We start from the raw sequence: 144,179 nt of genomic DNA, 5'->3' as shown, positions 1-144,179 counted from the left end.
AGAGCCTGGAAGAACAGATAATAGAATACACCTCCCTCTTCTCAAAAGAGAAGAATGTGGAATGGTTGCTTGGTTTATTGATTTTGCTTAAACGGTTTTCTTTGTTATAAGGTAGCATTCAAGGGTGCTGAGTGGAGAGGATTGAAGGGAAAATATGAGTTGAAAATAAAAGCGTCCAATAGCACCTGAAAATATAAAACAATAAAATAAAAATAAACCTAACCTCCCTGAAGAATTAATTATTAAATTTTCTCCTTGAACTTCTGGCACCAGGAAGGAACCCTCTCAAGCCCCCCCCCGCCAAATTCCCCTCCAAATAACTAGAAAACTGCCTCAGAATTGATCTAGGAACAGGTGAGCAGATTAACAACCTGGCAGAAAAGATCTGTCTCACTGGGGTGGGAGGGGAGCCAGGTCCAAGAGCAGCCTCTAGCTTCACAGCAGGGGGCCTGCAGCAAAGCTCCAAGCCTGGGGCTGTGCACCAGCAAAGCCCTGCCTGACCTTCTACCAGCCCCCTAGGCAAGTGAGCAGTCTGTGCAGTGAAATAAGGACCCACCCCAGTGACCCCACCCCCATCACAAGCCCCCAGAGAGGCCTTGCCCAACCTTGCTGACCAGTATTGAAGCCCAGCCCCAGGGCTGGCCAACAGCAAGACCCTGCCCTTGGGGCCTGCCAGCAGAAAGGCCTTGTTTCCACAGCAACCCAGCAGCAGGACCCCATTCCTGGAGTAGGCCAGCAACAAGATCCCTCCTCCTGGGCCAGCCACCAGAAAGACTCTGTTACCATAGCAACCCAGCAGCAAAGCCCCACCCCTGGATCAGGCCTGCACCTAAGCCCTACACCCAGGGGGGCCCAACAGGAAGGCCCCACTCCCCAGTACAAGCCAGAAGGGAAGCCTCCAGGGAAAGCAAGCAGCTAAACCCTAAAGCCCAGTGACCAGAGGAGAGCCCTGAGATCATGGGTCTTGAGAGTTACTAAGATCTTGGAGAGCTGAAATGTAAGAATACCTGTTCTGCAATTAGGCAAAATGCTTTATGTTCTGATAAGGTTTAAGTCTCAGTATCCTGGAAGAAAATAATAGTAGTTATAAGTTAAATTGCTGAATCCTGTTTTAAGTCAATCCATCAATGAGAGTGTTTTATGTTCAGTAAATAAATACCTGTCCCATACCCGTATATTGAGTGCCATTCTACTCTCCCTTTAGGGGACCTTAGAAATGAACCAAAACCTAAAGTTAAACAATTTTCCCCTGGAGCACTGGGGAAAGGGAAAGGAAAGCTAGCTAATGAACTGAAGATTGTAAGAAAAAAAAAAAGAACTAACTCTCTCATTAGAGTCCAGGCTCCCCTATTACTGAACCTGATCACATCCATGAAATGGAAGGTAAAGGGCACAGTATTGTAGAAGTGGCTTCCATCGTCAAATGAGCAATCAGAGAATGCCAGTAGAACTAGAGTGTTTTCTGGAGAAAGAAATGCATCTTTCTACATTAAAATCACTTTCAGGATCCCTGAAGTAAAGACAAATATTTATGAAGTGCCCAGTATATACATAACATGCTGTCCAGGACACTGGAAGGTACTCAAAGATAAGACTTGGTCCCTGACCTTAAAAAATATATATATACATATATATATATATGTATATATATATATATATATATATATATATATATATATATATATATATATATATACATATATATATATATATATCAGGAGAGAGAAAATAAATAGCAGCAGTACAAATTAAAGTAAAATTGTAAAGGGGATTTATAAAATACTATGAGTTCAGATGAGACAGATCTCTTCTAACTGGGAGCCATGGAAGGCTTCATGGAGGAGATGGCATTTGAGCTAGACTTTGATTTTAATAAGCAAAGAGGAGGCAAGAAGATGCTTTCCAGATAGGGAAGGGAAACTATACTATGTGGGACTGTTTGATGAAACTGGGGACACCCCCAAGGAAATGTAACTTAGGGGAAAAAATATTGAGATGGTGATGAGGGGGGTTGGAAATACTATCTACTAGCCGTCTTTCAACAGCTGAAGAGTAGTCGCATGTACGAGAGATTAGACTTCTGCTTGACTTCAAAGGTCAAGGGTGGAAGCAATAGATAACAACTGTCAGAGAGGCAGATTTTTGACTTGATAACAAGAAGAATCTTCCTGGTAACTAAACATTTCCAAAAGTGGGTTGGAGTGCCTTGGGATAAACATCTGTCAGGGGTGTTCTAGAGATGCTCCCGTGCAGGTATTGCCCGAACAAGATGACCTTTGAAGTCCCTTTCAGATCTGAGATTCTGTGCTTCTGGAAATGGGGTGGCAAAGCTACAGAAATCGGGAGATTTGGGGTTAGATTTAGGAGATGGAAGGAGAAGAATTTGACTAGGGGATCAAGTAAACGAAAGGAATAGTCTATTATAAGTCTAGAAATGTGACTGGAAGTAAGTCCATAAAGGGTCTTAGGCAACCAGGCTGAAGAATTTAGGCCTTATGCTCTAGGCTAGTCAGAGCTGATCCCTTCCTTTGCATTGGCGATGTCAAGCTAGTCTTTTTTTTTTTTATTTCTTTAACGTTAGGGATCTATAAGGATGTAGAGGGCCACAGGCTGTTCAAGAGGTCTCACTGATGGGCGGAGGCCCCTCTCGGGTGCTGATCTTTGAGCAAAGGTCACCTGGTTCAAAGGTCGCCTGGTGAGGTGCTCCATTGTATGGATCTGTAACAATCTTTAATTCCCCTAGTTATTGTATGGTCATTAGCAGTCCATTCTGGGATTGGAGTCAGATAAGTGCACAGGATGTGCATGCACTGTCCTTGAGAACAGCATGGGCTATACGTCATTATAACTTGAGAAAGAGTTCCTGTTATTTTACTATATGAGTAAGTGCTTTGCTGAAAATAAAAGGAGTTGCTTCCATCTTGTCTCCCGCCTCATCAATGCACATTCGAGATAGAAGGTTAAGCTGGCCTTATCCCTTCAGAGTTAGGATCCTTGCTCTTGCGGTGAGCTGAATTAGTTGTGCACAACACTTTAACTTTCAAACAAAGCGATTTTCATCTGCTTCAGTCTATAAGGGTCCTAAATTCATTATTCTTGATATTTCTCCTGGCTGGTGGCCCCAGTGAGATTACAAATGCCCAGAGTAAAAATGAGTATTTGTTCTGTGGTTTGTGGAAAAGCCTGTTCTTCTGTCCGATTTCCAGAAGGAGAGAAAGGTGATGCCTCTCAAAACATTACCTTGAAGACCAGCATCTTGGGGATTTTCCCATTCTGCTGATGGGGGTCACAGCCCTTATCTGGGATGGGAGGGTGGATCTGAATGAATAATCGTCAATTACATTAGCATCATCCCAGTTCAATAAGAGGGGAGCTAGAGATGGGATGCCCTCACTCAATCTATTGCAGGCTTTCATTAAGACTTGTTATGGGGGCCAGCTAGGTGGCACAGTGGTAGATAGAACAGCGGCCCTGAAGTCGAGAGGACCTGAGTTCAGGTCTGGCCTCAGACACTTGACACTTAATAGCTACGTGACCCTTGGCAAGACACTTGAACCCAGCTGCCTCCAAAAAAAAAAAAGACTTATTACATGTCCTTTGGGGATCCACTTGAATTCATCATGACTCTTTCTTGAAAATGAAGTCAAGTTGCATTAAATGCCTTTTGCTTTAAGGGCCTTAGGCAGACATTGATCAGGGTCAAGCCTTAGTCAAGTCAAGTCAATAAGTGTTTCTTAAACACTACTATGTGCCAGGCACTATGCTAAGCACAGAGGATACAAAGAAAATTAAAGGAAAAAAAAGGAAAAAAAAAACAAAAACTAATCTCAAGGCTCTCACAGTTGAGTTAACATGGAAACAATCATGTACAAAGAAGATATATGCAGCATGTATTGGAGATAGTCTCAGAAAGAAGGCCTTATGATGAAGGAGTTTCGTGCAGAAGGAAGGACTTTAGCTGAAATTTGAGTGAAGTCAGGGTGACAGAAGGCCAATATGAGGAGGAAGTTCCAGGCATGAGAGATAGCCAGTGAAAAATGTTAAAAAAAAAAAAAAAAAGGGCAGTTAGGTGGTGCAGTGGATAGAGCACTGGCCTTGAAATCAGGAGGACCTGAGTTCAAATCCGGCCTCAGACCAAACACTTGACACTTAATTAGCTGTGTGACCCTGGGCAAGTCACTTAACCCCAATTGCCTAAAAATTAAAAAAAATTTAAAAAAAAAGAAAAATGCTAAAATGTTCCAAGAGATGGAGCAACAAGGAGGCCAGTTGTTCGCAGGGAGCGTAGAGGGGAGCAAGGCATAAAAAAGATGGAAAGGTAGAAAGAGGCTAAATCAAGATATCTTCTATTCGAGGCTTGATGTGATAGTAAGTCATTGGAATTTAATCAATAATGGGGTGGAGGGGGCGTGGTCAGACTTGCACTTTAGGAAGATCAATTTGACAGCTGAATGGAGCATGGAACTTGAGTCAGGAAGATGCTTTCAAAAAGAATAAGGAGTCTAAGTTGACCCCTAGGTTTTGAGTCCAAGTGACTGGAAAGATAGTGGTGCCCTCAACAACAATAGGGAAGTTAGGAAGAAGGGAGAATTTAGAGGGAAAGGTAGTAAGTTCAGTTTGGGACATGTCAGGTTTAAGATATTTGCAAGACATCCAGTTTGAGACGTCCAATGGGCGGTTGGAGATTCAAGACTGGAGGTCAGAAGAGACGTTAAGGTGGGACAAGGTCTGAGAACCATTTGCGTAGAGTTGATAATTAAATTCATGGGAGTTGATTAGATGACCAAGAGAAATAGTAGAGGGAGAAGAGAAGGGGGCCCCTGGGCAGTGCACTGGGAGACACCAAGGCATGATCTAGATCAGGGGTGGGGAACCTGCGGCCTTGAGGCCATGTAGCCCTCTAGGCCCTCGAGTGTGGCCCTTCGACTGAATTCAAACTTCACAGAACAAATCGGTTTGTTCTGCAGATGTAGATGGAAGTAGAAGAATTTGACTAAGGGATCAAGTAAACAAAAGGAATAGTCTATTATAAGTCCAGAAACATGACTGGAAGCAAGTCTATAAAGAGTCATAGGCAACCAGGCTAAGGAATTCAGGCCTGGTGCTCTAGGCAAGTCAGAGCTAATCCCTCCCTTTGCATTGGGGATGTCAAGCTAGTCTTTTTTTTTTCAATTTCTTTAATTTTTCAGACAAAATTATCTTCATCTACTTCAGTCTATAAAGGTCCTAAATTCATTATTCTTGTTGCTTCCCATGGCTGGTGGCCCCAATGATTACAGATGCCCAGAGTATAAATGATATTTGCTCTGTGGTTTGTGGAAAAGTCTGTTCTTCTGTCCCAGTTCCAGGAGGTGGAGAGAAAGGTGATGCCTCTCAAAACACTACCTTCAAGACCAGCAATTTGGGGATTTTCCCATCCCACTGAGGGAGATCATATAGCCATCTGGGATGGGGGGAGGGGTGTTCTGAATGAATAATCCATCAACAGAACAAATGGATTTGTCCTATGAAGTTTGGATTCAGTCAAAGGGCCACACTTGAGGACCTAGAGAGCCACGTGTGGCCTCAAGGCCGCAAATTCTCTACCCCTGATGAAGATCTGGCAAAGGAGACTGAGAAAGAGCATTCAGACTGGTAAGAGCAGAACCAGGGGAGAGCAGTGTCATGACAACCGATAGAGAAGAGAATATCAAGGAGAGGGTGATCAAGGTTGTAAGGTCTGGAAGGATAAGGACTGGAAAAAAAGGCCCTTAATTTTGACAATAAAGAGATTATTAGTAATTTTAGAGAGAGCCATTTCGGTTGAAGGACAAGGTTAGAAGCCAGACTGCAGAGAGTTAAGAAAAGGGCTAGAGGAAAGGAAATGGAGGTACCAGTTGTGAGAAAGACAACATGGGGCAGCGGAAAGATTTGGAGTCAGAAGACTTGGATTCAATCCTACCCCTGTCACTTACTCCCACTGTGACCTTAGGCAAATTATTTTTACCTACCTGGGCTGCAGCTTCCTCAACTGCAAAATGAGGGGGTTGGAATAGATAACCCCTGATGTCATATGTGAAGCTAACCTTATGACCCTATGACAAAGGCATTAAAAAATAAAACAATACAAAACTGGGAATTGGACATCCACTAGGGTTAGGTAGGTTGTCCCAGAGATTGTCCGGTTGCAGCCACCTCAATCCAGCCCTCACAATGCTTTATCAAGTTGGCTATTTGGATGCATCCCCAACTTCAGTCTTGTAGGTACATTCTATGCTCATGAAGATCATAACCCCTCAGGCCTTCCTACACTGTCTGGCACTTGGTCCCACTTTCCCCAGAATCCTCCAGAGAGGATCCATGGCCATCCTTTTGGAGATCATCCTGTGATACTTTTATTACCTTATGGGTACCAATGGACTGCTTGAGCTCTCCAACTATTGTCCCTTTCTAACTACATGGCCAAACCACTTCCTTTGTTTATCCTACATCCTTCAAACTTCTTATATGCAAGTCATTCTTGCTAGCCTTCTGCAGCCTGTGTCATGCTAACAACATGTCCCTCCATTGGCCTTTGAGTTAGTTGTCATTTCAATTCTTCTAAAATTGGGGCATCTCATGTGACCTTTTAGCACTGCCAGGAGAATAAATACTAATATTCTCCTAGGTTTATAAAATACACAAAAAAAATTAACCATTATTTTTATTAAGCAATTCTTTCCCGGACAATAACTTGATAAACAAGTAATTGTCATTTCTCATTATTGTGGTACTCTATAAAATCATCAGGATAATCAAAGTTTTTCTTTTACTCAGAATATAAATTCTTTTAATCATTTCCCATTTCAGTGTGGTTCTTAAAACAAATATTTTTCTTAGACAATACAAACATTTTATATCGTGAACCAAATGTTTTGAGTTTCAGAATTACGAGATCTCATGTCAAGAAGCATTTGTCAAACCTCTTTAAAAAAAAAAAGAACAAAAAGCTAGCCGAATGACATATAACAACCTTTGGAAAATTCCACAGAGCAGAGAATAACAATTAGGATACATTTATGCCCCTCCTCTTTCACTTAGACAAATCAGAAGAAGTAAATTCAAGATAAGTCCTTCCATGGCAACATTCAGATGGGAACAGCGGCTCACCTTTTCTTCTAATCACGAAGGTCAAGTTTCAGCACTTTTATTGTACCTGCAAAATCTTTGACACAATAATTTCTGAGTTAATGTTTGCAGAATTCCTATAGGGTAGGGAGCAAACAAGCACTAATTATTCCCATTTCACAAGTAAGGAAATGGAGTCATGAGATTTGTTTTGTACTGTATTTCTTATACAGTTTTGGCCCCAGACCGTTTTGGGATACAAACTCAGAAATGTTGCTTTGATGATTCTAAAAGCTTTAAATGCTCTTCAGACTCTTAAATGTCGCTTGAAAATGATCTGGGGACCTAAAATACCACCAGAAAGAAGAGGAAGTCCAGGAAATTTTAGATACAATAGAAGAAATTAAACCTGTTTTCATACTAGAAAAAATGCCAGACATATTAAGTATTTTGTTTAGAAATCACTCCTACTCCTGTGATTCCATTGGCATTGGGAACTCTCAAGTAAGGAGTTTCTTTCTATCAATGCAGATCAACACCATCTTTGCAACTTATAAATCTCAAAGAATAGCCTAAAGCACCAGGAAGTTGCATGGCTTGTCCGAGATCATGTAACCAGTATGCGTTAGAAGCTGGATGTGAACGTAGGTGTTACTGGTCTCAAGGTCAGCATTGCGTCTGTGATTCCATGCCACCTCTCTATTTTGAATATACATAAAATTTCAAATGTAATATTTTAGAAGGAAAGGTATTGCTAGCAGCCAGATTTTCCTCCAAAGTTTCTCTTCACAATTCATAGAACACCAGGGTCCCAAAGAACAAACTTTGGGAAATGCTAGCTAGTAAATGTGGTATATATAGTAAGTCAGCAGCTGAATCAGGATTTTAAATACTTGTAAACCCTCAGTGCTGACTTTTTTCCAACCTGAATGCTGGCAACACTTTGACATACTCAATACACAGCCCCTAAAATTTCCTTCATGAAATTAAAATTAGCAAGGAGATCAAAGAGCATCGAGCAGCTAGATGGTGCAGTGGATAGAGCATGGGGCTTGGAATCAGGAAGATTAATCTTCCTGAGTTCAAATCTGGCCTTAGACACTTGCTAGCTCTGTGACCCTGGGTAAGTCACTTAATTCTGTTTCCCTCAGTTTCTTCCTCTGTAAAATGATCTGGAGAAGGAAATGACAAACCATTCTAGTACCTTTGCCAAGTAAACCCCAAAATGGGGTCACAGAGATTCAGACACAATTGAAAATGACTGAACACCTGGAATTGGAGTATCAGAAAATTTTGGAGTTAAATCACCCTATATCAGGAGTGGTTAATTTTCTTTTTTTTTCTTTTTTTCGTATCATGGACCCTTTTGGTAAGTCTATTGAAGCCTGTGGATGCCTTCTTACAATAATGTTTGTTAAATGCATAAAATAAATAAAATTACAAAGAAAACCAAAGACTAGTGCAAATACAGATACTTTTTTTCTCCCTTTCAAATTCACAGGTTCCCTGAAATCTATCTACAGACCTTTGGAAGGTCTTTGGACCCCAGGTTAAAAACCCCTGAGCTAGATAATTCCTTTATTCTAGACAAGCAAAATGATATCTGGAAAGGTCACACAGTGGCAGAGACACTGATATCTCTATCAACATGTCTCTATTTTATACCCCCAAGTTCTCCCATTAAGAGGCACACGTTTTTGCATTCTGGCATATTTAATTAATTATACATTAGAGAGATTCCAGTAGAAGACTTCCCCTTCCAAACCATTCCTCTGCTCATTTTGTGGGCCTCCCTCAAATTCTGGGATGCTATTTGAAAGCAGAACCATGTTCTTAACTTTTCTTCTTTATTCCGTAAAATCTCTTCTTTCCTTCTTTCCCAGGAAGGATAGTTCCACTGAGATAGCTACCCTCCATTTAGGAATCTATGCAGAATCCTATCTCGGAGGTTAGGGACAGCTCCCCTTCCCTGAGCACTGAAACTGTACATAGTTTTCATTGTCCCAAACACCTACAAGCAAGCATCATTTACACTCAAATAAATAAAACCGGTTTAGAAAACATTTCTACACCCATGGAAGATTAGAGCCTTTCATCTGAGGGCTTAAAGGACTAGAGAATATAATAACATCATTGTCATTTTAGAAGTTTCTACGGTGAGGTTTTCAATGCTTCATGAGCCTTTCTTGTGTATTCTCATGCTATTACCAGAAGACAGTAATTATAGGCAATATTTTACACATGGGAAAACCTAGGTAAGGAGAAGTTAAATGATTTGAGACAGTTCACTTGCTTAAGAGAATCAATGACAAGTGACAGGTGAGAACAGACTGTCTTCCCCCTAATCATTAGCTCAGCATTTATCTGATCGTCTAGAGATCTACATAGTTCAGTTCTGATTTAGAATGTGTACCAACCCAGATAGGCTAGGTATGAAAATTAGTATCTTGGATCCAGTAATACGAAAATGCTGCTGTTAATATTTCTATAGATAACTACACTTTCGAATTGTGGTGCTGAATCCCTTTTGAGAATCCCTGGGACAGCAAGGAGATCAAATCAGTTAATGGTTAAAGAAATTAATTCCAGTTTCATTGGAAAGACAGATACTGAAGCTTAGATATTTTGGTCACGTAATGAGAAGGCAGGGCTCTTTGGAGAAGACCCTGATGTTGGGAAAGGTTGAAGGCAAAAGGAGAAGGGGACCGCAGAGGATGAGATGGGTAGATCATCATGGAAGCAATAAACATGAGCTGGGACAGACTTTAGGAGATAGCGGAGGATAGAAGGGCCTGGTGTGCTATGGTCCATGGGTCACAAAGCGTCAGACATGACTGAACAACTAAACAACAAACAGACAACAACAATAGTAATAGCTAGCCTTTATGCAGCACCTGCTATGTGCCAGGCACCTTATGAGCACTCACTTAATTCTCATGACAACCCTGGGAGGTAGGCACTATTATTTTGCCCATTTTACAGTTGAGGAAACTGAGGCAAATAATAGTAAAGTGATTTGCCTAAGGTCATACAGCTAGTAAGCATCTGTGGCTGGATTTGAACTCAAGTCTTCCTGACTCCAGGCCAAGACCTCTATCAATACACCGCCTAAGTGAATTGTAGATGTAACTTCTGCTTTGGGATTCTCTCCCCAAGTTCTACTCACCTTCACTGAGTTTGGGAGCCCAGAAGACAGCTACCACCTCAGGTTGGAGTCAACCCTCTTAACACTATAGCTCATGAGCCCCTCTGGTGGGCTTCTTGTGACCAGTCAGCCCATAGCCTTCATTAGCCCTTAGCAAAGCCATTTATTAAGATGATGTAGGAAGAAAAGAGTAGCTACAAAGTGTCCTCTCCTCCCCAAAAAAAATCCTAGGTTCACTCTTCCAAATATAGTGTCAATGAAAAGAGTGGGCACAAACAGAGTACAGGAGCCCATGTGCCAAGGTAATTCACAACTATGGAAATATAGGACCTGGAAATTCTGTCACTCCTCATGAGGCCCTCTTTGTGACTCATCAGACAAAGTGACAGGGCAAACTCTCAATTAAGTCTCTCAGTGGATCCATTCTCTGCTCCTAGCAGTATGGCGGAGGAAGTTTGTTTCCCCATCTCTGTATCCATATCTGCAAGAGGATGTGTCCCTCTGCCCCCTCAAGTGAGTCTCAGACTGATTCTCTAGATGCTGGATGGAGTATCTCCTTCTAGTCAAGCAAATCCCCTGATGGATGCCATGGAGGAATGGGTAGAGGGGTCAGGGAGGAAGAGGAAAGAGAGAGATTCTATCCTTCTCTCCTTCAAGGAATCCATTCCATAACTTCTCTGAGCTTTGACTGCCTCCTCTCAATTGTTGGATGGCCTATTTTAGTTTTTGGGTTTTTTTTAAAATATTTATAGTATATAGATCCAAAAGGCATGGCTAATTGTCTCAGGTGATCAGGAGAGGTCCCCTGTGTGGTGTCATTTGCCTTCATCCAATGGCAAAGGCCCTGTAACCCAGAGGTGTCAAAAATAGGTCTTATGGCCTGTAACACTTTCCCATCCACTCTTCAGGGTGGTCTGAACCAGAGTAAAGTATAATTGGGAAATATTAAACAAAATAAATAAAAATATAATAAAACATAAATAATGTTAATATGTGGTTTTCTAAGTCAATATTCAATCATCTAAGTGGTACAGTGGATAGGGCAGCGGGGCCTGTTGAGTCTAAATCCAGCATCAGACATTTACAAGCTGTGTGACCCTGGGCAAGTCACTTAACCCTTTTTGCCTCAGTTTCCTCCTCTGTAAAATGAGCTGGAGAAGAAAATGCCAAACCCCCTCTAGCATCTCTATCAAGAAAATTCCAAATAGGATCATGAAGAGTCAGATGCAACTGAAAAAAAGACAGAAAAATAACAAGAAGTCGATGAGCAGTGAAGTGATCCTTATGCATGGTCAGTGGCCCCCCTTTCTATCTGACTTTGATACTACTGCTGTAATCCTGTCAAGCTAATTAAGGAAAGTGTTCTCGCCTTGGTGGAAGAGCAGGGGAAGGGTTGGAGAAAAACTCCTCACCATCTCCACTCTTTATTCCCATCTTGTCAAGGAACAAAGACGTTAGATATAGAAAGGACCTTAGAGATAGACTTGAGCAGCTCCCTCATTTTGCAGATAAGAAAACTTACCCTAGATGCTAAGTAGCTTGTACAAGGTCATATGCCTAAGAGAAGAGGTGAGATTCACACAGACCCTCTGACCCCAAATCCAAAGCTCTTTCCACCTTACCACCCATTTATAAGGACAATCTGCACAATATGATTTTGCAAGTATGCCTTAAAAAAAGCATCTCATAATAGATATAATTTGAAAGCCTTTTTTGGGTTGATATGCATATTTCTCTCCCTCTTTCTTAGCACCAAGATGAAATCTAACTTCAGTCCCACCCAATCATTCCATATGGGGAGCTAGCACGGTGTTTAGTTTATTCACTGGCCCTATATTGTTGGATCAGCTTGCCTTTGGTACAACTCAAAATGTTCATTGTTCCTTCCTGTAAACAGCATCAGACATTGACCTTTGCTTTCAGGTGACTGAGGCTCTTCCCCTTAGACTCAAGCCTGCTTCCTATGCATCACCACATAGGTTCTATTTACTCAGGATCCAGAACCCAGATTAGTTTCATTCCATCCCTGAAAATACCTGTGTTGTCCAGTCTGATGATCATAAATAAGTAAATAAATAAATAAGTGTGTGTGTGTGTGTATGTATATGTGTGTACGTTTTCGTATACATATATATGTACATATATATATATACATATATATATATACACACACACACATACACACACACACACACAATATATATATATAAATAAATCACAGCAGCAAGGGGGCTGCTGTGGCTTGGGTGTTATTCTCTTTCAACTTGCAAAATCCTTGCTCTCTCCTGCCTCTAATATTACTGCCCTTTTAAAAATTTTGTTTGTTTCGTTCTGAACTTAAGAAATAAAACAAGCATTTCCATAATATAGTAGAATAGAAAAAAGATTATACATACAATTGCAAATCTATTATGTATAACTTGCTATTCCTTTTAAATACATAATAAAGTTGTCGCTTAACTTCCTTTTTTTTCCCTTTTTTTTCTTCCTTCCCTCCCTCCCCTCCACCCTAGAGATGGCTACCACTATCCCTCTTCATCTGTCTTCAAGTGCAATAAATCCTGGGCTACACAATGGGCAGATGAAACTAGGACAAAATGTCATTGTACTGTCAGGCTCTCGTGACTGCCTTGTGCGTGTTTTTTCTAGTGTTATGAGCCAGCAAAAGTCACAGTTCTGAATCAGCCTTTATGATTGCAAAATAATTCAACCCCTGGCAAAGCTTTACAGAGCGTCCTAGTAATAGGCAAGTATTACATTGCTGTGAACAAAACCGTCAAGAGTATGAAGTACATGTGTACATCAAAGCAACCTTCGCCTCGGGGGCAGTGGGGGGCCTGACCTAGACCAGACGTAGGACACAAGTACAAGAAAGAAGCAATTCCAGGAAGAGCAGTGCATTGGATTGGCATGTGCCCCATGGAATTTGCATGGGAATGAAGTTCAGTGGCCAGCCCACGGAGCAAGCACGGACTTGGGCCTGCGTTCTAGCTACTTCCAACAGCGCACGTGCTCTGGCCTCTTGCTGGAAGGGATGCATTACTACTGCAGGAAGTATTTCCCAACCCCTTGTGATTCCAGTGCCTCCTCTCCCTTCTCCTATTTATCCTGCATAGAGCTCCTTTACTCTATTTATTGATTCGCTCGCGGCCTCCCCTATCAGATTGCAAGATCCTTCAGAGGAGGGACTGTTTTTGCCTCTTTTTGTATCCCCCAGTGCCTGGCACATGGTAGGTGCTTTATAAATGCTTATTGACTAGCTGACTGACTGGTTGCTATCTTGGCCCCTGTGACAGGAAGCAGAAAAGGAGGGGCCGTGAATGGATTGAAGTTTTCTTAACGACATAGCTCAGGGTGAGGGGAGGGAGAGCTGACAGGAAGAGAGTGGGAAAAGGGAACTTGGGAGGTAAATTGGGGGACAGTGTAGCTCACTAGATAGAGTACTTGCCGGGGAGTAAGCTATAAGGCTAGAAAGGCAGGGAGTGACTAGATCATGAAGGACTTTTTAAAAGCCAAACAGAGGAGTGTGTATTTGATCCTGAAGGTAATTGGAAGCCACTGGGTTTATTGAATATGGTCAGATTTACCCTTTAGGAAGATCATTTTGATAGCTTGAGTGGAGAATGGAGAAGAGCAGGGAGAGACCCAAAAGGTGATGAAGACATTGGACATGATGGAGTGAGAGAGACTCAAGGATGACACCTAGGGGACCAGCTGTCAATGCTCCAGACACCTCCTCTGCTTTGTGTTTCTTTACCTGAGCATCAGTGATTCCACAGTGATCCTGAGAAATAGGTATTTCCAGCCTTAGCAGCCATATCATCAGAGGCCTGAAGTCATGGAGAGCTTTGGGTGCTGGCAGGAGGGAGTGCTGCTGGTATTTTCACCTCTTCTCAGAAAAAAAAAAAAAGACCATTAACTGGAAGATGAGTCCATGCGTGCCTAGTTGGCCAGAAAATGTGGACCTTGAGTGAATTGCTCAGATGGGGCCTATCTAAAGTGAAGGCGAAACACCTGTTCAGTAGTCCCACAAAGTGGTCTGTGTTCCCCTTTAAGCACCAACCTCCCAGGAGAACGTAATAGGACTGATGGATTACTGTACTGTTTCAGGTTTGAAGCATTTGTCAATCCACTTGTGAGGTGCTTGTGTTTTAAACCTTTCTTGTGTGGCAGAGGAAATGAATAGCTGCCCTATATCAGACCTACGTTGTACATTGAATAACTTTCTAGAAGGGACCCTGTTAATATTTTTTGAGGAGACCCTAGATGTGAGCCAAACCTAAGCTTTATTCAAAAGATTTTCTCTGGAATTCCCAGGGTGGGACAAAATGAACCATAGAGTTACAGCAGAGCTTGATTCCCTTGCTTTGGGGGGTCAAGCTCCCCCCGGGACATGAATCCAGGCTGCTTCTTATCCTGGAATTATTGGGATGGGTATCCATATGCTGAATCAAGAAACAGAAACTCTCTATTGAAAGCAAAAGTCATAGGCTTCAATGACTTTTCTTAACCGGCTCCTCTCAACTATTACAACTATACCACACCTCACCACACCACACACACACACACACATCAGTAACAAAGACATTTTGTCATTCTTTATAAACATCAGGTATGTGCCAAAAATTCCTATATCTGTGGTCATCACAGTTACCGTGATATAAAGTTGCCAACATAGTTGGTGACACTTTTTTTAAAATGTCCACCTGGTTTAGACTATCCCTCCAATGAACAGAGAATCATCCACTGACTTTTACTGCCAGAAAGCATTAAAACAGTATGCCTTAATAGAAAAGAATCCTAGACATGGAATCAAGAGAGCCCTGGAAACACTCAAATCCTGCCTTTGGCACTAGTCAAATGGACAAGACACTTAATCTCCCAAACCTCAGTCTCCCCAACTGTAAAATGAGGATAATAATACCTTTGTTAACCCAGCTCATTGGGTTGTTTTGAGGGTCAAATGAAATAAGTATGTAAACTGCTCTATAATTCTCAACTATTATTAAGGCAAAGGATATTTGCCCTAAATTACGTTTCTAATACTGGGCAAATTATTTTTTTGTTTTCATTGCCCCTTCTGATTTTCATAGTTGGCCAAGTAAGATTTCATTGAAGGAAGTAACAAATTCATGAAGGTCTAATATTCCAGAATCTCAAAGGGTCTGTGGTCTTCTTGAGGTAGATATCACCTCCAGTGATGGAGAATGCCACCTGGACTATCCCTGCTTACTTGTGTAACTCTCATTCTGCTCTTCTCTAAATTTGAGAATGCAGGAGACAGGAAAAGTCCATCAAACATACTAGGGAAATTCCTCAAGTTCTCTTGACCTTGTGTGGATAACCAGTAGAGTAGGTGGATTTTGCCTTAGTCTTTCTTCCTTCTAAATAACCAGGGTGCCCATCTTTTTGTTTTTCCAGCCGTACATTCCTTTGATGAGACCCTTTATGCTGCTGTTCCTGCATGATTCTTTGCCTGCAAAGAACTTCAGATTACTCACACCTTCCTGGCACCTCTCTGTACCCTTTGGATGATCCTCCCCTCCAATTCCCTGGCAAATTGTACGTCTAAATATTTAAGAAGTATAAAAATAAAACATTCTTGACTAAGGGAGTCAGGAAGTATGGCAATTATCAGGATAAATGTAGTGAGGTAGAAGGTGATTATGTTGGCAAGGAGGGTCTGTTTATGTTTTGGAGACATAAATTACTTTTGAAACTGTGCTTAAATTCATCTTTGTCATTCATTCAATCTCATTCACAATCTTCAGTGCTCGATAAATGTGTGATTATATTAAACATCTGCTACATAACATCCACTAGCCCACAGCTCAAAAACTCTGTAGCAGCCTAGACATCCATCCCCCAAACCAAGCATCAGTTAGAAACTAATATCCACTATGGAGCCCAACAGGAAACTCATACTTATTCTCCTTCTCCTCCCCAGCTTAATCTCCAGCAAATAGCAGTTGCCTGTGACAAGCTTGTATTTTGTCTTCATGAGCCCAGATGATTCCTGATGAATTTGGCATCAGGGAAAAACAAATGAAAGAGAATGCCAGGAAAGAGACCTGGCTCCCAAATTCTCCTTGGGAATATGGGCAACACACAACATGTCATTGAACAAACAGTGAGCACATTCAAGAAGGCGTGAAGCTAGATTTGTACGGGGAACCTCAAAACACAAGACGTTTTCATTCCGAGCAGTGCCATCGCAGTCCTGCAGCTGAGACATTTGGAAAGCAAATCAGAGACAAGAATTCATTTACAAGGCCAGTTAAACAGTGTATCAATTCTTCAGCAGTAAATTAAAATATAAAGTATTGAGCAATCCTGCCTACAGCCAACATTCCACACACCAAACATCTGGCAAACAACGCTAAAGAGGAAATAGATGGAGTCCAATTATCCCTGTGGAAGCCAGGGGTTACTTCATGTTTCAAGGTAGGAGAAGAAGGAAAGAGAAAAGTCTAAAACACAGCAAAGCATTTTAACAAAACTCTTACAGTTCTGAAGCTTAAAAAATAACTAAAAATGGACAACAGCAACTTCTCCTTTTCCCCTCAGTCTCGTTCTGCAGATGTTTGACCAAACTGGAAAATGATTGTGTTGGCTTCAACTAATGGTAGCACATGCAAATGTCACTATACAATACTAAGACAAGAAACAGGATTTAGCAGTTTGTTTCAAGACTAAAATCTTTAACAATGAAGGTCTTCTAATAAGTGTTATGTATTGCCATTTGTAATCTGGATATGATTTCAACCTGAAATGACATCTGATAAAATGATTGCCTGTTGGATGGCTCAAAGACAGAGTCAGCCTTCTGGAATTGTACTAGACTGTAGTATGTATGATTTTGATCCAGGATCTGGTCTATATTTTCCCAAAGGTATAAATTGCCTTTTAAAAACATAACACATTCCAAGTATCCTCATGTTTTTTATAGAGAATTCAGACCACCAATAATCCTTTTGTAGAAGCAGGAAACACCTCCAAGATTTAAAGGCATGTTTCTCAGGATGCTCTGTAAGGCCCAACATTGGTGAAACAGGTGAGGAAAATATGGTACACTGAATTTGGATGTCAAAATTCAATGGAGATTAGGACATTGTTGTCCTGGAATATAGACATCCTAAAATCCAGCATCATTTTGTCGTGAGAAGGATGGAATAACTGGTCAATTCCCAAAGGACTAGTCATATCTTTGACCAAACTGTAGCAGAGCCATGATAAACTTCCATTGGCCATTGCTAATTCCTTCTTTCATAATGTCCTCTTTTGCGATAGTGCAATTGTCACATTCTATCATGTGAATATGGGCTGCTGACAAATCAAAAGAAATGGGTTAATCCACTTTCATTTATTCTCTGTAAATTTTGTTGCTTAAAAATGACTATTGCAGAAACAAGTTTTTCCATTTGGAGGAAGTAGAACAGGCTAGATGTTCCCGAATGAACTGGTGGCATGAAGTGCACTTAACAGCAGGCCTTCTCAGAAGCCTCTGAAGCAAGATTTTCCCATCTGAAGTTTTGGTCAGTCATGAAGTTCAAGACAACACCAAATGTGCTCAGCTGAGGCCAAGCCTTAGATATATGTGTACCATGACTTTTACTACCACCCTGAAATGGAGGGGCTTTTAGAGGGGTAGGTAAAATAAGAAATAAGAGGGTAAGAGGAGAAGATCAGGTAACAGGGATAGGGTAAAAAGAGAGGCTGAGTAGGAAAATAGTGAGTAAAAATAAGATGGAGGGAAATTCACAAATACTGATTATAACTTTGAATGTGAATGGATGAACTCATCCATGAAATGGGAAAACAGATAGCAGAATGGATTAAAAACAAGAATCCAATATGTTGGTTACAGGAAACACATTTAAGAATGAGAGATACAAACAGTTAAAATGGAGGGTAGGAGTAGCTCTTTCTCATTTAAAATAGAAGGGTAGGGTTCCTGTGATTATACTAGTCCACTTAAAAGTTAGATAAGAATATTTCTTGTTGAATCAATCAATGAGGGCCAAGGGTACCCTTTTTGTACACTCCCTTAAATCAATCAAAGTCAGTGATGAGAGACTTTGTCACACATACACATCCTTATATATGATTAAAGAATTATGTCAGAACCAAGTAGAAATTCTGAAGGCCTAGAAGTCGTCGTTGTTTGTCCTTTGTTCTGAAAGAGGACCATGACTTCAGGAAGATGACGCCATTGACTTGCAAGTGAATTGGATTTAAGTGAGGGAGAGCTGTAAAAGGTCACCAGCCTCACTTTCTCCTCCAGAGTCATCTGGGATGATGATCAGGATGGCTGGAGATGGCCTCACAGAGTCTAGAAGTGGAGAGGAAGGGGTAGAGTCATATAAAGCTAAGCTGGAAAGAACCAAAAACCCAGGGGCAACCAACAAAAGGGAAAAAAGAGAACTGTGTCAGAAAAGAGAGATATCCAGGAGGGCCACCAGAGCAGAAGACTCAGGCTGATGCCACTGGATACACTCACCTGCTCAAGAACTGAAGGAAGCTCCAGGAAAAAGATCTGCTCTTTCCTCATCTTCCCCTCCTAGTGCTGTCTATCCAGTGACACTGTATTATAACCCAATGCTTCATTACCCCAAACATTTCTGGCAACCTCCATCTTGCCTCAACCACAAAGAGTCATAGACTAGAGATAGATGTGAAAGAAAATTAAGGCAGAGAGCCAAATTCTGGCTAAATGTTAAGAATACCCTATTTTGAGACAGTCAGAGTAATCGTACTTACAACTTTTCAAATAAAATCAACTCTGTAAAGCCATAAAAGAGAGAATTGCAGGACTTTCAGAGCTATCAGATTACCCCACACTTAAAACAAGATGATTGTAATAACAGGGAATTACAAAGGCAAAGAAGAGATAGCTTTTACTTTAGTGTCTGAAGGATAGGCTATTCCATTGGCATGAATGCTCCCTCTACACCTGCAAATGATGACCCCTTCGTGCCTCAGTTGACTGTCTTTACTGAGAAAAAAAAAAAGCAACACCCACTGGCCAATGTTATGGGATGAAATAAAAGAATGGACCAATATGCATTTATTAAGCACTTATTCCATGCCACGCATTGTGTTAAGTGACAGTGACATAAATACACCAGGTAAGACAATCTCTGCCTTCATGGAGTTCACATTCTTTTACCATTGGGAAAGATAGCACAGATAGGAGACGGGTGGCTAGGGAGGAGTGTTTTGGAGATGAAAATCAGAGGGAATGCTGGTTGGAGTCATAGGGTAATTGCTCAACAGAATCTATCAGAGAATTTCTAAATAAATTGTAGCACATTAATAAAATGAAATGTTACTGCACCGTAAGTAACAATGAAGATGAAGATTTCAGAGAGGCATGGGAAGATCTATTACTGAATATAGAGTGAAGTGGGCAGAACAAGGAAGATAATATGAATAAAGAATCTTATTGGGAACTCATGGGGAGTGACTGAAAAGTTATGATATTTAAGATCTACTGAAATTAATTGAAGTGCAAAAAGTTACTAAGTAAGTTTAGTTGGTTACATCGATAATCTGATTTTGTGTTTTTGTAATATTGTTTTTTAATAAAACATTTAACTTTTTTTTTTGCCTTTTTGATGAGGCAGTTGGGGTTAAGTGACTTGCCCAGGATCACACAGCTAGTGTCATATATCTGAGGCCAGATTTGAATTCAGGTCCTCCTGACTCCAAGGCTGGAGCTCTATCTACTGCGCCATCTAGCTGCTGCAACATTTAATTTTTTTTAGAGTTCAAAATATTCTGCAATTTACATTAACATTTTGGAAGTTCTAAACTCCAAGACAGGCTTGACTCCAACGAGCAACGAGGTGGAACGCCCCGAAAAAAAACTAGGAGTAGGAGGAAACCTCAAGACATTGCACAATGAAAAGCTGGAGAAGGAAGTGGAGAAGATTCACCTTAAGTAAGAACTCTCTGAAACAGTTTGGTGGCTTTCGTGTTGCTAATTAAGTTCATGAGCAGTCTAGATATCTTAGAAACACAATGGAGATTTCCCATTAACCAACCTATTTATACAATCTATCACAGCATCGGTCATTAAGATAGCATTTGTTTGCCATCAGATTGGAGATGTTCCTGACCTAGATGCCAGACAGACTGAGTCACTTCTGCAAACTATGGAGTTTCCAAGTTGAAACACAAATATAAAATGTGAATGCGTGGTTTGGGGTGGACGTTTAAATAATCTGGCTCTGGGGAATGGTACACACAACAGACGTGGAACGAAAAAAGAATCCAGCAAAATTTCTATGGTGACCACCTAACTAAGGAGCAAAAAAAAAAAACCCTAAAAACCCAGCTCATGACTCTGTGTAAGTCTGCTGTGCTTTGATTGTGAAGGACATGAAGGAATAACTATCTGGAAGAGGTCTTTAAGCCATTTATTCTGTTTGCCTCTTAGATATTTGGAGCAGGTAATCTTGTCCTAACTTGTCAGAATATGGCAACAATCTGCCATCTCAAAACTATTTTTTTCCCCTCAAAGAACTCTAACACACATAAGAAGGCTTCAGTTTTCTAATTGTGCACCGGCTGAAAATGGGAAATTGATTACAAATTAGCAAAGATGACAAGGTATGAGCTTTCTCTTGCTGTCCTGAGAATGATATATTATACTATATGTTTTAAAACTGCCCTGTTTATCATTTAGTGTTCCCCCACTAAAAATATCAGACCAATCACATTAACGTGTCGGGTAAAACTTCAGCATTTATACAATCACAAATTCCTAGGACTGCAAGAGACTTGGAAGGTCATCTGGTCCACTCTTCTGTCTCCACATTTTAGCTCTCTCTCCTTTTTTGTCAAATAATCATATGTGTGTGTGTGTGTGTGTGTGTACATACACATGTGTATATGCAGATATGTGTATACATACATACACACACACACACACACATATATATGTATATATATATATATATATTCCTGCCCCTTAAAATGCAAACTATTTGAGGATCATAATCAATTTTTGTTTTGTCTTTGTAAGTCCCATAACCTAGTATAGTGCCTTGCACATAGTATGCATTTAATACATACCTGTTTGTTTCATTGAATTGATTAAGCATGCATTAAGATACATTAATGTATTTTAGAAATATGGGCTTAGATTCTATATAATGTATATATATTTGCACTTGACGTAACTACAGAGGCAGCATGGTGCAAAGGAATCAAAAAGTCCAGTTAAATTTCCAATTCTGACAAATACTTAGAATGACTGTTGAAGTCGCTTAATCTTTCAGTGTCCCAGGAAAATTTCTAAGACTGTAAATTGCAAAGCAGTTGCTGATATGCATTAATAGAGGGAGTTTCCTCACAAAATCATAGGTTTATACAAAACAAAACAAAAAAAGATCACAGAACCACCCTGGTGTCTAAACATGTGAACTTAAGCATATAAGGCATGCACTGCAAATTGGGAAGAATATATGCCTTGTATTTCAGCTCTTTAGAGATTGATTGATGAGTCAGTTCTCTTTCCTCCCTTCCTCCCTCTCCGCCTTTGTCTCTCTCTTTGTGTCTCTGTCTCTTTGCCTCTTTTTTCTTTCTCTCTCCTTCCTTCTTTCTCTTTGTCTCTCTATTTGTCTCTGTCTGTCTGTCTCTACCTCTTTGTCTTTCTGTCTGTCTCTCCTCTCTCCTCCATATCTCTCTCTCTCTCTCTCTCTCTCTCTCTCTCTCTCTCTCTCTCTCTCTCTCTCTCTCTCTCTCTCTCTCGACTTCTTTAGGACTGTTTCCCTACTTAAAGACTTAGGAGCAAAAATTATATTCCTTTACCTCATAATGGGATTGTAAGGAATGATGACCAGATAATAAAATAGTTATGGACTCACTAGAGTGTAAGATTCCTCTCTTGCTTTTCAACAATTCTGACTTTTTTGTTTCTTTCATTTTGCTCGGCTTCTACAGAAAACAACCACTAGTAATAAGTGATGTGGATACAAACATTACCCTAAGGCTTAAAAAAGAGTATTAAGGGTTGCTTTTCAGTACTTTGTGAAGCCTCTCCTGAGGGAGGTTGGCGCTGATTCTGTAACTCTCCAAAAATCCCTTTCCCCTTATCTTGAAATACCATAAAACTTTTCCTTATCAATGTAAGACCAAAAGAATTACTTTTTTCTTCCTCATCCTGTGTCCCCCAAGCCTTATCTTGTCAACTATCTTCCTCATCCTGTGTCATAAGATTCTTCTTATCTTGTAAGCAATCTTCGTCCTGTTCATCCTTATCTTGTCCCTAACCTTCAACCTGCATAAAAACCCTAAAATTACATCATTCTGCAGCCCCTATATATGCCTGAGTCTCTCAAACGAGACCTTTCATTAGCTTCTTGCTAACAAGGACCCTGTAGCTTTCATGTAATAAAGTTCCCATGAGCTGCAGAGAATACCTAAGTGAATTCTTTCACACTTCAACCACTCTCCTGAATCTGACCTCAACAGTAAGGGAATGAAGCATGGTCTTATTAGAATCCTGGAGTCAGTTGTGAATTGTTGCTCTTACTATGTGCCAAGGGGCAGAAAGAGAAGAATACAAAAGTCCCTGACCTTAAGAAATTTATATCCTTTTCTTCAGAGTGGGGGAGGCAAATAGGGTTAAGTGACTTGCCTAGGGTCACACAGCTTGTATGTGTCTGAGGTCAGATTTGAACTCATGCCCTCCTGATTCCAGGGCTGGTGCTCTATCCACTGTGCCACCTAGTTGCCACATATTCTAACAGAAGGAGACCACATAGATAGGGGTGAGAGGGCTGGGTATGTTATCATGCTTTGGATGATTCAGGAAAACTTCAGTGAGTAGAACCATAAGGGAATAAATTAACATGCCCCTTCAAATAGTAATGTTAGTATTTGTTTGATTAAGGCTCCAGAACTGGAAAACAAAGGGGATAGGAAGCAATTAGAGGAGAAGGAAGACAATGGGGTATCAGATGAAAAGATGACTGGAGTCTGCTGAAAGTAATGGTTCTATGTGAGGCACTAACAATCTTACAAGCAGGGCCTCTGGGCAGAAGTTCCAGACTAGAAAGGGTTAAGTCTTTCAAAATTTGGTGCCTCATCCTGATGGCAGAGGGGTAGTCAAGAAGGGTATTTGCATGAATTATCACTAATTTTGAGGGTAGGTAGGTGGCATAGTGGATAGAGCTCAGGCTCTGAAGTCAAAATGACTTGAATTCAAATCTAGCCTCAGACACTTATTAGCTGTGTGATCCTTGGGCAAGTCACCTAACCCTGTATGCCTCAGTTTCCTCATCTGTAAAATGAGCTGGAAAAGGAAACAACAAACAATTCCAAAATCTTTGCCAAGAAAATCCCAAATAGGGTTACAGAAAGTCAGACATAGAGCACCGGCACTGGAGTCAGGAGGACCTGAGTTCAAATCTGGCCCCAGACACATAGTATTTCCTAGCTGTGTGACTCTGGGCAAGTCATTTAACCCCAATCACCTCACTAAAAAAAAAAAAAGTCAGACACAACTGGAAGGACACAATAAATCACTATTATTTATTTATTTTTTGGCAGATAGGTGGTGCAGTAGACAAAGCTCCAGTCCTGGACTCAAGAAGACCTGAATTCAAATTGGACCAAAGACACTTCCTAGCTGTGTGACCTTGGTCAAGTCACTTAACCTCTGTTTTGCCTCAGTTCCCTCTACTGTAAAATGAAGTTGATAATAGCACCTGTTCCTAGGGTCGCTATGAGGATCCATTCAATTCGATAAACATTTATTATGCATCTACTATGTGCCAGGCACTGTGCTAAGTGCCAATGATACAAAGAGGAAAAAGAAAGACAGTCCTTGCCTTTAAATAAGTTTCTAATCAAAGGATGAAGACATGTCTATGTTGAAAAGGGAGAAAGGTGTGATGTTCTATGGGGAACCAAGTGAGATAGTATTTGTAAAGCACTTTACCATAGCATCTGACACATAGTGGGTGCTATATAAATGCTCGGTATTATTGTTATTCGAACTGGAGCTGTGATTTGTTTGCTATTAGGAATTCTGGGGAATGAACCCCTTTTACCAATACAGGTTGGAACTCATTCTGCAATTCATAGTTTTTAAAATGTTAGTCTTAAAAAGTCACCTAGGTAAAAAATAAATGACTTGTCCAGTCTCCCACAGTCAGGGTCTGTAAAGGGTGGGACTTTAACCAAGATTTTACCAACTTCAGGCTAGCTGGCTACTCACTACATCATACTGTCTCTGCATTTCAGTAAGAAGAAAGATTTGTAGGCCCCAATCCTGAAGGTATCATTCTTCAGCACTGACATTTCGACTGGGGGCTTCATGATGGACAGTACTCTTCCTCATCTTCTTCTTCCTCCTTCCTTCTCATCTTTTTCTCATCATTGTTTACCTTTTATACAGTAACTTGATGTGAAAGATAAAATCTGAGTTACTTTCAAAAAGTAACTTTAAAATAAACACTTAATTAGGTTTTATTATGGTTACTAATAAATTAGCAACTCTTCTAGGACTATAATCCTAAGGATCTGAATCTTGGGGCAAAACAAAATGAGAGGGAAAAGGAAGGCAAGTAAGAAGAAAAAAGAGGTAAAGATAGAAGGGATAAAGAAAGAATTTTCAGTCTCAAAAAAAATAAAAGGCAATGGAGAGGATTCCCCCTGGGCTCCTAAAAGCTGTTCTAACACTTATTACAGTAAAAGGGAGTGGTGAGCTGGCTGAAAAAAAAAAAAGTTATTCCTCTATTGTGTGTCAGGGGACTGTCAACAGAGCCCTTGAGTCTGCAGAAAGCAGGAAGAAATTCTGAAATAGGAGGCTTAAGGCAGCCGAAGGCTCCTGAAGCCTGGGCTGGGCGTAACTAGTTGTCTGTGTAACAGTTGTTCCAGGTTTCTTCTTTTTTTAAGCAAGCTTTTGGGACTTTAGTAAAGACAGTAGCCAGGATAGCTGGACAGCTGCAGAGATTTAAAGGTCTTGAACTCTGGTTTTCCATTTTCTCCAACAAAAGAAGCTTTTGTTGTTGAGGGGTTCAAATTACAAGGAATATTGAAAAATGGTTTCATTATAGGCCATATCATTTTAAAAGATTAAAGACAATAACCAGGACTAGGTAACTCTGAATTTAATTTAATTATAAATGTTAGGTTCTACTATGAGATACAAGTACAACTCATTGAAATATCTAACAGGCACTTAAAGAAAACCTGCCTATCAAATCACTACAATTTAATCAAGGACCCAAACTCCCAATTAAAGTCAAGTAAAAGGACAAATTCAAGGCATATCTAAACCAGAAATAATGCCCCTGACCATTCAAGCAGGAAAAGGATTTGCACCTGTGATCATCCAAAAACTCTCTGGTTTTTTGGGGCCAAGCTCCTTTTGGACCTTTATTCTAAAATGTGCCTCTCCATTTCCCCTTCAGTGGAAACTTCTGTGCATCGGGATTCTAAAGCGATGGCTTCCCCTGGCCCGTCCTTTGTGCCTCTCTGCTTGGAACATCAGAGATGTGGAACCAATCAGATGTCTCAGAGCAAGGACTTGCCCACTCTTTACAAAACCCAAGACTCTTGACCTTATCATTCAGCTGACCTGGTACGAAGATATTGAAGAGTTCCCCTAGTGTGGAGAAGGGATCTCAGGTAGTTCCTACATCAACTAGAAGAATCAAAGGAGGTGTGATGAAGCTGTATGGGCCTTTGCTGGGGGCAGCTTCTCCCCCTTCTAGGCACTGACCTCCCTCTTCTTCTTACCAGAGCCTCAAGACCATGATGCCTGAGGTCCTACAACACCTGAATTGTTTCTTTATTTATTGCCTACATTACAGACCTTGGGTGAGCTATTTACAATAAAAAGCTATTATGCTGTAGTCTGCCCATTTCTTTTGTTAAGCCTCCTGTAGAGTGCTACAGCAGACTGGGTCAGCACCTAACATAATTTCAAAGCAATCCCAGACATTTTCAGAAAGACCTGGGAAGAATCACGTGAATCAACACAGAGTCAAGTGAGCAAAAGCAGGAAACAAAAATTGTGCCATAATTAACATTGTGAAAACAGAGAGATGCTGTGCTTGCCCACATTGGACATGTAAAGCAAACTATGAGTTATCTACCTCATGTCACAGCTATTTAAGGTCAACTGATGATTCAATGCTCCCTCCATCTGTACCAGCCCATGGAATATGTTCGTGTCACATCATCTTTCAATGGCTTCCTTAGTTTAATAACTCCCAGCCTGGGAGTGGATCTTTCAAATGACTGATTTGTCCACTCCACACCCAGCACAAATAAACTGCAGCTTGGCAAGAGGGTGGGAGGCAGGCAGGAAAAGAGTAGGGAAGAAAGTGGTTTCTCTGTGAAAGAGGAACACAACTCCAACAAAGGTGATTTTGTGGAGAAGGAAGCTGGAGGTCAATGTGCCCATCTCCTGATGCACAAAGATGTCTCAAATTTCAAGAATTTGATGATGTGGCCAGACAGGGCTCATCCTGTAGTCACAGGGGTCAGCAAACTATGGCCAATGGGCCAAACTGGGCCAACTGCCTCTTTTGTAAGACCTGTGAACTAAGAATAGTTTTTATATTTATAAAAAATATATTATTTTTTTAATGTAAAAAAAAAACATTCTTAGCTTGCAGGTCATACAAAAAGCAGGCTTCCAGGTGGGATTTGGCTCACTGGGCTTAGTTTGAAAACCCCTGGTACAAAGCTGGCATCTCAGAGTCAGGAAGACCTGGGTTTGTGTCCTGACTCGAGATTCAGCTTGTGTGGGCAAGGTACTTAATCTTTTAGTTTCCCCAGGCAGCATTCTGACACTGCAAATTATAGTTCAATTACTTTTCTTCATTGGTAGATGAACTTTCTTCACCTGGGAGTACCCCATACCAATGAAATCACTGGATCTGACCAAAAAAAAAAAACACAACCAGCTGAAGCCCATTAAAATACCATTCACCACCATATTTCAAGTACTGTAGGACAGTGCACTATGAGGCTGGGAACTCCTTTAGGGACAGGAATTGGATTTGTGATTTCATTGGTATGGGGAACACCTAGATGAGTAAGCTCCATCCCCAATGACTGTTGGTGCCTCCTCAGCAACCTTCAGGGTTACCTAGATCACTGAGAGAAGTCAACTAACTCACCCATGGGTCAGAGGTGGGATTTGAACCCAACTCTTTCTATTTAGGGTGGCTCTAATGTTGCCTGTTACTGAATTTCCATGATCTTCATATAAATATTCTTGAACAATGAACTCTGGTCCCCAAAGATTATTTCTCTGTTGCCACCTTTGGTCGATGGCAGGTAAAAGAGAATTGTGATGACCCATGCTGGTTTCCCATGAAAAAATACTCAGTAACAAGTGAGTAGGGCAAAGTCAATTTCTTGTTCTCATTCTGTAACCTGAGACCCACTCACATTCTTACTGCATTCAGATGCCTGGTCTGCTTAATTCCCACCCCCAAGTGCTATCTTTTCCCATGCAGAAACTACTGGGGGTCTTAGGATTGATCCTATAAGATGTCTCACATCTGCTAGGTTTTTGTCATCACTGTCTTCAAATGCTTCACTGAAATCAGCATTAAGAGCCAAGAGTCACTCCATTTTGTTGCCTGGACACTGGCTGGGGGAGCTGAGTGTTACCTCAATTCTCATACTCCCTCAATAGAGTTTCTCCTGAGGGGGAAATCCAGAACCTACAAGGACTGATGTCTTATGGCCTAAGACACAACTTCCAATTGCCCAGGGATCTACCTCCAGATGTACCTCCACTCACTTGTGATGGGGGAGGTTCTCTCAAACAATTTCTTTCAGCATCAACTTGATCCCTCAAACCAAACACTCTTTCTCCATCTTCCACACATTCAAATTCTACTCTTGTTTTAAAATTTATTTTATTTTCAATTCATGGAACAAAACAAGCATTTCCATAATACAGTACAATAAAAGGATGATTTTTTAAAGGTTTGTGTATTTAACACATGGATGATTGCACATGAAACTACAAATCTGTTATGTACAATTTGCTATTCCCTCCAAATACACAACAAAATTACATAAATTTCTTTTTTTTTCTTCCCTCCCTCCCCCCAAGAGATGGCTACCATTAGACACAAATAGGTATATAAATGTAAAATTATTTAATACATACTTTTATTTATCAGTTCTTTCTCTGGATGCAGATAGCATCTTTCTTCATATGTCCTTTACTTTTAATTTGTGTATTTATAATAGTCAAAATTACTTAGTATCTCGAAGTCATACTTAAAACAATACTGCTGTTAACTATATACAATGTTCTCTTGGTACTGCTCACTTTGCTCTTTATCATCTCATGAAAGTGTTTCCATGCCTTTCTAAAATCATTGAGCTCATCATTTCTTACAGCACAGTAGCATTCCGTCATAACCATACACCATGACTTGGTCTGCCATTTCCCAATTAATGGGGATCCCTGCAATTTCTTGTTCTTTACCATAACAAAGAGAGTATAATGATATCCCAGTCACATACAAAGTTATAATTTCTATTTATGAATATTCCTCTATCTTTATTTTTACCTACTATTTTCTTTCTCAGTCTCTCTTTTTACCCTATCCCTGTTACCTTAACTTCTCCCCTCCCCCTCTCACCCTCCACTTCACCCACCCCTCCACAAATCCTCCACCATTCCGTCTCCCACCTGGCAATCTCAATCCACACACCCCTCCTCTCCCCCTACCCTCCCAAATCCCAACCCACACACCCCTCTAAAAGTCCCTCCCCGACCTTGTCCCCCAGCTTTCTCACTTCTCTACATGTTCAGAAGACCTCTACACTCTTCCAGATGTACAAGTTTCCTCTTCAACCCAGATGAGAGTAAGTTTTCAACATTAGACAGCCCTCCACCCCCACCTGTTTCCTCTATATTAGTTTTTCCTTTCACACTCCATTTTTATAACATAACTGCTCTCTTTTACCTTTTCCTACCCAATTTTGTTTTTCAGAACCATCCCATCATACACAACTCAGCCCCAACCTTTCCTTCAAACTGCCTTAACAAGATGACAGTTTGGCATTCTGGGAAGATGGCGGAATGGGGCAGAAATTCCCAGACTTCCTCCACAAACAGACAGAAAATCACCACAAAACGAACATAGAGCAGCAAAAATAAAGGTGTAAAGCAGTTGCCCTCCTAGGATATCTTGAGAGGACCTCAGAGAAGACTTTATTTAGGGGCTGAGGTTTAGTCTGAGTGAAATGTAGACACTTCCAGGCCCACTCCATTGAATCAACAAACCGTTGACCCTGAGGGAAGCAGACTGGGTCTAGGAAAATTTCACCCCAACTTTCACATCATTTACCACCTCAAGAAATTTCCCCTCAGGCACTTTCAACTCACACACTTTTACTTCATGAACTTTCATCTAAGGAACAGCTGACCCTGAGTGAGGGAAGATTGAAGGACCCCCTGATGTTTTGGGAAGTCAGTTCTAGGGGTGCTGACCAGATGGGATCTCCACTGTAGCTGTGGGTGAGGAAGAGCAAACACACTGCCAGTGAGCACGGTGAACCATTTTTGGGACATCATTTCTGGGGCTTAGGTGAGGAAGAGAGGAATCTGGAAGGAGCCCCAGGATAGAATTCAGAAAACAACAGTCAGGAGGGCCTGAGGCCTAGGACAACATTACCCACATCAAGATTAAAACTTGATAATAATAACAATAATAAAGCTGCTAAAAATAAAATAAGATTAATTTAAAAATAAAAAGGAGTAAGCAAAGGAAAAAGAACCCGACCATTGATAGCTACTTTGATGTAAAAGAAGATCTGGGTGTATATTCAGAGGAAGATAATGAGGTTAAAAAAAAAAAAGCCATTCCTACCCTAAAGAGTAGTGTCAAGTCATCATAAGAAATCTTGGAAGAACTTTAAAAGAAATTCAAAAATCAAACAAGAGAGAATATGGAAAAATTAGGAAAAAAAACAATTCAAGAAATCATACAAAATCATAAGAAAATAAAAAGAAATTAAAAAATCAGTAAGAGGGAAAATTAGAAAAAAAAAGCAATCCAAGAAAATTATTAAAAGAAAGTTAACCAAACAGAAAAAGAGACACAAAATCTTAAGGAAGAAAATAAAAAGGAATTCAAAAATCAAATAAGAAAAATAAACAATGAAAATTAGAAAACGATAAAAGCAATTCAAGAAAACTATGAAAAGAAAGACAACCACCTAAAAAAAAGGATACAAAAGGAATTTAAAAAATCAAATAAAATAAACAAGGCAAAATTGAGGGAGAAAAAGCAATTCAAGAAAATTATTAAAAGAAAGTTAACCAATTAGAAAAAGAGGTACATGACCTTAAGGAAGAAAATAAAAAGGAATTCAAAAATCAAATAAGAGAGAAGGAGGAAAAGTTAGAAAAAAAAAATAAAAGCAACCCAAGAAAACTATCAAAAGAAAGTTAACCAATTAAAAAAGGAGATTCAAAATCTTAAGGAAGAAAATAACTTCTTGAAAACTATAATTGGGCAAGTGGAATCAAATAACATTATAAGACATCAAGATATAATAAAACTAGAAAAAATAGGAGAATCTGAAATGTCTCCTTCGAAAAACAATTTGTCTAGAGAATAGATTGAGGAGAGAGACAATATAAGAATTGTCAGACTACCCGAAAGTTATGATCAAAAAAATAATCTGGATGCAATATTAGAAGAAATCATTAAAGAAAATTGCCCTGAAGTTCTAAAACAGGAGGGTAAGGTAGAAATAGGAAAAAAAATCTAAAGTTCACCACTTCTAAAAGATTCCAGGAGGAAACCTTACAGGAATATCATTGCCAAATTTCAAAATTCCCAGATTAAGGAGAAAATATTGCAAACAACAAGAAAAAAAACAATTTAAAATACTGAGGAAATACAGTCTGAATTTCACAAGACCTAGCAGCTTCTCCTCTAAAAGACTGTATAGGTCTTGGAACTTTATGTTTCAAAGAGCAAAAGAGCTGGGGTTACTTCCAAGAATAACTTGTCCAGCAAAGTTGAATATAATTCTGGATGGGGAAAAAAATGGTCATTTGGTGAATTGAAAGACTTTCAGGTATTTGTAACAAAAAAAAAATAGAACTCAATGGAAAATTTGATATAAAAGATCGGGAAGAAATATAAGGAAAGCATTAATGGTTAAATATAAAGTATTCGTTAAGGTTAAACTCTTTACTTACATATATGAAAATGTTATCAGTATTATCAAACCCCACTCTCAGCATGCCACCCAAATATTTCTAACATACCTACTCCACTGATTGGGGTGTATGGGGTTGAAAACCTCCTTGAAAAGAATGATTGACACCTTTGGTATGGGGGCTTGCCAAGCCCTTTTTCAGGGGTGCTCATTTATTTTTGATACCTGCTGTCGTCCAGTTATAAGAAGCTCCAAGAAGCTTTTGCATGAATAACAGTTATACCCTGGTAAACTGTCTCAGCAGACAGGCTAAAACCACATTAAGGGTAACCGATAGTCCTCATCCCATCAGTGAATGAGAGAAATGATTATTAATAATCAATAATTTGGGGAGATTCAGATTTTTCCCCTTTTTTGTTTTTACCTGGAGATCTTCGTCACTGAAGGTTGAGCCAATCTTCTCTTCTATCCAACCCCATCCAATCTTACAAGAATCTCTAGTCTTAAGGTGAATTCCATTCAGTCAAGCTTGGGTTGAGAGGTCTAAATTGCCCAAGGCTGGGGGTGGTCCGGATATAGCGATAGTCTCTCTGTCCTAGGATGATGTGATGTCACTCTCATCCCCTCAGTGGAGTAAGCCTACCTCTCTTTGTGAAGTCTACCTCTCCTTAATTATTAGCCAGTCAGAGTTGATTGACATCCTTTTGAATGCTCTTCTTCCAAAAGAATATATAAGCCTTGAACTCACCATCTTGTTTGTATTTGGTCGGAGAGAGATGGCCAAATGACCATCCTTTTATTAAAATGCTGGCATTATTAGTAAAATGATTAAATTACCCAGAAATTATATCTCTCAAAACTTTTTAAATGCCACAGTTATGGCAACCATGAAAAGATCAGTGCCTTACATGCTAGATTCTTAACCAAAAACTCCCCTTGGCCCCATGTGGAGAGTTCTTCACATTGGGAATTCTTAGTTAGGACTCTGGCTGTGATCTGACTCTCCCTTTTTCCAGTAATTAATTATCTGGGTAAGTTTATATGTTCTGAGTCTATCTGTTTTTAATGCTGCAGTTCTCTAATTTTCGCTCTTACTGGCAGATTTGGGAAGGTCTATTGGCAAGATCCCATTAAGCCAGGCTAACTGGGGCACATTGAGGTGTGCACAAATTGTAGGAAGCCTGTACCAAAGAGGGCTTTGAGAGAAGCTCTATGGGGGGAGGGGGTAATCCAGCAGGGATGTAGCCTCCATGGGAGTCTAGAGTTCACTTTGGGGTCATGGCCTGGGTACCCCAATCTTATTTCTTAAATAGGCAGGACCTAGAAGCTTTTTGCAAGTACTGAGGACAGCTGCAAGGGTACCAACTCTTGTAAAAGCTACTAGCCCTGGGGCCAAACTAGAAACATAGCTTTTACATCTCAACTTTTATTTCTATATGTTTTCATCTCTGTTTTATCTTTGTTTCTAAGATATAGCCTGAATCAGGGAAGGAGTTTCTCTCTGAGCACTTCGTTAAGTAAAAAGCCTATTTTTTACCAAGGGATCCAGAGCTGTAGCCTACAAAGGCTGATGAGAGAAAGGCACCTTTGATTTTTTTAATGGGCAAGTGAAGTGAAATTCAAATTCATGTAGGTGAAATGAAATAGCCACAAAAGGGATTCTTTTTCTGGCATGAAGAAAAACTAAAGAAAAAGCCAGAGCCAGTGTGGGGCAAGTGAGTAATAACTTTAAATGCATTTGCCTCACTTAAAAAATATTTGGCCAGATAAGAGATGAGATTTTGGTTATTTTAGTCAGATGAGCATTTTAACCTTGATTTGCAGATTTAAAAAAGGCTGTGCTTGTTAGAGGGTCTTCAAATACATATTGCCTTCATTGTTTTAAGGGAAAAGATCCTTCCTTTCCTTTCACAGCCCTGGATTGTGATAAGGTTGGGGGGAGGAGTTGCATTAACATTCTTTAGAATTTGTTTTAAGGGACATTTAGAAAAACCTGTAAAGGAGATGAGGGGAGACCAACCAGCTGTGGAAGTTTGACTTCTCTGTAAGGAGTAAAAATGGGGGTGGGGGGAGCGGGAAGAGGCTCTCTCCTGTCCCTTTCTGACTGTGGCCAAAGTTGGAGAGGCAGACAAGAGGAGGACAGAGAAGAGAAATATTAGAAATGAGTAGAATAAGGTGTCATTTGGGATGTGGTTGGAAGTTTAGGGAAAATTTTTGTAACTTGATTTGAAAACCAATGCAGGAAACTGTATAAAGTTAGGAAAAAAATTATGAGAAAGGTGTTGCTATGTGATAATTAAAAAACTATTATATACTACCACTTTTTAAATCTTTTGCAGTATATTAGCTGGAAATAGTGACTCCATAATATAAAATGGTTGGAATAAATAGTCCTTGTATAACTGTTTTTATTTTCTCTTTAATTAGATGCAATTGCCTCATACTTGGTAACTTTATGTGGGTCTTTGGATGTTATCAGTATACAATGCCAATGGTGATGAGATGAATGATTTTCTGTGTAAGGTAATTTGAAAAAGAATTTGAAAAATTCATCTGGACTGAAGCTACCTGATTGGTAATGGGTTTTGTTTCAAAGTTTCAAATACATAATATTGCTTATGGCATTGTTATGTTTCTAATTTTTTTTATATTGTGCAATATGGTAAACTAGCATCAATTTCTCTTATAATCTAGATGTTGTTAGATTAAGAATTGCACTGTTAAAGAAAAAAAAAGAATGGTTAGGAAGCTGTTAGGTCATTTTTTTAGCTCTGCTGGCAACATGCTGTAATATTCCGAAGTACCATAACTAAGAACTTAAACTTCCAGTTTTTCCTATATTTAAGAGGAATTTTCACCTAAGACTATTTGGCTATCACTTATGAAATTATGAGATTGTTAACTAAGTTATTTGGAGTTATTGTTATAATGTTAAAATCTATAAAGTATTTACACAGGGACTGTAACTGATATTATTCTGAGTCTGACTCCAGGTATGACCATCAAGGAATGCTACTGAGCCAATGAATAGATGATGCCAGCAACTCTGTGGGGTTTACATCTATAAACTACTGGTAAAGTTGTCATGGAAAAGGCTGGGAGAATGACTCTTGCCATGGGCTAAGGTAGAATTATCCTGACTCAATTTCCCCAGTATAGAATATCCTCTTAAACAGAAAATATCCCACTTGGCTGACTTTAAGTCTGGCTCAATGCAATTGGCTATCAATATAACTTTTGCCCAGAATTGACGTGAAGTTAGGGAAGCATTACTCCCTTACTGTGTAACTATATCCATATTTTTCTTTCATGACAAGGTTCTATAATCATACCATGTGATCCATATGAACTGAGATCTTTATGTCTTAGGTCAATGCTGAACTATATCTGAGCTACTATAAGATGCAGGTATAAGATTAAAACTATTTGATCTAGAATTTTAGTCCTTTCTACATTCTGAACAACTAGGTGAACAAGTATCTAACCCTGTCATCTGCTGCTACTAGTTTTATATTCCTATGTAAGTTAAAGTCCTTTAATTTCCCTTAATGGTATGGGGAAAATTAAGCAAATGATGCAAAGACTTGTGAAACTGAGATACTATCCTGTTATTTAGTGAAGTTGTTAATATAACTGTCTCAACTCTGTGTTAATGAAAAGAATAGCAGCACAATTAGTTATCTAAAAAGAAGAATGGATTGTGGTCTATCTTGTAAATGACTTAATGAGAGATCTGCTTTTACTAGGGGTTATTCATTTGAATATGGCTAGAAGTTGAAAATGTTTTATTATAAATAACTTACTTGACATGCATTGTTTTGAAACTGACCACTCAATGTATTTATGCCATCCTGGAACCTTTTGTTACAATTTGAAGTTAATCTGGCAACTTTAAAATGAATTCATTTTTGTATTAGAGGACATTTTCTTAATTCCTTAGCAGTATCTCATCCTTCTAATGGGGGAATGAACAATGTCAAGTATAAAATGACCACATTTTATTAAAATGCTGGCATTATTAATAAAATGGATAAATTACCCATAAATTACGTCTTGAACCTTTTTCAACACCACAGTGAGTTGGGGGGGAGGGGGGGAAAGGGGAGAGTGTCTATCCCAACCATGTAAAGACTTCCCCTGGTGGAATGGGTGAATGAGAACAACTTGTTCCAACTGCCAGGAAGGTGGCTGAAGTAGGCTCTGTGGGATGATTAGACTTTGGTCAGACATCGAAGATACCAAGGTACCATCCAATGCATCCTGGGCCATCTCCAGTCATCTTGACTTTTCCTCTGCCACTGGACTTCAATGACTCTAGAAAAGAAGCAAGGCTGATGACTTTGTGCCACTCTGCCTCATCTAAATCCAATTCACTTGCAAGTCAAGACATCACCCTGTGATGTCATTGGTCCTCTTTGAAAATGAAGGATGAGCAACTCCACCTGAATCCAAAGAAAATCTTGGTGTTCTTTTATATATTGGCTAGGAGGTTGGGAGGAGGAAAGGAGAGGAAATAGATTTCTGTTCATTTAATTTTAATTTAAAAGATTTTTAATTTAATTTTAAAAAACAATTGTGGACAGCTGTTTGAACACTTTGTCTTCCCTCTGCAGCTATCAACCTCTCTCCAATTCCCTACCCCAATTCTCAATCCCAACATTCTACAATAATGTGCATACCAATAGGCAGTGCCCATATTCTACATTTGCTCAATATTGTTAATTCTACTTCCTTTGCTTCTTTTATAACCGTCTCCTTCTCTCTTCTCGTACCACGATCAATCTAGTTCAGACCCCTGTCTTTGTCTTTCCTCTTGTAATAACCAAATTGATCTCCCTGCATCAAATCTTCCCCCTTCTCCAATCTGCATGCCACACAGCTGCCAAGATTTTCTTCAAAGTATGAGTCTGACCCATGCCATTCCCCTTCTCCAGAAGCTTCACTGGCTCCCTATTGCTTCTAGCGTAAAATACAAATCCTCCATGTGGTCCTTCTTGTTGTTGTTTAGTTGTTCAGTTGTATCCATCTCCTCCTAACCCTGTGGACAAACACATGCCAATATTGGCCGTGCAGGTTTCTTGGCAAAGATACTGGCATGGTTTGACATTTCCTCCTTCAGTGGATTAAGGCAAACAGGGTTAAGTGACTTGCCCAGGGTCACACAGCTAGGAAGTGTCTGAGGCTGGATTTGAATTCAGGTCTTCCTGACTCCAGGCCCAACAGTCTATCCACTGAGCCACCTGGCTCCCTGTGTGGCCCTTAGCCCTTTGCAGTTGGATTCTAGGCTATTTTTCTAGGCTGATTATATATTTCAATTGTCATGCACTCTCCAGCCAATTTGTCCTATTCATTGTTTTCCATTTGCAACATCCCATCTCTCACTTTTGCGCATATTGCCCCCTGCGACTAAAATGGTCTCCCTCTTTACCTCCCTGTCTTGGAACCCTGCTTGCTTTTAAGGCTCACCTTAAGAGCTATGTCCTTCTGATTTCCCCAATTATAGTGCCCTTCTCTCTTCCAAAACAAAAACATTTTGTATTTATTTTTAATACCTCCAGGGGTGTGCTAGAGCCAACTGCAACTTGCTTAGAGAGCCCATTGTTAAAATTTTCAGTGTGAGCATTTACACCTTGGAAAGCAGCAATTGCTACAAATCAGAACTTGATTTATTGTTTTTTAGTGTCTAGACTTAAGAAAGTGTTAAAAATTCACATGAAACTTAAAAGTGTGCGCACATTTACCAGCACGTCCTTGTATTGTTCTATAGCCTGGGGTCAGGAAGACCTAAATTCAGATACAGTCTCAAACTAGCTGTATGACCTTGGCCAAGTCACTTAACTTCTGTCTTCATTCCCTCAGCTGTAAAATGGGGATTATTTGCGATAACTATTGTGAAGATCAAATGAAATATTTATAAAAATTTTAGCACAGTGCCTGGTACATAGCAGGTGCTTATTAAATGTTTATCCCATTCCCTTCTTTGAATACTGCTTGAGCTCAGCAGAAATGCAATAGAAGGCTCAAGAAATAAAATTATCACTGGACTAGAGACCTAGTGACTGTAGAATAATAAGAACATTAATAATTGGCACTTACATAGTGCTTTAATGTTTGCAAGGTGATTTACATCCATTATCTTATTTGAGCCTCACAACATCCCTGACTATCCTTTATCATAAGGGAGAAAATTTACCCCACCCTACTTCAGTTGATGTAGTCAAAGAAAGCCCAGAGTATAAACACACGATATTTAGTGAACTTACACTAACAATGCAGTGGCATCAATGTCCTGATCCCTTTATGAGATATAAGTACCTCTCTGAGTCAAAAAGGAATCAACCCAATTGGCTGAGTAAACAAATTAGCCATGCTTCTAGGGGCTTTAAATAGCTAAGCCCTAGATGAATTTTGGAGTCTAGGGTGAGAATGATGGAGAACACAGAGCTGGTTATGGAAGAGCCACCAAAAGGGGAGAGAAAAAATTTCCTCCTCCTCTCCCCTCCCCTCCATATTGGTCATGTAGCTTTGACTAGGTGCTTCTTGACCAATAGTAGACACTGTATCTATTGGGGAACAAATACACAAACTTCAGACATTAATGTATGGAGAGAGATAGTCATCTGAGAGAGGAAGCAGCTTTAGGGAGCATGGCACCTAGCATCAGAGGAGAGATGTGGATTGTAGATAGGAGCAGACCCTGGGAACCCAGCTACGCAGAAGAGATGCTCTAATCAAGGGGAGCTTTGTGAAGACTCTGTGAAGAGAGAAAGTACTATCAGGTCCTGTAGCCCCAGGAATTGTGAGCTGCCTTTGACACATGGGCATCCTACCCCTGTGCTTCACTATCTCTCTATTCTAAGTTCAAGCCCATGGATGCCGTGTATATCGTAGGAGAGTATGCCCACAGGTTTATGGGAGTGGGGGTGGTTTTGTTACTACTTTTCTTGCTATGCCCTTTGCTGAGAGCTAATTGTGCTTACTTGCTGATTGTTAATGGAAAGCACACTGATAGGGACTCATGAACTTACAGTTTTGAAAGGATAGACCAACAGGCAACTCACGGAACCTTAAGGTAGCAATCTCCCTCTTTGGGGAGTAGCCCAGAAGGAATCCAATACTATATTTTATTTGCCTGTGAACATAGTGTATCCCCCTAATAGTGGAAATCTTAATCTTTTTTGTGTCATAGACCCTTTCAGCAGTCTATGCTGAAAAATGTTTTTAAATGCATCAGTAAAACACAAAGGGTTACAAAGGAACCAATTATATGAAAATACAACATATGTGTATGTGTATACATATGTATCTATATACATACACATATATATATAGCCCATGAGGATAATATATGTTATTATATATTACATATGATTATATGTTTGTGTGGATACACACACACACACACACACACACACACACACACAAATGTGTACAATGTTACTGGTCCCCAGTTTAAGAAACCCTGCCCTACAACAATACAAGTCCTCTGAGGAGTACCTTTCTTTTGTGTTTATATCCCCAGCACCTAGCATACTTCCAGGCACATAGTAGGTGCTTTATAAAAGTTTGTTCATTAATTGATTAAGGAAAAGGATTGTGGGGACTACAAGCAGCCATATGGACCAATTTTTAAATTAATCCTACAAAAGTAAAGGAGTAAACAGCACTAAGTAGACTGTGTTTAATGGGCCAAAACCACGTCTTAGAACTGGTGTCAGTAATTCTAATCTCTAACTAGAATTTAACTTAATTGGGAGCCAAGCTCAGTGCTCCCAAAACAAAGTTTATTTTTTTTTATTTGTGGTTTCTTCACATAAGTAAAATTCTAAACAAAACTAACAGCAAAATCAGATCTACTAGGATATGGACAACAGTACCCAACAAGCTACAAGGTGGAAAGGTACACATGATGATATTTACCACCACCCTTGGCTCTGCCTTCTCCTTGCTCTCCCTCCACCATTCCAAAGAAAGCAGCTTGTTCTATGGTCTATCAATTACTCAGTCAAGGGAAGAAGTCCACCGTCCATCAAGTCTAGCCCCCAAAGGGTGGCCTGATCTCTCCTAGTTGCCCCAGCTTCAGTATCAGTCTACTTGGTATGGTCTGGAATACGACCTAAAATCTCTCTCTTTTATCATTTAGCGCAAGTCCCTATTTTTCTCTTGGGCTGCTTTCACCATCACCCCCCTCAGTCTCAGCCCCTTCAATTCATAGGATTCAATAAGTCACCGTTAGTAGCCACATGATTTATTAACACAGTCAGATAGCATAAGAATTTTTTTAAACCATTAAAATGCTTTTTAAAAGCAAGTTGTTTGCGTGTGTGTGTGTGTGTGTGTGTGTGTGTGTGTGTGTGTGTGTGTTTTGCCCCACTTCTTTTCTCCACTGGTCTGGGAGGAACAGAAAGAAAGAGAAGGGAGTAGATAGTTTAAAAAGTGATAAAGAATTTTTTCAGCTTGCTCTAAGGAAGCAAAGGAGGAAAGAAGCTCATAGTGAGAAGTCAACTCCATCTGGCAACATAAGCTTCTAGTTTTGCCCTGATCTGGCCCATCCTCTCAGACTTCAGGCCAATACCCAGTCTACATGGCAGGTGTTGCTGTGGCTCCATGATCAGTTCTGCAAAGAGGACTCAGTCTGTGCTCTTCTGCCCCCTACTCACAACCAGACAAGCAAATGCAAGCCTCTTCTTTCACCCTCTCTATTGCCAAAATAGTCTTGACGGAAAAGTAAAGGGAATGAGCACCTAAGAACCATGAAAACATATACCTACACCAACTTCCTCATTCAGCAAAGTCGCTATGATACCTTTTTACTCGGGGAGGTCTTTCTAGGGGATCTTGGACCTGGACTACACAGAATTGAGATGAAGTTCTTAGGATTATTTAACATACTTAAAAAAAAAACTTCACCAAAGCCGTTTTCTTTTTTAAACAACTTAAATACAAAATGAGAAAAGAAAAACCTTTCCATGTACAGAGCAGAACATAAGAGAGGATTCAATACAAAATAACAAATTTCCATTTCAAGAAAACCTATGCAATAAATACTACACATTGTTTTTAAAGTTGCCTAGCTTTTCTGCACTTGCTTCTAGGTTTTCTTTTGTTCTCTGTTGCGCATGTTCAATTTTATTTTTTCTCTTCTCTCCCATCCTTCTCCTTAGAGAAGGCTACAAATGAACTTGAATATATATACATTTACATATATAATTACAAACATAAACATATTTATACACACATATCAACACACACGTGTGTGTGTGTGTGTGTGTGTGTGTGTGTGTGTGTGTGTGTAACACCATACTATGCATAGTTCTATTCATCAGTTCTTTCTCTGGAGGTAGATAGCATCTTCCTTCATTTGTTTAAGTCTTTTCATGTTTTCCTAAATCAGTCAATTAATCAGGTTTTATATCACAGTGGTATTTCATCACAATCACATATACACAGCTTGTTTAGCCATTGTCCAATTGAAGGACATCTATCACTTTAGCCAGCCTGATAGGTGTAAGATGATATCTCAAGGTTGTTTTAATTTGCATTTCTCTAATTAATAATGATTTAGAGCTTTTTTGTATGATTATATAATATAGTTTTGATTTCTTCATAGAAAAACTGTTTGTATTCTTTGACCATTTATCAATTGAGGTATGACTCATATTCTTATAAATTTGACAATAAAACCATTTTCTTAAAAATTAGCACAACCTGTTTTTTTAAATGTTCCTGGGACAAGGTCCTATGCAGATGTTAGATATTATTAATTATTATTATAAATGCATTGCATAGGAATCACAAATTAAACAAACTTTCCATTTGGGATGGACATCATTTGTATATAAAAAGAGAGGGCATACATTCTGAGTCATTTTTCCCAGTAGGGGGAAGAGGTTAGAGAATGTGGCATGCATACAACCAGGCCTGGATTATGACTGAGTTTGCTTTTTGTCAAGTTAACTCGCCAAGCGTTGGGCCTCTCAACTCCAACAAGGGGAGGGGATAATGTTGAAAGAATCCAGAAGAAAGCAGCAAACATGATTAAAGGCCTGGAAAATGTAGCTGATGAAAGAAGGAACCAGGTCTGTTTACGCTGGATAAAAACAGGAAAAAAGTATTTAATCAAGGTCTACTCCAATAACAAGACTACAGAGTACTTCCATGCACTGAGCTATGAATAGGGTTTCCTTACTAATAGTTGTTTGAGGTAGCACATTTCACTCTGGCAAAAGCTATTTACTAATTCCTGGAGCCAAGTATAAGGAAAACAAGTGGGTGATGTCTCCTGAAAACAAAGTGACACTATGAGCGTTTCAGTAGCAACCATCATGCAGTGCATTGTGAATCAAGTCAAGGAGTATTAATTAAAGACTATGAATTAATGCTGGCATATTGGTTCTTCACAGATATGTTTACTATTCACCCACCCAGACGTATGGCATTACCGTGTGGGCTTTAACCAAGGTAAGATGCCAGCAGGAAGGAGTGTTACCCAAGAGATTATAAACCTGGGAGTCTCCCATGGCATCGCAGTTGGCATGTTGTTCCGGGTGCTTCTAAAGGGCACAAAGGTTTACTTCAAGGCTAGAGAAAGTTGTTCAGCGTAAATTTGCAGGGATGCTGGAGGAAAGATGGCCAAGTGGAATAAAAGTAAGCTTTAGGACATGTAGTCTGATATTTCTAAGCCTATTTCTGCCTTACTATACCCAAGGTTCTGGGACTCCCTCAGCACTGGGAAGTCCCAGCTTGGGAACTCCCTTCACTGAGACCAGTAGCAATCTATGACTAAAAAGATATGCCTTCAGCACAGGGGTTCTTAATCTGAAGGGCTATGAACTTTGAAAATATATATATATATATATAGCTACAATTCAATATAATTGGTTTTCTTTGTAGTCCTATATATTTCACACATTTAAAAAATGTAGGGGTTTATAGGCTTTACCAGACCACCAGTGGGAACCATGACATAAAAAAATGTTAAGAACTCCTACCCTATGGAGTTGTCTGAGGTACAACTAGCTTCAGTGACTTGCCAAGAGTCAAATGGCTAGTAATCAATCAGCCAATCAATCAATATACATTTATTGAGTGCTATAATGTAAGTGACAACATGTCACAAAGGTAGACAAGGTCTAGAAATAAAAGAATAAGCATTTATCAAGTGCCTGCTATGTGCCAGGCATTCTTAAGCCCTCTATAATTATTATCTCATTCAAGCCTTGCAAAACCCTGCAAGGCAGTCGCTATTACAATCTCCATTTTGCAGTTAAGGAAACTGAGGCAGACAGAGGTTGACTTACCCTAGGTCACACAGCTAGTAAATGTCTGAGGCCAGATCTGAACTCAAGTCTTCCTGACTCCAGGCCCAGCCCTCTATCTACTTGTGCCATCTAGCTGTCTCTAAAATTAATAATAAACTACTGTTGGAATTGAAAAAAGAAATGTCAACTCTATGCCAGACCATATACTAGGCACTGAAGATACCAAGATTAAAAAAGAAACCATGCCTGCTCTCAAGAAGCTTCATTGTATGTGCAAAACACCTAGGGCTTGGGACTGGATCTTTCTTTTCATTAATACTGAACTCCCAGATGAAATATTCCCTCCACCAATGCAGGTCTGCACCTTCTCTACAATGTGTAGTCTTTGCCTAGAGCCTTAAGAGACTGGGACTTTCCCAGGGTCAGACAGACAAAAAAGTATCCAAGAGGAGAAGGTGATAAATAATACAAAACACTGCAGAGAAGTCAAGAAGGGTAAGGATTGAGAAAAGGCCATCATACTTGGCAATTAAGAGGATCATTGGTAACATTAGTAAGTTTCAGCTGAGTGATGAGATCATTGCAAAGTGTTGAGTAGCAAGTGAGCGGAGAGAAAGCAGAGGCAATGAATGTGAACAGGTTTTCCTAAGAACCTAAGAATTTGACTGTAGAAGGTAGGAAAAATATGGAACAGTAGCTTAAGGGGATTGCAGGGCCTGATTAGGGTTTTTGTCTTTTTTTTTTTTTCAGAATGGGGACATTTGGGCATGTTTATAGGCAACACTAGCCATGTGATCTTGGGCAAGTTACTTTGCCTCAGTTTCCTCATCTGTAAATAGGGATAATAATAGCATCTACTCCCCAGTGTTGTTGTGAGAATAATAATTGTAAAGTATCTATTACAAAATAAGCATTATATAAACTTTAGCTATTGTTGTTATTAATCAAGAGAACTCTCTTTTCACCCATTGCCAAAACATAATCAGATTTTCGCATTCAAACACTTGCTTCAGTATATGATCATGAGACAAGCCTATCAACCATATTTGTTATGATGGAATGACACCAAAAGTGTCATATTTGTCCAAGGCACATAGGTTTCTTATCCATACATAGGTCTTTAAGACAAATCAAGAATCATTTCTGTAGTCTGGTCAAACAATTAAAGTCTTTACTTTCTCCTTTTTCATTTTCAGAGGAGGGAGTTTTTAAATTGGGAAACATATAAAAATATTATTTTGTAAATTTATTACTTGTAACTCTTAACTTTTTCATAAATGCAGTCACTTTATCTTTCTAGATCTCAGTTTGAATCTATTTTGAATGTGAGTTTCGCTTAATTTATTTTTTTTAATATTTCTTTTTAAAATATCCACTAAATGGGGCAGCTAGATGGTTCAGTGGATAGAGCACCAGCCCTGGAGTCAGGAGAACCTGAGTTCAAATCCAGCCACAGACGCATAACACTTACTGGCTGTGTGACCCTGGGCAAGTCACTTAACCCCATTGTCTGGCTAAAACAAAAACAAGTAAAGAAAGAAAATATATCCACTAAATACAGGAGTATGGCATAGTGAATAGAGAGCTGGTCTCAGAGTCACATAGACCTGGGTTCAAGTCCTGCCCCTGACACACATGGGCTATGTTTGCCTAGGCAACACTAGCAGAGAAGACGCAGACCTAAATTGGGAAAGGAAGTTCCCTCCGAGAGTATTTTTACACCCAATAAAATCACAGATCAGATTTTTTTTTAAATCCACCAAATATACTAGTTGCAGGAGGAAGTTTTTATTGTAAAGTGAATTTACTCCATCTTTATTATTACCACTTAGAAAAATGGCAATTTCTTCTTTTAGTTCAAATGCCCGTCAAAATCCTTTGGCATAAGAAAACCTGCATGTTTCACATGTTTCTAAACAAGACTCTTGTGCTCTGCCTCTTATTTCCACATAATTTGGCACAGAACCTCCTTCTTAGTGGTATTTTTTATAAAGTTGGTTACTCTTACTGGGGACAGTTGTATATACCTGTAGTCTCTGAAACCAGGGAGGCTGAGGCTGAGGCTGGTGGGTTTTCTTGAGTTCAGGAGTTCTGAGCCACAGTAAGGCTAAAGCTGTTAGGTTTTCTTCACTGTCACCAATATGATGTGCACTCAGGATTCAGGCAGGGATTGGGCAGCAGGCTGCCTCAGGAGAAGTAAACTAGCCTAGGATGGAAAATTCACTTCTTATCTCAGTTTCTCATGTGAACCTCTAAGCCACATCTTCCCTTATTCCTGCCTGCCAACTTTCCTCACGTGGTGAGAACTGTTGGCTCTTTTGGAGAACCGTGCATCATTTGAAATATGTCCCCTACATCCCACTCACTAAATACAACTAATAAAGTGAAGGAGAAATAAAATATGACAAGTTGTGTAGGGGCATGGTAAAGCAGATTAAAGTTTCCATGTTGATCAGGACTGGGATCAGGACTGTGAATGGCTGGTATGCTTCCCAACTGGGCAAGATAGAGAGACCAAGTCTCAAATAAAACAAAAAATAAATCAATCAAAAATTTAAAAATTTAAAAATTTAAAATCAAATCAAAGTCAAAATAAAATAAAGTTGATTCCTCTTGCAAAAACTTGAAAGACTACATGTGTGTGTGTTTGTATGTATGTATATATATATATATCTTCTATTATTTTTCTAGATACTAGACTATGAACCATGTAAGTTAATACTGTATTTAATAATTTAATGACCCTAGTGTGGAAACTACTGCCTTTCTGAATGAATGTCTGCCCTCCTATTCAATGATAGGATTTTTATTTAATAATAATTTAATAATTTCTGTGCTGCATTCACCGTCAGTTACAGCAAATTCCCATTAATTTTGGTTTTTCTTGACTCTGCTTTTAACTTTGTTTTCAGTGGAAAACATGAATTATTTATGCAAGAGTTGTACGCAAAAATATCCAATGATTTTGGCCATTGGCAATAATAGATATAATTAGACAACACTTCAGTGAGGTAAATGCAAATGCTTCAATATTTCCTCAACAAATACTCAGGTCTTGCTTTTTTCTTCCACTGCCTTCAGAAACTCTGCTCTGTTTGGGACTCTTTCCAGAGACTTGTGTGGCCCCATGCAACTTATTCAACCTTTAAACTGAGTTAATGGTACTCCCATCCTACATGGAGATGTGGTGGGGATTAGCTAATTAATTACCATGGGATTGTTGAGTTCTGACATCAAAGTGAAGGCCAATGGTGACTCTGAGTGAGATAACCTAAGTGCAGTTAGACATTTAATTGTGGGAAGCTGACTCATTTGATGATGCAAGCCCATTAGAGGCCATTCAGGAAAGAGGCAATGGAAAGAGAAGGGAATGAAATGAGTCCCAGCAGTCTGAAAAGGTCACAGCAATGGAAGGCCAAGAAGATATCAAAAAGAGAAGAAACATATGCGGATCTTGGAGGACAGAGGGAGAATGGGTGGCTGATGAGAGAGAGGTGATATTAGAAACCTATGAGTGAGAACTGAAAATTATAAATTTCCCCAACATGCTGAGGCTTTAAGACACTTAGCTCCACTCCTTCCTTCATATCTGATGATTATGCCTTAAGAAAACATAGTCCTTGAATAAGAAAAGCCCTTTCATTGTTATTTATGTGAGCTCTCTTTTTCCCGCACATCCATGTGAGTGAGTAAGAGTGACATAAGAACAACATAAAGGATTCACAGCAACTCTTCTGCAAGAGCATACATGTTTTTCAGACCCCTCTTTTCTTTCCTATATGATTTAGCAACATTTCCTTAGAATTTTTTTGACTCTCCCCTCACTCATTTAAATTGAATAAAATACCTCTTCTGACTACTATTTTCCATTTCAATTTGATATGGCATAAATTATAGAATGATGGAATGGACCGAAAGTTGGCCTTGGATTGAATTGGGTTCAAGTCCTGCCATTGACGTATCTTGTCTATATGACCCTAGCTTAGTCTCTCAACTTCTCAGTGTCCCCAGGCATCTCTCTAAGATTTCAAGTAACTGACTGGTTGGGAATATGCATTGGTGAAAGATGTTTCCTCACCAGGAGTGCCTCTTATGCTAGGTACTTAACAAATGTTTGTTGACTGACTTTTTGAAAAAGAATAACCAATGAATTTCCAGTTTTTAAAAACCATTTGACAAGAAAAATAACCAACTTTAGAATCAAATGAACAAGAAGTCTTTTTTTTTAAGCAACTGGGGTTAAGTGACTTTCCCAGGGTCACACAGCTAGTAAGCGTCAAGTGTCTGGTCTGAGGCCAGATTTGAACTCAGGTCCTCCTGACTTCAGGGCCAGTGCTCTATCCACTGACACTCTATCCTCTCTATCCACATAGCTGCCCCTCAAGAAGTCTTTTTAATATGGTTTAATTTACAACAAAATCTTCCATTTAAAATATCAGCCCTTTTGTTTAGGACCAAGGAAGTCAATAATCTTCAATTGAAACAGTAGATTTGCATAATTAATATATTCTTTCCATTAAAGAAATCAGATTTGAACCCAAAAAAATCATTTTAACTTTTATTGGGGAATTTTTCAGCCTGGGTTCCTGGAGAGTCCAGGGAGAATCTCACCTACCACCTAAATCCACTGACTAGGGATGAAATAACTTGAGTAATTGAACCGGAAAAAAAAAAAAAGATTTAGTAGCATGCTGAGGAAGACTGCTCAATTGTAGAAGGGTGCAGATTTGTTTTTTTGAAATTTTCCAGACCCACTTAGAGGACAGAGCCAATCAGCAGCATTCTCTAGCAGCTTAGGATAGGTAAATAAAGCATTTCATGGGGAAAAAAAAGAAGAAGAAAGGAAAGAATAGAAGAAAAAAGGAAAAAGAGAATTATAGCCAAGGAAAAGGGGGAAGGGTACTTCTGGGGGGATAATTTCATGTCACTGGTAGAATTTGTTAATGGAATGAGAAAACATTCCCTGTTCAAGGGCAAGAAAGAAGAGGAGGTAACAAAAACACTTCTACAATTGTTAAAGAAGCCCTTTTGATCGAAGACAGCAAGGTTGAGGTAACCATTTGGACAAAGCTTCAGGTGACTTTTATCTGAAGACAACAAATAATTTTTACAACAGTGGATTAAACTGTATGCTTTACTCTGTCCTTACACAGTTTGTTATATTTTATTTCTTCTTCACTTTATTAGTTTCATTTAGTGAGTAGGATTTGAGGGGTATATTTCAAATGGATATTAAGTTCTCCAAAAGAGCTAACATTTCCTACCACAAGAGAAAAATTGGCAGGGAGAAACAAGGGAAGGGAAGGGAGGCCTGGCTTAGTAGTTAACATGAAAAAAAATGGGATAAGAAATAAGATTTCTTTTCCTTCAGGGTAAAAATGAAAAGAGTAAGAGAGTGCCAGGCTGTCCTCAAAGATATTCAAGTCACTAGACTTGAATGAACAGGTAGCTTAATTGGCGCAGTGGATAGGGTGTAAGATATGTAGTCAGGAAGACCTCAGTTCAAATCTGGCCTCAGACATCTACTAGTTGTGTGAGCCTGGACAAGTCACTTTACCTCTGCCTGCCTCGGTTTCCTCATCTGCAAAATGGAGATGATGATAATAACTCCTACCTCCCAGGGTTGTTGTGAGGATAAAATGAAACGATATTTGAAAAATGCTTTGCAAACCTTAGGGTACTATATAAATGCAAGTTATTATCATCACATTCTAGGGAACTAAAGGAACTGAGGAATTCAATTTTGGGGTTTGCATCAATAAACTTTGAAAGATCATAGAGAATGAGAGAAATGCTTCAGGGGATTCTATCATCTGCATCCTAGATTAATTCTGCCATTAAGGGCAGGGACCATCTTTCTTTTTGCTTATATTTATATGTTCAGTACTGAAGGAAGGGTTAATGTATAAGATCTTCCCTACCCTCAGCCCAACCCAAGGGACAAGGAACTTCCCTAAAGTATTGTTCTGGGATTTGTTTCAACCCAGACCCACCTTGGGGAACTATTCCTTAAAAAAACAGATCTTGAGGTAAACATCCAGGGACCCAAGACATTTTTGACATAACAAAAATTGTTCTTGAGGTTGGAGAGTTTTGGTCAAAACTCTCAGATCCTTAGGATTAATAACCTGTTCCTTGGCTCCCTGTCTTCTTTGTGTAAGGATGATAAAAAGGGTCTTTCTTGGGAAAGTGACTTGGGAAAGACTTGGGAGTCTCCCTCGGAGAGGATGCTCTGCCATAGGGACTTTCCCAACCGAGACCCTGATGGCTGTGATACAGGACTCCCCCAGCCAGATGTTCAGGAATTGATGTTTCCTCGGAATGATGATGTATTTCTTCTTCTTTATCTATCTTTCTGTTAATAGTCTTGCTTTCCAAGATTGTATAATCATACGTAATCACATTTATGTGCACGTATGTTTATGATTATTATCATTATTAAATCATTTATAAGCTAGGAAAAGTGTGAACGTGTCTTTGTGGGTACAGATCCAAACCCATGAAACAAATTATAAGTGCTTCACAGCCTGTAACACCTGTTACAAGTACTTAGCGTGGGACTTGAGATGTAGGAGATGCTTAACAAATGTTGGTTGTTATTGACCAAATTTTTTTTTCTGACATGTTAGCTATCCTTTCTAGCCAGTAAGCTGTTGCTGGGGGGGGGACTATAATCTCTAAATATTTGAAAGTAGGAAAAGGTAGATCTACTACATGTAAACTAAAACTACTGAAGTTGGTGAAAAAGAAGTCTGAACTGCTGAGTTATTGTTGACAAAACTTGATTCTTGACAAAACTAGTCCTAAAAAGTATCATATTGGAACCAAATTAAGGTTAAAGAGCAAAATCTTTCCAATCTTTCCAAAAAGTGCTTTCCAATGAGAGTACATTCTTGGGGAGAGAAGCTCCATTCTTGGTCCAGGTTATTTGGGGACCTCACTTTTCCTGAGTGAAGAATCCCATCTGCAAATGTCTATTCCACAGTTGGCTAATTATAAGCACCATCAACCAACTACAACTATAATTAGCTGCTTGCCCCTCATTTTCAGGGTACAATTAGATAATTGCAGGTGTAATCATCTGTACACCCAATTTTGCAACAACAAACAATTGTGCTATTAAAAAAAGAACTAGCTGTATTAAAAGGGAGGGGTGATTGAGGCTCTCTTTAACAAGTTGGCCTTCAATTTTTAATAAAGCTAATAAATAATTTGATTAATGGAAAAATATTCAAGTTCTTTATTTTTTAGATAATTTCATAAGAGCTTCCTAATAGTTCTCTAATGTGCCTCGCTGTGGTGTCATTGTTGTGATGCTAGCATAATTAAATAGTGTATGTGAATTGCCTCTCCATAGACAAATAGTAATCCCATCCAAATTTTATAGAAGCTGTAAAGCAAATATAGAAGTGGAAAAAAAAAAACTCATGTAAAGCTACTCTAAAACAACTCCAACATTGTTAATGGGATAAGAGACTAAGGAATTTAAAGTTGGCTATGGTCCTCTCTCAGCATGGAAATAAAAAGATGCTATCCTTTAATTAAAGCTTCACTGTCCTTAAATTACGGAAGTTCAGAGTTAGAGGTCAACTATTCCAACCTCTCTCCCAATCTTGGGATCCATAAATAAAATCAAACAGAATCTTGGAGTTAGAAAGGACAAAAATTAAAGGATCTTAGAGTTAAAATATACCTCATCCTATTCATGTCTGAACAATAATTCTTTCTACAACATTCTGGACAAGCAATAAATCATTTTACTTTTCTTTGAAGACCTCCATGGAGAGAAAAACCATTACTTCACAAGGAAGCCTATGCCATTTTTGGATGGTTCCAATTTGAGGAAAGTTGATGTTGAGCCCAAATCTATTCAGTTGTAACTGCTGCCTGTTGCTACTAGTTTTGTTCCCTGGGGCCAAAGAGAACAGTTCTAATCCCCCTTCCACAGACCCTCTTTCCAATACTTGAAGACGACTATCATGTCCCCACTAAATCTTATCCCCAGGGTAAACGTCTCCATTTCTTTCAATTAATCCTCATGTGGCCCATTCTCCAGTACCAACAGCATTCTTATTATCCTCCTCTGGACATTTTCCAGCTTGCCAACTAAAAGACAGTGCCCGCAAACTGAACATAATCCTACAAATGTTGCCTAACCAGGGTAGAGAAGAATTGAACTATCCTCTTTTATGTTCTGTCTGGACATTTTTCCTACTAAATGCAGCCCAAAGTCATTACAGCTTTTTGTTGTTGTTGTTATACCTCCTTCACCCTTTATTTTTGAGGTTTATTTTTTGAACCTGAATGGGACTTTATGTTTATCCCAATTAACTTAAGTTTATTAAACTCAGCTCTGTGTTCTAGCTTAATTCTTCTATGGAACATGTAGCTTATGATTCCTAGTTTCATATCATCAATGAGATGATCAAATAAAATAATATTTATAGGTCACAATCCTTGACTTAAGGAAGCTCACATTCTAATGGGGGGACAACATTCCAATAACTATGTACATATACTACTTCTACATGTACATATACATGTATGTGTGTACTGTGTAAATATATACTTATGTGTATATATACATATACAGTCTAAAAGGATGAAAAGGCAGTAAAATAAGAAGTGCTTAATGAATGTATCTTCCCTTCCCCTTCCAACCTGCAAATCTGATAACCATGTCATCTCTGCCTTCATTCAAGTCATTGAGAAACATGTTAGATAGCACAGGACCAAGGACAGGTCCATTAGGCAAGCCACTAGAAACTTCTCTCAAGATTGATATCAACCCCATTAATAATTACTCTCTGTGTCTGGTCATTAACCAGTTTCAAATCCAACTAACATTGCTATCACTGTGTCTGTATCTTTCTATCTTGCTCAACATGGGAGATTTCATTAAAAATTCAGAGTTGCTATGTTTACAGCATTCTCCTAATCTACTAATCTAATTAATCCTGCCAAAGTAGGACATGAGGTAAGTCTAGCAAGAGTCCTTTTTGTTGTTGGCTTCTAAATTTTTCATTTTTCACTTTGAATGTAACAAACATCAACAAATACACACATATCATTAAACAAAGAACAAAGAAGAGGAGTGTAAATAAAACTATAAATTTGTTATTCTAGTTTTAGGCACATCATGTTTAATTTAATAATAGTGAAACTGTCCTGATGCTTACCTGTGTCCTCTTCTGAACTGTCATCTGTTATCTTCTGCTTACTTTAAAAATATTTAAGTATTTATTATATTTTAAAGTATTTCATTAATTCTCTCTTCTTTCTTTTCTCCAGTCACTATCCTTATAACCAATAAGTTATCAAACTTTTATATAATATTTTATATTATACAAAATATTATATTATATATAATAATCAAAATAAATCAAATAATCAATAAATCAAAAATCTTTCTGGACCTCTAGTGCAATATGTACATAAACAGGTACATATTGTATGCATGTATATATCTATATTTATATCTATGTACATATGTAAACCATACATATATTCATACTCACGCATGTATACACATACACACACACACTAGCATCTGAGGGTTAGAAACAGCCTCCTGAAGAATGTTGTGTGTGAGCTGAATCTTGAAGGGAGACAGATTCAAAGAGGTAGAGGTAAGGAAGGATATTATTCCAGGCATTGGGGACAGATGGTACAAAGGCACCAAAAAAAAAAAGGTAGAAACTATGAGAAATGGCAAGTAGGCCAATATGGCTGGACCACAGTGTGCATAGAGTAACACCCAAGGAGACTAGAAAGCTAGGAAAGGGCCAAAGTATAATGATATTTAAATGTGAAGCAAGAGTGTTTACATTTGAACACAGAGGTAATAGGGAGTCAGTGGAGTTTTTTTGGGTAGGGGAAGGGTTGACATAGACTCATACTTTAGGAAAATCTCTTTGGCGGCCATGTGGGAGATAGATTGGAGTCCATTGAAATATGGAGAACAATTAAAAGGCCACAGCAATTGAACAGGACAACTAGGAGTGTGCTGGTTAACTCTTGGGAAAAAATATATCTGTGACAAGCTTTTAAGTTTAATCTCTACTATTAACATTTTCTTCATCACTTTCTTAAGCCTAGAAAATCAACAAAAGAATAAATTAATCTCTGATTTATAGCATATGCTGATTGCTGAGGTGTAAATGTTAACACTGAGAATTTAACAATCAGATCTCTTGAGCTGGTACCAGAGGCCTCAGCATGGCTCCCTGACTGAGAGGTGATAAAGAGGATCTGAATTTAGATAATGGCTGTGTGAGGGGAAATAAGGGGATAGATGGGAGGGATGTTTGAAAATAGAAATGAAAGATTTACCTACTGATTGGATATGGGGGGAAGGGGATAAGAGAGAGTGAGGAGCTGATGACACTGAGGTTTGAGCCTGGGTGACTAGAAGGAGGGTGGTGGTTACTGTTCATCCTTCGTTTTCAAAGAGGATTTGTGATGTCTCAGGGTGATATCCTGACTTGCAAGTGAATGGGATTTAAGTGAGGCAAAGGTGCACAAAGTCATCAGACTCACTCTGTCTTCCAGAGTCATTAAAGTACAGTGGCAAGACAAAGTCAGGATGACTGGCAATGACCCGAGATGCAGTGGGTGACCTCAGCATCCTCAACGTCTAAGCAAGCTCGGAGCACTCCACAGCATCTGTTTCAGTCACCTTCATGGCTTTGGAACAAAATTTTCTCATCTGGCCATTGTACTGGGGGAAGTCTTCATCTGTTTGGGGTAGACATCCCCCTAAGTCATCAACAGGTTTGAGGTCTGTCGGTTAACCTCAACCCGGATCTGCCAAGATGGGTTTACTGGGGTATGGCTTCTGTACGTGCTACAGCTTCTTGGAGCCGCAAGTGAGAGCTGGGTAACAGGTAGATACCAAAGGTGGATGAGCAGTCTTGAAAAGGCCTGCTCAAGCCCTCATACCAGAGGTGCTAGTCCTCTTTGAACACCACATACACAGAAGGAGGGTGGTACTCCCAAAAGTAATGGAGAAATTCCAAAGAGAAGTAGATTTGAGGAAGAATAATGAGTCCTTTTTTAGACATGTTGAGTTTGAGAAGCCTGCAGGATATCCAGTTCAAAATGTCTAATAGCAATTCTGTGGTGCAAGACATGCTGAGGAGGATTATATCATATATAGATCTAAGTATCATCTGTACAAAGATGATCATTGGATCCATGGCAGCTGATGAGGACACCAGGTGGAAAGAGCATGGAGAGAAGAAAGAAGAGAGATCAGGGCAGAGATCTGGCATGTGCCCACAATTAGCAAGCATAATATGGATAATGAGTGGGCAAAGGAGACCGAGGAGGATTAACAAGATCAATAGATAAGGACCCAAAAAAAAGAGAGCAATGCCGGGAAAACTCAGAGAGAAACGAGTATCCAGGAGGACTGGTCAACAGGGTCACACGCTACAGGCAGGTCAAGAAGGATGAGGATTAAGAAGAAACTATTTGACAATAAAGACATCATGGCAACTTTTGAGAGAATAGTTTCAGTTGAATGACAAGATTAAAAATAAGACTGCCCAGGAATTAGAAGAAATAGAGAGAAGAGGAAGTGGAGACGATGAGTATAGATGGCTTTTTCAAGGACTATCAGAGAAGTGGAGGAAAGATATAGGATGATACTAGCAAGAAAGGATGTTGGAATCTACCGACTTTTTTTTTCCAATATAGAGAGAGACATGGGCATGGCTATAAGCAACAGAGAAGGAATTAACAGATGGGGGAGGGTAGCTAAACAATGCAGTAGATATAGCACCCAGCCTGGAGTAAGGAAGATTCATCTCCATGCGTTCAAATCTGGCCTCAGATAGTTCCTAGCTGTGTGACCCTGAGCAAGTCACTTAACCCCATTTGCCTCAGTTTCCTCATCTGTAAAATGAATTGGAGAAAGAAATGGCAAACCATACCAGTATCTTTGACAGGAAAATCCCAAAATGGAGTCATGGAGAATCAAACACAACTGAACAACAACAAAGAGATTGAATATGAGAGAGAGAGAGAGAGAGAGAGAGGAGAGAGAGAGAGAGAGAGAGAGAGAGAGAGAGAGAGAGAGAGAGAGAGAGAGAGAGAGAGATGGTAACAATAACGGGAACAATCTGCTGGAGAAGACGGAAGATTGGATCAAGTACATGTTTGGCCTTAGATAAGAAAAGGGCCACTTCATTATCAGAAATTAGAGTAAGGGAAACAATAGTGGAGGATGATATTATAAGGCTGCAAAATGAGACGTGAAGAAGAGTAAGCTTTCCTCAAATGGCCTCAATTTTATAGGACATTGGCTGAAAGGATGGGTAGAGGAGATGTTGTAACAAGCTTGAGGAAAGAAGTTTCCAACAACTACTTTGATGGAGGGGATAGAAAATGGATTAAAAAGAAGCAGAAAGATAGCGTTGCTGCAGTCATGGCCAAATTGAGATTAGATAACACAAATTTGTAGGGATCCCAGTTAGTATGGTTTCATGACTTCCGCTAGCTCTGTTCAACAACACATGAGCAGGAGCAGATCAGGTGGATTATGGGAGTAATCAAGGGTTAGGGCTTGATGAGGAGTGAAAAGAAAATCAAAAGTACTGAATAGTGAAGAGTTGAACTGGTTCACTAGGGATTCAGGATTGGGAAGGGAAGAGAGGATAATTTATATTTTCACTTTCAGCTTTCATGAAAAATGGTTGCGGGGAAAGGAGTGAGGGAAGAGAAAGACTTGAGTTAGATAAAGAAAAGGAATTTGGGGAGGTAATTCAGAAAGGTTTGGACTACGAAAGAAAGTCAGGGATTGAATCTGGAAAGGAGAATTTGGGCAAATTTGGCAAATTTGAAGAAAAACAATTTTGAGGCCCAGATAGTGATACAGATTTTCCTTCCAGGTTGAAGGAGGAACGGGATCCAGTATAATTAAGGCATATAGAAAGGATTAAGGAGTACAAAGAAGGATTACAGAGTAGACCATCAAGAAATACATTCATAATGGAAAAGGAGAAAGTTGGCAACACAGAAAAAGAAAGGGTTAGTAGAACAATTAGAAGGTAATGCAGATTTTTAGGTGGATTAGTAAATGAGGCAAATTGGTGAAACAGTTGGGGGGTTGGTGATACAAGGCTAAAAAGAGAAGAAATGTGGTCATAGAATTTTTTTTAGATGAAGGAAAGGAAGTGGTGTTGTTTAGTTTTTAAGACATTATATTTGGCTGAGAAGGTTTTAACCAGGTGCCTAAAGCTGAAGTGGAAATACCCACAAGTAGTTAAAAAAAAAAAAGGTTGATAAGCTCAATGATTATTAAGAGTAGGAAAAATTGTGTTATCTGTGTTCCAAATGTAGACTGTTCTCCAGCCCAGTGGTGGAAGTGAAGGGACATAGAGATCACCTCTCCATACTCAAGATTGTTAGGGGACAGCAAAGTGTTCCTAATGGAAACAGATGAAAGGCTTCAATGGGAGAAAGAGAACCTGAGATGGAGGAGAGAAGACTTAGCCGTCATCAGGATGTTGGAGGGTGGAAGATTATTACTGAGAGGAAAAAGTAAAGAAAAGGAATAGCTGTACATTTAGAGTTTACAAACAGATTTGAGATTCTTCCTCAGGATCAGAGAGCTGGATGCTCAGAGAAGGAAGAAGTTGCTCATTTACCTAAGAATAATAAGAATAAAACCATAGAAGCTGTCAGCTGAGAAATCATCTAAGAGAGGGAAGAGGACTAAGAGGAAAATGGTAATCGTTGGTGGATCCCTGCTTAGGAGTACTGAGGTAGCAATTTGTTGACCTGATAACAAGGAAGTTTTGTTTTCCTCCCTAGACATGTGTCCAAAACATAACAGAGAACCTTCCAAGACTTAGCCAAACAAATAACAACTATTCACTTCTGGTGAGTCACATGGGTATATATGACACTGACCAACTCTAAAAAAGTATTGCCAATAATTGTGACATCTTAGGTAAGACATTGAAGACCATAGGGGTATAGGCTGCATCCTTCACTGCTGCCCATTGAAAGCAAGGGGCTTTCGATGGAAATTAATTTGGAAAGTGAACAGCTGGTTAAGAAGATGGTGTTTAAGAAGCTGGGAGTTGGACTTCTAGATCATGAATTGAAACATAGGAATGACAGCTTCCTGACCAGAGATGGAGTGTACCTAATGATAGCTGATAAGGCAACATTTGTTGGGTGTCTTACAAATCTAATTAAAACTAATTTAAACTAAAAAGGATGGGACAGGGAGGACTTCCTATTAATATCCCCCAGGTTAGATACCATAAAGAATAAGTACTTACAAAAGGAAGAAGAATAGTAGCTAACATACCCATAAGTCCACAAGAGACAAAATCCAAACAAGAGCTAGCAGTAAAGAAGTAAAATGTCTATATACAGATGCCCAAAGTTTGGGTAACAAGAGAAAGTAGAGGTCCTTAATGCGAGGAGGAAAATTTGACCTCGTAGGTATCACTGAAACTTGGTAAGATGAAACCCACAAGAGGATCATGGCCTCTGAATGTGTCAATATTATTCAAAGGAAACTCGATAGGTAAAATGGAGGTGTAGTTGCATTGTATATTAAGAAGATGCACACATATGAGGAAGTCCAGGAACCAGATCGGGAAAACACATTGGAAAGCATTTGTGTGACTCTCAGTCTCCTTCTCTGGGGAAAGAAACAGAAGTGATTTTGTCTTTGGAATACACTATAGGTAACACAGACAGAAAGAACTAATGGATGGAGAGTTAGGGAAACATCACAAGTCTGGTACAGAGGCACCACCATGGGACATTTCAATTATCGAGACATCTGCTGGAATTCTCTCTCTGCCAAAAGCAGAGCAGCTAATAATTCTTCATTTGTCTAATTTCATCCTTCAGAAGGTGGAGGAACCAGCAGGGAAACTCTCACCAGGATCAGGTTCTCACAAGGAAGAACTCAATGCAGAGCTGGAGATGATGGGAGCTCTGAGTGGAACTGATCACTCCCTGCTAGAGTTGTGATGTGGTACAGTGGACAGAGTGCTAGGCCTGGAGACAGGAAGACTCATTGTTCTGAGCTCAGATCTGGCCTCAGACACTTACTAGCTGGGTGACCCTAGGCAAGTCACTTAACCCTGTTTGCCTCAGTTTTCTCATCTGTAAAATGAGCTAGAGAAGGAAATGGCAAACCACTCCAGTATCTTTGCCAAGAAAACCCCGAATAGGGTCTTGAAGAGTCAGACATGACTGAAAACAATTCAGCAACAACTCCTAGAGTTGGGGATAGGGAAGGAGAAGAAATCTGGGCACATAAGAGCATCCATCTTGAACTTGGGAAGCAGATTTCAAAGAGCTCAGAGGAAAGAGAGACAGGATCCCTTGTACTAAATATCCAGGAGGAAAGCGAGGTGCTGAAGAATGAAATCATGAAGACCTAAAAAGAAACAGTTTCCAGGAGAAAATGCTTAGCACAGTGCCTGGCACATACTAAGCACTTAATAAATGTGTATTGACTGACTAAGAAAGAAAAATGGAATTTGTTTAAAGAGACCAATATGAATAAATGGAAGGAACAACTACGTCAATGAAATCACAGATCCATCACAGCAAATAAGCAGGGGTATGTACGCTGGAGCCATTCTAATACCTAATGAGTTATTTCTGCTGTTCAGTCGTGCCTGACTCTTTTTTTTTTCTTGGCTAGGCAATGGGGTTAAGTGACTTGGCCAGGGTCACACAGCTAGTAAGTGTTATATATCTGAGGCCGCGTGTCTGACTCTTCATGGCGCCATTTGCAGAATGGGCCCCAGTAGCAGAAATACTACAGTGCTTTGCCATTTCCTTCTCAAGCTTATTTTACAGATGAAGAAACTGAGGCAAACAGGGTAAAGTGACTTGCCCAGAGTCACACAGCTAGTGAGTGTCTGAGGCCAGATTCGAACTCACAAAGATGAGTCTTCCTGACTCCAGGCCCAACACTCTCCACTGTGAGTTCATTGTTACATTTTTAACATGAACATTTACACCTCAGAAACTGGCAAACACTAAAAATTGGGCTTGATTTGTTGTTTCGTTGGTTTTCTAGACTAAAGAAAATATTAATAATTAAGATTAAACTAAAAATCATGTGTGCACATCTCCCCCTCACCCATCCCTGTCATTAAACATTTACCAGCACATCCCTGTATTGCTCTATAAACATTGCTTGAGCTCAGCAGTTTCCCAAACTCAGAAGGTTTGGGAAAGGATGTCATCACCAGAATGGAAGCCTGGGGACTGGAGACAAATAACAACAACAATAATAATAATAACGACTGGCATTTATACAGTGTGTTTTGGCTAGGCAGTAGGGTTAGAGTAACTTTCCCAGGATCACACAGCTAGTGAGTGTCATGCCTCTGAGGTCACATTTGAACTCAGGTCCTCCTGACTCCAGGGTCAGTGCTCTATACACTGCACCACCTAGCTGCCCCTATACAGATTTTAAGGCTTACAAAGTACATTACATTTGTTACTTTATGACACTCCTTCAGGTAGGCTCTGTTCCTCTGGTTTAGCATGGATCTACTTAGCAGACCCCCAGCAAGGGTTTAAAAACATAAATATCCGTGTTTTTCTTTTCACTCTTTTAAAAGAGTTTCCTCTTATTTGAGACAACTATTTCTCTTGATGCTTCTAATAAACAGCAGTAAAGCTTCTTAGTCAAGCAATGGGAAGGCTCCCTGGAGGGTGAATTTGAAGGACCTAGGCCAGGGGTGGGAAACCTGCGGCCTTAAGGCCACTTGTGGACACCTAGGTCCTTAAGTGTGGCCTTTTGACAGAATCCATTCGGACTGGATCCATTCCATCAAAAGGCTGCACTTAAGCACCTAGAAGGCCACATGTGGCCTTAAGGCCGGAGGTTCCCCTCCCCTCCTAAGTTTTACTGAAATACAAAAGGTGATTTTTTTTTTAACCTGAAAATGCCTAGAGACACCGTAGCCCTTATAACTGGCCTGATCTATGCCATATTCTTCCATGGTTAATTATCACAATTCCTACCAGCATTTAATTCCCTTATCTCTTAGAATCATTCATTTCCTTCAAAGTTTAGCTTGTATCCCCTTCTATATGAGGCTTTTCTTAATCCTTCTCCTCCAAAAATTATCCAGCATGGATGTATTCATTTTACATACACATGTGTATCTAGATCTAGTAAATGTATACCTTGTCTCCTACAATAGAATGTCAGTTCCCTGGGGACAGGACCTATTTCACTTTTATCATTGGGTTCCCCGTATCTAACGGCAGCTGGGTGGCTCAGTGGATAGAGCACCTGGCCTGGAATCAGGAAGACCTGATTTCAAATCTGGCCTCGTACACTTCCTAGCTGTGTGACCTTATGTAAGTCACTTAATCTTATCTACCTCAGTTTCCTCATCTGTAAAATGAGCTAGAGGAGGAAATGGCAAATCGCTCCAGTATCTCTGGCAAGAAAACACCAAATGGGATTACACAAAGTCTGACACAATTGAAAAACGTCTAAACAAAAACCCCAGGCTCTGGCATAGACTAGATGTCTAACAAATATTTTTGATTAATTAAATGATAGTTGACATGTTCTGTAATAGCAAAGATATACATGTATATGTATATGCATTTATGTAAGTATATATGTATATTATCCGGCAACTTAAAATATACATGGAGATACATTTTAATGTATGTATAAATTTATATCTGTAAATCTATATATGTATAGATAAATCTGCCTGTATATATGTATATATAAATATATATGAATATATTTTATATGTGTATATGTAGATACATGTTTTGGTTTCTATGTTAATATAAGTTTTATAAATGTATACACACATATGTGTGATGCGTATGCATATAAACACATATACGTATATGCATGCACACACACACACACACACACACACACACACACACACATATATTTCTATATATTTTAAGTTACCAGAGAAACAATTAAACAGGAAGGCCTCTGTGGCTGCTATTGAAAACTTACACACTTGGCAGATATTTCCTTGCCTAGAGGCCAGTATTGTTTGCAGAGACTGTTTTGATAAAACAAATTAAGGAAATAGTGGGCTGGTCAGAACTCAGACTAACAGGGATTAAGCCATCTCAAAAATTGGGTTCTGAAATGCCTAATTTGGCCTCAGCAATTGGTTGTATGGTGTTGTCCAGGCCTGTTCAAATATTTTCTTTGTTCAGCTTCTAAGTGCTTTCTTTTTTCTTTCTTTCTTTTTCTTTTTTTTTTTTTTAAATCACACTTTGTGGCTCCATCAGGATGAAGTTGAGTCACGTTGCCAGACAGGGTCTCCCGGGTTATATGAGATGCCTAAAATAGTCACTGAGGAAGCACAGACTGTGCTCTTAACACAAGAAGAACTTAAATTATCCAAGGAAATGGGTCCCAGATGGGTTTGTAATGTACAGAGATACGCTAGGGAATGTAGTGTGATTGGAGAGGGATGGTGGAGGGGGGTTAAGGACAGTAGGCTTGTAGAAACAGAAGCCACCTTTCAGAGAACTATGTTTCACAGAGAGCATTTGAGCTCAATGTAAACTTATTGACTCTTGTGCTTACATTTCTATCCAAAGAAACCTGAGCTGGTGGTAAAAGAAACAAGTAAAAATGTGTAACAGAGGTAAGAGCCCTCATGAGTGGCTTCTAGAGTCTTTGCTAGGAAACAAGGGACAGATGGACACATTCTCAATTCCCACTTGGAACAGCTGGGCTGGCCCTTCCTGGCAGCTGGCTTTAATGTCACAATCCCTCTTGATTTTTAATGGGGATCATTTCACAAGCTAAGTTGAATGATGCAGATTTGTCCCTAAGACCTGGCTACCATGAAAGCCCCTTCCAGGGACAAATAAATGATGGAGAGGTAGCCAGGAGGAGAAACCTTTGACTTTTTTTTATATGCAATACGGGTGTTCAGTGCGCTCCCCGACCCTGATCTACCCTGAAAGAGATCTGAGCTCATGTTCCCAAAAGTGGCCAGGGGTCAAAAAGGGAGGAAAGGAAAGGAATTGCTTTTTCAATCATTAATTTGCCCTTCCTAGCCACAGCTAAATCACTGCTCTGTTGTGTATATAACCCCACTCTCACATAAGTGAGAGAAAACAGTGTCATCAATGGGAATTTTCTCTTAACCTTCTCTAGGGTTCTCTAGCTGGCTCACTTAGCTTTATAGTGGATTGACTTTGGAAGTCACGGGAAAGAAAAGCTGGGGCCAACTTGCCCCTATTCTGAGGCCCTGAAGAGTCTCAAGTCCACTATTCAGAAGTTCACACTTGACTCTCTCTACTTCTTCCAGGAATCTCTCCTAATCAAAAACAAAACAAAACAAAAAGTCCTTCTCCATTTACACAGGTTCACAGCATTACAAGTTCCAAAGACTCTTGGCCAATCAGGAATCATGTCAGCATCCCCACTATGGAGTACAGAGTACCATATCACCCTAGGCTTAGACCAGTGTAGAGCTACATATATTTCTAGATAAAAGTTCTATTTAACATGTGGAAAAAAAAGAATTAGTCAGCATAGTAGATAGAGTCGTAGGCTTAGAAATGAGAAGACCCATGTTCAAATTCAAATTCTGCCTCAGATACTAGCTATGTGACTCTGGACAAGTCACTTAACCTGGCTAGACCTCAGTTTCCTCATCTCTGAAATGAGAGTGTGGGAATCAATGGCCTCTTTACCAGGTAGAATAGCCATCACTTAATCTGGAAGGAGGATGGTAGCCTCCTCTGGGTACAGGGGAAAGCGTGCTAAATTGGAAGTCACAGAACCTGAGTTTCTAACACTCTTCTGCGTCTTAGAAGAATCACTTACTAAGTTCTCCCACTTAATACCTCTCTGACTGTGGGCAAATTGTTTAACTTTTCTGGGTCTTAGTTCCCTCATTCATAAAACGAAGCAGTGGTTGTTGCTTGGCTATTTTTGGTTGTGTCCAACTCTTTGTGACCCCATTTGGAGTTTTCTTGCAGAGATACTGGAGCAGTTTGCCATTTCCTTCTCCAGCTCATTTTACAAATGAAGAAACTGAGGCAAATAAGGTTAAGTGACTTGCGCAGGGTCACATAGCTGATAAGTGTCTGAGGCCGGATTTGAACTCAGGAAGATGAGTCTTCCTGACTCCAGGCGCAGCATTCTAACCTCTGTGCCACCTAGCTGCCAGCAGAATCTAGTTTAGAATTGTACCATAAGGGGAAAAAAAAGTCTGGGACATGGGGAATTGTAATTCTGGGTCATCCAGCTCTGAAAACAGCAAGTGAAACTGAAAAAAATCCAAGCAGTTTTAACCGATGTAGTACTTTAAGGGATAAATGTTCACAATTAGACATTAAACACAGAGAGATTTTAACAAAGGGGAGATGAATTAAACCAGAAAATGCTGGTATTCCCATTCAGGTAGATAAGGGACCCAAATTAGATTCCCAGAGATAGATAAAAGAAAGAGGAGATGAGCGGAAACCACAGGTGCTTAGGTGCAAATGCAGATTCTGGGGTTCTGTAGGCCAGTAGGCAAAGTAATAAATAATACACATACTTAATTTGCGGCTCCTGTTTATCTTCATGACTTTGGGCAAATCATTTATTCATCTGTAAAATAGATGCATGGGTGACACTCATGTAATTCTTCAATCAATTACCCTACCCCACTTAAAGTAATAGATAAATAGCTATACTCTGATATGGTAAGAACACATCTCAATCTATCAGATGAATAAATCTAAACTAAATGTGAAAACTTCTGAACTGCATGGGGTTGCACAGAAAATGGATTCAGATTGTCTGAGGAAACCTGGTCACTCCTTGTAGGTCATCTACAAATTATTAAGCCAGTTCCAGATTGAAGAGATTTGGGCACATAGGGAGCCAGGAAAGAGCAGTTCTGGCCAAGCTGCTGAGGAGTCACTTGGAGAGAGGAGAAAGAGAACACCTGCTCATCTACCTTTGGTGTCCACTTGGTCCCCAACTCACTTGTGACTCCAAGAAGCTGTAGTATGGGAAACAGCCACACCTTGGTAAAAAACTATCTTGGCAGATGGACTACACCAGCTTGAGGGTAACTGACAGGTCTCAAACCTGTCCATGAGTTAGAGGAATGTCTAACTCCAAGACTTCCCCTAGCAGAATGAGTACATGAGAACAATTTGTTTCAACAGCCATGAAGACAGCTGAACTAAACACTGTGGAGCACTTAGAGCTTAGTACGACATTAAAGACACCAAGGTCACTGTATCCTCCAGGTCATTGTCAGTTTGTCTTGATTTTTATCTTGGCATTGGACTTTGATGAATCTGGGAGAATGAGGCTAATAAATTTACAAAACTCTGCCTCACTTAAATATGATTCACAAGCAAGTCAAGACATCACCATCATGACATCATTGATCCTCTTCAAAAACAAAGAACACTTGGTGTCAGCAAGACCTGAGTTCAAATCCAGCCTTAGACACTTACCACACTTCCTGTGTGACCCTGGGCAAGTCACTTAATTCCAATTGCCTCACCAAAAAAAAAAAAAGAACAAAAAGGAACAACAATCGATTTGCCACACGTGCTTTCTAAGCTTAAAACCACTTTCTCCTGGACTCTGTCATGGGAGTGTCTAACACTTTAAGGGTATGTTTTGGACCAACTAACCCACCCTAGGCAATACTCACTTCATATATATGGCTGTATAAATTATATCAACTGATAATCATAGGATAAGAGTACACTGATAGGGGCTCAACTTATCAGTCAGAATTGGAGTTGGGATAATCACTCCAGAGAACATGCTGCATACATAAATAATTAACCTATAGGTTTATTGTTATACAGATTTTTAAAAATTATAATACAGATATGGTTTGGGTCAATGTAAAGTATCCTATAAATAAGCCGTAGCAATTAACTTCAGTACACTGGGAAGCAGACTATTAAAGAATTTAAGAGGTTTAATTCCATAAGTCCCAGGAAGGAAGCATTTGCTACATGCAATTTGATTCAGGTACTAACAAAAGAGTGACATAGAATTAAAAGTTTGAGCCTAAAACCTGGTAACCAGGACATATTTAACTAACTGCAAGGTGCTTCATCTCTTGTGTCTGGGCATTCTCTCTGGCTGTCTCCCATGCCTAGAACACTCTCCCTCCTGCACTCCCAACTACTGATTTCCCTGGCTTCCTTTAAGTCCCAACAAAAATTCCATCTTTCCCCATCCCCTCTTAATTCCAATGCCCTCCCTCTGTTAATTATTTCTTGTGTATCCTGTAGATTTATACATTTGTTTGCATGTTGTCTCCCCCGTTAGATTGCAACCTTCTTGAGGGCAGGGTCTGGTTTTGCCTCTTTTTTGGTATCACCAGCACTTAGCATAGTGCCTGGCATATAGTAGGTGCTTAATAAATGTTTATTGATTGATTGATTGATTGTTGAGAAAGGTCTTTGTGGATGTGTTGGTAACTATTACTCTAAGAGAGGAGAGAGAGGGAGAGCTCTAAGGGAGACTTTCCAAGTTGCTGAAATAACTGGGAGCCGCCTTCTATGTTCAACTTTGTCATTTCCGCAGCCTTTCAATAATCCTCCTTTAGGAGTCCTGTTGGAATTCCCCTTTCCTCTTCTCACCTACATTCCCACCTATCATTACCCCCCACCCAGGATGATAATTTAACCAATCCTGGTACTTCTCACCAAAGAAACCCTAACATCTGTTTCTCAGTAGCCAATGAACCCAGTGAGATGTTGATCACATATTTAAACAAGAAAGTCAGTTGTTTTTTAGATGTGCCTAGCAGAAAAATATGTATCAATAACAGAGAATTTTCTGCCTTGGTAAGAAGCCAAAACTCAATATCAAATTCAGACTATGACCCAACGCCTGTGATATGTAGTGTGCTAATCCACAGGTATCTATCTAGTAAATGGCCAATCCTTCTATAGAGTGAGAGGATAGAATCCAAGAATGTATGAGATGGAATAGAAGAGAATTTAGTAAATATTTACTGAATATATAGAACTAGGCTAAATCTTGGAAATACAAATAAAAAAGCAAGGAAGCCGCTACTCTCACCACGCTGACATTCTAATGGAGAAAATAACATATATAGAAGAGTCTGGCCACACAGCCAATGGAAAAGCCCAGGAGTCCTTAGTGTAGGAGTAGAAGAATCATTATGGAATGCAAATCCTCTCTCAGCAATCCCTCTCAAACTGCTATTTGCCCAGGTGTAGCCCTTCACTTTTTCCTCTCCACCTCCAGTTTATTAGTGAGCCTCAGAACAAGAAAAATGGTCACTTGACCATTTATGCTGCAGAGATTTGTGTTCCAAGTATGGGTGGATAAGGATCTTCCAGAACCCTTCCAGCTCTCACATGATTCTCTCCAGAGCCTAAATTTGGATCATTTTCTATCAAAATTAATTAAGTCTGCCTGGGATTCAAATCTGTAATTTTCCTGGATTGTTGTGATTTGCCTGCCTCTTAAATAAACAAATTCATAGTTGAGGAAGCAAGCTGTTCCTAAGATCTTAAAATGTAGCTGCCAAGGTGATTTTTTTTCCCTTTCTTTTTTTTGAGTAAGGTGTTTTTTTTTCATTCTGAACTTAAACACCAAAGAAAAACATTTCCATAAACACACTAGAATGGAAAAAAGGATTCTATATGAAATTGTAAATCCCCATTTCACACTGTTTCCTTTTGAAAAATTACGTGTACAGTAAATTCTATATGGTACTTTCAAAAATGTCCTACTTGTCTGTGCTTCCTTCTGAACTTCTATGCATTTTTTAAAATGTTACAATATGGTGGCAAAGAACTGGAAATTGAGGTGATACCCATCAATTGGGGAATGTGGTATATGAATGTGATAGAATACTATTGTTCTATAAGAAATGATGAGCACGCAAATTTCAGAAAAACCTAAAAAGACTCACATGAACTGATGCTCAGTGAAGTAAGCAGAACCAGGAGAACATTGCACAGAGCAACAGCAACATTGAGCAATGATTAACTATGACAGACTTAGCTCTTCTCAGCAATACAATGGTCCAAGAAGACTCCAAAAAATTCATGGTGGAAAATGCTAACCACATTCAGAAAAAGAACTATGGAGTCCTGAATGCAGATCAAAGCATACTATTTTCATTTGGTTTTTGGTCTTTGTTTTTTCTTTCTTGTGATTTTTCCCTTTTGTCCTGATTTTTCTTTCACAGCATGACTAATGTGGAAATATGTTTAACATGATTGCACAAAAGAAGTGCTACTATATATTGTGATATACAGAGGGTCATTCTTTCTGTCTTTGATTTCCCTAGAGGGTATGCCCAAGAGTAGGATCCTTGGGTCAAAAGAGTATAAAAATATCTTTTCTCACGTCATTACAAATTGCTTTCCAGAATGTTTGGACCACTTCATAGCTCCACCAACAGTGCATTAGTATGCCAGTCTTCTCAAAGCACCTTACCAACAAAACTCCTTATAGTCAAAATTATGGTTTTTCCAGTAACAATATATGACTTTGAGAGTTGTACTATAAGGAAAGCTGAGTGCCACAAAATCAATGCTTTCAAATTGTGGTGCTGGAAAAGACTTTTGAGAGTCCCTTGAACAGCAAGGAGATCAAATTAGTCAATACTTGAAGAAATTAATTCAGGATATTACTAAAAGGTAAAACATTGAAGCTGAAACTTAAAATACTTTGGCAGCATAATGAGAAGATTGGGATCATTGGAAAAGACTCTGATGTTGGGAAAGATTGAAGGCAAAAGGAAAAGGGGATGGCAAAGAGTGAGATAAATAGCATCATGGAAACAATGAATATGCACTTGGACAGACTTCAAGAAATAGTGGAGAATAGAAAGGCCTGGCATGCTGTGGTCCATGGAGTCATAAAGAGTCAGACACACTGATGCTGAGTGAAATGAGCAGAACCTAGAGAACATTGTACACAATAACAGCCACATTGCGTGATGACTAATATTGGTAACTTTACCCTTCCCAGCAGTGCAAGGATCTAAGACATCTCCAGAGGCCTCGTGATGGAAAACACTATCCACATCCAAAGAGAGAACTATGGAAGTTGAATTGCCATTTTTTTCTCTTCTGTTGAGTTATGTTTCCTCTTTCTGATGGTTCCTCCTATTGGTTTTAATTTTTGCTTATAACACCACCAATGTGAAAATATGTTTAATAGGAATGTAAATGTATAGCCTGTATCAGATTGTGCACCGTCTTGAGGAGGGTGGTGGGGAGGAAGGGGGAAAAAATTTTAAACTCAAAAGCATATGAAGTGATTATTGATAAATCAAAATAAATTAATAAAATTTTTAAAAAATAAAAAAAATTTAAAAATTTTAAAAAAGAGTCAGACACAACTGAACAATTTCTCAAAGCCCCACAGACATTGGGTAGTTCCATCTTTTGTACTCGTTGCCAATTTGTTTGGTGTGAAATGAGACCTCAGAGATGTTTTAATTTTCATTTCTGTTATTATTAGTGATTTGGAGTAATCTCTTTTGGGTTATTGCTAGTTTGCAATTCTTTTGAGATCTGTTTCTTCAAATTTTTAACTACTTATCTATTAAAGAATGAATTCTTTTCTCTCCTGGTGAAAGGAATTCTATTTGGTAATCTGTTTCTGTGTCCAACAGTTCTAAATGTCATGTCTAATCTTAGCCTCTGCTACTATGAGTATACCGATTATCTCAGGGAATCTTACAGCATTTGTCACTAGCATATTCATGAAGCCTGCAGTAGAACAGGGAGATAAGACTTAAAGACAAATATTTATAATGTTCAAAATGTGAAAAGTGAATTAAAGAGAAAACTCAATTATATTATAGCCCTAGTCAAGTCATTTAACCTCTCCAAAGCTGTTTTCAGTATTTCCGTACTATTCTCATCTGTAAAATGCACACAATAATGCTTGCAGTGCTGTGAACTAAACCTAAACCTAAAAGTGTTAAATAAATTAGTGTTATTATTATCTCACTTATGGTAATAAGCACTGAACTATGATTCCACTATTGTATAGGATGACAACATTATTGGGACTGTATCTATGTAAGCATTACCTCATGGGTAGCTGGGTGGTGCAATGGATAGAGTACCGGGCCTGGAGTCAGGAAGACCCATCTTTGTGAGTTTGAATCTGGCCTCAGACACTTACTATCTGTGTGACCCTGGGCAAGTCACTTAACCCTGTTTGCCTCAGTTTCCTCATCTGTAAAATGAACTGGAGAAGGAAATGGCAAACCACTCCAGTATCCTTGCCAAGAAATACCCCAAATGGGGTCACCAAGATTTGGACACAACTAAAACAACAACAACTGGGAGAAGCCATCAAATCAGAAAATACATAGTTGTTTGCATGTTATCTCTCCATCAGATTGTGAGCTTCTTAAGGGGCAAGGAGAGTGTATTTGTCTTTTTTTGCATCCCTAGAACTTAGCATAGCACCTGGAATATAGTAAGTGCTTAATAAATGCTGTGATTGATGATGATGATGATGATGATGATAAGGGAGACCAACAGATTATTCCGATAGTCTAGGCAAGAGGTGATGAAGTCATAATCTGGAGCAGCAGCAACAGAAGAGGGAATAAATATGAGGGACATTTCAGATGCAGAATTTTAATAGCATAACACATTATAATCTACAAAGGACTTCCACCTATGCTACAATAGAAATTAGTTGAATTTGACTTACTAAATTAAAAATTGTGCCAGACCTCCAAGATAGAACTTCCAATACATCTAACATCCTTTCATCTTTCTCTCTCCATGTTGTCTGAAGGTTCAAAGTTGAACTGGTGAGAGCACAGACTATGTTTTATTAATTTTTGTATACCCTAAAGTTCTAAACATCTTGCTATGTAGATGCTAAATAAGTGTTTGCTGAATGAATGAATGAATGAATGAATGAATGAATGAATGAATGAAGCAGGGAAGGAACAGAATCATGAACAGGAGAAAATGGAGGTAGGGGTAGGATGGTCATTAATGGAGACCACAAAGAAGAAGACCTAGATGCTCATAAATGTAGATTATACCCAATCATCATTAATCTAGACATACAAGATCTACTGTAGTTGAGCTATATTCATTTAATGAACATTTTTTCTAATATTTATTACATTAATAGCACTGTCTTCCCACATATGAAAACTTTTGCTCATTTAGATTTTTTATAAAAAGATAAAGCAATAGTAAAGATTAATATATGTTAACAAAGATCATAGTATCTAAAGGAAGAAAGGGAAAAAGTTTAACTGTACAGAGAAGATAAGGACCATAGAAAGGATAATAATAACAATAAGAAGAAAAAGAAGAAAATAGCATCTATATAAGGCTTTAAGGTTTCCAAAGTGCTTTACTATATTACCTCATTTTATTCTCTTAACGACCCTGGGAGATATAGTGCTATTATTGTCTTCATTTTACAGACGAGAAAACTGAGGCACACAGAAATTAGTGACTTGCCCAGGGTCACACAATAAATATCTGAGGCAGAATTTGAACTTAAGTCTTCTTGACTCTAAGCCTAGCACCTAGCTGCCATAAGGATAAGAAGAAGGAAGAAAGGAAAAAGAGTGCTAGGAATGGACTCAGGGATGAAGAAACACAGCTGGGCCCACACATTGGAAGATCTGTCTACACCTTAGAAAGAGAGGAGACACTGAGTGAGGTCAATGCTGCAAGCAACATTGATGTATGAGCTGTCAAATCAGCCTATCTTTGATAACAATCCCTAGGTGTTATGTATGGGTAAGCATTGACTTGGTGTTCCTTTGCATCCTATTCTGTATCTATTCTGTGTGACCCTGGCCGCTGACTTTGCATTCTGGAAGGCAGGAGTACATGCTATTTTTCCTCAGATGAGGACACCTGGGCGCCCACCCGAGTCCTATTGCTGCTTCAAAGGTTAGACACAGAGTACATCAAATATGCTAGCTGAATTCAGATGATACATCTCACAGATCTAGCCTACGGTGGCAGATTAGATCCTCCATGATTAAGCCCAATCCTCAGTCTCTCGAGTAGGAGTGCCAAGCAGTGGGCATGGAGACACGACAGGTAGGAAGAACAGGGAAGCGAGTAGAAAGTGGAGGACAGGGGTGTAAAAAACAAGTTTCCTTGTCAATATAGCATCTGGTGCTGAGCCAACATAGTAAACTCATTTTCAACTTCTGCCAAAAGAATTGTGTAGCCAAGAGGAAATGTATCATTTACATGATTTCTCAACTACCCACCCCACTTCCCTTCTTTGAATGGTGAGGAATTCCATCAAGCACTTCATCATACTCTATTCTGTAGAGTTCTCAGAACACTACTTCACAGATTTGTTTGTCTTATCTCCTCAACTTGATCCCAAATGCCTTGATTCGTTTATGCAACTTTGTATTCCCTACAGTACACTCAATAAATATTTGTTTATTGATCAATTGATAAAGGGCATTTAACAAGCAATCATTAAATGATTGCTGAGAGGCGGTATGATGTAGTAGATAGAAAACCAGCTTTAGAGTCAGGAAAACCTGGGCTTAGGAGCTGCCCCTCCCCTTCCCACTCCAGTCCATCTTACACCACTAACTGTATGAACATGATCAAGTCACTTAACTTCTTAATCCCACAAGTTATTCTTTTAAGACCACATGAAAATTGAGTGGCCAATCAGCATAAATGAAGGGAATTTCTACCCTAGAAGTTCCCTGCACTGATGAAACTAACAACAAAGACTAACCCAAAACACGTTTTTTTAAATCATATTATAACTAAGAGATATGTCATATGCATAATTGAATAAAAATATCAATCATAAAGACATTTTGATCCAAATAAAATGCCTACTTGTCAATTAGATTCTACAACACTTTTTAATGAAAATATGCTTTTAAAAAAGAAGAAAAGAAAAGAAAAATGTATAAAATACAAAAAATCAAGAATGGTGATGAGTTAGAATAATAGAGTGTTAGAGCAGGAAGGAAACTTAAGAGGTTGTCTAGCTAAAGTTTAGGCGGACCGGAACTAATCTCTTCAAGGTATGGTGATGATCTCCTCCTAAGTGTGGCTCCCTCCATTAATCCATCATCTGGAGCCATAGCTTTCATTCTGGATCCCTTATACACTTTCCTAAAAGAGAGGGGGGTAGGGGCTTAAGAGAAAGGCAAAAGGTCTGAAATATTTATTTCTTAATATTTCAATCAAACTAAGAAAGATGTTCCTAATATGTTTACACACTAGGAATGTCAAATATTATTACTCTCATTTACAGATGAGAAAATTGAGGCCCCTGTAGGTCCTAAGCTAAATTTAGATAGACATAGCTAAGGCAGATCTTAAAAATGTTCTCCTTATTATTAATATTAGCATTAGCATTTATATAACACTTTAAAATTTGCAAAACATTTTATCTCTTTTTATCCTCACAATAACCCTAGGAGGTAGGTGCCATTGTCATCCCCATTTTACGGATGAGGAAACTGAGGTACAGAGAGGTTAAGCAACTTGCCCAAGGTCACATAGCTAGTGTCTGGGGCAAAATTTGAACTTAGGTCTTTCTGACCCCAAGTCCAACAGCATATTCTCTGTACTACCTATCTGCCCTATTAGTAATTCAGCAAGATTGGAATCATATACTTGGCAATGAAAAGTCTAATAAGAGTTGTGTCCAACCCTTCCAAAATATACCTCAGAACGTGCTTTGCAGTCTGCCTCATCCTTCCAAGGTTTGGTGATAATTTAGATAAGGTTTCTCTCCATAAATTCCATTAAGCCAATTGAGGTTAAAAAAAAAACCCAACAACAACAATCCAGTTCCATTGTCAGAAAAGATGTTGTCTGGAAAGTTATGCTTTGCACATAAGTGGTACAGTGTCCAGTGTTTCCATGGAGGTATGAGACGGAACTCTGATTGCTTTAAGCCATTTGAATGGCCAAGAAGTTCTCCCCCTAAATACCCCTGCAAAATTAGCGGCCACTATCTTCCAGCTAGGTGGCACAGAGGATAGAGTACTGGGCTTCAAATTAGGAAGACTCATGTTCATGAGTTCAAATCTAGCCTCAGATACTTATTAACTATGTGGACCATGGGCAAGTCATTTAACCTTGTTTGTCTCAGTTCCTCATCTGTAAAATGAGCTGAAGGAAATGGCAAATCACTCGAGTATCTTTGAAAATCCCGAATGGGGTCATGAAAAGTCAGATATGACTGAAATGACTCAGCAACCTCCAGGTATTATTGGTGGGCAGTGCCAAGTATATACCACACTCCACGATTTTCTTCAATATTAGAATCAGTTCCAAGCCACCAGGCAGAGCTGTTGGCCGGCGTTTTCAAGGGCACCAATTCTCATCGTGTCGTAGAATCACTGAATTTTGGAGTTGGAAGACCCAATTCAATAGCAATGTCCTTCATTGAGGTTTTGTTTATCTCCTCAGAAAGAAATGATTCCTTCCGTCTTTGAACTCTCATAGGACTTCACACTTCTCACAAGCTTTCACACTCTACTTTGTGTTACATTGAATTGTATATGTTTTGTATAATACTGAGCTAGGTATGTTTTGTTGCGACCTTACTAGATTGTAAGATCCAGCAAAGTCACTTACATGGAGTTGATGTTGTTGAATAAAATGAGTTGAGCCTTTTATGGTATGGCCAGGCAAAATGGTGACCACTTTTTTGAATACCAGTGTAATTTCTCTATTAAAAAGCATATTTTGTGGGCAAATAAGTCATGCTTGTGGTTTGTGAATGGTTTGAATTCTTCAGATGGGATCTCTGCTGTACATCCCTTCTACAACTAGTTCAAAACAATCTGGGAACCCATGCAGGTCTAACCTGCAGCTCAAAGCTCATTTGCATAAGCCTTTCTTCATTGGTTGAGATTGGTTATTCAATGCTCTGTTTCTGTGTGAGGGGCAGAGTTTTCAAGAGTGATCCTGGTCTTCTGGCTTCCAACTTTTGGAAAGAAGATAGATGATTCCAGACACTCTTAAGGTTCCTGGAGGGAAAGAAATTATGGGAAGCAGCTAGATATGTAGAAGACACAGCACCTTGATTATGTTTTGGTTATTATACTAGAGACTTTGAGGGGATTTCCCCTTGGATGACATCTGAGACTATCTCTTGGTAGAGCTGAGCTATCTCACTCCCAATGGGAGAACTCTTTCACTCTATATTGTCTGGTATGTTCTCATTTGTATAACTTCTCTGATTTCTGCTTGCTAAATTCTGTCGGCTTTGATAAAAAGGGTCTATTTGCTATTCACTGTGTGTGTTATTTGTAGAACTGACATTTTGTGAAAAGACAGTTAAATCTTGGATGTATCCTTGGGAAACTCTTTCCCCATTGAGAGACGGGGATCAGGCGATCAACTTGAGCCTAAAAATTATTTCCTCTAGATCAACAATATCGAAAGGAGGGGGGTTTCAGACACATATTATTCTAGCCTGGTCCTCCTTCTCCCTCTGAGTAGAGAAGAGTGATCAGCCTCTCGTGGCATCGACCTCTGCTTCTCCTTCTGGCAGGAATCAATGTTTCCCTTGGAGAACCGTGGGTGGAGGAGACTCTAGTCATATCTATCGATTCATGCCTCCCTATGAGCCACATTTAGATAGACCCAAGTGGTCACACTTACCCTATATGGGTAGCACAGCATACCACCCCCTTATCCATGTAATCATGAAATTTAGACAGCCTGAAGAAATGATTTCAAGAAAATAAATCTCACATAAAGATGATGTAGCATAATCTGGAAACACTCGTGGTAGATGACCCAAAGGCACACCATTCAAATTATAGTTCTCCTATGCATATAGGTAAGCATGCATTTGCTTATAAAAAGTTGCAAGGATGTGGGTCAACCTGCTAAAGAAAACCTCTAAGTCATCCTGTCAAAGTAAGGTCTATGGTAATGGCCAAAAGCCGCTTTTCCCTCCTGGCAGTTGGAGTTTGAATGAATACCAACTAGCTGCTAATTTCCCCAGGGGTCATTTGGAGATGAATCAGCACTAGCCTCCAGGTATAGGATCCTCACTCTCTCCTCTCCCCACCTCCCACATGCCAGGTTCTACTCAAGGCAGATAAAAATCCTATAAAAACCCATTGGATTCAGCGTGTCCAGTTCCACCCTGGGCTCCCAGAACACCTCTATCCATTCTCCCTTCTTTATTGTGAGTATATCTTCACAATAAATCTGGCTTGCGTTATTTTCTCCTTTTGGTGGGTTTCACTGTGCCATACCTAGGGATCGTACCTTACTCAGTGTATCTTAAAAAAGGAGTGAACAAGAACTCCAATATCGCATGGATAGTGCATTCAACACTCCATCTCCTGGACCCAGACATTTTTACTAGCTGTTTCCCATGCCTGGAACTCTCCCTTCTCACTGCCTTGACTTTCTACAAGCTTCAGCCAAAGTCCCCTCTTCTACACAAAGGGAAAAGAAAGGGGAATTGAGCAAGCATCTATTAAGCACTTCCTATGTGCCAGGCACTGTGCTAAGCTCTTTACAGATATTATTTCATCTGATCCTGTGAGGTGGGTGCTATTTTGATCCCTCTTTGACAGTTGAGAAAACTGAGGCAGATAGTAGTTATGTGATTCACCCAGAGCCATATAGCTGATTAGGTGTCTAAGGCCAGTTTTGAACTGAGGTCTTAATTACAGGCCCAGAACTCTATGCATTGTACCACCAAAGTTGCTTACTTCTTCAAGAAGCCTTTCCCAGTCCTCCTTAAATCTTAGTGCCTTCCCTCTGAAACAGACCCCAATTTCTCCTCTATATATCTTATTCATATATAGTTATTCCTAAGTTATCTTCCCCCACTAGAATTTTAGCTCCTTAAGGGCAGAGATCTGTTTCTGGTTTTTTGTTCCATTTTTGGGGGGCGGTTTTTTGCCTTTGTATCACCAGCCCTTAACACAATCCCTGGCACATAGAGGGTACTTAATAAATGCTAATTGACTGACTGGCAGACTGAAGGCTTAGCTTTAGAAAAAAGTCACACAGAAGGCAAGAGCGATCATTGCAAATTGTAAAAGCCCAGCCAAAGAGGCTTAAGTGTTGGGCTCATCATGAATCCCGTATCCTATTTTGATCATCTAAGAAATACCTCTAACTGTAATATTAAGACAGATAGCTCGCCTATATACTATATCCTAAAACTTGAATGTGGCTTATAATTATCCTCTTAGCACTACAAGTAAATTAAGCCTCACTGGTCCCCACAGCACAGCAACAGCTTTCCCAGCAACCTACATAGAGGTTGGAGAAGCCTGGGCTGGTTGGCCCTACTGAGAGTGCTAAAATCCATCAATTAATCGACAAGCATTTATTAAGCATCTACTATGACTATACCAGGTATTGAGGTCACAATCATAAAGAATAAAACAATTCCTACTCTCAAGAAGCTCACTTTTTTTTGACTGAGGCAATCAGAGTTAAATGACTTGCCCAAGGTCACACAGCTAATAAGTATCAAGTGTCTGAGGCCAGATTTGAACGCAGGTCCTCCTGACTCCAAAGTCAGAGCTTTATCCACTGCACTGCCTAGCTGTCCCAAGCAAAGCATACATCTGTAAATATGTACAGAATACAAGTGTGTATGAAATAAATGTTGATATTATTGCTCAGTCATTTCAATCATGTCCGCCCCTTCACAACCCTATTTGGGGTTTTCTTGGCAAAGAGACTGGAATGTTTTGCAATTTCCTTCTCCAGCTCATTTTACAGATGAGGAAACTGAGGCAAACAGGGTTAAGTAACTTGCCCAGGGTCACACAGCTAGTAAGTAAGGACACACTTGAACTCAGGTTTTCCTGACTCCAGGCCTGGTGCTCTACCCACCACACAGCATAGCTGCCATACAATAAATACAAAGTTGTTAAAAAAAAAAAAGATAGGGAAGAGTCATTATTCCCCTTTCTCCTAGTAGCAACACTTCCCAACCTAGTCTGTCATTCTCTCTCCCTCATTCCCTCCCTCTTTCTTTCCTTTTCTTCTCCCTCATTCTTCCTTTCCCCCTCTCTGCCCCTCCTTCCCCCTCCCCTCTCTTTCTGTCTTTCTGTCTCTCTGTCTCTCTGTCCCTCCTTCCCCCCTCCTTTCTGTTTCTGTCTCTCTGTCTCTGTATCTCTCTCTCTCTGTCTCTCCCCCAACCCTGTTTTGTGTGTGTGTGTGTATGTCTCTCTGTCTCTGTATCTCTCTGTCTCTGTATCTCTCTGTCTCTCTCTCTGTGTCTCTCCCCCAACCCCGTTTTGTGTGTGTGTCTGTCTCTCTGTCTCTCTCTGTGTGTCTCTCTGTCTGTCTGTCTCTGTCTCTCTGTCTCTGTATATCTCTCTCTCTCCCCCAACCCAATTTTGTCTGTGTATCTCTCTCTCTGTCTCTGTATCTCTCTCTCTGTGTCTCTCTCTGTCTCTGTGTCTCTGTCTCTCTGTCTCTGTATCTCTCTCTCTCTCTCCCCAACCCCATTTTGTGTGTGTGTGTCTGTCTGTCTCTCTGTCTCTGTATCTCTCTGTCTCTCTCTCTCTGTGTCTATCTGTCTGTCTGTCTGTCTCTGTATCTCTCTCTGTCTCTGTCTGTCTCTGTCTGTCTCTCTGTCTCTGTATATCTCTCTCTCCCAACCCCATTTTGTGTGTGTGTTTGTCTCTCTGTCTCTGTATCTCTCTCTATCTCTGTCTCTCTCTGTCTCTCTGTGTGTGTGTCTCTCTCTGTCTATCTCTGTCTCTGTGTGTGTGTGTCTCTGTCTGTCTCTCTGTCTCTGTATCTCTCTCTGTCTCTCTCTCTGTCTGTCTCTGTATCTTTCTCTCTCTCTCTCTCTCTCTCTCTCTCTCTCTCTCTCTCTCTCTCTCTCTCTCTCTCTCTCTCTCTCTCCCTCCCTCCCCCAACCCTATTTTGTGTGTGCATCTGTCTCTGTCTCTGTATCTCCCTCTCTCTCTCTCTCTCTCTCCCCCAACCCTATTTTGTGTGTGTCTGTCTCTCTCACCTCTAGACATAGTTCAGCCTTCTCATTTTTACAGATGCAGAAATTATAGACTAGTAAGGCTAAGCAACTGGACAAAGGTCATATAACTAGAGGAGCAGAGCCAAGACCTCACATTCTGAACTGACCTGCATCCCTGGCCTAAGTCATTTGCAGATAGTTATCTCACTGCAAAGGTCATCAACTGTCTCCCCTCTTCCCCACATCTCTGATGTTCCAGGGGACTCTAGGATATGTGGCAGGAGAGGATCAACAGGCCTCCTCTCCTCCTTTCCCAAAGAAAACTTTGTGCTGCTGACTTGGATTTTCTGATTGCTGTTTGTGGGGATCTATAGATGTGACTTTGTCAAAGTCAATATCACAGAACAGACAAGGAGGCACAGGAATAAGGCAAGAGGGATGGCTTCCAGGAAATAGTGGGTTTTCTAAATTTGGCAGCTGAATGAGAGGCTGCCCTGGACAGGTAGAGGCCCCAGCAAGGAAGGGAAGGGAGACTGAAACCAACAAGGACCCATCCGTGAACTATGTCAGTCTCCTCCTTAATCACAAAAGCCCAACTTACCATATTTGCTGGTCATTCTAAATCTCTCCACTATTCTGGGTTAACCTTACCTTCAATTTCTGTTTAGCAACAAGCTTATTTATTTGTGTTTTAGAAATCCAATGGGCTTTTCTCTATCCTCATTCTCCTTGACCTCTCTGCAGCCTCTGACACTGTTGATCAGTCTCTCTTCCTAGACACCTTCTTCTCATCTAGGGTTTTTGGGTCACTACTCTCTCCTGATTCTCCTTTGTCTGACTGTTCCTTCTGTCTCCTTTGCTGGATCTTCTTCCAGATCGTGCCCTCTAACTGAAGGTTTGGTCCCGGGCTGTCTTCTTTCTCTATACCACTTCACTTCATGATCTCATCAGCTCCCGTGGATTTAATGACCATTTCTATACAAATGACTCTCAAATCTAACTATCCTGCCTGAAACTCTTGCTTCTCCAGCTGCTTTCCAAGATCTCAAAATGGAAGTCCAGTAGACATCTTAAACTCAACATTTCCAAAATGGAAACTTATTTTCTTTCCCACTAACTGCTTCCCATCACCTTCCCTGTTACTGTAGAAGGCAACACTATCCTTCCAGTCCCTCTGCCTTGAGGAAACCATCCTAAACTCCTCATTTTCAAACCCCATCCCCGTTTCCAATTCTGTGCAAAGCCTCTTGATTTGCCCTTTGCAACATCTCTCTAATGCACCCCCTTTTCTCTCTGACGCTTCCACCACTCTAGTGCAGGCTCTCCTCACCTCAAGACTAGACTATGGCAACAGCCAGCTGGTGGGCCTTCCTGCCTCAAGTCTTTCCCCACTCCAGTCTATCCTCCACTCAGCCACTAAAGTGATTTTCTTAAAATGCATGTCTGACCATTTCACCCCCCAACTCAATAAACTGCAGTGATTCCCTCTTGCCTCCAGGAACAAATATAAAATGCTCTCTTTGACAGTCAAAGCCCTTCATAACCTGTCTTAACTTTCCAGTCTTCTTATATCTTACTACCCCACACGTACTTTTATCCAGTTTGTTCCACAAACAAAACATTATCTCTCAGCTCCAGGCATCGTCTCTTGCTGTCCCTCAAGTCTGGAACTCTGTCCCTCCTCCACTCCCTAGCTTCCTCTAAGTCCAAACTAAAATCCCATCTTTTACTGGAAGCCTCCCCCAACCCCTCTTAATTTTAGTCCCTTAATTTAGTGCCTAGTAAATTAAGCACAGAGCCTATATTCAAGAATAGCCTCTTTGGGACTAATGCAATAAAGAACAGTGCTCACTCTAGGCTTTTGATTGAGAATATGAAACAAATTTCTGACAAATGACTGGTGGGATTAGTGAGACGTGCATTTTCAATAATCCCTCACATTCATTAACTGTCTTGGGTTTCCAGGGGTTGGGAACCTGTGGCCTCGAGGCCACATGTGTCCCTCTAGGTCTTCAAGTGAGGCCCTTTGACTTAATCCAAACTTCACAGAACAAATCTCCTTAATGAAAGGATTCATTCTGTAAAACTTGGACTCAGTAAAAGGCTGCACCCAAGGACCTAGAAGGTCACATGCCCCCACTCCCCCTCTGCTTAGGCAAAGGAATAGGATGAAGGGATCCTATAGGGGGTTGTGTGTTTGAGCCCCAGCTTACTTCTTTTTAGGGCCTCAATCTTATCTCCATTTTATAGGTGAAGAAACTAAGACCTAGAGTGTCTATGTGCCTGGTCCCTGGTCACGTAGTTAGTAAATGTCAGAAACGAGATTTGAATCTACTTTTTTTCTGACTCAAAATTTCCATTAAAGCAGACATTTTAAGTAGTTTTGTCTGGTTTCTAGGGTGGAAGTTGTATTTAATTGGTTACCAGGAGTATTCAGGAGAAGAATCACACTGCCTCTGAATGTCCAGCATTAACAATATCACAAGTTCAGGGTTACAGCTCTCATGATCAAAATGGGTCAAAAGCAAACCAAGCATCTAGAAACTAGGACATCGAAGCAGAAGTAGTGAAAGGCAGTCGAGTCTCAGCAGTTCAGGGGAATCAAAGAAAGCAGACAATGTAAGATGTGTGTAAGACAACAGTACCAGAGGTCACAAGGCATACATGAGAGAGCTCGATTCTGGAACAGGATTTCCTTGCCAGAGGATTTCCTTACAGACATTCTACCTGGGTGGGATGTGGTCTTAAGCTGTGAGTAGATATGGGCCTGCAGATGTGTAACTGAAGTGGCTGCAGCTGGCTGTGGAAATGATGAGGAGAGCAGCAGCTGCAGCTGGGTTCTGTTACATACTGTTTAATAATGTTTATTTAGGATTCAGGGAGTCCATCCATTCTGCTTCAGTGAAGAAAAAAGTCGGTCATCTGGTTTTCCTTGGAGTAGCCTTTGACTTCTCCTTCTTAGGAGCCATTTTTAGCTAATTAAATAAAAAAAAAAGTAGACTCAAAATAAATTTAAGGAAGGAAGAGGATGTAAAACTTTCTAGTTGATTATCATCTCCTTCTTCCTCATCAGAGTAAAGGGACTTGACTTAAAAAAAAAAAGATTTCAGCTATTACACATTAAATTTTTCTTCCCTTTTCTTCACTCTAACGCTCTGAAGAAAAAGTAAATAGGTTTGGTACTTGAGACATAATCATCATCATCATTTAACTCTATGTCATAACTCAAATATGTTCTTTTAGCAAAACATATATAACATGTGTAAATGTATATCTATCTCAACCTCTATATGTCTACAGATATATGTCTACATATATCTGTGTTTAGAGATAAAGAGAAATTGATGTTAGATGGAAAAATGGATAAATAGATGGATGGATAGATGGATAGATGGATGAATGGGTGGATGGACAGGAAGATATTTAGACAATTGTTAGGTAGATGACAGATAGATAAGTTCAGACCTATGATAAACACTGTAAGGTCAGATGGCCATACATTCCATAATATGATATTCCTTCTTGCTTTTCAGAGCACAATGGATCTAATTCCATCAAATACTTGTTTTGGCCCTCTGAGAAGAACCTGGGAGCCATCCTTACACTGAGCCACAACTTCATGCCTCCTGGTTTTATTTATATTGAGGATGTCATTCGTTAATATCCGATAGAATGTAAACTTCTTGAGAGGGGAGTCACTTTCATTTTTCATTTTCCTCCTCAGCACCTAGCACAGTACCAGGCACAGGGCAGAGCCTTCCCTCTGTTGATTATCTCCAACTTACCCTGTACAAATCTTGTCTGTACGTAGTTGTTTCCATGTTATCTCTCCACGAGACTGTGAGCTCCTCAAGAGCATGGACTGTCTTTTGCTTTGTATCTCCAGCTCTTAGCACAGTGCCTGAAGTATAGTCAGTGCTTACTAAATGCTGGCTAATAAATGCTTGTTGAAGTGAATTTTGTTGGCATAAGGGATCCAGATGTGGAAAATCCTTTCATCAATGCAAGTCAGTCACTCGTCTATAACTTTGAGTCTTAGAGAAGCATTTACCTGGAGCACTAATGGTGAAGTACCCAGCACATGGACATACAGCTAGGCTGTATCAGGGGATGGACTTGGACTCAGATCTTAACTTCAAGACCAGCTACTATCTATCCCCTTCTCTTGTAGCAAAACATAAATATGTATGTGTAAATGTATATCTGTCTCTGCCTCTATATGTCTATAAATATATGTCTATATGTCTATGTCTTATAGATAGAAGTAGAGAGATAGGCTTTGCCATAAATGTTATACAATTACACAAATAGGTAATAGAATTCAATATTTTAATACTCCACCAGGATTTCTTTAGGGAACTCTTTGGCTTTCCCAAATCAAGGTTCCAGTAGAGTACTGCAGAATTTAATTGTTATTAATATTTATAATTATATATTTATATACAATTTAAATTAATATTAATTTAAGTTAATAGTAAATTAAATATATAATTTAAACATTTATATATAATAAATATATTTATATAATTTTAATAATTAATATTAATTCAAATAAATATTTTTTATAGAACTGTATAACCTTTATGGAAAAGCCATATGGGAAGGGGACAGTGGCTGATCTCGAAGTTCAGAATTCTTAACTAAAAACTAGGTCTCTTCCTTCAACTGCAAGCTACAGAACTCTTCTTCCAATTACAGTTCTTTCAACTGCACAGATTTTTTTTTCCCTCCATATGAAAAAACAGCTGCATGACTACCCCTGCCCTTCAAAAGAAAAAAAAAATCATCACTAGATCTTGCTATTTGGTCTGCATATTTGAGTCCTGCTGCTCCAGTTGCTACTGCCTGCCAGGTGACCTCGTCTCCTGCTAATGACCAATCTAGGCTTTGTACTCTGGGTGATCCTAGTTTATTCTCTCTTTTAGTGAGAATCAGGGAGGTCAATGTTTTTGTGTGCTGGGTGCTTAAGAGCAAGACAATTCCCGGAGGAGTTCTGGGCTCAGAGCAAAAAACAAGAAACTGTAAGGCCAGATCAACGAATTTATGTGGGTGAAATCAGGTTAGAATGTATAGCAAGCACTGCTTTGAACAGAGAAAGTGATTTCAAATGGGCAACAGGAAGTCTGATGCTTGCATGGGGAAGGGAAAATGGTCAGTTTGTCTGCTTTGCTCTGATATGGGAAATTTGTAGATTGTCATTCTCTCCTTCAGCTTCTTCCCTGATTTACTGCCCAAGCTCTTGAATTCCTGAGTGACTACCCACTAAGCAATATACAGTCCCCAGAAGTATAAAGCATGGAGCAATGATCCCACTTTGCCTTAACTTCAAGGTAGGTCTGATTGTAAATGACATGAAGCTAGCTTCAAAATATTTGAAAGCAGAGCTAATTTTTTTTTACTTAAAAACATATTATGAACCAGAAACTCATCAACAAACATGAACATTTATATAAATACATAAATATGAAGGTCAGAAAAAGAGAATTGTATATGAAACCATTAACCTATTATTCAGTTGTTTTTTAATCATGTCCAACTCTTTGTGACCCTATTTGGGATTTTCTTGGCATATATACTAGAGTGGTTGGCCATTTCCTTATCCAGCTCATTTCACAGATGAAGAAACTGAGACAAACAGGGTTAACTGACTTGCCCAGGGTCATACAGTTAGTATCAGGAAGATAAGTCTTTCCTGACTTCAGGCCTGGCACTCTATCCTCTGTGCCCACCTAGCCACCCTCATTAACCTCTTACATGCTATTTTATGTTTTTTTAAATAATATAGACTAAATTTATGTGGTGGCACCAACATCATCCTGCTTACCTGTGTACTCTACTGAACTGCCTTCTGCTCTTGTCTGCATACATCTTTTGTTTCATTGACATTATTTTCCTTCTCCCACCACCACCGCCACTTTAAACAACATTCTCCTCCCCCAAAATAAAAGCCCTCTCTTTTAACATAAATATGGCCAAGCAAACAAATTTATGTTATATTGGTTGTACCTGAAAATGCATGTCTCACTCTGCACTTCTAGTCCATCATCTCTCTCCTAAGAGTGGAGAAGCATGCTTCTACACCTTCAATCTTCTGAAATTATGATTAATTACTACTTTGTATAGCAGCCTCAGATCATTCATGGTTGTTTTCCTTTCAAATTGTGTGGCTTTTCAATAAATTGTTCCGCTTCTGTTTACTTCACTGCATCAGTTCATACAGTTTTTTCCAGGTTTCTCTAAATCCATTGTCGTTTCTTACAACACAATGATATTCCATTATATTCATGTGTAGTGTTGTTAATTTGCTCATCTATTCCCCAATTAATTCCCCACTTCATTTCCAGTTCTTTCCTACAATTAAATGGACCACTTCATGTATTTTTTTACAAATAGGTCTTTTTCCTCTGTGTTTGATCTCTTTGGAGTTTATGCCTAATAGTATCTAAGATATATTTAATATTTCTGCTTTTTTGCCTCTGTTTATGAGGTTTTTTAGACCCTAACACATGGTCAATTTTTATAAAGGTGCCATGTCACTTGAAATATATGCATATTCCTTTTCTGTTCCTTTTCAATAAATCTCCAGAGGTCAAGTGTATATAACATCTTCCTCTGATAGAATTAAAGGGAGAAACCTCATTGGAAGACCAAAGACCAAACACTTTTAAACAGCTTTAAATAACTAAGCCCTAGGTGAGTTCTGGAGTTCTGGTGAGTGCAGGAGCTACCCGAGGAAAAGACTCCTGTAGAGGAGAGATTTCTCTCTCCTCCTCCCCAACAACCAGGTTGGATTGAAGGGGAAATATTTAACAAGTAAGGGACACTTCATCCAATAGAGAATAGAGATATATGTTCTAGACAGAATTGAATACAGAGAAACAATCACTCAAGGGAAAAAGCAGGACTGCTGGCAGGAGATACGGAAGTTGTCTGTATACTCAAGAAAGAGCTAGTGGTAACTGAGAGTTGAGCTATGGAAAGGAACATACCCTGGGAGCCCAGCACCTCATATATAGTGTGGAGTTTTGGGAGGCCATAGCATAGAAAGAAAGGATATCAGGCCCTATGGTACTAGAGGTGTGGTTTGCCTTGACCACATACATTCTCTACATTGTCTCTCAGTAGCAATATACTTTAAGTATGCAAACAAGAAGTGTACCTGTGGGATAGTGCACTCCTAGATTTATAGGGGACAATGTTTTATAGTCATTTTTCTTTTTATGTCATACAAATAAATGCCTTTGCTAAAAGCTGATTATGTCTACTGGTTGATCATTAAGGAGAAATGAAACAGTGAAGGCTCATGAGCTATAGTAGTAGTAGGAGCCAGGACCCACAGTGTCCCCTAGAATCTAAGGTAAGCCAGTCTCCTGGGATACAACACATGAGTGCAAAAGTAAGTTGGGGTAGTAGTCCAGGAGCATGTTGATTGTGTGTGTGTGTGTGTGTGTGTGTGTAATAATAGGATGAAGAGATCTTACATACACTATTTCTCAAACTTTTTTTTCTTTACAACACAGTTTTATTCATTGCTATGGAGAACTTATGTACTGCATATAAGATTGCAATATTAGTTACACAGGATTCTTGATTTTTAGCACACCTGAGAATATCCCACAACCTAAGCCAGTGTTTCAAACAATAGAGTTTTAATAAATGCCTACTGATTTAAATTGGATTGGTCTGCACATACTAGCTACTAAATAATTTGTCAATGAATGAATAAAAAAAAAGAGAAAGAAAATGCTTCCGTACAAAATGATTACATTACTTGCCAGGAAAAAATCAATTTCTCTCCTTGATAGCTCATCTTATGTTTTTCTTTTTCTTTTGTGCATGTAAATACACTCATGCACAACAAAATATCTTGTACTTGTTTTGTAACAAAAATTTTAAATCATCACTAGCTTTTGTTTATACTCTTAAATTCCTTTATAAACAAGACTGTTTACAAAACCATTGGTTTCTCGTAATGTGTGAATTTTGCCAGACAAGCCTTAAGGAAGACAAAAAAAAAAAAGGCTGACAGGCATCCAGACCATTCTTTGGTCTGTTTTAACATATCACTTAGTCCATCTATCAACATGCTTTTCTGAACATAAGATGTAACAATAGAACAGAAACAGTCCCTGCTTTTCTTCTAAGAATAAGTGATTTTTTAACAAGTCAAAACAGCTTAAATAATTAAGACTCAAGAATTGTTAAATATGAGAAGTAGCTAAAAATGGATGTCTTTCCAAAGCTTTCTGGAACATCCATTTCAGAAAAAGTATTCACTTGGTGCATACAACATCTTACTAACAGTGTTCCCCAACTTTTGTACATTTCCTATCATGGGATAGGCAGTGTATAATAGCAACAGGAGCACTGGACATAGAGAATAAGATCTGGCAGGGATTCTTGCTCTGCAAAGTATTAGCAGTGTAGCCCTTGGGCAATTCACTTAATTTCCCTGAGCTTCAGTTTTCTGACCTGTAAAATGGAAATATTTATACTACCTTCTGCAGAGGGTAGTTATAAGACTCAAATAAGATAACACACATAAAACATTTCATAATTGTAAAAAAAACTTTCGTAAATGTGAAGTATTATATTTTAAGGAGCATGATTTTCCTTTTTGCTATGCATGGGGAAGGCATATTTCCCAATCTCTTTTATCCTTGCTGGCCAAAAGAAGGCACCAGATTTGAAATCCTATCAGATCTTACTTGATCTGAAACCCACTTTATGTATTCATATATCTAGGGGTGGGAAAAATCACTAGATTTGGAGCCAGTGGACCTGAGTTTGAATGGCAGTTTTCCCATTTGCCATGTCATTTAGGAAAATCACTTAATCTTTTTGAGTTCTAGCTTAGCTGGAAAATGGGTAAAATAATACTAACAGCACGCATTTATAGACTGCTTCGAGGTTTGCAAAGTGCTTTATAAATACTGTCTCATTTGCGCCTCAAAAAAACCCCTCTAAAGTTGGTATTGTTATTATTCCCATTTTGAAGATAAGGAAACTGAGGGTGAGAGAGGTCAAATGAATTGCCCAGTCACACCGTTTGCATCTGAGTTGGAATTTCAACTCAGATCACCCTGACTGTCCACTGTGCTACCTGGGTGCCTCTCCGCATTACCTACTTCACACCATTCTTTGTGAAAAAAAATCGCCATAATTGTGACAAGAGCTTGTCCATGACCCTGCAGTGTAATAAGCTAACAAAAGTCATTTAACCTCTGTCAGTCTGCCTTTGCTCATCTGCAAAATGAAGGTAATAATACCACCTACCTTACAGGCTTGTGAGGATCAGATGAGGAAATATATAGTCAAGTAGTATGGGGATAATGGAAGAGAAACAAATCAACAAAATATTAAGCACCTTTTGGGTGCATAGCTAATTTCTGGGGGAAATACAGAAGTTTAGATAAGACAAGGTGCATCCCTCAAGGTAATTAGCACCTTTCACTTCCTTTAGCTTTTATCTCTTCTCTTCCACACCAAGCTAGTCCCTCTATAGAAAAGGTAGCACTGTGAGTCTAGAGGATTGTACGAGTCCCTGTGAGGAAAGCACGATTCACTAGAGAGGAAAGAAAATTGTATCAATTCTCTATAGGTTACTTTGAGTCCTTTGCATTTTCTATGTTTTGTATTTGGGGCAAAATAAAGTTTGTTCTATGAAACATACACACACACACACACACACACACACACACACACACACACACACACACACCCACCAGTTCCTAACAGGATGAGAGGCTGAAGGAGGCATTCTATATCAGGGGTAAAATGATAATCCATATGAGTCACTGTTAAAGTCAGCTACAGTTACTGCATCAGAGATTTCAGGTTAAGACAAAAATGTTTGGACATTATTACGTACAATGAATACTTCGTGAGACTTTTGCTTAATTGTTGTATCCCTATCTAAAAGGAATCAATGTAAAAGGATAAAAGTTATATGTGTATGTTTATATATGTTATATACACATATAACACCGTATGTGCTCTATATATGCACATATGCATGCATACTCTATATATATGTATATAATAAGACACATGCACATATATGCACATACATTTATACATCTTTGTTATTATGTACATGTATACATATGTACATATACGTGTACTTGGTTTTCTGTGTAATATCTACATGTATCAGAAGTTTAATTGGTTATGACAAAAATAGGTTATTAAAGATAAATTTTTCTTACTCTCTGCTTCCCTTTGATAGCAAATTCACACTTTTGGAATCTAAGAACCTTGCACAACACTTTGTATTGGCCTCCTTGCCCAGTGAAGCATGAGTGGAAGTTGTGCTCATGTTGAAAGGATCACATTCTCTTCCTGTGACTAATGATTTAGAACAGTGACTGCAGCCTATGCATGGACAGGAATTGAATAAAGCCAGAGGATCATGGAAGAATTTCCTAACCATAAGGATCATCAGATTTAGAATTAGATGAGGGCTTAACAGTCATCTAATTAAACCTGACCGTTTTACAGATTGGGAAACTGAGGTTTGGTGATTTGCCAAAAGTCAGAAGCTGTAGAAGGTAGAAATAGCATTTGAACTCAGGTTTTCTCATTCCAAACCCCCTGTTATTTCTACTATACCAGGCTTCTTAGGTCCCTGGCTTGCAACTTTATCAATTTACAGACATAAAAAAGAGAGTAAGAAAAGAAAAAGCCACACATGTTTGTCATCTGCAGTAGAATATATGAAATACCATGATTAAGAACTAAAATTAGAGATTGTAAATTAGGGTCATAGTATAAAAGGAAGCATACTAGACAATAAGCCGATAGCTAGGCACTAATACATTTGTTTTAGGTTAATTTGATTCAACTGAACAAACGTTTATTAAGCACTTACTGTTTACGAGGCACTGAACCAGATGACGGGGATAAAAAGATAAAAAATGAAATAGACTTTGTCCAGAAAGATTATTCATGCTCTTTGTTGTGAAAACTACATCTGCCCCACCCATGATAGGATGGGTTTTTTTTTCCTTAAAAGGCATTGAAATTACCCTTGAGACTTAATTGGTTCAGGGGACTAAGTTTCAAATCACTGATTTGACTTCCTGGTTACCCAAGCACAAAAAGCCATTGGACAAGGAAGAATCAGCTTCTTCCTCAAGGCTGACATACACCTCTGACCCATCACCATAACAAACACTTTAGAGAAGCTGTACCCAAGTGAATCATTGCCATATTCTTGCTGAATAACTTTTCTGTGTAATCATTAAATAAATCTCCGTTTGGTAACCCTCAGATGGTTTATAGGTTTCTTAGGTGGTTCAAATCCTAACAAATGTAGGAGGTAAGTGCTATAATTATTCCGATGGAAACCAACCAGACTAAATTGTTTCTTGAGGTTTCAGAGATTCGGGCTGCCTCCTGATGACTGATTGGCTCAGGAGGCTGGAGTCTTGGCTGGGGACCCTCCTGTGGTCCATCAAATTGAGTTGTGATATAGGCTTCCCTCTTTTTCTTTTTCTTCACTTTCTCTTCCTTAGATTTCCAGAATGAGAGGTAGAGCTAAGATGGTAGAGGAGAGGGAGCATTCCAGCTGAACTCTCCCAACGTTCTCTCCCAAACAACTTTAAAATAACACATCAAATCAAATTCTGGAGTGGCACGGCCAACAAAAGTTCAGGGTGAGACATTTTTCCAGCTCAAGACAACATGGGGGATGTGACACTGGAGTAGGGGCTGGAGGGGAGTGCAGCCTGGAAGCAACACCAGCTATGGACCTTGGAGGCAATGACAACAGCAGCAGTCTTAGGAGCTCTCAGCCCAGAGATAGGAACGAAATTGGACAACTAGTCAAAAAGAGATTACGGGGGGCCCCTGACCTGTCAGTTGGTACACCCATTACCTAATTCTGGGTTGCAGTTCCAGGGTGGAGAGGAGGCTTGTGGTTGCAAGGGAGCAGGGCTCTGGTCACAGTTCCAGGTGTAGAGGAGCACTACTGCTTACTGTTACAAAGGAGCAGTAGGCCTTCCTGGATAAGGACCAGAACACAGACCAGGAAAGCAGTGACCACACCTCTCCCCAGATAACGCCACCTTAGAAGCACCAAAAACTTACAGATCCCCAGAACTAACTGTGAAAACAGCAGCTGGAAAAATCCTGAAGCTGTTCACCCCGAAGGTGAACAGAGCTTAACTTTAACATAGAATTCAAAGTCAAGAAATAGGCTGGAAAATGAGCAAACAATAATAAAAGAATCTGACCACTAAAATCTACCATGATGACAAGGAAGATCATGACATAAACACAGAAGAAGCAATGTGAAAACAGCTACAAGTAAAGCATCAAAGAAAAATGCAGATTGGACATAAGCCTAACAGGAATTCCTGGAAGAGCTAAAGAATGAGGGGGAAGAGCCAAAAAAAAAAAAATTAATCAAATATGAGTGGCAGAGAAAAATTTAGGAAAAGAAATGAAAAGTGATGAATGAAAATTATTAAAAGAGAACAAACAGTTTGGCAAAAGAGGTACACACACACACACACACACACACACACACACACACACACACACACTATTGAAGAAAATAACACCTTAAAAAACAGAATTGGCCAACTGGTAAAAGAGGTATAAAATCTCACTGAAGATTTCCAAAATGCAGCAGGTGAGTGGGTTCAGGGGAGTGAAAGATTTGCCATTTCTCCTCCTCTGGAACAGAAAATGGCGATTTCCAGGACAGTCACATGTGGCCTGTGCTTTCCCTGAAAATGCTTAGAGAAGAGTTCCCAGACACCACCTTCTGAGCAAAATGCATATATTTTCTGAGCACAGCAAAGATCATGAAAATGGATATTTCCAGTAGCCTTGTGTATGACTTGAGTTTGAGGGTTCCCTAGTTCTAAAGTTCTCAAGAGTTGCTAAGTTTGAGAGCCAGGCATCTGTCCCCCAGACAGAGAAGATGTCCTTAATAGTGTGTCATTTGAAGGGAGATGACTGTCCCGCTGTGGAAGGGCTAAAGTAATATCATGGGGGGCCAGGAAGGCTGGACTTGGCCAGTTCTTAACAATACTACCATGAGTTGCCTATACCATGCAGATGGAAGGTGAATGGGGAGGATTTGTTAAATACCTCCCAATTGTCTTTACCATCTTGGGGTTTGGGAGTCTAAAGGGCTGTTTGAGTTCCTTAATTTTTTCTCTATTTGTGCAGTGCTCCCAGCTAGCCTTTAGCTTCTTAGGCATCCTCTGGGGCCAGTGAGACCTGATAATCACATTGTAGTCTAAGTGCCTTGTGGGAGTGTAGGACTTGATACACATATTTGAGGAAATCTAGACAGGAGTCCTATCTAAACTTTATTCATATTTTGGAGCAACAAGCCTAAGAAATTGACCATCTCAAAGGTCTCAAGACCGTCAGGATCGAACCCAGGTCCGGGTAATCACAGAGTATTTGGAGGGGTCATGAGTCACAAAAACAATTAAAAATAATTTCCACGTCACCATGGAATCATGTTAATATAGGGTAAGTTCTTCACCAGCCTACTAGTTTCCACCTACCTCATAAATATGACCCTGCTGATCAAGCTTCAGCTCCCTATCCACCCAGGCCTGACTGAGGAAGGACGCAGGAACATTGTGTTGAATGTGCCGAGACTGTTCTCAGACAATACGGTGACATTTATGAGCGTTCTTTGTTTGAGCTTGACCTTCATAGCTGTCTAGTGATACGCAACAAAGAAAATGAAGAAAATTCAGCTTGGCTTGACATTTAAGAAAGCAGAAGCCAGAGCAAAAAAGTAGCTGCTTCCTTCCTTTCCTCCTGTCTTTCTCTTGCCAGGACTAAGGGCACTAAATACTTTTTTTTTAATTTTCAATTTTGCACTTAACACACAAAAAAAGAATATTTCCATATACAAAACCCCCCAGAAATATGTGATTATACATGAAACCACAAATCTCTATTGGATGTCTTGCTTTTGATATATATGTATGTACAATATATATTTATATTTATAGTCAATCCATCTTGTTACTTTTAAAACTGTCTTGCTTGCCTGTATTTCCTTCTGAACTTCCTTCTGCACGTTTTTTTAAATGCTCAGCTAGATAAATTGCTAGACCTAGAGTCAGAAAAATCTGAGTCTAAATCTTTTGTGACCCTAAGCGAGTCACTGAACCTCTCTGTGCCTCAGTTTCCCCATCTCTAAAGTAGGATAATAATAACACCTACCTCACAGAGTCATTGCAAGGATCCAACAAGATATGTAAATAAATGTCTTTGCTAACACAACTCTGAGAACAGAGACGCAATACATATATCTAGGATAATATAATACAGGGCAGCTACGTGGTGTGGTGGATAGAGCACCAGGCCTAGAGTCAGAAAGACCTGAGTTCAAATCAGGCTTCAGACCCTTACTAGCTGCATGACCTGGGCAAGTCACTTCACTCTGCTTGCCTCAATTTCATCATCTGTAAAATGAGCTAAGCAAGGAAATGGCAAACTACTCCTAGTATCTTTGTCAAGAAAACACCAAATGGGGTCACAAAATATCATATACAACTGAAGAACAACAAGATAACATAAAATGCTTTGCAAACCTTAAAGTGTTCTATAAATGCTAGCTATTATTATTTTCTTTGGTGTGGGAAAGGGAAGAAAGCACTGTCTCCATTCTTTTCTTCCCCCAATCCCCTTCCCACTGAAAGAAAAGATAAAATCTTTATAAAGAATAAACACAGTAAAGCAAAATAAATATACACACTGCCCATGTCTGAAAATGCATATTTCAGTCTCCACCTTGAAGCCACTAATTTTCTAACTGAAACTCAGAATGGACACCTAGACTAACTTAGGGGAGCTCTCCTCTTCTTAATGACAGTTTGGGAATGTCTGTGAATCATCTTTTCTAGTAGCTGCTTACCACCACCCCCTTCTACCCCACCCATCTTTGGGTTCACCACACCTCATGCCAAGGAAACAGGAAGAATGTTGCTTTCATCTGTTTTTCTCCCCGGGCACCTAATGAGGAGAGGAGAGGCTGTTAAAATATTTGTGTGAACTCACAAACATTGGGGTCTGTTCTTCGGGTCATGCTAAAGTTCTGAAATTTAGCACTGGAAATAAAAATGGGGAGATTTTTCACACCAGGAACACTCTGATCACATTACTGGCTTGAGGAAATTGTCTTACGTGGCTTTTTCCTTGATGTGATATGATCAAATAGAAAGAGCTCAGTTCCTATGGCAACATCTCTCCAGTCCAATCTCTGCTCTTCATTCACAGGGCCACTGCACTAGCTCATCATCTCTCCCTACTCACTCAGGACCCTTGTCATTGCCTCTTAGTCGGCCAATTGCTCCAACAATCTCCTCTCTCCAATCCAGTCTCTACCCATCTCTCAAAGTAACTTTCCTAAATCCATTTCACTCATTGGCTTCAGCATCTCCTTATTACTTCTACATTAAAATACAAACTACTTAACCTGGCATTAATAATAACAGCTAACATTTATTTTTTATTTTTTTATTTTTAGGCAATTGGGGTTAAGTGACTTGCCCAGGGTCACACAGTAAGTGTCAAGAGTTTGGTCTGAGGCCAGATTTGAACTAAGGTCCTCCTGACTCCAGGGCTGGTGCTCTATCCACTGTGCCAACAGCTAACATTTATAGAGCTCCTACTATGTGCCAGGCATTGTGCTAAGCACTTTATAGATGTTATCTCATCTAATATTCACAACAATCCTTGGAGGTGGGTGCTATTATTATCCCCATTTATAGTTGAGGAAATTGAAGCAAACAGAGGTTAAGTGACTTACCTGGGGTCGAATAGCCAGTAAGTATCTAAGGCCTGATTTGAACTCAAGTCTTCTTAAAGCCAAGCCCCTATCCACTATGCCATCTAGTTAAGCCTGCCTTTCCGTAGCCTTATTTCATGCCCTTGTAACCATGCATATGTGTGTGTGTGTATAAAGAGAGAGAGAGAAGAGAGAAGAAGAAGAAGAGAGAAAGAGAGAAGAAGAAAGAGAGAGGGAGCCATATTTTCTTCATGCGCCTGTGACCCCAGTTGCAAAACCCATTGGTATGGGACTCTCTCCTTGCTGGTAGAGATGAGTGCCCTGCCCTGTGTGAAGGACAAGACAGAGTTGGCCAAAGTAGGATAGAGTAGAGCTCTTCAGTCTTCTTAGACACTGTTCAAGTCATCATTCAAGTCTCTTCAAGGCATTCATCTCCACCAATGAGGAGAGTCCCACACTAATAAACTTTGAGACTGCGGTTACACACTCTATTGGGCCTGACATTCTATCCTTTGTGCATTCATACCATCTCCCATGCTGGCAATATATCATTTCAGCTCTGTCTTTCACAATCATGTTCTTCCTTTAAGGCTCAGCTCAGATACTGGCTCTTCCTTATTTTTGTCCTCCCCACCCCAATTACTTAAGCTTATAATGAAAGGAAAGTACAAATCGAAACTTTAGTTCCCCAATATGAGAAAAAAAGTATCTTGTATTTACTCATTTGTTTATGCTATATACCCCCAGAAGAATATGTAGAACAAGAATGAACATATTTTGTCACCAATGTCTAGCACATTGGGAAGAGGAGTGATAAAAGGGGAAAAGAGACATGCTTCAATCTTCATTGGTGTGGGGTATGACTTCATTGTTATGGAGAATTCCCAGAGTGGACACTCCCTCCATATGTGCAGATCAGCAACTAGTCCGTAACATGGCTATCTGGGGGCACAGAGGGATTAAATGGCTTACCTATAGTCATAAAGCTAGTAATGTGTTGGTGAAAGATTCCTTTCAAACTCTGAAGACGGACTAAGTATATTCACTGAGCATGAGAAACTCCATTTTGTTTTAGGCTTCCATTTTGTGATTAGATAGTTGTTACATGAGTTATTTTTTCTGTGATAAGCATTTGCACGTAGTTTGGTAATGTTGCATGTATGTTACCCGAATCCGGTGAACAACTGCTAAACACTTGTTCATAATATGTGTGCATTCCCCAAATCTGTTGAATAACTCATCAACATTTGTTAAACATATTGAGGAACTAAAGTTTTGATTGGTACTTTCCTTTCATTATAAGCTTAAGTAATTAATCAATAATCAGATGTTGCTTGTAAATATCCTTAGCCAGAACCATAAAAACCCACCAGAAGCCCTTGCCTGTTAGCCTGCTTCCGGGTAGTCATCAAAATTGATTCCTATATCCTTGGCCTCAAAAATGTGTTAGCTAGAGAGCAGGACTAATCTGTGGTGACCTGTCACCTTAGAGGGAGGGAGACCCACAGCTCTGAAGGAGCAGAGACGGAACCACATGATTTCTGGTACCTTAAGGAATCTGCTTAATGGTTTGTTCCTAGAGGGGCTGGCACTTGTATCCTTGAAGAGATAATTGCGTGCTTCCAATTAATAAAGAGTGAATTCGCACATTGATGATGGTAAGTCTGATTTAGTGTTTCCATTGCACTAGTCAGCATACCTAACTGAAAATTAGTTTGGTCCATGCACATAAACCCTATCTTGTTTATCTTTATGTCTCCCCGGGAATCTAGCACAGTGTCCTCTACATAGTAGACACTTAATAAACATTTGTGGAATGAATGAACTAACTTTATTACGATAACATGATTAATGAAACATAATAGTTGTATGACCCCAAAATAATTTACATTTTATTTTGAAATGCATTAGATTCACTCACACTTCTCTAGAACATTTGCTTTCTTCACTGTGATTTACTTGGGCTCATATTAAAAGTAATTTGTATTGTCTTCACCTTTGGTTAACCTGTGAAGTCTAGGTTTAAGATATGGACTAGGAGGAGCAGCTAGGTGGCACAGTGGAAAGAGCACCAGCCTGAAGTCAGGAGGACCTGAGTTCAAATCCGGCCTCAGACCAAACACTTGACACTTATTAGCTGTGTGACCCTGGGCAGGTCACTTAACCCCAAATGCCTAAAAAAAAAAGGCTATAGACTAGGACTAAATGTTTGTTGACTGACTGACTACTGTAAATACATTAAAATCAGAAGTCTCCTGTCATTTTCAGGAATATATAATCAGATAATCTGAGAGTTGGAAAGGCCAACTTGTACCAGAATAAAAATCCTCCCCCCGTCATACCTGGTAAGGGATCACCCAGACCTCCAGTAACTCTGGGACAGATATTATTCCTCCTTATGTCTTCTCTTCTCCAAAATAAACACCCACAGTTCCTTCAACCAATCATTATGTGAATCGAACTCTAGAGGAGCAATATCTGTACCAGAAGGAAGGGACATAAGTGTACTTCAGGCAAGCAGCACTAAATTCACCCTCAAATCAACTTTCTGAAACACATTTCAGTTGGGAGGTAGGGCAGAGACCCTGAGTACTCCATAGGAACTCATCTAGAGGGTAGAATTACTGAAGAAAAGAAACTAAACGTTTATTGGCTTTCTTGCTACCTAGGTAGCTAGGCTACTAAGCTAAACTCAACTGTTTCTACTCTTGAAAACCTCAAGTGAACCACTGCCATCTAAATTTTGGTGACCCTGGGGGAAAGCCCCTGTCACCAGTTCTAAACACTGGGCCCTTCACCATTCTGGTTGACTGGATATTCACCAGTCAACACTGGCTTCCTTCCTGTTCTCTCAACTCCAAGCCCATTCACTCATTGTCCTCCATGCTTGGAATGCCCTCCATAGTCATTCTCTTGGCTACCTTCAAATCCCAGCTAAAATCCCATCCTCTACAGGAAGCCTTTCCCAATCCCCCTTAATTCTGGTGCCTCTTTGGAATACCTCCAATTTATCCTTCATATAGTTTATTCGTACATAGTTGTTTCCATATTGTTTCCCAGTAGCCTGTGAGCTTCTCGGGAGCAAGGTCTATCTTTTAGCTTTCTGTGTATCCTCATAGTTAGCACAATCACTGGCGTTTTGTAGGTGCTTAATAAATATTTACTGACTGGCTGACTCTAAATGGTCTTTCTAAAATGTCACTCCCAGACTGAACTAACTACTCTAGAGGTGGTCTAAAGCAGAGCATGGTAGATGTCATCTCCCTAGTTCTAGAGTAGGGGTGGGGAACCTGTGACCTCGAGGTCACATGTGGCCCTATAGGTCCTCAAGTACAGTCCTTTGACTGAATCCAAACTTCACAGAACAAATCCCCTTAGTAAAAGGATTTGTTCTATAAAACTTGGACTCCGTCAAAAGGCTGCACCCAAAGACCTAGAAGGCCACATGTGGCCTTGAGGTCACAGATTCCCCACACGTTCTGGATACTCTTGCCTTTCTAAGCAAATATAAGGTGTCAGAGTGTAACAGTGAGTAAATGAAAACTATAATCTATCATTCAAAGCTTGACATCACTATATTATAAAATACTTCCTCCTATCAGTAACCATATAATTCTAGTCATAATTACAGTCTAAGTTTCAGAGGCATTCCCCAAAGAGATGGAGAGTTTTCTCATAAATATTTACAAGTTTCAAATTGTTGAGATGAGTTGCTCTATTAATCATGGTTTTCCCTTATGAATGAAACCCATCTACTCTCTACATCCTATTGAGAAAAATCTGTGATGCTAATGCAAAATGAAGGGCCAAGGCAGCCAGAAATAAAAGTTTCCATCCCAGCCAGAAGAATGAATCACTTGTGCATTTATAGAAAATATGGCTCTTTTCTTCCAGTTCTTCAAGACCTGCAGCTATTATTGGAACCACTAATTCTTGCTTTTACTAACTCAGGCTGAGTCTTCCGTACTTTAAAGCTATTTTTTTAAAAAGGTGATGGTGAACAAGAAATGTATCTGGTGTTCTTTGCTAGAATTATCACTAGATGCCATTCCAAATCTATAGAACGATATTGGTTTCTACTTCTGTGATGTGAAAGACCTGTTTTTAAAAATGGATTTTATGAATGGTAGAAATCAAATTCTGTCTGGGAAAACAGTGATGATGAATGGTCAGGGAAAGAAGTGAAAGTACAATGCAAAGGTGAAGTAGTAAAGCTCAATTTATCATTTTTTTGTTCCTGAAATTGACTATAAATTCATCCTCAGAAAGCAGTGAGGGCAGGCCTGAAGCTTAGGATTCTTTTGTAATACTGAAAAAACTTATGTTAGTATATGGTAGTTGCTCCATAAATAACTTATTTTAATTGAACTCAGATTAATTCTCAATCAGTCTCTACTGGTATCCAGTAGGTAGACAGAGCTGATCCTAGGAAAAATTGTGAAGTAGGAAGTTTGCCTTTGGCAAACCCATGTACCTGACACCCACCAACACACCACCCCAGTTCAGGGCCCTACCCAGGAATGCCCCCTTCGAATTGTTGGTCCCTATATTTCACACTTGTTCTGCTCTTCTTTCTAGCATCTCCACCAAAACTTGCCTTCCTTTATCTTGTACTCTCAAGGTTCTGATTTCTATTTTCCAAGATAACAACTAAAATATATCACCAGCTGACATTATTCATGGGGAAGAAAACATGATTTAATGTCAAAAGCTCTAGATAGAGGTTTCCAAAGTCAGTTCATAGCCCAAGGAGGCTATAGTCTGACCCCAGTGGAAGGTCTACCTTCAACACACCCACATCTTTCCCTAATAGTCCTTTGCTATGCCCCTTCCCTTCCTGTATAATCTCCTAACTTCCTCATTTCAGGGCTTGATGTCAGCCCCCCAGGACAATTGTAACTGACTGCTCTCATCCCCAATAACACAGTCCTACAGATACCATTGGCAACTTGCTGCCTGCCCTCCCCCAACACTCTCATCCCCTTGCTCTTCAGTTCACTTTGGCATGGGCCTTGAGGAGAAGATCTCTACAGCAGGGACAATGGTGACTCAATAACTGAGAAGCCTTCAATTTTCCTAGGTAAGACAAAATGAGTCTCACAAGACAATCAGGCATAGAGGGGTTATAAGTATGCCGCCAATCCAATTCCTTTATCTTTCTCCTCAAATCCACACTTCTTAACTTCTGTGTATCTGTTCAGGCTACCGCCATTCTTCCAGTCACCAAGGCTCACAGTGTCAGAGTTATCTTCGACTCCACACTCTTCCCCCACTCATATAACCAGTTTCCAAATCTTGTCATTGTTATTTCTGCAACATCTCTCCCTTTTCTTTCTACTCACATAGCCTGATCCCAAACTGAAATCATCATTTTTTCCCACAAACCCATCCCTTCTGAACTTTCCTATTACTATTGAGGACACCACCATCCTCCCAGTCACCCAGATTCAACTGCTCTTCGCTCTTTCACCCCTTCCCATATCCAACCTGTTACCAAGACCTACCCATTTTACCTTCATAACATCTTTCACATATACCCCTTTCTCTCCTCTGATACTACTACCAACCTGCTGTATCAATACTTCATCACCTCATGCCTGGATTATTATGATAGCCTGCTTGGAGGGGGTGGGGCAGAACGGGTCTTCCCCACTCCACTCCATTCTCAACTCAGATATCAAAATAATCATCCAAAAGCACAGGTCTAACCATGTCACCTCTGTATTCAAGAAACTTCAGTAGCTGTCACCTTCAGAATCAAATCTAAAATGCTCTGTTGGTCATTCAAAGCTCTTTATGATCTGCTTCCTCACATCACCACACCTTTCCAGTCTTCTTACACCTTAGACCTCCACTCCAATGTACAACATTGGCCTCCCAGCTGTTCCTCAAATAAAAAATTCCATTTCTCAACTTTGGCGTTTTCATGGGCTGTCTTCCAGCCTATAATTCTTTCTCTACTCATCTCCATTTCCTAACTTTCCTGGCTCCCTTCAAGTCCCAGCTAAAATCTCATCTTCTACAGGAAGACTTTCCCAATGCCCCTTAATTCTAGTACATTCTCTCAGTTGGTATGTCTTGTTGGTATATAGGTGTTTACATGTTGTCTCCCCCATCATACTATGAGCTCTTTGAGAGAAGAGGCTGTCTTTTGCTCTTTTTTTTTAATCCAGAGCACTTAGCATATTGCCTGGCATATAGTACTTAATAAATGTTTATTGACTGATTGAATGAATGACTCTCACTAGACTATTTAATTAGTTTCCTAATTGTTCTTTCCCTGCCTCAAGTCTCTCCCCTCTACAACTCATCCTCCAAAGAACTGTCAAAGTAATTTTCCTCAAGTGCACAGTATACATCAATGGCCCCCTATTGATTCTAGGATCAAATGTTATTTCATCTTTACAAAAAATTCCCATTTTAGTATAACTTTTATAATGTACATGATTGTTAGTATAGTATATGATACCATATGATATGATTATTAGTATAGTATATGATATTATTTGTAATAAGTAAATATGCTCATACTGGAAATATACCCTCAAAATTTTTTGTTAATAGGGCACATGATCAAAATATTATGGAGACCACTGGATTGGGAATAACAGCCTAATGATGGTCTGTCTGTGTCTGTTGCTGAGAAAGAGTCAGTTCAGAAAGCCTTATCACCAGGTTGGCTATATGATAACAAATTATTTAGCTATAGAAATGAATAAAGACCATGTCCTAAGGTATATAGTGACTACATAATCTGTGTCAGTGGAGAGAATGCCCACAGAGATGAAGTCACAGATCCTTGAAGGGTTAACATATGTTAAAGTGATCAATATTCCTTCCCTCCTAGGTAAATATAAGCCTATGAACAGTGTCCTTATAGACAGACTGCCCAGAGGAAACACTCTAAAGCTGACTCTAAAGGTTGGTAGAAGAGAGTGCCATGAAGGTTCAGGAAGGAAATATTGTCATGATGAGTAACTCAAAGGAGTGAGTTATTCACGAAGTTGGTCAATAAACATTTACTAAGCCCATACCATGTACCAGGCACTGTGCTAAGCACTGGGGATACAAAGAAAGGTGAAAGATAGTCCCTACCCTCAAGGAGCTTACAATCTAATGGAGGAGAAAACATGCAAACAGTGATGTACAAACCAGCTACAGACAAGACAAATGGGATGTAATCAACAGAGAGAAAGCACCAGAACCAAGAGGGGCTGGGAAAGGCTTCCTGTAAAGAGTGGGATTTTAGCTGGGACTTGAAGGAAGCTGGGGTTCGGCAATGAGGAGGGAGAGCATTCTAGGCATGGAAGACAGCCAGTGAAAATGTCTAGAGCTGAGGGATGGGCGGTGTCATGTGCCAGGAACTGCAAAGAGGCTGGTGTTACTGGATCAAGGAGAACATAGGTTGGGGTGTGATAGAGGCGTGAGAAACCTGGAAAGGTAGGGGAAGGCTCTGGATTATGAAAGGCTTTGAATACCAAATAGCTTTCAAATCCAATCATATGTACAACTACCAATGTATAGCACTTAAAGCTATAATTAAGGATTCTGGTGCCTATGACAAATTTGCCCCAGAGGAAGAGAGGATAATATTTGAAACAGAAGAATAAATATCCCATTTCTCAGAGTGTCTGGCCTCTATAATTATGGTAAAATTAATGACACAGTGATGGGCAGTGATGAGCTCAAGAAAAGGGAAAACAGGGCATCTAGGATAGCAAACTAGACCCAATGGAGGATCACAAAGTGTAAGGAGAGCTGACTGGAGGACTGTTAGAAGAAGGAGATGTGCTCTTTGAATGTGAACTACTCTTGGCACCCTGGGACAGAGTCCCAGCTACCCCACCCTAGTTATAGCTTTGAGGGGGGGCTATTAAATAACTTATATTATTTCTGGTTGGAATATCACCCAAAAAAAACCCATAGAACCAGACCCATATCACAATATTACGACACAATTTTTCCTAAGCTACATAGCATGGAGAAAACTCATGGAGAAAAATGCCATTTGCGATGCTCACAAATGTAAAAATGATAGAGAGGATTCTCTAAACCAGCAGTCTTAATATTTTACAGAGCTACACACCAAAGCAGTACAAAGGGAAAAACTAATAAAAGGATCTGGAAATAGTTTTACAGCTGAAGAAAACTAGGTTTGGGAGGAGCTGTCAACTCCTGTGAAATCACAATGAAGCTTCCATAAATGCATGAAAATGATGTCTATGAATAATGAGCCTATAACATGTCATATTCCACTTCTGGCAAGGCATTGTTTAGGAAGGAGAGGAACCTTTGATTTTACTTGCCATGAGATGGGCAGAAATGCTGCCAAGATTCATTTGTCTTACTACAGGATTTGTAAGTATGGAAGAAGACCTTTGGTTCAAATATTCTCTGCTGCTCTCACCAGACCAATGACCTCTTAATTGCCAAATCTATTGACCTTTCTCTGCCTTCATCCTTCTTGACTTTTCTTAATATTTAATAATGTTGATGATCCTTTCTTCCTGGATAATCTCTCCTCTCTGGATTTTCACAGCACTGCTCTGTCTTGGTTCTCCTACCTGTATGCTGATTCTTTCTTAGTCTCCTTGGCTAGATCTCCATTAGTGTTATGTCTACTAGATGAAGGTGTCCCCTAGAGCTCTGTCCTAAGCCCTCTTCTCTTTCTTCCTTACACTCTCTTATTTGGTGATCTAATCAGCTCCAGTGAATTCAATCATCACCTCTTGGTACATGTTGCCAGATCTATGCATCCCTAGTCTATGTCTTAAGGTCTGTCCTATATCACCAATTGGTTATTGGATGTTTCAAACTGGATATCTGGCAGGTATTTCTGACTCAACATGCCTCCAAAAGTATTCATTATCTTTCCCCTGAAACCCATGTGTTTTCCTAAGCTTCCCTCTTACTTCCAAGGGCACCACTATTCTCCCAGTTGTCCAGGTTCACCACTTTGGTATCATCCTCTACTCTTAATTCTTGCTCATCCCATATATCTAATCTTTGCTAAATTTTTTCATTTCTTTCCTGATAAAGCCTCTTAAATAAATGTCCCCTTCTCTCTTCTTCTACAGCCATCTCACTAGTTTGGGTCACCCTTATAACCTCTCATTTCAAGTACTAGAAGAGTTCCTAATTAGTTTCCCTACCTCAAGTCTCCATGCTTCACTCAGAGGCCAAATCGATGTTTCCTAAAGTGTAGGTCTGACCATCTCCCTCTCTCTCTCTCTCTTTCTCTCTGTCACACACACACACACACACACACACACACACACATTTACACACACAAAATTCTAGTGGTTCACTATTACCTATGTCTCAACTCCTCTTTGGGGCATTTAAAACCTTGCTTCTTAGACTTTTTTTGCAGTTGTTACAAATCCTTCACTTCCAGTGCACTCTATAATCCAACCATACTAACCTACCAATTATTCTTCATATGCCAGATGTTTCATCTTCCTGTTAGCTCTTGTTAGTGTCCTTGTCCCCCAAGTCTGGAATGCTCTTCCTCCTCATATCCACCTTTTAGAATCCCTAGCTTCCATCAAGACTCAGTTCAAATGCCATCTTCTTCAGGAAGCCTTTCCCAGGGTCTCTCCCTCTGAGATTATATTCTAGTTCCTCTGTGTGTATCTTATGTGTACATAGTTGTCTATCCCATTAGAATACAGGCTCCTTGAGGATAGGGCCTGTAATTGCTTTTATTTGGTTTTAGTTTTGCGTTAAGCACAGTCCTAGCACCTAGTAATCACCTAATGAATTCATGTTGGTGGATTGATGGCATGTTACTTTCAATTCATTTCAACAAACATATATCAGTAAGTTAGAAGCCAAGAATACAAATACCAAGAAAAGAAAAGAAAAATAATACCTTCTCTTGAGTAGCTTATTTGCTGTTGTTCAGTCATTTTCAGTCTCATCTGACTCTTTGTGACCTCATTTGGGGTTTTCTTGGCAAAGATACTCATTTGCCATTTCCTTCTCCAGCTCATTTTATACATAAGGAAACTGAGGCAAACGGGGTTAAGTAACTTGCCCAGGGTCACACAGCTAGTAAGTGTTTGAGGTCAGATTTGAACTCAGGTCTTCCTGACTCTAGAGCCAGCACTATTCACTCTCAACTGTATCTATTGCACCACCTAGCTGCCCCTCAGGTAGCTTATAAATAAATAAAATATAAGATAACTAAAGACTGGAGAGTATATCAACAAGTAAGGCAGCTAGGTAGTACAGTGGATAGAATGCTGGCCCTCCCCTGACTCTGAGAGACTTGAATTCAGATGCAGCCTTAGATATTTACTAGCTGTGTGACCCTGAGGAAATCACTTAATTTTATCTTAGTTTCTTTATCTGTAAAATAATAGCATCTACCTCCCAGAGTTGTTATGAGGAAAAAATGAGATAATATCTGTACAGTGCTTTGTAAACCTTAAAGTGTTATATAAATGTTATCGATGATGATGATGATGATAATGATGATGATGATGATGAAAATCTTCCTATGGGAAGTCACACCTGAGCTTAGTCTTAAAAGAAGCCAAGGATTCTTATGAGCAAAAATGAAGAAGGAAAACAGGGAGGATGTTGCTGGCATGGGAGACAGTGTGTTACAAAAGCAAGATAATGGGAGATTGAATGCTGAGTTCAGGAAATATCAAGGTCAGCTTGGCTGGAACACAGAGTATGTGGGGTGATAGGAAATGTTTCAAAAGGTAGACTAGAGCCTCTGAAAGGCTTTAAATGGAAAGCTGATGAGTCTGCAGTAAATTGCAGAAATAATAAAGAGCCACAGAAGACTTTTTAACAGATTTTTTTCTTGTCTGCAACCTTGGTTGGTTCACTCATTCATTCAAGAAACATTTAGTGACTGACCAATTCTGCAGAGCACTGAGGAGTAAACAATAAATATAAAAATTATGTCGTTATGCCCAAAGGGCTATGAAACTGTGCATACCCTTTGATCCAGCAACACCACTACTAGGTCTGTATCCCAAAGAGGTCATTAAAAAAAGGACCCGCATGCTTTAAAATATTTATAGCAGCTCTTTTTGTGGTGGCAAAGAATTAAAATTTGAGGGGATGCCCATCAATTGGGGAATGGCTACACATGTTATGGTATATAAATATAATGGAATATTATTGTGCTATAAGAAATGATGAGCAGACAGACTTCAGAAAAACCTGGAAAAACTTACAGGTACTGATGCTGAATGAAGTGAGCAGAAGCGGGAGAACATTGTATGCAGTAACAGCAACCTTGTTCAATGATGAACTTTGATGGACTTAGCTCTTCTCAGCAATATAATGATCTAAGACAATTCTGGAAAAACTCATGATGGAAAATGCTATCCATATCCAAGAAAAGAGCTATGGAGTCTGAATGCAGATCAAAATTTTTTTTTCCTTTTTGTCAAGGCAATGAGCTGAAGTTATTTACCCAGGGTCACACAGCTAATAAGTGTCAAGTATCTGAGGCCAAATTTGAACTCAGGTCTTCCTGAATCAGGGCTGGTGCTCTATCCACTGAGCCATCTAGCTGCCTCACTGAATGGAGATCAAAGCATACTATTTTCTCTTTTTTGTTGCTGTTTTTTCTTTCTTGTGATTTTGTTCAGATTCTTCTTTCACAACACGATTAATGTGGAAATATGTTTAATATCATTGTGCATTTATAGCCCACATCAGATTGCTTGCCCTCTTGAGGAGGGGGAAGGAAAGGAAGGGAAGGAGAAAAAAATTTGGAGCTCAAAATCTTATAAAAGTGAATGCTGAAAACTATCAACATGTAATTGGAAATAATTAAATATTATTAAGTGGGGGGGGAAGATATAAAAGGAAAAAAATTTTAAATAAAAATTATGTTGTAATTAGGTTAGGTTAAATGTTTTGTGTCTTTGTGGGTAAAATGATGAAATGTAGGATGAGTGAATGCACACTTGAGTAGATTCAAAATGACCTGAATTATGTGAATTAATTATCAGTTTCACGGGGTTTTGAACATAAGTATTTGTTGAATTAAATTGAAGAGACTGTGGGAAGAAAGAAGAGAAAAGAAGAACTCTAAATAGCTAGAAGTTAGATCTCATCAGATCCTTCCTCAAAATCATAGATTTTCAAGAGTTGGAAGAGACCTCAAAGATGATTTAGTCAACTGTCAACATACATATATTAAGGACCTAGTATGTGCCAGCCACTATCCTAAGCACTGGGAATACAAATCAGAAAAAGAAAGAGCCCTTGCCCTCAGGGAGCTTACAATCTAATGGAGGAAAACAAGACAGAAAAGGAAGCATAAGAGGAGAGGAGGGGGTGGCTTCCAGAGGGTACCCTGCTCAGGGTGTTCCTAGAGCTGAAAACAAGCAGAGCGGCTGATGGAAAATGAAGAATCTGACCATACACAAAAGGAATCCCTAATAGGAATATCTGACAAGTGGTCATCCAGTCTCTATTAGCAGACCTCCAAATAAGGGGGAGCCGTCACCTCCTGAGGCAATTGATTCCACTTTAGACAGCTTTCATTGTTGGGAAGTTTTTCCTAACATCAAGTCCAAACTGGTCATGTAACATGGACTCAAGGTCTTTCATCATCCTCCATATACTGTGCCCTCCAGGTTATCAGTGTCCTTAAACGACGATGCCCAGAATTGAACACAATCCTCTCCCAATGCAGCCCAAAATTGTGTTAGCTCTTTATTCAGTCTCAATATCTTCGTAGAAGTCTTCTCGTATTTCATGTGATGGTATTAAACTGTGTTTTCTTTATACGTGAAATATTTTGTAGTACAATAATATTCCATCCCATTCACATACCACAGTATGAAAGGATTACCTTGCAGCAATGAGGGCGCAGATGAGGTTATGAATTTGTAGTGGATCCAGTCAATGTGATTTCATGATTTTCTCTAGCTTCATTCAGCAGCACACGTGTAGGAAGCGCAAAGGCTACTAGCAGATGGTAGGAATAATCCAAGGCTGAAACTTGGCAGAGCAAGAGCTTTCATATATAAAGGAGGCAAGGCAGAGAGAAGTAGAATGACAACAGATTATGATCAGATAAGGGAATTTCAGAGTTCATGGAACACTGACCATGGAAGTGGTGCCTTTGCAGGTGATGGTAAGATGAAAGGCATGACCATCTTTGTGTGTGACTGAGGTGGGGTAGAGGAGTGGATCATGGGAAATGAGTATTTGGGGGTCTGATGCAATCAACACAATACTGGATACAAACAGTAGTACCTAGAGGATTTTGTCATGTATGCTGAACCCCTATTCTATTTGGACACTAGTAAGACACCTTCTAGGAGAGTGGTGAACACCTCTGGTAAGCATGTATCTATCTCCCTGTTTTATTCTTCTCTTGATATAAATAATCTAAAGGCTATTGAAATTATGTTGGAGGAGGGTTCTGCCAAATTAAAGTCTTTTTGTACTTAGGGGGAAACTGAGGTTTCTCCTTAGCTAAAATTTGGCATCAAAGCAGTCAGAATTTGCTGCCAAGAGATATGCATTATAGAGACAGAAATAAGTCTAAGAGAATACTGATCTTAAATCCTTAGCTTACCTTTTGTCTTGACTCAAAGTCTTTTGCAAGCTAAACCAGAGATGGTCTAGGCAGTATTTTATCCTAAATTAGATAGCTATCTCTAATAGGGGACTTTGATCTCCACCCTGACACAGGATTTAAAAAGGAAATACCTAATCCTAGCCTGGGGTCACTTAACCTGGCTTTGGTTAATTGAGTGTGGTGGCTATGATTAAAAAATAAATTAATAAAAAAAAATTATCAAGCACTTAACTATGTGTAAGCACCACAGTGCTTACAAGTGCTTGGGATACAAATACCTTACAGTCCCTGCTTTCATGGAACTCACATTCTAAAGGGGGAGATAACTCATAAAGGAGACTCAACTGCCAGTCAAATGCTAAATCCTATTGTCTTTAAGGCACAGTGGCAAAATACTTGTTGACAAGCAGCCATAGCAACCAATACAACACTCAGTTAAGACCAACAAAGCAACATACCCAATGGAAACACCACGGGGCCAGGAAAACAACACACTCAAGGAACATGACTAGTTGAATAGTGAACAGCAGTCACTGTGTGACTAGCAAAGACTATCTACCAGCCTTCAATAGGAGACCAGCAGGGACTTTTATTTTCACAGGAAAAAAATATCTGCTGTGAATTTTTTCCTTCTTTTGGTTTCTTCCCCTCCTTGAGAAATCTCATAAAGCACCTTTGCAATTCTTCCAAGATGGTGTCATTTAGAGCAAACATTTCTAGTGACACTTTCCAGCTTCACGTTCAGAAGTGCCATTTTAATATCCTCAAATAGAATACTATAGACTAAAGGATACTACAATCTAAGGATCCAAATAGAGTGGTTCTCCTGTCTCTGATGAGGAAAGAAGACTATTATAAACCCACTGACAAACTGGTTTCATTTTAAATCTTTTTACTGTCTTCTTGCCAGTTTCATCCAGAAATTCTTTTGTGATGAAATAGTTCATTTGGATCTCAATGCCCTACTTTCTGTAGAAGTGTTTTTATTTCTAAGACTCTCTATTGTTTTTAAAATGATGCTGCTATTGAAAATAGTAGCTCAGAGTTTGATCAACCAAAGACCACAAATTACTAGGGTAATGACTATATATTTGACTAAAACTTCCAGAAAAACTGGAAAGCTGTTTGGCAGAAATTAGAGTTAGACCAGCTTTATACACCATCTACCACAATAATCATCAAATGAATATATCACCGTAGCATTTTTTTTTAAATTAGAGGAGAATGAAAGCCCATATCTTTCACAGCTATGATCTGGGGAAGAATTCTCTACCAAAGAAGATATAGAGTAAGTTACAAAAGGCAAAATAGGCTGTTTTGATACAATTACATTTAAAAGGTTTTCACATAAACAAAATCAGATTACATTGACTAATAAAAGAATTTAAATAAACAACACTGATAAAAGTCCAAAGATGTCCAATATATACAGGAAACCAACACAATTATGAAAGACTAAATTCATTCTTCAAAGTGGTCAAAGGACATGAACAAATAGTTTTTTGAAAGATGAACTGAGGGTCAGTTAGGTGGTGTAATGGATAGAGCACTGGCCCGGAAGTCAGGAGGACCTGAGTTCAAATCCAGCCTCAGACCAAACATTTGCCATTTACTAGCAGTGTGACCCTGGGCAAGTCACTTAACCCCAATTGCCTTAAAAGGAAAATAAAAAGAAAGGAGAAGTATTAGTGACTATATTTTTTAAAATGCTCCAAATCACAAATAATTAAGAAAAATACAAATTAAAATGATTCTGAGACATCACCTCAGATCTAGAAAATTAGCAAAGATGAAAAAAACAGAAATCATAAACATTGGAAGGCCTCTGGGAAGTCTGGCAAGATGATGCAATGTTGGTTGAGCTGTGAAATGGTCCAGTTGTTTTGGGAAATAATTTGGCATTAGTTGAGGAAAATGACTAAATTGTTTGTACTCTTTGATCCAGAGATCCGCACACTGATCATATACTTTAGAAAGTTAAAGACAGAGCTATCCCACATAAACCAATATATTCATATCAGCACTACTTATAGACACACACCAAAAAAACTAGAAATAAAGTGGTCATTCTTTATGTACAAAAATATTTATAGCAGCAGTGTTTGTGGTAACAAAAAAAACTGAAAATGAGGAGAATCAATTGATGAATAGTTGAATAAATTGTAGTATATTAATGACATAGAATACTATTGTGCTCTAAGAAATGAGGAAATAGATGGCTTCAAAAAGGCACGGAAAAACTCATGTGAAGTGATGCAGAGTGAAGTAAACAGTACCAGAAAAATAATTTATAAGATCAATATTATAAAAGTGAATGATTTTGAGGTCTTTCACAAAATAATGAAGAATGAAATTAATAGAACCAGGACAACAGTTCATCTGTTAACAATGCTGATCAAATGAAATATTTGCAAAAAGCACTTAACACAGTGCCTAGTAGGAAGCACTGCATAAATTCTGATGACCAATATGACCATCATGACTTCAGAGGCCCGAAGATGAAATATTCTATCCATTCCAGAAAAGTGATGGATTAAAGGTACATAATAAGACACCTATTTTTCTGTATAGCTATTTAAGGAATTTATTTTGCTTAACTGTGCATATTTGTTATAAGAAATTTGCTTTTCTTTTTTTTTTTCCAATGGAGTGAAGTGGGAGGAAAATAATATAGGCTTCTGATTTTTTTTTAGAGAGATGGGGAGGGGCTACAGATATAAAAAACTGTTGCATGCTTTTTCAGATAAAGTCACTGTACTATTAGTTTTATTTAACAGTTTCCTTATATGAAACCTTTCAGGAAGTGGGAGTAATCTGTAAATATTTGCAATGTCAAAACAAAATACATCAACAAAGCTTTTTTTTTTTAGAGTGGATACCAGGTATTTCTAAACAAACAGTGGCATGTGAATGTAATGGAACATAATTGTACAATGAGAAATGGTGAACATCAGAAATTAAGAAAAACATGGGAAAACATATGAGCTAATGCAGAGTGATGTAAGCAGAATCAGCAAAACAATATACACAACGACTATAATAATGTAAATTAAAAGAACACTGAAAGAAAAACTAACCTAGAGTAACTGTCATGGCCAATTTTGGTTGTGAACAACATATACCTCCCTCACTGCTCTATCAAAGAAGAATGTTGCATTTCCTGTGGGATGAGTCCCTTTTCTGGCTATTTCGTTTTCTTTTTCTTTTGTTTGGCTGCTTTGTTTTGTTTTGTAATAAAGAAGGATTCAATTTGGTTGGAAGAGTGATAGCCAGAAATGACTAAAATGTAAAAACAAGAGAAATGTGGAATAATGGGTAGAGCACTGGACTTGAGTACAGAGGATCCAAGTTTGAATCCTGGTGCTTATTATCTGTCTGAACATGGACAAGTCACTTTCAGTTGTCTGACCTTCCATTTCCCCATTACTGATAAAAGAGGGCTGCACCAGCTGTCTTCGAATATCCCTTCAAGTCAAGTCAGAAATCAATGATTCTTTTAGCTTCTTTATTCACAGTATACATATATAATAGCTAGCATTTATATAGTGCTTAAGGTTTGCAAAAGGTTTGTTAATTTCTTTGATCTTCACAACAACTCTATTATAATCCCCATTTTATAGATGAAGAAACTGAGACATACATAGAGAGGCCAAATGATTCGCCCAGTGACTTGCCATATAGTTAATCAGTGTCATCCAAATCCTTATTAGATAAAATTTCATAATGTAAAGATTTTCAATGACTACTCGTTCTTTGGCTCCTCTCTCTTCAAATAAGTGTAGATAATATACATATACATATAGTTATACATGATATATATATACATACATACATACATCATCTATGTACATATAGATGACATAAATTCTTATTAAACTAGGCCACTCCATTGATTCAGGCTTGGGAATTAAAATCCAAGAAGGGAGCCGGTCAATCAGTCAATAAGCATTTATTAAGCACCTACTATGTAGCAGGCATTGTGCTCAGCTCTGGGGATATAAAGAAAGGCAAAAGAGAGCCCTTGCCTCCAAAGAGCTCACGGCTAATTAGGGGAGACAATATGAAAGACAACTATGTTCAAACAAGATATAGGCAGAATAAATTAGAGATAATAAAGGGAAGATACTAGCATTAAGAAGTATCAGGAAAGGCTTCTCATAGAAGATGGGATTTTAGCTGAGACTTGAAAGAAGCCAGGAAATAGAGATAAGGAGGAAAAGCATTCCAGGCATGGGGGACAGCCAGTGAAAAGACACAGAGTCCAGTGATGGGAGCATTGTGTGCCAGGAATATCAAGGAGGCCAGTGTTACTGGATCACAGAGTATGGGGTGAGGGGCAAGGTAAGTTAGGGATAGTAAAGTGTAAAAAGACAGGAAAGGTAGGAGAAAGCCTGGTTGTAAAGGCTTTTGAATGCAGAGGATTTTATATTTGATCCTAGAGGTGATAGGGAGTTACTGGAGTTTATTGAATAAAGGGGTAACATGGTGAAACCTGAACTTTTAGCAAGATTAATTTGAAATCTGAGAAGAAGATGGACTGGAATGGGGAGCAACTTAAGGCATGAAGACCTACTGGGAGACAACTATAATGATCCGGGGTTGAGATGATTAGAACCTGCATGCAGGTGTCTTTGGAGAGAAGAGGGCATACACAAAGAGATATTGTGAAAGTAAAGTCAACAAAACTTGGCAATAGATTGGGTATTGGGGGAGGGGGTGTGAGAAAGAGTGAGAAGTCAAGGATGACACCTAGGTTGTAAGGGTCACTGAATCATGGTGTCCTTGATAGCAATAGAGAAGTTTGGAAGTGGAGAGGGTTTGGGAAAAGATAATAAGTTCAGTTTTGGACATGCTGAATTAAAGGTGCCTATGGGATATCCAGTTTGAGATATCTAATAACCAGTTGGAGGTACTTAGGCAAGTAGTTCAAGCTGGATACGTAGATCTGAGAATAACTAGCATAGAGATAATAAGTGAAAACACAGAAGCTAAAGAGATCACCAAGGTTCCCAAAGTGGATGATACTACTCCCTGGCCAGGGGAGGAGGGGAGGGTTACTGGAATAAAGGAGGGAGGAGGAGGAGTAGCCTCTGGTGCAATTGGGGGGCATTGAATAAAAATGAGTGGGCAGTAGAAGCATAAGGAAAGAAGAGATTTTTGAAAAACCATTTGTACATGTTTCATCTTTTGTGTAAGAGTTAAAGTCATAGTGATTACATTATTTTCCAAATAAACACACAAAATACAAGTTATAATTGATTAGTGGTCAAGTCTGCCAACAGGTCTCAACAAGCAAGTGTTGACAGGTGCATGTAAACTTAATGTTGCCAGTTATTTCCCAGACCCCTAGGTTCCAGCTGTTACTGCAAAGCAATGAAATCCAGACTGGTTGGCAGGTAAGCATATTGTGCGTTGTCAGGAAGTCCAGCATGTATTGGCAGGAATATGTACATGTAATGACTTGTTTACAATATGACACTTTACAGTTACATGATGCAATATTGCATCATCAAAATTTCAATGCAGGAAAAAAAACCCATAAATTTATAATAAATTATTAAATTTAAGATACATCTTTTTAAAATACATTTTATATATTTTAAATGACAATTTAAAAAAAACATTAAAGGGTTAAAGGAAGTAGATTTCCAGGGGGGTGCTGAGCAATTTTTTTTTTTAGCAGTGCAAAAGGCCAAATTAGTTTGAGAACATCTGGTATAGAGGGAGAAGAGAAGAGAACCCAGGACAGAGCCCTGGAGAACTGTTAGCTTTAGTATAGTATATGTGACCTGGAAGAAGATCCAGTAGAGGAGACCGAGGCCAGCCAGGTAGGAGGAAAACCACGAAAGAGTGGTGTCTGTAAAACCTGGAGAGAAGAAAGTATCAGAGGAGAGTGATCAACAGTGTCAAAGGCCAGAGAGAGGCCAAGGAAAATGAGGATTTTTAAAAGGCCATTAGATTTGGCAATTAAAAGACCATTGGTAACTATAGAAAGGGGAGAGGCATTGATGATTAAGTCAGAAGCCAGACTGTAGAGTTAAGAAGAGAATGAGAAGAGAAGAAAAGGAGGCATTGATTACAGACAGCCTTCTCAAGATGTTTAGTCACAAAAGGGAGGAGAGATAAGGTGTTGAAAAGAAAATTCTTCATTTTATTATAAGCACATCAAGGTACATTGACTGGCCACATGTTGCTACCTTGATGTACTTACAGTAAACTCCTATTAATTCTTTATCCTGCATTTTGCCTCCCCAAATGAAGAATTTTCCTTTCAACAATGGCATGTTAGCTAGTGGGAATGGATGGATAAACTGAAGGTTTTCTGAGGATAGAGCAGACATGCACGTTTATAGACAGCGGGAAAGCAGCCAGAAGATGAGAAGAGACTAAAATTTGTAGGGAACCCAATTAACACAGTTTTGTGATTTTGTCCAGCTTCGATCAGCATGTAGGAGCCAGAGTCAGCTACCAAACTGATGCTCCTAAAGCCCAGGTCTGACCATGCCATCCGGCCCCCCCTTCCCCCAATAAAATCCAATGGCTCCTAGTTATCTCTAGGATCAAATATAAATCCTTCACTGGATAGGACCCAATACCATTTAGCTACTTAACATCAGTTAGCTTTGACAAACATTTATTTACTTTCAAGATATAGCAACTACAAAGTACAAACATTTTCCCCAATACCTCAAGAACATAATCTCCCCAACACCTGCCAGAGCAGGGAGAGGGAGAGGCACAGCGGGTTGGCTCAAACTTATCTCACTTGTGCACAGCGTTGGTCTCACCAAGTCCAAGTCCAAAGGCAGCAGTCTGGGGTATCTGATATGTCTTTTCTCAGCTCCTGCTGAGCTGGGTTCCCAAGGTTATAACTTTCCCTTGGGGGCATTGATGTAGCCCTGCTGATTGTAAACTTGCAGTGTAGAACATCAGAATTCCACTTTTCTGATCTTTTGAAATGTACAAGGTAAAAGGTTCCACTCCCTTCACCTAGAACAGAAATGAATAAACACAGAGGCCAAGGACTCTGGTCCATTTCTGAGGGCTACAAGGCTGGATGGCTCCAAAGCTCCCCCCCCTTCACATTGTGACTCACCAGGAAAGAAGCAATCTCACTGAGGGCAGAGAGGATGGTTGAGGCTGGTCGGCCAAGGCTGATTCAGGCCTTTTTGAAGACACTCTTCATTCCAATTTTGTAGTCAACTGAAAAAAGCCTCCTCCTTGGAAGTGATTGTTAATAAATCAAAATAAATTAATGAAAAATTTTTAAAAAGCCTCCTCCTAACCACGAGGCTAATTGGCTAGAACCAGTTACAAAAAGTCCACGGGTGCTCCAAAGTGTCTGAGATGTTTCCATTTCACATTATCATGACTCTCCAGAAAGCAAGCTTCATCACAGTGCCTGGCACATAGTACATGCTTGATAAATGCTCATCAACTGACTGACCACTGATAAATTCACATGTTAGGAAGGAGGGTTCACAAACTAGGGGAAATATTCTTTGCCATACTATATATTTGAATTTGGGGTTCTGAAACAACGGTCACCCTGTCGTTGTTTGTCCTTTGTTCTCGAAGACGGCCATGGCATCAGGAAGATGATGCAATGACTTGCACTTGTTTTTAAGCGAGGCAGGGCTATACAAAGTCACCAGCCTCACTTTCTTTGCCGGAGCCGTATGGGTCAAGTGGCAAGATATAGATGGCCCCAAATGGTCACCCTGCCTCTAAGCGTGACCCTGCTACACACAAGGAAAACTCACCCGCATCACATACCTTATGCCTAAGAGTCCGCTAATGTGAAATTAAATCATTTTACTCTGGGATCAGTGTGACAAAAATACTTGAAATTCAGCATGTAATTATTCTAATTCTACACAATTATTTTCTTCCTTCCTAGCTGTTTCTCTGCAGTTTGGAGAGGAGAATAATCTGAAGTATTAAACCTGTAGGAAACTCATTAATCTCAGGTCCACTCACCTCCTCTCAGCTCTCCCCCCCCCCTTCATTGTAGCCAGTCAGATCTGTGTTACCAACAAAACTGCATTTATAAACCTTGATATAATCAACAGGGAAAGCCACTCCAGCCATATGGTCAAAAAGAAAAATTGTCGTATGTGACCAAGGATATGGAAATAGATTGCTTGAAATTTTAGGAGCCAAAAGTCTCCGTTGCTATCTTATGCCTTGCCTGGGTCACTTTGTCACGTCTATTCAGGTCTTATGTACCAGTCACACATGCTTTATGGACAGTTCTGAGAGTCATCAGAGAGGCTGTGATTCTATCAAGCTCCTCACAAAGTCCTCTCAATGAAAACTCTATAAACTTAATATTGCCAATTATTTCCCAGACTCTTCTGTTTCAGCTGTTACTGCAAAGCAATGAAATCCAGACTACGTGGGAAGCTGCCCAAGGGGAGATTGGGGAAACTGTTTTTTCCTTGTTCCTCTTGGTTCTGGAAAGGTGAAAGTGTCATGATTCAGCTGTAGTGTGATTATGGCTTAAATGAAAGTATGGCTCTGAAAACCTCAAGTTAACATATTTTGAGATTCAGCTTGAGGTTGCAGATGTTTGTTTTTTGTTTTTTGAAGGGGAAAGTTGTCTATAAGGGGGAAAGTACAGAAAAAATATACTCTCAGGGTTTGGGGGAGTCATTACCCTTTATTTTAGTTTATTTTGTTATCATTAACCATCAATAGCAGGTCTCTAGTTTGGGTCTGTAGGAGATTCCGTGTTTAGAGAATTAACTAAGGAATTGCTCCAAGGAGCAATTGGCTGGTAGCTTTCAATTCATTCAAGACAAGTAACTTTGGATATTGCCTGAAGGGTCAGTTTTTAACTCGATGGGAGGGAAGACCAGGAGGTCACATTTAAGTGAAACGGATTTGACTTGATTTTTAATGGGCCATTAAGTAAACTCAGGGACATAACTCCAGTCCCATTAGTCTGGACTTGGTTTTCAAATCAGCAAAAGGCAGGAAACCTTTTCTAAAGGTTTTGTTGTGGTCATTTTGGTGACTATAGGTTACCTCCAGTTGGCCCCAGCGAATGAAATTCAATGATCTCAGTTATCTAACAGATTCTCACAGAGGTCTGCTATGCTTTAGCATGGATGGAATGGCTTGCATGAAAAAAAGTGCTTAATAAAAGCTGAATTTTAAAAAAATAATAAAAATAAAAGCTGAATTTAATTAAAACTCTAAATAATCTAGGAATATAATTAGGATCAATAAAATTTTCCTTTTAGTTTAGTGGTTCTTAAAGCAGTTTAGTCAAACTGGCTTTATTAATAAAATATGAGAGGAAAAGAAATGAGTACAGTATACATACATATATTTAAGAGTAAAGTTAAAAAGAAATACAAAGCTATGATATTATTACTAAGTAGAAAAGTTACAATGTTATTACTCAATCGGACCTACACAATTTGCATTAGATCTTCTCCTAGTTACAGGTCACTTGAAAGAATAGAGATACTGAGAGAGACAGAGAGGTCCTATCCAATCCCGTCCAGTCTGATAGAGCTCACCATCTCTTCTCTATTCTCATTGTAGGTTAGAGTGACAAAAAGTATGGAGTACCTGCTATATATCCCACACCATGATCAGTGCTAAAAGAGATATAAACTAAGTATAGCATACTTTAGCATAGTGGAAAGAGCCTTAGCCCCGTACAGGTAGCTTGGGACATTGGAAAAGAACACTGGCAGGGGCAGCTAGGTGGCACAGTGGATAAAGCACCAGACCTGGATTCAGGACGACCTGAGTTCAAATCCAGCCTCAGACGCATAACACTTACTAGCTGTGTGACCCTGGGCAAGTCACTTAACCCCATTGCCTAGCCAAAAAAAAAAAAAAAAGAACACTGGCTTTGGAACCAAGTCCCAGTTCTACTACTTAATAACTGTCACCTTAGACAAGTCACTTACCCATATTTCACCACATAATCCATTGCACCCTGGTTTTTTTAGTCCAAAAATTGTTTATAACCTTTGATCACATGGTATAATTCTATTCCTCATGCCACTTAAAACGTAAACATATTTACCAGTGGTATATAGATACACATTTATCTCTCCAGCATTTAGAGCCAGGAGCCTAGAATTCTCAGCTCATGCACATTGTCAGTATTCAATTTTAATGTATAGTCATGAGTATTCTGTGCCTCCTAATCTTGCACCAAAGACAATTTAGTAATAAATGATTTTTAAGTAATACCGGCTCATTTTTTAAAAGTTTCACATAATGGTCGCACCCCACCTTTTGCCGTAATGTCTTCGATGATTATGCAATGAAATATGTTATCTAGCCTCAGTTTCCCCATGTGTAAAATAAAGGGATTGGATTGGATCCCCTTTGAAGTCCCTTTCTGTTCTAAATCTAAGAAATGAAAAAAAGTAGATTTTGCTTCAGTTTCTCCCTCTCCCCGCTCTGTTACTATCTCTGCAAGTTTTTAGCTTCTTCATCTATAAAGTAGGAATAATAATACCTACCTAGAAGGTGGTAGTATCACATTCAATTTTGAGGGTTGGGAAGGGAGATTAAATCTGTGAGGAAACTCCAACAACCAGTACAAATCAGTAACTATTCAGCAATTTTTATTCTTAGGCAGTCACCTGAGGCACTGAGAATTTATGGCTTGCCCTCGTTCACACTGCCAACTTGTGTGTTTGGTGGGACTTGAACGCAGGTCTTACTGGTCTGTGGGGTCTGTTCCCTATTCACTACTCCATATTGCCTCTAGCTAATTCGATAGTGTATATAAAATACTTATGTAATATAAATATGAGCTATTGCTTTGCTATACTCTATTAGTGCCACAGAGATAATTCTAGAAGATTATAGTTAATGGTTCTCCTCTAAGCCTATAAAAGGAACAAAGAAGCAAGATGCAAAAGCCAAGAGGTTGGCAGCTTACGACTCCCCCCAACAGTTCATAATAAAGGGAAAGATTCCAGAACAATTGCTTATGAGAATAACCAAGAAGACCTACAGAGTTCTTATCCATAACCCAAAAATTTATTTTTTGAAAAATTTTCCCCTCACTATTTAGAGATCCCAGTGTTTCAGTTCAAGGGTAGGATTGAATCTCCGATCTTTGTCAATTGTGGGCAAGTCACTTAACCTAAGTCTGTTTCCTCAACTGTGAAATGGGGAGAATATACCTACCTTCCTAGAACATAGACAAGAATGGCATTGAATGGGCCAGCATAGATGTACAATCTACATCCTTGGAAGGAATGCCCACCTACAATGAGCTTGAAGAATCAACAAAGTATCATAGTGTTAGGGATCTATAAGGATGTAGAGGGCCACAGGCTGTTCAAGAGGTCTCACTGATGGGCAGAGGCCCCTCTCCGGGTGCTGATCTTTGAGCAAAGGTCGCCTGGTGAGGTGCTCCATTGTATGGATCTGTTAACAATCTTTAACTCTCCTAGTTATTGTATGGTCATTAGCAGTCTATTCTGGGATTGGAGTCAGATAAGTTCACAGGACATGCATGCACTGTCCTTGAGCACAGCATGGGCTACACGCCATTGTAACTTGAGAAAGAGTTCCTATTATTTTACTGTATAAGTAAGTGCTTTGCTAAAAATAAACGGAGTTGCTTCCATCCTGCCTCCCTCCTCATCAATGCGCATTCGAGATAAAAAAATCAAGCTGGTCTTGATTGAAAAGGTGATTGGGAAATCCTAGGCCCTAGGTAGGCTCTATAGCCAAGTGAACTAGTTGTGCACAACAAACTGGCGCCCAACGTGGGGCTGTACTGCTGCCATGAAGAAGATACGGAGAGTAAGACAGCTGCATGAAACAGTCAGGAAACGTCTGGACCAAGAAGACGCGACACCCACATCAAGACACCGAGGTCTGTTGGAGCCAGGCAGCCTCCTTGTGAGAGGTCTCCGAATTGTATCCCGTGGCACAAAACTACAGAAGAGGTAAGAGAAAGTCTTATCATGAGGCAAAATCTAGGTAAACTCTCAGGTAAGGAACAGAATGTTAGAGTAATATATAAAGTGATTGAGGAACAGGGGCGCTCGGTAACTCCTAAAAAAATAAGAGAGTTTCTAGATATTATTGATATAAAATCTCCATGGCACCCCAGAGAAGGGAACTTAGATTTAGAACAATGGAAAATAGTGGGAAAACAATTGACAGAATTTTATAACACCAAAGGCCCAAAATCAGTTCCTCTGGGTACTTTCACTATCTATAATCTTATAAAAATGGGCTTGTAGGAGCTGTGAGAACAAAGGAAGCTCCCACCATGTACCACGAGGAATTTCAAAAATCCCCAAGGGGCAGTAGAAAAGAAACGCGTAGTCACAGCACTATATTGTGGACATTGTGGAGCATTACAAAGTGAAAAAGTTTCATTTTATAAAAACCAAAACCTTAAGAAAGAGTTTGCCTGGTTTTAGAATACCATGAAAAGAAAAGATAAAATAAAAATAAAAATAGTATTATTTCATTTGTGTAGGGAATTTCTGACAAGTTTCTCACTTTTGGATTCTCCCTGTCATTTTGTTCTATATTTGTCAGTGTCTATGTGAATGATGGTCTGTGCTGAAATGCTGTTAGTGACTTTCTCCCCTTCCCCCTCCCTAATACCAGCTGCATTCCCAGGAGCGAGTGGATGGGGGAGAGAATGGAAGAAAAAGTACTTCATTATTTAGGTTATATAATTTGAAGAAAAGGCAAGAAAATTTCAGAAATAGATGATTTGAGAGTAAAAGATTTGGAAACTTTTGGAGAAAAACTTCTCTTTCTTTTTTGCATTCTAAAGCTCTGGCCAAAGCTTTGAGTGTAAGATTGAAAGATTATGTTGAAAAATATTCTCTTCCTTTCTCTCGAATTCCAACCCTGGCCAGGTTGGGGTGGGGGAGAAAGAAGGAGGAGATAAGGAGGACAGTTTTCCTCTTCAATTCAAAAAGAAAAGTTTTTTTAAGTATTGAAACACAATCTAAAGATAATTTAGTTCATTCACATTAGCAATATGCATATTTCAAGTTTTAAAAATCTAGTCTCATTGCAAATTGGTATACTTTTATGTGTTATATCAAGCAATTTTTAATAATTTAGGTGTTATTAAAATGTGAACTAAAAGAAACTGAAAGGTAGTGAGATAACTGTGTAAATTCAGCTAAATTATTTTATCAAGTTTGGTTAATCTTGTTCTATGATTTTTTATAACTGTCATTTAGAAAATCAGGTATTTCTTTATTTACCTATGATTAAAAGAACAGCTTAGAGCTAAAATAATTTAACTATCACTCATGAAAATTACCAAAATTGTTAACTAAGTTATTTGAAGTTACTGTTTTAAAGCTAAGACCTAGAATTCTTAATTACTTCTGAGCAAAAAGGAGGGACACAAGGCAATTCCCTTAACTTTGTAAGCTTGCCAAAAGCTCCTACCAACTGTGTCAAGGTCGTCTGCTCTGAGAGAAGAATTTGTTTATGTTATTGAGTTCCTAAACAATTCATTTAGCTTACTGAGAAATTGCAACTTTATATAAATGATTTCTAATAATTGGCTTTTTCACCAAGACAAGTTTAAATGTGGGAAAGAAAGGATGTTAAGTAAAATTTCTTATATATGTGAGTCCTAGTAAATCTTTATTGATTATTACACTTCTATGAAAATAATTAACTGTATCTGGCTTTAAGCCATAATCAGTGAAACTTACTGCTTGAGGTAAAAGACTCTTAGAACTATAATTAACTTTGTTTTGAGCTTGAATTTGGGTATGGTTGTCTTATTAAATCAGTATTTCCCATTTTCCCTACTATGATCCTTTAAGTAGGAATGTTTCTTACCATGTGCCGAAATTTTGTTCATCACACTGTTAAACTTGTTAGTCAGAAATATTCCCAGACAAAAATAATTTATTGTATGGATGATAAACTTTGCAGTTGTCCTACTACTACCAAACTTGCCTTATTAATGCCTGTTATTTTCTCCCGCCCACTGTTTGTGCTTTTTCTATCCGTAAAACTGGCAAAATACAAAATGAAATCCAATGAACTTGTTTGGGTTCCTTAAAATTCACCTGTTTTTATTATTGCAAAGAAGTCAGGAAAATTAACAATGCTTTATGACTTCCTAGCCTTTGATAGTTATTGATTTAAAAGACTGCTTTTTTACTATTCCATTACAAAAAGCTAAAAATAATACATTACATGGATGACATTTTATGTGCTCATCCCAATCCTGAAGTGTTGGAAGAAATCTTGTGAAAAACACAAAATTTGTTGCAAGGTCATGGGCTTCAAATAGTCCCAGAAAAAATTCAAAAATATCTTCCATATCAATATTTAGGCCACCAGATACTTCAAGAAAAAATAGTTCTACATCCTCCAAAAACAGACCTACAAAAGTTGAAAACACTTAATGATTTTCAGAAACTTATAGGATGTATACAGTGGCTTTGGTCACAGATAGGCATTCCAAATTATGAATTGATACCTTTATATGATTGCCTTAGAGGTGATCCTCAATTAGATTCACCCCGAATACTGACCCTTGAGGCGAAATACACATTGCTGTATATTCAGGAACAAGTAGTTGGAGCATACACAAACAGAATTGATAGGCATGAAAGTGTGGAGGCTTCTATATTTAACACTCCAAATTCTCCAACAGCAGTGATACATCAGAAACAAAGGCTTTTAGAATGAGTATATTTACCATCTCAGCCAAAAATACTTTAAGTAATTATATGGCCTTGATAGGGGACTTAATACATAAAATTGACAACAGGTGTTTAACATTATGTGGCACACATCCGGAAGTCATACACCTTCCATTTTCTCAACAAATGATTGAAACAGCAATACAAACAATGCCTAACTGGCAAGTGAATATCAATTTGAAACTTGTGTATGGAAAACCCTTTAAATATCATGCAATCTTTGAGAATTGGCCTTGGATACAACCTACACTTACAGCAGGTGAACCCATACGTGGGATTAACGTCTTTACTAATGCCACAAAGATGAATAAGGCCTCTATCTGGTGCCCTAAAAGAAAGGAGTTACATGTGATTGAAACACCCTTTATATCCACACAACAGAATGAATTATATGCTGTCTATTGTGCATTTCAAAAATATGAGGAGCCAATGAATATTATCACAGATAGTAAATATGTTGAAGGAATTCTAAAACATCTAGAGACTGCTGTAATAAAAAATACTGGTAACAATATATGTCAGCTGCTTAATGATATACAACTTATGATACAGAATAGGACAGAAAAATTTTATGTTTTGCATGTTCATTCCCACACTCTTGCCCCAGGACCAATTTTTGAAGGTAATGATATTGTTGATAGGTCTTTAACAATGAATGTGGAAATAGCAAGGAATAGTCATAATAAGTTACATTTATCTGCTAGGTCTTTAAGAACTTTATATGGCATAACAAAATCACAAGCACGTGAAATTGTTAAGCGCTGTGCTACTTGTGTGCCTTTTCAACCCCCTTTCCATGTTGATGTCCATAACCCCAAGGGACTTACACCTAACACCTTATGGCAAATGGATGTTACTCATTATTCTCCTTTTGGAAGACAAAAATATGTTCATGTTTCTATTGATACTTATTCAGGCTTTATTTTTGCTACTGCTCAAGCGGGTGAGGCTGTTCACAATGTTGTTAATCATTTGCTTCATTGTTTTTCCTTCGCTGGCCCACCCAATGCTTAAAGACTGATAATGGTCCTGCATATATTTCGCAAGGTTTTAAAAAGTTTTGTACTGAGTTCTCTATTAGTCACACTACTGGCCTTCCCTATAATCCTCGTGGTCAGGCTATCATAGTTGAACGTGCCAATCGTACCTTGAAAATGGTGCTCCAAAAACAAAAAGGGGGAACTAAGGGATCCCCTTGGCATCAATTGAACATTGCACTCTACACTACAAATTATTTAAAATTCGATAGTTGTAACCTCTCTCCTGCAATGAAATATCTGGCAGGAAATGACAACAGTACTAGTGACACCACTAAATCAAACAGATTCCTTTCTCCTAAACATAATATGAAAGTCATATGGAGAGACGTTGATGGTGCCTGGCAGGGCCCAGGGCAAGTGCTAACCTGGGGGCAAGGGTTTGTTCTTATTTTCACAGGTGATGGAGAACTTGGGTCAGAACGAAGGATGTCCATTATCCATTCAGAAGGGACAAGGCAAGCAGAAGAGAAAACACAGGCCGGCCAGGAAATTGAAGGAGCCGAAAGAATAAGAAGAAGGCACTACAAGAACTTTTAACCAAGCTGTGCCTCTTGTCGTTATCGTCAGCAGGGATACAGAATACAGGCAGCAGAGACAGGAAATACAACACGATGGGCCTTTGACAAAACCACCATGGCCCAGACTAGTTACATGGGGAGAGACAATACCTGAGGTCATTCTGCAAGGAAATGCCTCCACAGGTTTTGGCAAGGAATTTCATTTCATATCACCTAAGAACCAGTCTCAACACACTGTAAAAATGAACTTTACTGTTGTGACTTTGGTGCCACCTATTTGTGTTACAAAAGGCAATGACACCAAAAACTCCATGTGTTTACAATTATTTAATGTCACCACCTGTTTTGATGGGTATGTGTTTAATAACACAGCACCCCCTCCTTATACTGTTGTCTTTTTCCAATTTTATAAGGTCACTTACACGGGCATCTTGGGGTCACAGTGTGTTAATGACATACCTATCAGACATCCAAGTAATTCAAAGCCATGCTATCATGTGACACCGATTAGCAAGAGCTTAGGGTATCCTCCTTGGTTATCTTATCATACTTCAGAATGTCATTGTGTTGTGTTACAAAAGAATTTTACAATCCTGGCACAATTATACGAGGGAGAAAAACAATCATACTTGGGCTTTTGGTGGGTTTCCATTTCCTTAGTGGATTTCCCTTCATGACAAAGGGGTTGAAAATCAGTTGTGGAAGGTGTGGGCAGCTTAGGTCATAACATCATGATTTGCAAGGGACCATCCATGATAATAAGACAATGTGAGCTTGTTTGACTGGTCATCATCCATTTATGTGGGGAAGAACACAGAATGTTAATATAATGGCCGTGGATTCAGGGGAATATAATGTCACTTGTATTAATTGCAAGGTGTCTGAATGTATAGGAAAAAAGATTAGAGACCAAATTATTTTTGTTATTACCCAACAAAAGCTTGCCTTGGTGCCTGCGAAAGGCAAAGATTGGTATGAGTCACGTTCTGATAATATTTTTGGAATGATAGACCAAAGTAATCAATTAGCAGTTGCTAGGAAAAAAGAGATGTATTTCATGTGGAGCATTAGGAATTATTTCACTTATAGCTATCATAACTGCTTCTGTATCTTTATCTCAATCTATATCTATCTCAAGAAATGATTTTATGAATCAATTAGCTTGCAATGGGTTTCCAAACACAAAAGAGGATATATGATGAATTTTACCATATACTTGAGGGAATGAAGGAAACCATTATAGAAATAGGTGATGAATTGGATATTTTAGAATATAGAACACATTTGAAATGTGATTATAGGTATAAATTCATTTGCCTTACCAATGTTAAATACAATAAATCCCAATGGTATTGGCAAAGAATGCATAGGCATCTAAATGGGCTGTTTGGAAATTCTAGTATTGCAGTGGATATTGATGACTTATACAAAATTGCTAAAGATATTGCAAGGGTGGCTGATAAAGATTTGATGCCAGATAAAACTGCCCAACATATACTTGATTGGCTAGATGAACTCCCTAACCCTTTCTATAACCTTGGACATTGGCTTATGTCTCTGTTGTCTTCTTTGTTGCCACTATGTTTGCTATTGCTGGCCATGCTGTGTTTTGGACCGTTTGCTCAGGTGCATAGCTAATCAGATAAAGGACTTTAGGACTGAGCTTCACATGCTCCGTCTCCCTCAAAAACAAAAAGGGGGAATTGTTAGGGATCTAAAGGGCCACAGGCTGTTTAAGAGGTCTCACTGATGGGCAGAGGCCCCTCTCGGGTACTGATCTTTGAGCAAAGGTTGCCTGGTTCAAAGGTCGCCTGGTGAGGTGCTCCATTGTATGGATCTTTAACAATCTTTAACTCCCCTAGTTATTGTATGGTCATTAGCAGTCTATTCTGGGGATTGGAATCAGATAAGTGCACAGGACGTGCATGCACTGTCCTTGAGAACAGCATGGGCTATACGTCATTATAACTTGAGAAAGAGTTCCTGTTATTTTACTATATAAGTAAGTGCTTTACTAAAAATAAACGGAGTTGCTTCCATCCTGCCTCCTGCCTCATCAATGCACATTCGAGATAAAAAATCAAGCTGGTCTTGACTGATCAGGTGACTGGGGAATCCTAGGCCCTAGGTAGGCTCTATAGCCAAGTGAACTAGTTGTGCACAGCATCTTAGTATGCATTTTTGTAAGCTTTAAAGCTCTCCATGGATGTGTGTTATCATTATTATTACCATTATCATTATAATTATTATTGACAATATTTTCCTTTGGCTACTCAGAACAACAAGTTCCCAGCTTGCAAATAGGTTGTTCCAAAAGTTTGTTTGTAAGTTGGGCTTTTATACTCAAAAGCGTTTTCCCCAAAGAAGCAATGTAATAAATTGTAGCTGAGTTCCCAGGCCAGCTCTTAAAAATCAATTTTACCCAAAATACAGTCCAAATACTGAACATTTGGAGTAAAAATAGCCCCACCATTAAAAAAAAAATCAATGGCCTCTGCCTTTTTCTTTTAAACATTCTAAAATACAAACATATCAAAAACAATTACAAAATCAATATATATAGCTGCAGGGTCCCCAACATGACTGGCTTGGCTTGCAGCCCTGATTCACTGGGAAAGCCAGGAGTTTATCTTAGGTCACATCCATTGCTTAATACTCTATACAAGCCACTGGAACTTTAAGGAAGGAAAAGGGGGGAGGAGTGATTTGGCGAAATTCTTTCCTGAAAGCTGGAGGGACATTATGAGGATTCAGATGCTAAACATCCTTCAAGACCTCCCTTAAATCTCACTTCTCCATAAAGCCTTCCATGGTTACTGTAGCGTTCATTATTCTCCTGGTTATCTGAATTTATATCACCTTTATAACCTGTATGTACTACACAATTCATTACTTAGAGCTGCTCCAAAACGTAAAAAGCTGTGACAGCAGGAGTGAGATTCCTGTCATAAAAGTGTTCAAGTAGAGCTGTTAGGAAGGTAGAAGGAAATCCTAAAAGGATTGAGAGACGGAATTAGAGTCTAGGCAATCTCTAAGTTTCTGTTTCATTGTCTGAAAGTCCCTGATTCTGGGTTTCCCAGAGTAGGGGCTCGCCTAGTAGCTATACTAAATATGGAGCATGGAGCATAACCAGGGTGCTGGGAAGGGAAGCCGGAGGAGAGAGTGACAAATTGGAGCCTGTTTGACCTGTTCTAATATCATCTCCTCTTCGTTTTTCCCCCCTTTCCAATCTTTTCCTCTTGTCTCTGCCTCACATAGTCCCTCCTCCTCTTTTAAAAATTGTTGATCTGATTAAAGCAATTGATACTGAATTGTGAGGGACCAAATGGGATGTCTTCCCAAAATCTATTTGCTAATACAGAAGAATCTCTAATTAGTGGAGTCTGGTTGTGTGTGTGTGTGTGTGTGTGTGTGTGTGTGTGTGTGTGTGTTTCGCTTTCTGATTCTTCGGTCACTCTAGGTACTACCCTTCCTCACTCCCAAACTACTCAGCCTAGGTGCAAAATGGGAGTGGGGTGTGGAACCAGCATATTTTCGTAGCACGCAACCACACACCTACACCCCAACCCTCCTTCCCCCTCAGCGTGTCACCCTGCACCCCACAGGGCTCAATAAAAGTGAAGAGTCATTGCGGGGGGAGTGTGAGTTGGAGCTATTCAAATTCAAATGGAGAATCCCGGAATGCTGAGAATGCATACCATATCGGTATTTAAAATAATGACCATAGTCTCTCCTGGTAATTCCCGAAGCTGCACATTTATGAATTGAGTCAGCTCCCCCCATTCACCATCTAAAACTTCCCCGAATGATTTTTATTTCTTTGGCATGCGCTACCAAAAAAAAATTTCCGAATGTGCAAAACATTTTGTGTATAGAGTATAGTAAAATATAAAAAAAAAATAAAACCCTCACATTTTGCACATTTGGAAGGTGACTTCTTATTTTGCTATACCTTACACACAAATTTTACGATGCTGGGCTATTGCAACAATATTCAGTAGAATAGCAGAGCGAGGTAGGGGGACTTTTGTTTAGGTTAAATTTAGGAAAGGTTCCAGGAAACTTGAGAATCGTGAAGCGGGCTCTAGGATTGAACCAATTTACTAGGTTTTGTCCTACGGAGGTGGTCAGCATGCTTCCTTTAGGAGACAAAGAGATAGCTACAAAAAATTTCTAGGATCCATGCAGCAATTGCTCTTAAGCGAGTCAGGAACATGCACTAATGTTTCTTGGAAAATGGAGTGAAGTTTTACCAGTCACTAGGAAGACTGGTTGAGTTCATGGAGCCCCCCCAATTGGTGTCCCTCTGGCTCCCGGTCCCCGCCAGTCCCAGCAATGATAAATGGGGTTTGCGAGGACCACACACATCCAACCAGGTTGCTGGCTTCTTTCCTCACGCTGCAAAAACACACACGTTAGGAAATCTGCGGGAGGCATCTATCTCGGTGGTGTGGCCCGGGACAGCGCAAGCCAGGGCGCAGGACTGGGGCCAAGCTGCCTATGCATGACAGCACGGAGCCCTTCGGCTGCCTTTTCCTCCTCCTCCCCCGGCTCCTGCAGAAACTTGCACAGGTGAGACAGAAGGCGCCCACGAGCCCCAGGAACCAAGAAGGAAGAAGGCTGGAGAGGTGTGTATGAGGGAGAGAGGAGGGAGAGGGGAGGGAAAGAGGGAGGAGAAAGTCCTGGCGGCGGAGCTCCTGACTGGACAATGGAGACGTCGCTCAGAGCCACGGGCGGGGCCAGCCGGCCGACTCTCCCAGTCCCCGGGCTACAAGAGGTGTCCCGGAGCAGCTGCTGCTCCAGGGGCGGCAAGCGCCTGGGCCGGGGTGAGGGCGCAGCTGCTGCAGCTGTTGGGAGCACTGCGGGGGACTGCGGGGGGCTGCGGGGTCCGGGAGGCCAAGACTGCTGGGGCAGTGCCAGCTAGCTCCCCACGCTCACTCGTGAAGTGAAGCGGGTGGAGGATATTCTTGAACCCAACTTGTAAGGTCGCGGAGAATGGAGCAGGGAAAAAAGTTCATTGAACTGAATTGAATTTGGATTGATGGGATTGCACTGACCTGAACTGAACTGAACTGAATGGAGCAGAATTGAATTGAATTGAACGGAACTGAAGTGAATTGTTGAATGATGCTCTTAGCGTGACCCGCGATCTTTGCAAAGGGCTGGTAACTTTTACCCTCTTCCCCAGTCCCTTCTAGACTGACTTTTTTTTTTTAATTCATTGTAGCAATTTCATCCTAGAACATGGACCTTCCTTTGTACCTGTGTGTGGGATTCTTGGTGCCTTTGGTGGCGGCGCTGGACTTCAAATATCACCACCAGGAAGAGATGGAAGCTTTTTTGAAAATGTTGCCCAAACCCACGATTCCATAACTCACTTACACAGTATTGGGAAATCAGTGGCAGGTAGGAGTCTACCACACTCATCCTTCTCTCTCATCCTTTCAAATTCTCTCCGTTCCAAACCCTGTCCCATCCTTTGTCTCCAAAAAGGGAATCGATCTGGTCCAACTTGACAAGAATGAATATTGTAAACGAAATTGTAGTTTGCATTAAATTGTAAAATGTTTCTTGTTAGTTGTCTTGGGGAAAGATATTAGTGGCTCAGTTCCCTCTGGTTGGTACCTTCTACTGCTCTAATCAGAGTATCTTGAGTTCTTTTGCTGAAGTTCTCCCAGTGGAGCAAACGAACCAATAACTTGTTTTGTTTTCCTTGGCTTATTTTAATAGAACCCTTGATATGAAAAGGAACTCGAACTTTCAGTTCCTGTTTAAATTTAGAATATAGATTAATTTATGTCAGCACTATTCCTGTTTCATGTATTACTTAATTAACCTGATGTCCTAAAAATTATTCAAGGAAGCCAGAATGGGAAGTTATGTGGTTAATGTGCTCCACAAAACTTGTTTTTAGAATAGCCTATTTATAATGGCAAGGGCCACATAATGGTGTATACCTTGCATTGATAGAATTGGGGGAGGGGATAGTTTTGCTTTTTACTTACTGCTAGGATTACTCATTTAAAGCTGAAAGGGAACTCAGAGGAAAACCATTGCAACTCCCTCGTTTTTTATGAATAAGGAAACTGAAGCCCAGTGAAAAGTTAAATGACTTGCTAAAAGTCACATAGTGGCAAAGTCAGGTTCTCTAACCCCAGACTGGTGCTCTTTCCACTAAACTATTCTGAAATAGACTTTTGGCATATTAGCATCATTAATTCTATAGGTAAGGATAGTTTGTAAGGGTAAGGGTAATTTGAAGCACATAGATTATAAGTGATTTACCTAAGGCTGCCCAGGTCTTGGTAGCATCAGAAGCATCATTGAGATAGAACTGGAAAGGATCTCAGAGGCCATCTAGTTCATTGGGGGGGGGGAGGGAATCAGGGTTAAGTGACTTGCTCAGGGTCACACAGCTAGTAAGTGTTGGAGTCCAGATTTGAACTTAGGTCCTCCTGACTCCAAGGCTGGTACTCTATCCACTGTGCCGCCTAGCTGCCTCACATCTTTTTTTTTTTCAAGGATGAATAAAGTGAGGCCCAAAGAGATTAAGGGACTTACTTGCCCCAGGTCACATGGACAATACATATCTGATGCAAGATTTGAACCCAGATCTCTCAACTCCAAAGCCAGCACAAATGTCACTATAACTTACTGGATTAGAACCCACAATTGTTTTGCTCCCACAAATCAGACCATTGTATTGATAATGTCTTTAACCCAATTGATGGTCTTAATACCCTAAAAATAAATGTCAAAGTTTAATATTAAAACCAAGTTTTTTATTAGAGTATTTGTGTGTTTTTCCATGAGCTCTTCACTCTGTAGGGGAAGATATGGTACAGCAGAAAGAACCTTAGATTTAGAGTCAAAAGACCTGGGTTCAAATTCTGCTTTTGCTTGTTGTGTCATTGACTCTTCGTGCCCCTATTTGAGGTTTTCTTGGCAAAGATATTGAGGGGTTTAGCATTTCCTTCTCCAGCTCATTTTACAAATGAGGAAATTGAGGCAAACAGGCTTAAGTGACTTACCCAGGGTCACACAGCTAGAAAGTGTCTGATGCCAGATTTGAACTCAGGTTTTCTTGACTCCAGGGCCTGCCCTTTTTCCACTTTGCCACCTAGCTGCTGAGTCTGCTTCTGCTACTTATTACATGAGTGCTTCTAGCCAAGACATTTGGGCTTCAGTTCTTCATCTGTAAAATGAGACAGTTGGACTTAAGGTCCCTTCTTACTTTAAATTCTGTATGCATAAAATTTGTATTTGGGTTTTTTGTATTTGAGGATCTTATAAGTTCAATATCTCTCCCCTCCAAAAAAAATTTTTTAAGATAACTTTGTTCTTAAAAAATAAAATTAGTAGGGAGCAGCTAGGTGGCCCAGGGGGTAGAGCACCGGCCCTGGAGTCAGGAGGACCCAAGTGCAAATGTGGCCTCCAAGTACTAGCTGTGTGACCCTGGACAAGTCACTTAACCCCAATTGCCTAAAAAAATAAAAAATAAAGTTAGTAAAGTATTATGTAAACATAGGACTATGTAATACAAATTAAAACTACTAGGTTATATGTATAATGTTATCTATTTATTTCAGCAGCATTGTTGCTAAATAATCCATGTTGGGATTATTCTCTAGCACAGTATAAAATTGTGGAAGTGGGATTCCCAAGAGAACATTTCTTGACTCTGGTTAAATGTTTTTCCCCCCTCTCTAGAGTTTAAATGACCATGATAATATTCCAAACTTTTATTTGACAACAAATGGGGGAGTTAGCTAGAATTAACCAGTGTTTTTCTAGCCTCATCTACAAGTTGTTTTGGTTTTGAAGTAACAAAAAACTTGGGTTTTTTGTTTTGTTTTCAATAGAAAAGTGTTTGTATGAGATAAAACCTGGGGATTTCTTTCCTTTAGTGAACTGTCCCTTCTGATAACTGGCTTGCTATCAAACCACATTTACAGTGAAAAGAGGGCCAGACCCTTTTTTTTCTTTTTGGCTTGTGTACACCCTTGTGGTTGGTCAAAGGATAAGATTATCATGTAAAGGGAAACAACAGCTGACACTTTCAGATGTGACTGGCTAAAGAAAGAGAAATCCAGATCCTCAGTCCTTTGCTAGCAAGATATTCTGTTGTGGAAAAATAAATATTGGTAGGGGCAGCTAGGTGGTGCAGTGGATAGAGCATTGCCCTGGAATCATAAGGACCTGAGTTCAAATGTGCCCTCAGAGACTTACTAGCCATGTGACCCTGAGCAATCACTTAACCTTGATTGCCTTCCCCCCCCAAAAAAAATAGTGAACTAAATGTAGAGTCTCGAAGACTTGGGTTCAAATCCTACCTCTAACATGCTGGCTGTGTGATTCTGGGCAAATAACTTATCAGTGGTCCCAGGCAACTCTCTACTATAATAAGTTGAAGAGTAGATACTGCTCTGAATTGATAGAGGGAGTTTCTTGATCAGGAGTTTCTCACACCAGTTAAACCTCAGATCTAGTTAAAATTTATTTTTAAAAAGATATTATTTGACAGGAAGGATAGTGTAGATTTGCACTGGGCTTGGAATCAGGAGACACAGGGTTTAAATCCTTCCACAGATAATTTGCTAGCTACGTAGATCACAAGGAAGTCAATTGACCTCTCAGAGCTTCAGTTTTCCTAATCTGGAAAATGGGAAAATCTGGAAAATATCATGCCACCTATCTCCCAGAGTGGTTGTGCTTTGTAAACCTTGAAGCTCTGTAGAAACAGGAGTTTTCACCTAAGAAAGAAAGCCACAGGCCAAAATTAGAGGCAAGTCTAAAAATAGAATCTCATTAAAGTAGTGAGCATAGAGTTGGGGAAAGGTACTAAATTCATGACATTTTATATATGTATATATGTGTGTAGTTATCCCTCCCACATGGGGAAGGTTTTAGGGGCATGGCACCTCCCCCCTCATCAGAAAAATCCATGTAAAGTGTTTTGGCCCTCCCTTGGTACCAGAGAAATCTGAACTTTTTTCTTTTTCTTTTATGGAGTATTTACAGTACCTTATTGTAAAATTTGGGTTACATATTTGATCATAGGCTCTGTGTGTCATCTTCTGGCTTTTGTGTGTTGTCTGCAGCTTCTGTAAAACTCCCCAAAAGATTCCTATTTCATTTCTTATGCCTATCCACCATATATCAAAACCACAAGTGGGAAAGTCACGATGTAGAAGGGATAACTGTATGTACATATGTACATATGTATATACAATTTATATCTCGATACAGAAATATATATTTTTTTCTATCCCCTGTAGTGTGTTGTACTGAAGAGGCACTATTTAATAAATATTTGTTGAGTAAAAGAAACATGGTCCCTGATCTCAAGGAGTACCCTTGCCACTCTGTTAAATCACTTCCAATCTGTTTTCCCTGTTTCCATTCAAAAAAATCAAGCTCTAGGTCTTCAGCCTCAGATCTTCCCCATCACAGCTTTAAGTTATAAAGCCAGGATCCCAGATCCTAGGATCACCATATTTCAAAGCTGGAAAGGACCTTCAGAGCTCCAGAGAGGGGAGCTGACTGCCAAGTTGCACAATCAAAGGAACCTCTCTTTCCTTGTACTCAGCTTAATAAATAAAATGTTTAATATGGCCACCCTAAGCCTGTCCAAGTAGGGAAGGTGAGAGAACCTCGTCCCAGAAGCCAACTAGGAGACTTTATTGGCTATAGTGAATCAGAAATAGATGGTATGGGGCAAGCATTAATTCCCCAATAGGAAGAAGGGCCCCCTTCAACACAGCAAGTTAGAATTTGGGGTTCAGGAACATTGAAAAGATTAGCCTTTAAGGTGCTTGGATTATTTTTCGGTCTAGCTCAATTCAGCTCCATTCTTATGTCACCGTTTCACTCCTTGGATACATTTAATCCTATGTCAACTTGTATTATATTTTTTTGTGTGATTGTCTTATTATTATTATATTACATTATATTATATTATATTAATTATCAAGTATATATATATAATATTATTGTATGCCCTCAAATATAAGCTTCTTGAGGGTGGCTGGCACTGTTTTCTTTGTATCCCCAGGACCTTATATTGTCCCTAGCATTTAATAAGTACTGTTGATTGCTTGAGACTCCCTACTAGAGAGTAAGCTTTAAAGGGGAAAATACTGTCATTTTTTTTCATCTACTAACTCCAAAAACTAGGACTGGTTCTTGCATGTGATTTGTTATATCAAGTCAATAGAGCAATTTATGAAATGAAAGAATCCTTAAAATGAATAAATCATCATAAAACCAATATGGGAATTAACATTCAAGTTGCTGAAATGACTATTATATAAGATATAAAAGAAATTTCTGTTCTCTAGTCCTTGTCGCACCTTAAATTCTTGCCCTCACTGAGTAAATTTAGAGCCAGAAAGTTGTGTAAAACTGTTTGAGACCCTTAGAAATCTCCCCAGAACCCAGATAAGAAAACTATAAATTCCTAACCCTTAAAATCTCAAGAGACCACTGTATGCATGCACACAGATCTTTCATTGTCTTATGACCATTGTCTAAGTGAACCATAACCTGGGGAAATGTCCTTGGAAAGATACCCCTGAGCAACATTGACCTTTATCTCTTTTTTCAAATGTGTCAAACCCTTTACAAAATGTCTTTACTTTTCATTACCTTACATATCGCAGGACAGTGGTTCCCTGCACAGTTATTATCCCTTCTGTATCACATGGTTTAGGAGTGAGGCATCCCTGGGTCTGGAAAATCCAAAACTTTTTGACCCTCCCTTTGTACCAGAGAAGTCTGAATTATTTTTCTTTTTCTTTTGTGGGATGTTTATAGTACCTTACTGTAAAATTTGGGTTAAGCATTTGGACATAGATTCTGTGTCTTTTGCAGTTTCTGCAAAACTCCCCCAAAATTTCCATTTAATTTGTTATGCTGACCCAAGATATATCAAAACCAGGATGGAAAGAATTGAGATGTGGAAGGGATAACTCTACATCATCATGTGTAGTCCAATCAGTCCTGAAATTTCTGTTGTCATGCAATGTATGCATGAAGAATAAAGCTGATAACATGACTGATGTTTTACAGACATTTATAAAGTACTTAATGCAGCACTTGGCATATAGTAAGAGCTTAGTAAACAAACTCATTTGATCCTCACACTTTGAGGCAAGTACTATAACTATTTTATCCCATTTAACAAATGAGGAAACTGAGGCTGCAGAGGTTAATGAGCCCAGGTCTTCTTGACTCTCTAGTTAAGTATACCATCAACCACACCAATTAGAACCTGGCTCTGGGTGAATCTTTTGGCACTGGAATTTATGAGGAAACCTCTGATAATGTGGTGATATGAAATTTTACAGTGTTTAAACATTCCTCTCTAACCATGTACTTCACATTCATGTTAATCCCCTAAGTTACTAGGTGTTTTGTAACAATTCAAACTGTCTAAAATCTTTGGGGGTTTGGGTTTTTTTTTTCTTATAAGCAGTTTCCTCTCCTCTTAAGTAAAACAAGACCTCAAGGTTTAAAATTCCTGAATTATTTCCTTTCCTAGAGGAGCCCAAGGCTTCTTTGTTTTTTCTATCATACTGTTAAGTAAGGCTTCGGGATAGTCCTTAACTGTGGGTGCTCTGGCTGAAGGGAATGTAAATTTTAATCTTGGAAACATTTTTTTTCCTTATTAACTCCAAATTACTCTGGCTCTCATTTACTGCTTGACTGGAGGTTCCAGGCTAAGCCCTACTTGGTCATTGTTTGGATCCTGATTAAATGTAAATAGCAGTTGTTTCTGTTTTGGCCAGAAACCCTGAGGGTCTTTCTCTCCCAGATCAAATGCATTTATTTATTTATTTATTTATTCATTCATTCATTCATTCATTCATTCAAGTTTTGACTAGGCCATTCTCTGCCTCAATTCTTATTAAACCTCAATCACTAAATGGGTGTTGCCTCAGTCAAACTGAGACCTGTTAAAGACCTTAACTTGAAAGGGTCAAGGTTCCCTGCTGCATCCAGGGCCATCTCCAGTCGTCCTGATCCATATCTGACCACTGGACCCAGAAGGTTCCAGAGGAGAGAGTAAAGCTGGTGACTTTGCACAGCCCTCCCTCACTTCAATTCATTTGCTTGCTATGGCATAACCTCCCTGATGTCATAGTCTTCTTTGAGGACAAAGGACAAACGAGCAACCTCTGGGGCTGAAGCATTTGCAGCAAATTTGCTACTACCAAATCCCCTCCTAGAGGAAGAAACTTTTAAAGAGGTTCTGCAATTCCAAGAGTGTCAGTATCTCCCCTCACTCCAATCTTCATCCTCAGCCAAACTAGGATTCTGAACTTTATTCTGAAAGGGGAAGGGAATAAGCTTTTATTAAGTACCTTCTATGTGCCAGGTATTGTGCTAAATGCTTTTTACAAATATTATCTCATTTGATCCTCACAACAAACCTGGGAAGTAGGTTCTGTTATCATTCCCATTTTACAGTTGAGAAAAAGGAGGCAAACTGAGGTTAACTAATAGCTATCTTTTATATAGAATTTATTATGTGCCAGGCACTGTGTTAAGTGTTTTACAATTATTATCTCATTTGATGGTCACAACAACCCTGGGAAGTCAGTACAGTTTTTGTTGAGTAGTTTTTCAATCGTGTCCAACTCTTTGTGACCCCATTTCGGATTTTCTTGACAAAGATACTGAAGTGGTTTGCCATTTCCTTCTCCAGCTCATTTTACAGATGAGGAACCGAGGCAAACAGAGGTAAGTGATTATCCTCATTTTACACATGAGGAAACTGAAGCAAGCAGGGTTAAGTGACTTGCCCAGGGTCACACAGCTAGTAAATGCCTGAGGCCAGATTTGAACTCAGGTCTTCCTGACTCCAGGCTGACATAAAGCACTAAGAGTCTTGAAGAGGGAGAGATCACTTTCTAACTGGGGACATCGAGAAAGTCTTCTCGGAGAGGGAATTCGACCAAGGTCTTGAAGGAAAGCTCATTGGATAGGCAGACTGCATTCTAATCACAGGTAGCAATGTGAGCTAAGGTACATAGCTGGGAAAGCACTGGGGGAGGGGAAGAAGGGAACAAGTCTTCGTTAAGCACCTGTCACGTGCCCATCACTGTGCTAAGCAGTTTACATATATCTTGTTCAGCATCGGACGCATTAACATAATAGCAACTGGTCTGATCTGGCTGCAGCCCAGTATACCTAGAAGGCAGCTGTGTGAGAGAGGTCTAAAAAGGATGCTGGAGCTAAGATATGGAAGCCCAAACTGGGCTAAGGTATTCAAATTGACACAGATGGAGCCATTGAAGAGTTCTGAAGTGTACAACAAGATGATCAGATCTAGATTTTGGAAAAGTTCATCAGGCATGGTGTGAAGGACGGATTGAAGTGAGAAAATGCTAGTGGGTAGGACCAATGATCCATCTGTGAGGGTACATGGAATAGTTGAAAGAAAGATAGCCTTAGAGTCAGGGAGACCCAGATTCAAGTCTTGCCTCTGACATATAGAGACTTCGCCATTAATTCCAATACCAAAATATTCACTCAAAGCCAAATTACCTAGTATAATGGATACTAATTATGCAAAGCCTTTCCAACTTGGATATGACCTTCCAGGGTTCTAACCTGTTTATCTCTCCCCGCTTCATAGCTAAACTCCTTGAAAAAAATTGTCTACAGTGCCTCTACTTCTACAGTGTCTCTTAAACTCTCTGCAGTCTAGTTTCTGACCTTATCATTCAACTGAAACTTTCCAAAGTTACCAGTGATCTTCTTGTCACATTGAATGGCTCCTCTTAATCTTCATCCTTCCTGATTTCTCTGCAGCCTTTAACCCTATGAATGCTCTTCTTCATATTCCATTTTCATTCTGTTTTTGTGACACTACTTTCTCCTGGTCTTCCTCCTACCTGTCCTGTCACTCTTTCTTTTTTATTTTATTTTATTTTTTTTAGGCAACTGGGGTTAAGTGACTTGCCCAGGGTCACACAGCTAGTAAGTATCAAGTGTTTTTGGTCTGAGCCCGAATTTGAACTCAGGTCCTCTTGACTTCAAGGCCGGTGCTCTATCCACTGCACCATCTAGCTGCCCCCCGTCACTCTTTCTTAGTCTCCTTTTCTGGATCTTTTTTTTCTTTTCTGTTATTTTTTTGTTTTGTTTTTAAAAATTTATTATTTTTTTATTTTAAACATTCTTTTAAAAAAAAATTTGTGACCACCCCATTGAGAAGGCAAGCAAAGTTATCAATTATCCAAGTGAAATCATGCAAAACGTATTTCCGTATTAGCCATATCACAGAAAAGCAAGAAAAATAAAGAAAATGAAAAAATATGCTTCAGTCATACCTGCCATATTAATAGCCTTCTGATTGGTTTCTCTGCCTAAAGTTTCTCCTTGTATCATTTCATCCTCTATTCAGTTGACAAAGTGAACGGGATGAGTTTAACCATATCTCTCTCTCTCTCTCTCTCTCTCTTTCTCTCTCTGTTTCTCTCTCTTTCTCTCTCTGTTTCTCTCACCTCACACACACACAACACACACACAACACACACACACCCTCCCATTCATTAAACTTCAGTATCACCTCCAGGATCGAATATAAAATTCTCTGTTTGACTTTTAAAGCCCTGCACAACCTGGCCCCTTCTTACCCTTTACGATTACCTCCTTCCGTAAACACTTCCTACTATTATTCACACACAGATCTCCATCTGCTGACCCAATCCCTTTCCCGCCAGCTATCCCCTATGACAAGAGTGTTCTCTCCTTCCCTGTCTCTGCCTCCTGGCTTCCTTCAAATCCCAGCTAAAATCCCATTTTATTTACCTTCCTAATCCCACACTTTCTCCTATCCTCCCAGTGCCAGGGCCTTCCCTCTGAAATATTGTTTTGAGTCCAAAGTGTTTTTGCATTTTGTCTCTCCCTGCCCTCCCCCATTGGTATGAGAATAGGACCTGAGTTCAAATCCAGCCTCAGACACTTTCTAGCTGTGTGACTCCAAGCAAGTCATTTAACCTCTGTTTGCCCCAGTTTCCTCAAATCTGTAAAATGGGGATCATAATAGTATCTACCTCCCAGGGTTGGTTGTGAGGGAAAAAATGAAATAATATGATCAAAGCCCTTTGCAAACTTTAAAGCAATACAAAAAATATTAGCTGTTATTATTCATCTCTAAACTTCAGTTTCCTCATCTTGAAAACAGGCATAATTATACCTGTCCTGAAGAATTGGTGTGAGATTCAAATGCGTTAATATATGTGAAGTATCAAAGCAATAACAAGATCGTTTTTTATTAATAAGGGAAATGTGTGACCAGCTCTAATATAGAAATAAACAAAACCTACTTGTCCCTTGGAGTTCTTAGATTTTTAGTGAAAGGCAGCTCAGGTTAAATCTCAGCTCTGCCACTTACAATCTGTGTGACTTTCGGTGAATCACTTAACTCTCTTGACTTCTATTCCCTCATCAGTAAAGGCAGGGTGTTGAACCAGATAATTTCCAAGGTCCTTTCCAGCCTCTAAATCTATGATCTTATATTTTGGTCACTGGGTATTTATTTTCACGTATCAGCTTCATCCATGACTACTAAAAATTAGCAGTAATTATAATACGTTCACATCACACAATGCAGTTGCAAAGCATGAAATAGATTTTTGTTTGTTAGATGGATTTTTTAAATCGTTTTTTTTTAATCAGGGTGAGACTTTGACAATTTGTATGTGGGTTATGGTGAGGACAATAGATTAAGACTGGCTGGAATGTGCTAATGAAGCATTTTTTGTTTCTGTAAATCTTCTCTGTGAACAATACATTATTTCTACTTCCTTTGTCAGTTTCAGTGAATAAGTGGGCCCAAAGTATTTCATTTGATTCTTTTCCAAAATCTTGAAAGTACATGTAAAGAAAACCAAGGCAGAGAAGTGAAATAACTTACCCAAGTTAGGTTGGCTCTGGGACTTAAATCTAAGTCTTCTCTACTTTACACTTGACCTTCAAAAGGTCCTTCTAGAAGAACTATTATTGGACTTTCTGCTTGATCAATTAAAGTCTCTCAAGTGGAAGCATAGTCACTTGGGAAAATGTGGATGGACACATTTGTTTCATATCTTTTGTTTGACATGGTTTCAGATGTTTCTGTTATTTGAACAATTTGTCACTCCAGTATTTTAGCAAGTATCTTATTTGTATAGCATGTTCCCCTACTAAGAAGACTCAGATCTCTAACGCCAGGGCTCTTAATCTGGTTTCTTTGAACACAAAATGAGTCTATGATTGATTGCTGAGAAATAGTGAATTTGGATGAGAAAAAAAATTATATCTCTGTTTCAAAATTTGTTTCCTTTGTAATACTATCTATTTTGTGCATTTAAAAATATTACTCTAAAAAGGGTTTGTAGGTTTTCCATACTGCTAATGGGGTCTAGGACACACAAAAAGGGAAAGAACCCACACAGTCTAAATTAAATAAATCTTCCAGAGTAGTAGTATTACAAATAGCTTAACTTCATTGTATCTGATCTCAACTAGAGCATGTAAATATATATGTTCATTCATTTTCTCTGTAACCTAACAGCAGCAGCAATAGTAATAGTACTACTAGTAGTAGCAATAGTTCATAGTACTGTTAGTACTAATAGTAGTAGTTCTATTACTAGTTGTAGTGGTAGTAGCTACTATTTAAGGTTTGCAAAGCCCTTCAAATATGTTACTTTATTTGCTACTCAGAACAACTGCATTAAGTAGGTGTTATTATGTATTATCCCCATTTTTACAGATTAGAAAATAGAGGCTGACAGAGATTAAGTGACTTGCCCAGGCTCACACCATTAGGAAGTGTCTTGTCTCCAAGTCTAATGCTCCATCTATTATTTCATCTGTAACATAAGCTTTGTCCTAGAAATATGTGATTTTTAAAAATCATGAGTCCCTAAACTTAATTCTTTGGCACACAATTAATAGAGCATAAAGTCTGTCTCTCTCTCTCTGTCACTGTCTCTTTCCCTGTCTCTCTCAATTGTCTCTTTCCTTTGATCTTCATCCCTTTTCTTCTTGTACCATCTTGCCCGAAGAACATAAAGGATTAAAATGCTTGTTAATACAAAATCCACACAGTACTCTGAAGTTAATTTTAAATCTGAAGTACCTGCTTCCAGACACCTTTTACATTCCTGTTGGCATTAGGATTCTGGGTGCTTAGATTTTAGTTATTCATGTGTGAGCTTGATATTTGCAATAACCTTCTGAAAAACTCTACTTCACTGTGTCGCTGTGTTGTGAGGACAGTATGAACCTTGTGGTCGTTACAAAATAAGGGGAAAAAAGATTTCTAGAATGTGCTAATGAAACTTTTGTTTTGGTAGGAGGGATTACTTTATGTTTCTGTCATTAATTTAAGTCATTGGCCCCCAAAAAAAAACTATGAATAAGCATTGAATAGCTATCTAAAGGCATTACTCATTTTATATGCCACTTTTAAAATTCTGGTACTGATTTGGTCTCATCTTGAAGAGTTTTTATTTTCTCACTGTTTCTGCCAAATTTTCTTTGGGAGAAAATAGCCGTTTTGTAATGAAAAATGAATGATAAGAGAGATTAACCATCATTTTTCTTAGCCAAAAAGTATAATTCTTCTAGTACCTAGAAGATACAGAGACAGGATTCTCATTCTCTAGTTCTCACTAGGTATATGACCTCAGACAAAGAACAACTGGTTTCAGTTTCCTTATCCATAAAATGAAGGGTGAGAGGCAAATGGTTTGTCCTTTCCAATTCTACCCTGAACAATATTTCAGTTTGAACTATGAACTGTACTATTTGTGCTGGACTTAGAGGCAGAATTCTGTCATTTCTTTCGACAGTTTGTTTATTGCTACCTTGTATTTTTTATATAGAACCTTCACTTTTAACAGAGAAAAACAGTGAATCAAAACTAAGTGGTCACTTTCGCAATACTCTGTTCCCACAGTCCTCTATCTTTCTACCTAGGAAGAGAGAAAAATGTTTTGTTAACAGCTTTCTTGGATCATGATTGGTTATTTCAATTAATCTGAGTTCTAATTAATCTGCCTTTTGAGTGTTGTTTTCATCTACATTGTTAGAGTTATTGTCTCTGTTCTCCTGGTTCTGCTTGCTTCGCTTTGCATCAATTCAAATTTTCCCATGTTTATCTGACTTTCATATATTCTTCCTTTCCTACAACATAATTCCCTTTTATTCATATATCTTCAACAGTAAAGTCCTTCCCTGACTGATGGGCAACTACTTTGTTTCTATTTCTTTTTACTGCAATAAATTATTTGGAATACATGGGACCTTTCTGTCCTGCCACCTTGAGGGTTTTGCCCAGTGCCAGACATGCATTTATTGGACACTTGGCATGTGCAACAATCTACACAGTACACACCACATGGAAGAAAAATGCCTTTTGTCCAGGTGATAGACATCCCAAAGAGCTGGTCCAGCAGAACATATATTTTGAATAGACATTGCAGATGGACAGTGAGCTGAGCCCTAGGCAAAATAGAATAAGCTCATTTGCATTTGGAAAATGTTATAGTCCTTTCAGTGACCCAAGCTTCTCTTTGAAACAAAAACTTACTGACACTAACATTCTTCAGTGAAGCTATATTGCCCTGAATCATGAAATACCGCAGCCTCTGAAGAATCAAAATTGAGGTTCCCACAAAGGACAGCAAAGATGAAGCATGTGTCCAAAAAAAGCACCAGAAAGGATATCCTCAAAGAAGTCTGACCAGAATAGGAAACAAATCAATCATACAAAGATGGTAGATAGCACTAATGTCTCATTGGACTTCTGTGCAATGTCAGAAGACCTAGAAAAAGGCCCCAGATGTTAGACACCTCTCTAGCCTACCAGATGAGGTATGAATGGGTAATGATCTGAACCACTGAAAGGAATGCCTGTATAAATGAGATCACAGATTCATTTAAAGATTTACAGTGGCCTTTTAGAGAACTTTCCAGGGCAGCTAGGTGGCACAGAGGATAGAACACTGGCTCTGGAATAAGAAGGACCTGAGTTCAAAACTGATCTCAGACACTTACTAGCTGTGTGACCCTGGGCAAGTCACTTAACCGAGAGAGAGAGAGAGAGAGAGAGAGAGAGAGAGAAAGAGAACAAATTTTCCCCATACTCTTTTTCTTTTCAAAAGCAATACAATTTCATAGGTATATTGTACTCTGGGATTATGTGAATTCTGAAAGTGTGCTATCTACTTCCTCCATTTTTCTATTTTCACACTGGGTGAACTTAAAAGCATCTGATTTTGACATTCAAATTATCTCAGAGTGCCACTAACAAGTGTACTAGGGGCCAACATAGCGTATAATAAAGTGAGTTTTTTCTTTCTTCAAGAATCAGAGAGGAAATCCTTTTCAAGTGACGAACTAGCTAAAGTCACATCCCAGGTTGGCCCAAGCCTAAAGAATCTACTCTGGAGAAAGCTAATTCCTATATTCCCTTGCTGGTTGTGTCTTCTGCAAATGCTTTTTCACAGCGGTCTGTGAATCACTCTTTCCCCTGTCTTAGTTCCTGTGTGACAAATCTCCTGAGGGAGATGCTTCACAGGAAAAACATAGTTGTAAACTCAAGGTTTCTCAATTAATAACTTGAAAAAATGCAAAACTATGAAAGGAGACAAAAGAATCCCTAACAAATGCATGCTTGATAAGGATTAAGAACCTTCTTAATGGACTGTCATAAATTTGGGAGGGAAACAATGGAACACCAAGCTCACTTGGTGACCAGATAAGTTCCCATGGGTTAATTTATCATCTCTATGAAAATGACTTTCAGATCTATATATCTAGTTTCATCCTGTGTCATCACCAGTCTGATTGACATTTTAAACTGGATTTCCCTTTGGCAATTCAATTCCACTTGTCCAAAATTAAACTTATCTTTTCTCCTAAAACTACTTCCTCCTCCAAATTTCCCTATTATGCAGAGAGTGCCTCCATCCTTGTCCAAGTTTTCAGAGTGTCACTTGGCTTGGTGTCAACCTCAACACCTGCACTCCCACTTATCTATTCAGTTGCCAAATCCCTACTTTCACACCATCTCTCACAACTGCCTCCTCCTTTATCCTCACACATCCACCACCATAGTTCAGATCCTTATCACCTCTCACTTGGACTCCTGCAGTAGCCTCCTACGTGATCTCCCTCCTTGGTCTCTCTTCACTCTTTTCTACACAGATGCCCAAGTAATTTTTCCTAAAGTACAGATCTAACCATATCAAGTCTCCTTCCCCCCCATCCCCAATTCAGTAAAGACCAGAGTTTCCCTATAATTTCTAGGACCAAAACATTTCATGCTTAGTATCTTAAAATGTCTTTGTAACCTGTCCGTTTCTCCATTTCCTGCTTTCTTATACATTACTCGGTCTTCATTCCTTCATTCCTCCATTAATTTCCTTCAAAGAAGGGAAGAAAGGAGGGAGGGCAGGAAGAAGGAAAACATGAAGCAAAAGGAGAGGAGAGGAGGAACTATGTGCCAGGCATTTTACAGATATCTCATTTGATTCGCACAACTACTCTGGGAAATAGGTGCTATTATTATCCCTACTTTATAAATGAAGAAATAAAGGCAAATGAAGTGATCACACAGCTAGTGAATGTCTGAGGCTGGATTTAAACTCAAGTCTTCCTGACTCCAGGCCTAAATTTCCTACCCCCAGTAGCTATGGCACTCCTTTTTCAAATTTTGTATATATATATACACATATACATATATATACTTATTTATTTGTTTGTTTATATTTATGTATGTATATATATATGTGTATGTGTATATATGTGTATTATATATATATATATATATGTGTGTGTGTGTATCTGGTTATTTCAGTTATGTCCAATTGTTTGTAATCCCATTTGGGGTTTTCTTGGCAGATATCCTAGAGTAGTTTGCTATTTACTTCTCCAGTTCATTTTTACAGATGAAGAACTGAGGCAAATAAGGTTAAGTGACTTGCCCAAGG

At 39.3% G+C, this 144,179-nt stretch overlaps 1 protein-coding gene and 1 long non-coding RNA gene across 3 annotated transcripts in view; one reads left to right on the top strand and one right to left on the bottom strand.

Moving 5' to 3' along the window:
* Window positions 1-29,546: 29,546 nt before the first annotated feature.
* Window positions 29,547-88,567, bottom strand: LOC110211048 (uncharacterized). 2 transcript variants are annotated; one of them, XR_013482747.1, is made up of 3 exons: window positions 88,467-88,567; window positions 63,216-63,268; window positions 29,547-35,716 (listed from the first exon to the last, which is right to left on the bottom strand). It is a non-coding gene; the product is annotated as an uncharacterized LOC110211048 (long non-coding RNA). The 2 variants fall into 2 exon arrangements; XR_013482748.1 differs by lacking the exon at window positions 29,547-35,716 and adding an exon at window positions 41,296-41,492.
* Window positions 88,568-128,019: 39,452 nt separating this feature from the next.
* Window positions 128,020-144,179, top strand: part of CPM (carboxypeptidase M) — a 78,614-nt gene continuing 62,454 nt past the window's right edge. The window contains 2 exon segments of the mRNA XM_020990226.2: window positions 128,020-128,530; window positions 128,533-128,592. Of these exon segments, the coding sequence (XP_020845885.2) occupies window positions 128,431-128,530; window positions 128,533-128,592 (160 nt within the window). The 5' untranslated portion in view covers window positions 128,020-128,430.

This window comes from Phascolarctos cinereus, unplaced genomic scaffold (genome assembly GCF_003287225.1).
Source record: "Phascolarctos cinereus isolate Bilbo 61053 unplaced genomic scaffold, phaCin_HiC Scaffold_1;HRSCAF=81, whole genome shotgun sequence".
Taxonomy (NCBI): Eukaryota; Metazoa; Chordata; class Mammalia; order Diprotodontia; family Phascolarctidae; genus Phascolarctos; species Phascolarctos cinereus.
This window is presented reverse-complemented; position numbering and strand designations above follow the sequence as displayed.